This window comes from Eulemur rufifrons, chromosome 8 (genome assembly GCF_041146395.1).
Source record: "Eulemur rufifrons isolate Redbay chromosome 8, OSU_ERuf_1, whole genome shotgun sequence".
Classification (NCBI taxonomy): Eukaryota; Metazoa; Chordata; class Mammalia; order Primates; family Lemuridae; genus Eulemur; species Eulemur rufifrons.
In genome coordinates, this window is record NC_090990.1 from 125,206,149 (window position 1) to 125,350,327 (window position 144,179).

Here is a 144,179-nt window from a genome sequence, read left to right on the forward strand (position 1 = left end):
TATGTACCCGCAATGGGGGAGAAGATAACGCTGAATTATACAGGTAAGGATTTGAATATTATCCTAGAGACCTAGCTACCTCTTATTTTCAGCCCTCGTTGAAGGATTATGAGTAACAAACTTCTGCTCTGTCCTTCTGATACAAGTTTGCCATCCTGGGCCTGACCCTGCTTGAACTTGTGGTTCAGACCATTTCACTCTGTGCCCTCACTTCCTACTGCTGTTCCTTTCCATGTGTCAGACCCCGATTCCAGCTCCCCTCCCCACTTTAAAAATTGTTTACCATCTACCCCCCCATCCCATTTTAATCTTCAGGATTATGTACTGTTACAGTCCTTTTCTCTGTAAATTTTATTTTGATTAAACAGGATCACCTGAGATAACCTGGACTGCCTTTTACCTTGTTTTATCTTCATCATCCCCTAAATTAGTAAAAAGGCTTTATGTACTTTACTAATTAGGAGAAAGAAGATTTTTATTTATATGAGACTTGACCGAAGCCTAATTTGAAGTAGGTTGAGATGTATTACCTACTCTCATGATGCTGATGCTACAAAAAGTCAACTAAATTTATTTTAAAAATTCTCTATTATCAATTTTATCTCCTGTCCTGAGAAACCAAGTGTCACCAGAGCTTGTGGGGCTCCCCTTTCTAATTTCAACAGTTGATAGTATGATCAATATCAAAGACCCCCTCCTATGTTGATAATAACAAATCATCGCTTCCGTAGGCGCCCTGCATGTATTCTGCTGAGCTCACTCACGCCTCAGTAGTCCACTGCGTACCGTGGTTTAGCCCTGCATTTCAGGATAAGGGCCAAAAAATTAGCATTCAAAATACCTGGTACATATTAAAACATTTCAAAATATCTCTGACGGAAGTTACCAAAGCAATGATGCTGTATCTGCAGCCTTGGAAATATAATGAGTATCAGACTCTCTTTCTATCCCTTTCTTTCACCTCTCTATTTTTAGTTATGTTTCTCCATACATTTTATAACATGACTTATTTGGGTCAGTGGCACATTAGCAAATGTGAATGAGTAGAGGCTTGAAAAACCCTTGTGTGTTGGGGCTTGCTGTTCCTTCCTGTACTTAGAACCCTGAGGCCATTACTATGTGGGAACAAACCCAAGCTAGCTCGCTCAGTGAGAGGCTGCTATAAAGAAGAACCAAGGTGCCCCCAGCCCACGGCCCACCAATAAGCAGGCAGACACACGCCAGGGGCCATCCTGGATCGTCCAGTCGCCAAAGGACAGCAGAGGCACGAATGAGCCTGGAAGAAAAGAGCTGAGCTGACCCAGAGAGAAGACACGCTCAGCTAATTCCACAGAATCCTGAGCTACATAAAGAGATACCGTTTCAGGCCTCTACATTGTGGAGATGCTTATCACGCAGCAAAAGTTAACTGATACAGGGGGAAGAGAGCAGTGGTAAAGTCAGGATAAGGTTACAATCTGGCATTCATTTAGCCTCCATTTCCATGTCTGTAAAATATAAATAATCACATTTCACAGACTTGTTATTAAGCAAGATGGAAATGATTCAGGAGCGAGAAAAATAGAATGCAGAAGAGTCAGTGGAGAATCACCAGAGAGAGATCCGGTCGTGGGCAGGAGGAGACACAGCCTTGTGTACGAGGGAAGGGCTGAGTGTAAAAGCAGAACAAAGACAGTTTTATATTAATAGGCAAAAGGCAGGGAGATGTCAATAAATAAAGAAATGCTCATGGTGGGGTTGGAGCTTGTAGAAGTTCTTTTCTGATAATGTCTGTATTTTTAAATGAACTATGAAGCAAAGTCATCACCTGAAAATGAGGATGATGGAAAGATTAAAGATTTCAGGAGAGAGAAGATCATATTAAATATCTATCTGGAAAAGTCTAAGAGTTACGAGAATAAAGAATGACAAAATCCTCTCCATTACAATCAAAAGCAATGTGTTAAACATAAATGAATTTATTGAAAAAATATTGTGAAATAACCATATAATAAAATACTCTCTCGACTATTAAAATAATATTTTTTAAAAGACCGTTTAAAGTCAAAAGAAAATACTTGAAAGTGAAAGTTAAGGGGAAAAAAAAGCAGGATACAAACTATATGTAGAGTATGACCAGACTCAAAAATATTTTCACACAAGTAGATAAAAATAAAACTAGAAATATATATGCCAACATGTTAACAGTTGTGTTCTCTGCATATAGAGAGCTAGCAACTTGTATTTCTTCTTTATACTTTTCTGCATTTTCTAATTTTTTTTAAAAGAACATGCTAAAAAATAGGAAAATAAACAATTGATGTTATTTTGAAAATGAACTAACAATGAGAACAACAATTTCTTCCTTCCTTTCCTTTGCCTCCTAGGACAGACTTGAAATACTGGAAATTTCCGACGGTGGACAAAGTGCAATAGGAAAATAACAGTGAACACGGAAAAATCCAAGAATTACAGAAATACAGACCAGTGGAGTTTTGCTCTTAGGGCCGTCAAGCCCTGTCTTGTTTGCAACTATCTGGAGATATTTATGTTCTACCCCTACATGGCCAGCAACACTTCACATTTTCCTATCTTGATTTTAGACTTCCCAGCTAGGAGCCTGCCTCCAAGTGAAGGATGCAAGCAAGTGAATTGCGCGGTTCAGGATTCCAACCAGGAAACCTTGAATTTCTTCAAGGTCAACACCGTGAGAAGAAAGCCTCAGTCCACAGCACTCCTGGGATTTTCCTTCACTTCCACCTCCGAGTTGGAAGACGTATTTGATAACTGCCATTTCACTGTTCGGGTGAAACCCTGTGCCCACCCACAGATCTAATAATAGAATGAGGTTTTTATTATAAAAATAGTCATTATATTCATATCCAGCAAAAAAATATTTTTTAACATTATTATGTTATGAGTTACAATAGTGGACAATACAGAGTCCCTACCCTCCAGGAGTTAATATATTGTAGAAAAAGCATAATATAATAGAGCAGTTTTCAAACTCTTTTCACTGTGAGAAATGCGGTTTACACTACATCTCAGCACACACACACACACACACACACACACACGCATATGAAGACTAACATAAAAGTTTCATAAGATAATACTGGCTCTTACTATGTGTGATACTCTGACATTTTTTTTGTTAATTTTATGAACCAAGAATAAGTCACAAATATAGTGTTAAAAACTCTGTTATTATGAAAAGACCCGAAGATTTGGAGTCAAAGAGACCTGAATTGAAATCCCAACTCTACTGTTGATTGGCTTTGTGATCTTGGCAAGATTATTTAAATTTCTTGAGTCTCAGCTTACTCATTTATAAAATGGATTTAATGCCAACTATTTCAGAGGGTAGTTCTAAGGATTAAATATTACAATATCTGTGAAGTTCTTAGCACAGTCCTGGTGACATAGAAAATGTGATAAATGGCAGCTGCTACTATTATTAATGCTATTGTTATTTAGATATTATTATGGTATGCAAGTGAGAGATATAATTCCCTTACTTGTGATGTAATTCAAAATTAGATTTTCAGAAAACACATACAGGTAGTCTGGTTATATAGATGATTATTCTTATGCTAAGTTGATGCTACTTAGACAGGGGACAGAAGAAGTGGGTTATGAAAATAGGCACTGATCCTGAGAAAAGTAGTAAATGTAAAAGAATAAGGCAGACATCTCAAATCTGCAGAAATATTCTGTCCTTCTTTTCTTTTTTCTATTGGTTTATGACAATATGAACAATCTATGTTTTTATTTTTTTAAGAGGAAATTTTTTAATTATTTTTTTAAAAAGGAAAAAGAGAAAGAATATGTAGTCAATGAGGAGGGTTTGATGTAGCTAGTTTGAGGATGGTCATATGTCTTTGAAAACTCCTTAAGGAAAAGGCAAGTTGATTTGTAAAAAATCATTAGGACCCCGGTGTTTTAAAAACCCTTTAATCTGAGGGTCATGATGACTTGGGCATATAGGAATTACTATTTGAAAGGGGAACAAAAAATTCTGCTAAAGGAATTACCTGCGAACATACAGAAAATGTTATTTGGAGAAAATACATGGTTTCCTATCTAATATTGAGAGACCAAACTGCTCTGACCCGTACAACTCAGTGACTCGCATCTACCTACAGAACAGCCCTGCGATTCATCTCCCTCCAGTAAGAGATGGTGGAAATGGGCTCTGTGTCTATTAATTGACCTTCTAATATTTCAACATGAAAGTGATAAATAGAAATTGTTTTAAACTGCTTGTGATTCAAGATGAGAATTAGCATATATTTCTCTGTTCAATAAAAACGTGTTAACCAAAAAGAAGACGATGACGGTGAAGAGGAGGAGGAAGAAAGAGAAGCAGCAAAGAAGAAAGACAATAGAGGTTACGATAAAGAATACTCCCTCCTTTTGAAGTCACCCAAAGCACTTACATTACCCTGGACTGAGAGACAAGAATCTCTGACCTTTCAATGCTTGGATGAAACATTAGGGCAAATCATGAAAAAGCAAACTTCAGCACGGAAGCGAGGATTATCCCTTTTTGGATCTCAAATTCTCTATCACTTATCTTTCCATCTCATCACCACCACCTGCCTCCCTTTTTACCCTTTATTAGCTTTTCAAAACTATAATCTGCATGAATGGGAATTCGTGTTCGCTGATGTATAAAGTTTGCTTATGTAACCTCATAAATGACCCAAAAACTACTTAAGTCTCTTATCATGACTGGACTTGTGAACGGTGAGATGCCTTGGAAAGTCAGATGGGCAGGTGTGCTTTTGGGCAGCTTCCATGAAGTGTATACTGTGGCTACAAACAGAATAACGCCAGTGAAAGTTATTGGCATCGAAATTTGAACTCATAAGAACAGTCAGGAAGATTTAAGTCCAGATCCTTCCTTTTCAGTGAAGATGAAGTGAGCAGAAGCATGTTGTCAATGTCACACGGCTGGCTGATGCCAATCCAGCCCTCCTGAGGACTGGCCTGGTACCCCTCCCAGGGTGCCGTGGTGTCAAACCTGTGGAAGAAGTCCTCTTATTTCACGGATTCAAATGAATCTGGATAGACTTTCCCACAACGTTTTTATGATAACCTAGAAATAACTGATAGTTTAGATATGCATGCTTCTTTGCTAGTAGAAATTGAAATTATAATTTGAAAAAAGACAGAATTTCTTCACCCAGAGAACTATCTTGGTATGGAAAAAAAAAAAAAAAACATTCAAAAAAGCAATGAGTGCATGTAGCTTACGTCTCCATGAAGGGAAAAGCACAGTTCCAGTGGCTTTAATTCTCAAGCAAATTAACTGATATTTTCATGTGACTGGGTTAAAATGAAAACAAATTGTGATTTATGGATTGCATCTAAAGTCAGAAAAGAATTTTACTGTCACTCTGTATGTTTCTGAAGACCTAACTCCTGAATATTTATTAAACATGCAGAAGAGATATTTTCTAGTCTTTCCTTTTCAATATTTGAACAGTTTTATTGATGTCTATTACATCATTATTTCTGTCTTGGTAGGAGAAGATGGAGTAACATGTGAAGAGAGATATAAAAGGGAAAATCAGGACAGGATGTAGAATTGGGAATGAAATAAGAAAGTGAAGAGATGTGGGTAAGAGTCAGGTTCTAGTTCAATTGTTGAAGATATTAATACTCTCTTTTATAAAATCGTCATGTTACTCTCCGAATAAAAAAGAAGAAACAAGAAATGTTTACGGGCTTATATTACCTACCCAATAAAGCAGCTATTTACAACCTGTTAACAACCTACCTTTCCAAATCTCGGGTCACCCTGCCTGCACACTCTGTTCTGGTTAAAATCTTTTATTTGTCATTTGCCAAATATGCCAACCCTTTTCATATCTCTTTCTGTACTCTTGCGACTGTGTATCCAACATCAGGCTTCTCACCTCTATAGGAATAATCTTTCTTTTCTTTCTTTCTGTTGGTTTAAGACAAGATAATCTCGCACAATGCTGTGATTTTATAAAAAGATTATAGAAAAGGAAAAAGAGAAAGAATACGTAGTCAGTGAGGGGGGCTGGACTTAGCTAGAATGCCTTTCTTTCTTGTATCCACTAACCTATGTTCTCACAACATTTTGTCTGCCCACACTTTTTTTCATGGTGCTTGCTGTATTTTTTTTTTAATTTACTCATTGATATGTTTATTTTCTTTGATGGAATTAGTTCCTTAAAGTTAGGGATGTGTGTTGTCTATCCTTGTGGCTCCAGGATGTGGCTGACACAGGGGTAATACGTGTTTATGGAAATGAATTTATGTATGTTCCAGTGTTCCCTGTGACAGAGGAGGGAACAGATTTTAATTTCCCGATTGAAACTGGAGCCCGATTCTCTCTATTGAACAGCACGGATCCCTCAACTCTGCAGCTCCTTCCGAGCGCTTCCTGGCCCACCCCAGCTGGAGCGGCCATGCTCTAGAGACTCCAGATGGTTGGGGGGCCGTGGGCAGCTGGGTGGGGAACGCACCTCCCATCTGGCTGCACTCGCCGAGGGGGGCCAGGTGCCCCCTGTCAGGGCGGCTGCAACCAGGAGCCAAGCGGGGGGCTCACCAAGGCCAAGGCAGCACACGGGAATCACGGTGGCTCCAATCACTGACCCCAAGGTTGGGAGATGTTGTCTCCTTGACTTGGAAATCACTGGCCCCTATGCAGGCTATTTCCATGATCCTCGCCTGGGGCTTGCTCTTTTCTTCAGATACGCGTCTTAATCCCATACGCAGCTAGAGAGACAAGCCATCAGCAAGGACCACCATGTCTCATCAAGTCAGTTGTCTGGAGCGCTACCAAATTCTCCTTAGGTGGCGAAGGCTTATAATGCCACAGAGCGTGTCCAGATGGACAATTACAGGTGAACAAAGGAGGGTAGGCCAGCTCCATCCAGCTCAGGAGAGCTCCCGGAGGGGCTGATCGAGCCCTTTCCAATCTGGAGCTTTCCCTGTTGTATCTGACCCTTCTTGCCACTTCCAAGCCACCGGCATTTCTCCCTGGATGTGGAAAGAGCCTCATAACCAGCTTCCTGGCTTCTGCCTTTGTATCTCCTTGTCATTTCCTCATGACAAAGTCATGTGTTCTTGTTGTTACTAACAGGAGTCAGCTCAGCTCACCCCACTGCACAAAGTGCTCCGATGGCTTCTCGTTTCCTTCCGAGTAGATGCCAGAGTCCTCACAATGAACCACAGGGCTTCACATAGCTCCTGTTACCTCTCTGACCTCAATCTGTATTTTTCTCTCTCTCACTCTGCTCCAGGCAGACTAGCCTCTCTGTCCATCCTCAAGCATGCCAGGCAGGTCTTTGCAATTTCTGTTCACTTTGGCCTGAATTGTTTCCCCCAGCCTTCCCTTGTATAACTGCATCACCGACGCCTCGCCTCCTTCAAGCCTCCGCTGAGCGCCTTGTGTAAAATCAAAGCACTCTTCCCCCAGGGCTGCTCCTCACGCTTCCTGCACTGTGTGGTCTTCGTCTGTAGGACTTATTCCTGACCGACCTGCACACCTTAGGGACTTATTCCCCGTGGGACGCGTGCTCTAGATTCCCTATAGGATGCAGGGCAGGATTATTTGTGTGTTTTGTTTATTGCCATCTCTTATCCCTAGTACCAGCCTGACACATAGTGAGCAATATCGTTCGAATGAACACAAGGTATCGGAGAGATTGTTCATAGTGCCTGCTATACGTATAATCCTTTTCTAATAGAAAAAGAGTGATCCATAGTTTCCGCTGAGATAAGCCTTTGTTTCCCCATCAGTAGTGGCCATGTTCTACACCACTTAACCCTGTAGTTTCAAGCTTCTGTATTTTTACCCTAGTTGGCTGGGCCAAGGGTGGAAGACCACCCTATAGGCTGCTCAGTGGTCTGAGTGGAAAAACTCTAACCTAACAGAGGTGACAGTGATTAGCTAGGTGGATTAGAGTCTCTCTCCCAGGAATACGGGGCAGGAAATAAGAGGAGCCACTTAGATGGAGGTGAGAGACAATACAAAGAGAGGAAAAAACAAAGTGGCTAGCTCCTGAGAACATCAGCGCCCAAGGGTTGAGGGCAAGAAACACCTGCTGCTAAAGGAAGGGGTTTCTGGGGCATCCCTGAAGGTCCTGTCTTCCCTGCAGTGGTATATGTGACCTCACAATAAATCCTTCCAGATGGGAGAATTCGAATGATCCGTGTTCCTTGCCTAAATAAAGAAACCTATGATTACCTGGCTGTACTTTTGTCTGGTTGCTAAAATTCTGCTCTAGCTTAGGCAGAAGGATCTTCCAGATTTAAATTTCTTGATAATAATATGGAACTGGAGACCATTTTTCTAAGTGAGGTATCGCAAGAATGGAAAAACAAACACCACGTGTACCTACTACGAAATTGGAACTAATTGTTCAACACTCATGGGCACATGTGGAAGAAAAACTTAACAGCAACCAGCAGGGACAGGCGGGGCGTAAATTCACACCTAATGGGCACGAGGTGTGCTACCCGGGTGACGGGCACACTTACAACTTTAACTCAAACTGTATAAAAGCGATGTATGTAGCCCAAATGTTTATACCCCTGTAATATTCTGAAGTAAATAAAGAAAAATTAAAAAAATAATAATATGCAAACATGATTAAGTACTTCTTTGTCAGGCACTGTGCTAATCACTTCACACATGACTTTACATGATTATTTTACATAATAACACAGATATGTATATAAAAGTATTCTGAAATCCATAAAATATATAAATATTCAAGTCACTGTTTTCTTAGATCCAGTTGGTCTGCCTGCTTCCATTCTTGTCCCGCTGTGCTCTGTAGAGAAGACACATCAACGTGAGTAATTTTTAAAGAGAATAATCAACTTATACCAGTCTTTTGCCCAAAACCACCCAGTGGGTTTTCATCCTACGTAGGATTAAGTTCGGCTACGAGACCCCCGGTGCTCTGGTCCCTGCCCACCTCCCTCCTCATCTTCTCTCAGTCTCTCCTCGTTCCCTCGCTCCACCCACCCCACCTCCAGGAGCCCCTTAGATTCGCCTTAGTCCTCAGGCACCAGCTGACCGCTCTGTCTGGCTTCTCACGATTAGGATGGTAGAGCAAACGCTACCTTTTCAGAGAAGCTCCTCCAGTTATTCTAGACTTGCACTGCCCAACACAGTAGTCACCGGCCACACGTGACTGTCGAACACTTGACGCATGACTCGTCTGAGCTAAAGTGGACTGCAAGCGTACGAGCAAAATACACACTGGGTTTCAAAGACTTAGTATGCAAAAAATACAAAATATCTCTTTCAGTGTTAAAATGATGATATTTGGAATACATTTGTTTAAATAAAATATAATATTTAAAGTGATCTTTCAAAAATTTTTTTATGAGGCTACTAGAACATTCAAAATTACGTATGGGGCTTGCACTGTATTTCTGTTGGATACCACTGATCTATACCACCGTTCTGTTTATTCTTTTCTTAGCTTTTATGACTCTGAATTTATTTTGCGTTTGTGTTTATTTCCCGACTCCGCCACAAAAATGAAAGTTCCAGGAGGCCTGGGACTTCGCTGTGTTCACTGGTATATTTCAAGCACTGGAATAATGACTGGCACATAGTGGATGCCAAATAAGATTTATGGATGATTAATGAATAAAGCTATAGGGACCTTATTTTTTTTTTAATCAACTCTGCTCTCCTTTCAATGGATTCTGCTCGATTGGGCCCTAGTGCCTTTGGACTCAGAATAATTCCTTTATATTATGACATCACTATTTATACAGACCAAGGATAAGCAAACTTTTTGTATAAAGGGCCACATAATTATTATTTTAGGCTGACAGAGCAGTCTCCGTTACAGCCACTCACATCTGCAGCTGTAGAGAGAAAGCAGCCACAGACAATATGTAAACAGATGAGCGTGGATGTTTTCCAATTAAACTTTACAAAAACAGGTGGTGGGCCAGACTTGGCCCATGGGCAGTAGCTTGCTGGCCCCTGAAATATATAATCCAAAGATAACATTTTGACCATGGATTTTTGAGTTAACACATACGCATGTAAGTCTTTATATTACATCTTGCAATATAAAATGCCATGGTAAGAACGGAAATGAATAAAATATGTTCTCAGTTCTACGGTGCTTATATATTAGCTACAAAACTAGATATGTAAATATGTATAAGAAATTTTTAAATATGTAAATATTAAGGCCATATTCAAAAAGCCATACATTAATGGTGATGACTTTTTCCATATCCTGACACACTGGAAATATTGAGTTGGATGTGGAAAAACTATGGAACTTAGACATTTAAGTGGCAAAAGAAAGATATTGCCTTAAACTTAAATACTAGGAAGATACAGATATTTTATTGTCCTGGGCAAAAGTCAAAGAAGCCTTGAATTCTACTGAAATCTCCTGAGCAGACTGAATCTTTGTGCCTACTACACATCATAAATTCTCTAAGATGTTTGCATAAAATTTTAAGTTTTCCAAAAAAATTTCTTCCCCAAACATCTAAGTCTGATCTTCTATGCTTTCCATAGGGCTAATTTAATATTTCCTTACAAAACATGGAGTAAGAAAGACTAATACTATTTGAATTTGACTAACTTCATGGGCTGGACTAAGCTGGTAACAAGACTGTGATTTCCATATTTTAAATTTAGATATCAGGGAATTATGATGTAACTTTAGGTTCTCCGGCATATAAAATTACCCTGAATTTTCTAATAGGTCCTAATGAGTATGACTGCATTCCAAATGAAACGGTACATTCTCTAAAGATTAGGTAAGATCCTGCTGTCTTAGAACCAAAAGTCCATTTCATAATCTTATTCAGTTAGTCACCTAATTATTGAATAGACTCACCTATCTCCCAGGTACGATGTTGCTTGACCCAGTGGTTTGAGTTTCCTGGACACACTCCATTCCTCAATTAGGAGGGAAGAGAGAGGATATGCAGCCTAAAGCCACCCTTACTGTTAGACAAATTTGCTCTCATTGTCTGCTACTGTGCAAGCCTGTCTCTCTCCCTTCCTCTCCAAGTCGCTCTCTTTTATTATCTATCTTGCCGCTGATGAAGCATCACTCCTGTGGTTGTTCCAGGAAAGAAAGGTGATTACCAGCTGAATGACAATTGAGTTAAACAAATCTTCATTGGAGAGCCAGCAGCTGAAATCTGACATTATAACTACCACTTACAGTGGCATTTCTGGAGAGGAACTTACATATAATCATTGAACTCACATCCCTGAGTACATTTCTATGCAAGAAGAACAAGGGGATGAAAAGCAGGGAGGGGTAAAGATGAATGAATAATGGCATTTGTGGAGTGCTTTACAGGTTTCAAAGTACTTAATATACATTACTATATATGATTTGCATAAAATGCTGTGGAGGAGTGGCCCCATTCCCATCTAAGTCACTTCCACGTATAATCATCCGGTTACACTGAAAATTCTGTTCCAATGACCAGGATGGGAGATTAGGGTGGAAATTCAATGGGCAGAAGGTAGAATGGAAATTATGACTTGAGGCAAATGATATACACCAAAGCCACATAACTAGCCTGTGGGGGACCTGGGACCAGGGCCAAGAATGTACTTTTGAGATTTTGCCCTGAAAACTTTTCTGTCTAGAGTGTATGACTAAATTCTTGGGATAGAGGAAAACCAGGGAGATTTCTATAAGCGTTGCTATATTAGCAGGGGAAAGATTACAATCAGCACTGATAGGAATATTCCTTATTCCATTAGCTTGCTCACACAACAGGACCTAATTACCCACATGGCATTATTCCTGACCATATATTCGCTTTCTTTTTTAAAAATCAAACTTGAAATGGAAAACCACAAGGATTTAAGGGAGTCCTATCTTTCTCACCCTGGTATCTAATCTTCATTTTGTATGTTGACAAAAAGAAAGACAGAATACAGAAATAGAAAAAGAAGAAGGAAGTGAGAAGGAGCAAATGAAAGTGGAGATCTCCCAGGTGTTAAAACTTGCTCCATTTGGAGAGTAGGATTACAATTCAAAAGATAGACTGAGTTTCTCTTCTTTGTTCCCATTCCTCTTTTATCTCAAATATCTACCTTTTTCTTTTTTCCTTCCTGCTCTCTTCATCTATTGCTTGTTTTCTTTCATTTATTCCTTTTGCTTGCATCCCTAGGCCTACCAGCGACTACACAGATGCTTTTAACTCCCTCTGCAAACCGCTCTCCCCATACTGCCCCGCACCCCACACCTTGAGGGAGGACAGGTGGGGGGAAATCAGGTCTACAGTTTTACAGAGTTCCCCATGAATTTGCAAATCACAGGATTTGACCGGCGAGGCTTGTGGCACGCTACCATTTGCTGCTTGAGATGAGGGTGAGAGCAGAGAGTGACAGCTGTAAGGGCCCTGAGAGAGAGCTCAGCAGCCTCCTTGGTGGCTCATGCCTGTAATCCTAGCACTCTGGGAGGCCGAGGCGGGGGGATCGCTCAACGTCAGGAGTTCTAGACCAGCCTGAGCAAGAGCGAGACCCCGTCTCTACTAAAACCAGAAAGAAATTAGCTGGACAACTACAAATACATATAGAAAAAAATTAGCCGGGCATGATAGCACATGCCTGTAGCCCCAGCTACTCGGGAGGCTGAGGCAGGAGGATTGCTTGAGCCCAGGATTCTGAGGTTGCTGTGAGCTAGGCTGACGCCACGGCACTCTAGGCCCGGCAACAGAGTAAGACTCTGTCTCAAAAAAAAAAAAAAAGAATAACAGGAGGAAAACACAATCCTTTTATTTCCAGTCGTTCTCTCTCCTTCTCCCTACAACCGACACAAAGTCCTTGTCCAAGAAAGCAATCAGGTCCTTACAAGAAGCAATTTCAAAGCTTCTACGGGGTCTTTGCGTAGCCAGGTGAACAGCCATTAAGAGAGACATGGCTCAGCAAAGCGTCCTATTGCTCACTCTGGCAGGCCCGAAGGGGCTCGACATTCGGGGAGAGTTATACGGATGAATGAAATTAACATTGCTTTACTTGGGAATGGAAAATACCAGTATGGCGGTGACAGGTGAAGCCTTGACAATGGTAGGTTACTTTGGAAATATTTCTCTTCCACCTTTAGTATTAGCTTCTCAAGCTAAGGATTTCTGAGGACCACTTCATGGGTGTTTGGTACACATACAGAGTAATAATTTAAAAAATGATCCAAGATAATTGTAAACATTCATAAAAATAAACCAATACTTAAATTTTATTTTGTACGAGTGAGAAGTATTTATCTCACAACAGAATCTATTTATTGAGAGCCTACTATGTGCCAGCCACAGTCCTAAGTGCACAGGATACAGCTGCGAACAGAATAGCCCCTGTTTTGTGGAACTTAGTGGGGGATTTACTGACGGGCTAAGTGAGGAGGGTGAGAGAAAGAGAGTTTTGTAAGCTGATCTAAATCAATTTGGTCATGTGCGATATTTAAGTTATTCTCAGTAGATATTAATAATTGCAGCCACTAAAGTTTAGAGTGGTGAGGGTGAGCTATTTCCTCACAACCTCATAGAAATATATAGTTATAGGGAGCAAAGATCTGAGTATAATCAACAAAGATCTCAGACTAAATTTTGTGACATACAGAGACAGCTATTGGCCACACATTTTTTGGCAACAGGTACAAAATATTTCAGAGACTCACCTCGACACATTTAATGAAGCTCTTATATGCTGTAAAAAAAAAAAAAAAAAAAAAAAAAAATGAACTCAAGGAAGACAAGGCAACTTTTCCAAGTCAGAAGGCAGGAATCTGTGCACTAGGGTCAGAATCATGCAATCAGAAATCCAAAATTACTGGCTGATCATAACTGATTAGGGATCTAACCTCATGGGACTCACCCTAAGAGCTGCAGAGTATGGGCCCCACAGGAATATTTGCATGCAAGGGTGTGGAGAATCTATAAGCTATTTCAGCCAACCCTTGCATCTTTAGTACTTTAATTTAACATACACACAAAAACCCCAGCCCATTTCTAACATCCCTCATGCTAATTAATAGGTTGCTAGTTTCACCAATAAAAATTAAATTTGACATCCGGTATGCTAATCAGCAAGTGTTGGTTGTCCATGGAGACAGGAATAACAGAAAGGTTTGCAGTGGCCACTTCTGGAGTGAGGTTCTGACTGATACAATGCTGGCTGGACTGGGAATTTTTGATAGTACATTAGCTGACTACCCCCAAAATTCCAGCTTAACCTAACTGGAATATTTATACTATCCTCCTAATTATACATAGCATTCTAAAGTAAATTGTAGATATTCAGACAGGCATATGGAAAGGTCACTAAGAAGTCTTCAAGGTTTTGGCCTGAGCAATGACATAGAGCTGCAGTTTACTAAGAAGTTTAAAAGTCATGGCAGCTCTACATTGAGAGAGTAAATCAAGAGCTCATTTTGGCATTTTAAGTTTGAAATTGCTATTGAATATCAAGCAAGCACGTTGAGAAGAAAGTTAAATATAGGAGCCTAGAGTTCATCAGAAAAATAAGACTAGAGACAGGAATTTCGGGATTATTAAGCTCTTTATGATAATCATAAAACTGATGTAACCACTTAAGGAGTGATGTGGGCAGAATACAGAAGAGGCTCTGGAGGATGAGCCCTAGGGGCACCACAGCATTTACTGAGTGGTCCCTGTGATGATGATGATGATGGTGATGATGATGATGGTGATGGTGACGATGATAAAAGCTAACACCTATAAGCCCTTATTTTGTCCTAGACTCTATTCTAAGAACTTTAACTATATTAGTCCATTTAATCCTCAGAACAATCCTAAAATGTCAGATCCTGTTATTCATCCCATTTTGCAGATAAGGAAACTCAGAAAGGTTAATTTATGAAAGGTCACAGTTACTAAGATGAGGAGAAACCAACAAAGGAGACAGAGGACGAGCCTCGGGTTAGAAAGGAGGAAGGCCAAGACCAATGTCATGGGCCAAGACTAATGTCACAGGCCAAGAGAAGGGAGTGAGTCATGAAGGAGGAAGAAATCCAAAGTCGAGGTAAAATAATTTGGAGGCACAGCCATTGGTGACATCCCTAAGGTCCATTTTATCAGCGTAGGATGCTAAAAGCCCAATTGGAGTTGATTTGAGAAAGAACGGGAGGAATAAAAGTAGAAATAGGAATCATGGAAAACTATTTTTAAGGAGTTTTTTTGTAAAGGGGGGTGTGTACAAAATAGGAAGTGACAGGTTTTTATACTGATGTGAATGACGAGAGTGGGAAACCCTGATGGCAGAGGGGCGAGGGTAGGAAGTGGAAGAGTAGTTTCAATTTAGACACTGACAGGTTGAGACCCAGAGAATGAATGGAGGAATTCATTTTAGATAGGGGTAGGGAAAATTTATGCCGGGGTGGGGAACATTTTCATGTTGGAAGGCTGCATAAATTTAGCTGTAATCAAATAAGGCTGCATTCAGGAAACTTCAAATAGATACTTAAAAATGTACATTATTTTGTAAAAATCTAACTACTCTGTACTTAATAACTTTGAAATATGGAAACTATTTGTTAATTTTGAAATTAGCTAACCTTTTAATGACTTTGTGGTGTCTGCTTTTTATTGGAAAGCATTTGAATATTTGGTTGCAGCATGGAGGTCTGCAGCTTCAGTGGATCCTCTAGGTGGGCATCAGTCATTTGTGACCTTAAGGGCATCTTGATTTGGGTTCGGTAGGAGAAGGTAGATTTGCAGCAGTAAGTGTTTGAAAAGCAAGAAAACATTTTTTCAGGCATGTTGCCAAAGACGTTGGGTATTCTGAATTTTTTCATATTTCAATTGGATTTTTCTTAGCATGAAACAATGACTTTAAAATGTCATCTACTGAGAGCTCAATCAATTCCATCTGCAGTTCTTTAGGTGCCTTGATGATATCAACTAGGTGAGGCTGAAATGCTAATTTGAGTGTGATGTCATGGTTCTCAAAGTCAGTGAACCTGTCATTGTATTCTCCAATTAATAGGTGATCTATGTTCTTCAAATGCTGCATATTCTTCCAATGATTCGCATCTATCATGCTGCTCATCAATGACCTTTGCTAACTGGGAAATTGTTTGTCTGAAATTTCCTTTTGTAGAAGTGTTTTGAAAAAAAGATAGCTTTTTTTTCAAAATGCTTGGATTTTTTGCCACATATCATTTTAATATATAGACTTAGTTTTACCCTGCAAAGAAATATTCAAGTTGTTTTGATTTGATATAATATCACACAGAAATTGTGCATTCCTATGGAAATCATCTTTCAATAATTCACATTGCTGATTCTGTTCTTAATAAAATTTAACTATTTGTGCTCCCAGAGATAAAATTTTGGCTAACACCTGTCCCTGCAATAGCCAACACACTTTAGAATGTTAGGCAAATCAACACTGAATACATCATCACTGAAATTTATCATGTTACAAAACCAACAATGCCATGTTGCATTTGCAGGAATATAGTAACAATACTTATAATTTGTTGCAAATTGTCACCTAAAATAATAGCTTTGGCACAGAGATTTTGCTGATGCAAGATACAATGAAAAGAACTGGGGGCATCTGGATCTGTTCATACTTTTTTCATCGGTGCAATAAACCCTTCATGTCTTCCTGTCATGGAAGGTGCACTGGCTGTACATACACTCACTAAATTTAGCAAATTCAATCTAACTTCATGACATTTATCTTGGAAATTGTTGAAGATATTTATTTCCCATGTTCTGTTCACAAGAGTGCCCAAAGTGAGTAACTCTTCATAACAAAGAAAATATTCTGTTATGACCTGAATGAAGTATAAAACTTGCTCTGAGTCAGTAGTATCAGTTGATTCATCCAAAGTGATTGAATAAAATATATATACTTCCTTTTGAAGTACTACATGAAGTTGTTCTGTTAAGTTGAAGGCTAATTCATGCTGCTGATTAGTTATGGTTCTCCTTGAAAGAGGCAGTTGTTTGTAATTTGCAATGTTATCAGGGTCTAAACATTCTACAACTTCATCAGTGCATTCTTTCACAATTTCTACATCACTGAATGTCTTCCCTTTTTTCCTGAGTATATAAGCTACTTTGTAAGTTGCCCCAGTGGCATTAATTCCAGGTCTGATTGCTGCTTGAAAAAATTGCCTTTGCTTTTGCTTTTCATATTTTAATTTCTGCAATACAATCTTTCATGCCTCTCCCTCTAATTTAAAATATTTGTGGTCCTTATGAGTTTTATAATGTTGATGAGCACTGAATTTCTTTAATGTTGACATTGTAGTATCACAAAATATGCAAATCATCTTATCTTTAGCAGAAATAAGATAATATTACAATTCTCAATCCTAATTGAAAAATCTGTTTTCTTCCTTCAGTGTTCACTTGGTCTTCTTTGACATTATGGGCTGTTAAGCAGACAGAATTAAAAAATACTATAGAGCTGTGAAACTATTCACAAATTCCACTTCAAACAGAAACACAGTGCACCATTGTCAAAAGCTGATAACATACCCCCATAATATGCTGAAATAAAAAAAAAAAAGCTGATACCAGATTGGAGTACTTGACCCCCATAAACTCTTGCCAACCAGCCTCATGCGATAGCGTGCCAGTCAGAAGAGGGAAGTTAGAACTACCAAAATCATGAATTTAGCCCTGATGGCTGACTAATGTTTTAGTTGTGTCTATCAGTCTGGGAGGATTATTTCATTGAAATGTATTTTATTCTTTTGTATTTTAAACATGTTCATTTTAAAAATGAAATAAAAATATAGAAGACGAACAAAAATGTCTTAATAAAAATAAAAGGATTTGCTCTGTAAAATTTGGGTTCAGTCAAAAGGCCACACTTAAGGAGCTAGAAGGCCACATGTGGCCCTAAGGCTGTAGGTCCCCCACCCCTGGTTTATGCATTTAATGGTTGAGGAGGCAAAATATCATGTAGGTACATAGACAAGTTTGCTTGGTACATTTGGTGATGGCAGTGTGGACATTTTCATTTGATTGCTTTGATTTTCTGAGTGCGATAAGAAGGAATGTCATCAGATGAGAATGAGATAGAAAGAAATCAGTGTGGTTTGAGAAGTGTGAAGGAAGTGTAAAATGTTAATTTAGAAGACTGAAAAGTGAATTGACTAGAGGAACGTAGAAGGAGAGCCAGACAGCTCTGCTTGAGGTTAGTGGTCTCGAATTAAAGGGAAGATATTGTTTAAAATTGCAGGCAGTGTTAAAAGTGACACTTTGCCAAGAAACCTAGACGCAATAGAGTAAGAAAATTAAAGGGAGGGGCCAGAACAAAATGCCAACTTTCAGAATAGGTAGCTGTAATATATGAGTGTTTTTAGTGGAACAGATGTGGTACACAGCGGAAGGGAAAAAAAGCAAAAAAAAAAAAAAAAAAGTCAACTTGGAAACATTTCATATTCTGCTCAGGAAGAGCACCTGGAACTTCAGCGAGGTCTCAGCAGAGAGATTCTGGGTGTGGAGTGAGAGGTTCACTAGTGAACCAGAGGATGAGGGGAGAAAGGCCACCTCAGGGGAGACCTGTCAACGTCACCGTGGGTACAGCAGAAAGAGCCCATTCAGGAAAGCACTGCTTATGAAAACAGCCAAGCAACAGTCAGCCGTGGTTCATCTGCAGACAAGGAACCCTCGACTAGGAGACAACCGCACTGTCCATGCAGGACTGTGGTTGTTCCCTGTAGTCCTTTCTGCACCAGAATTATTACAACGGCAACTATCAAGGCAGGGCCGGAGAGGAAATGCTGAGCTAGAAAAGAAGAACGTAGGGCCAGCCAACTCCCCACTTCTGTAAGCAGCCAGCGGGCAGGAGGCCTATTGTGGCGAGGATACTTGTCATGAAATTAATTTTGGAGTTGAATGACTCTCGTATGAACCGAGTCGACGTCTGTGAACTAGAGTAACCCACGGGCTCTCTACTAGCAATCAGTAAGCACGAGAATCACCCTCCCTCCCTCTTTTTTTATAACTCAAAGTCAGGGGCAGCTTCTCCCTAGTCAACAAATTTTAAAGTCATGGTAAAAGATCAAAACAAATTTGAGGCTTGTTTAATATATTAGTTGTACAATTTTCATATCTTTTAACTTCTTAATTTTCTATTAAGATAAACAATGTTAATTTTATTGTGAAGAGTAAGCATATATTTGGTGGTTCTGTTAGAGAGTTCTGGATATTTAGATCAAAGACCTAGAAATGGAGAGACTTTCTCACAGCCGTCTCCCAGCTCAGGTGAAGGTGGGGGCCCATCACACTACACGGGGGCTAAGGTGAAGAATCTGTCGCACTGAAAAGCTTGGAAGGTTTAACATTTCAGTCTTCAGTTGCATTGAACTCTAGAAAGTATTTCTTCCCGTTATTATTATAGTATTTTAATGTAGCTCTACAATACACCAAGTCGTGGCTTACTGTTCTCCTCCTTAAGTGACAAAAGTCAAATCATGATGAAAAGTAAAATTCTAGTGATTAAAATGTTGGCATGATAGTTTGGATTTCTAAAAAGAAAAATGCTATTATCTTAACCTCAATATTAAAAATATTTGAATATTTTGGCCCAAAGTGATAAACACAATGTATTATCCAGTTAGACCACTAGAACAAGCCACCACTGCAGACCTAGAAATGCACTAATAGTGTCCCTAGTATAGTCTTAGAAATGGTCTGTACTAGCATGCTGATAAAAAAAAATGTATACTTTGATCATGTTCACAATTCACTATTTCTTTAAATAGTGCATTAAGATAAAGAATCATACATTGGCCAGCAAGTTGTCTCTAGCAATGAAGTTGTATAGACTGGCCTTCAGGTGTATCTTTTTTCCCCATACTTGTTTTCTGTTAGCATTTTTCACAAAGTAGCATTTTCAGTTTATATTCCGTCTTATGAAGCAATCAAAAAATTTATATATTGTATATCATGGCTCCTTAATGATGAACAAAATTGTCTTCTAACACTTCTTTCTCATGTTGGTACTAGACGCATGTAAGAAGCTATTTCATATCCTTCACACCTGTCATTTCATCCTCACATAAAACAAAATACCAGCACCTGAATATAAACAATGAGCTTTGTCCTTTTACTTTGTGGAGTTCATGTTCCAATGGCGTCATTGGATTCCACAATTGCTAGTGGTCTAGTCTGAGTTAGCTCCAAGGAATCCCTTTATCACGAATGCACAAGTTTCATGGTAAAAGCCCGAGCACCACATCAGGTGTTTGCTGATCCAAAGGGTGCCACTTAAAATCATACCTCTGGAGTTTTCTTTGTTCTCTTCTTTTAGATAAAAATGCATTGCTTTTTTACTGTAAGACATTATTTTAATTTTTTCAGGGGAGAACACTTAATTACTGTACTGAAAATGTTACTGGGCTTCGTTCTGTAATAATGTAAACACTTCAGTGACTTTCTGCTACTGCTTAAGGGTAACATACAAGGCAGCAAAGATTAAAGGTGACCTTACTGTCCAGTACGATCCGGTGTTCAGACATCTATCTCTATACTTTCTATTGACTTTTTTATTTTGAAGCCACTTGGTATAATCGTCACACTTATAAATGTACTCATAGCAACACATACTAAAGTCCTGTTCACAGCTTTTCTAATTATGGCTTTTGTTATTTATTCTTATGACTTGTATCACTCCTTTATGTTTCCAAAAGCCACTCTTGAGACATTGGCCCATTTTTGAGAATTGTGGACACAACACACCACAAAAGAAATGCAAGTTTAACAGAAATAAGCATTAGCATGGAAATAGAATACGTTGGCTGAAATAAATTGTCTGTTAAGTGAATGTCGTTGGGGATGAACTTACCAACGAACGCAGTCCCTGAATGCATGTTCAGACTTTTAAAAAAATGTGTTTTTTTATGACTGCTACCAAATATTTTTGAAAATTATGATTTTGCATTTCAAATTTGTGAAATGTAAGTAAATTATTTAACTTACCCTTTCTTCTGCATGTGTTAAATTGCAGGCCTCTTTCTGGGGACCAACCATGATTAGTGGACGTACTTTGTGGACCACTAATTTATATAAAACATCTTTAAGAACTGTTCTCTGTCCTAGTCAGGTGCGTGCGCGCGCGCGCGTGCGTCTGTGCGTGTGTGTGTGTGTGTGCGTGTGTGTGAGTGTGTGTGTGTGCGTGTGTGTGCGCGTGTGTGTGCGTGTGTGCATGCGTGCATGGTGTCCGCAGGTGGGTGGGCTGGTGTGTGTGTGAGAGACAGGGAGAGACACCTAACACTTACTTGTTGGACCATAAGAAGAAAATGATGTGTTTATGTTTGTAACTCTCAGTGGTGAAAAAGCTTGAAAGGTGGCTGGATTTGAGTGCTATCCCCGGCCCTGGAACATTTTTGCAGGCTGGACAAACAATTCACAATGGACTATCCTGCCTGAGACACTGAGACATTATTTTAGGTACAGTAGCTTAGATTTAGAAAGCCAACAGCAAATCCTGTAGTCTGTGTTTTAGCTATATGGGTGTATACAAATATATCCGTAGAAGAAAATGACTTCTCTTCACTTCCGTTATCATCTTTGTCTAGTCATCATCGTCTCTCTCCTGGATTATTGCAGTAGCCTTTCAAATTAGGCTCTCTGCTTTTCTCTGCCTACTGTATATTTTCAACACAAAGTCTGGAATTATTCCATCAAAATATAGATCAGATTATGCTGCTCCTCTGGTGGAAGCCCAGGTTCTCGCAGTGTTACATATAAACCCATGGAAGCTGCTCCCATCGTCACTCATAACTCTTCTCTTTAATCACTGTGCTCTAGTTGGACTGGCCTTCAAGAACATTCCAGGAATTCTCCTGCCTCGGTGCTGTTGCAACTTTTTTCATGTAACCTAGAACACCCATCTCTCCTGGTGTTTATGTGCTTTGCTTCCTCATCTCCTTTGGGTTGGACTCAATTGTCAACTTCTCAATACAGTCTTTCTTAAACACCCCATTAAAAATTCTATTCCCCTCTGAACTCATGCATTCACCAGTCTTCTTTCTTGCTTTGTTTTACTCCATAGAACTTATTTTTATCTGATATATTACACATTCGGTTCATTTATGTATTGTCCATCTTCTCTCCTGCACCATAAGTTCCACAAGACATAGATTTTTATCTGTTTTCTTCACTGCTATATCACCAAGTCAAGGATCAGTATTTGGTACACAGGAAGCGCTTAATAAATGTTTGTTGAATAAATAATAAAATTTATTGACCGAGTCAGGAGGATGGATCTTCGGAGGAGCCCAACCTCTGTGAGCAGGAGACAGGGCCCTCCAAGGTGGCTGGAGATGCGTATGATGAAAATTAAAAGATGAAGATAAGAGGACGGTATTTTTTCAGAGAGAATTACAGAGCACAAGGCAAGCTTTATAACCAAACTATACACACAAAGTGTTTAACCTTGGGCACTTTCTTCTATAAATGTTATATATGACCTGCCAGTTTTATTGTCTTGTTTCATATGATGTAATTCCCTTTAGTTTTACGCAAACACGGTAAAGTCAATAGACCCAAAGTCAGCATGGTTGTCGTCTGCAGGAAAACACTCTGCCCGCCTCCGCAGGGCTCCGTGAAGACGGGGCAGGTGCGTGTTGAGGAGGAGAGAGAACTGTGATCCATAGGCCGCCAGGTGCAGCGTGGTGAACAGGGGTCAGGCAGAGCCCTGGAGCAGTGATGGAGGGAGCAGCCTGGGAGCAGACATGGGGCAATCCCCTCTCATTCCTAAATACGCTAGTTGGAGGAGAGCCTTATGGGGAAGAGTAAAACTGACTCTCAAGATACATGTAGGTGAGGAAACAAACCCTCAGTAATGAAAATGACTTGTGAAGTTTCTTTCGCCTTTTAATTCTTGATCCGGTGCTTTGTCTACAATTCCAAGCCACTCTTCTATGTTTAGATTTGTCTCATCTTTAACTTGAACATTTATGAACCCCAGTTCCTTAATATATAATATGGGCAAAAAATTCCTACACTTTAACGTATCTCAATTTATAGGTGTTTTCCAAGTATTCTGGACTCCCTAGATTTGACATAAATCTTAGAGCTTATTGAATCTGAATTTTAGCAATTGTTGACTGTGTCTGTAGTTTCATCTACTTGGAATTTACCAATAAACCCAGTAAAAGACAATTAAGGGAGGAGAAGAAGCTATATAAAAAAATTTGTGTGATCTATGCAGATTGTTCTTTTTTGTTTTTTCTATCCCCAATTCCACAGTCAACAATAAAATGTTCCCCTAAAGAAAACCAGACTGATATGGGTATTTTTTTTTCTTCCTCCCTAATGTCTATGTTTTCTAAGCCCAGTTTATGATTTAAGAAATGAGAAAAGAAAAAAAAAGTTCATATTGGTTTGAAATAATGTATGGTTTTGTCAGTTAGAAATAAAAACAACTTCATCCAAGGACTCTTAACATTTGTTTAGTCACAACTCAGAGAACCCAAAGGCTGGACAGGGCTAGCTTTGGAAATATTGTCCAGCTCTATGAAGTCACACAATATCGCAAATGTTCCATTGGCGTTTCTTTTCCTTCCCCTACAATAATTGCCTTTCTTTTAGATTTCAGTGTTTCCCTTTTGTGTTTACGATAACAGAGGGATGCTTTATTGCATTTCACCAGGCCGGTTGCCATGGTGATCAGCAGTTGCTGTATGCTGTAAAAATAACCCTCCTTCCTTGATAGATTTCACTTGAGTGAAAATAACCCTTAAAAATAGGTTGAAATTTACATACTAACTCTTCCAGCAGGTTCAAGGGGGAAAAAAAGAATGAATTACATTGTAATTTGACAAGCTATTAGGCTAGGGGCTACCGGATGAGGTTTGAGCAGAGAAGTCTCTTGTACACCAGTGTGAGGCCAACCAAACTTCAGTATAAAACCAACAAATTCATTTCTCTTTTACTGCGTCTTTCCTCATTAGTGTTGTATGATGACTAAGAAAGGATGTCAGGGAGAATTTGAATTTCTGTGGGCATTAGAGATAGTAAGAGCTTGTGGCTCATAGAGCACATAACAGATTGGTCTAGACTAGAGCACCATTTCCCCAACTGTTCCAGAGAACACTGCTCCAGAAAATGTAAATAGGGTACTATTTCAGAAGGTGTTAATAAGATGCGCTATGGTCAAGTATATTTGAGAAACATGACATGCTATACTCATAACATGGATCATCATGTTGATGTTCTGAGACACTCTAAAGCAAAACCCACTTCTCTCTATTTAATAGACATTACAACCTTATTTAAGCATGACTATCTTGCCAAATAAGAATTACTGAATCCTATTTTGGGAAACTTTTTGGATCCTGTGAGTTCTTCTTTTGTATTATCTTAAATTTTTATAAAGATGGCTTAACAGACTAGAGGATCTCCTATCAACTTCTTTTGCCATGTTTTTTTCCAAAAAATAAAAAAAAGAAGAAAAAAAAACATAGTGTGTGGTAGTGATAAAGTTGATATTGATAAACTAGGTAATGCTATACAAGGAAAATGTACATTCTGGGGTAGTTTTAGAATAATTAACATATTATAGAGTAAAATTTATTCCACAACAAAATCAGAATTGTCTTACACAATTCCTCATGCAGAAGGGAAAAACTGATTCTCAAGATATACAAGAATCTGTAGTAATCTGAGATGACTTAAGATATTAAATATCAACAACATATACCCATAAATAATTCTTGATTTTTAAATAAGTTTATTATTAATAAAACATTTTAGGTATACACATACATTATTTCTACATATCCATCCAAGATGTTGAGCCCAGAGCTAATATTTTGTTGGTTTTTCCTGGTTACATTTCCACATGTGGGATCATCTCCTGGTTTTTATGACTCACATCGTTATTGTATTTAATGTGTTTTTTTAAACTCTAAATTAAACTTAATAATTTTTTTCCTATCTACCTTCCAAGGATTTCTGGAGACGAATTGAATACTTCCTGATATGCCAGTCAAATGCATTAAGTCTAGGTGGGTTGAACTCTCCTTATGTGGTCAGCTATTCCTCTTATTTCTCAGTTTATTGATTTGAAGATATCGCTTTTTGCCAGTATACTAAAAACTTCTCAAACTACTTGTTAGTTCTGATCTCTTATTCTCAACTTCCTTAAAAGAAGAAACCATGTCTTCATCTTGCCTATACCCATGAAAATTTATCAGTTGAGATGAATTAAGTGTGATATATATAATAAATATAAAATATATAATACATACATATAAAATTATATATATAAAGATAGAAGTATATTCTGGCACTTTACATATAAAAATATCTACAAATATATGTGAGCACACACATTGTATGTTTCTGTGTGTGTGTGTGTGTGTGTGTGTGCGTGGGTGGGTGTGTGTGTATTTGAAGACATAGACCTCAGTGATGGAAAGGAAAAAGTCATTTCCCTTTAATCTTTACCTCTACTTCACATCATACAAAAAAATGAATTTGAGGTAGACCATATAAAACTCTACAAAGAAAACATAAGTGAATAACTTTGCAAATTGAAGTAGGCAAATATTTCTTAGGACATAAAAAACAATAGCCAAAGAAAGAAAAAAAGGCATAAATTGGACTTCATTAAAATTAAAAATTCTTCCCATCAAAGAATATAGTTAATAAAATAAATAAGCAAGCTACAGACTGGGAAAAAATCGAAAAACTTATATACGACAAAGAACACATATCTAGAGTATAAAAAACTATAAATCAACAACTAAAAGACAAACAACCTATTAAAAATTGACAAAAGGCTTCAACATACACTTCATGAAGAGGATGGGGAATGGCCAATAAACATGTGAAACGGTCCTCATCATTAGTCACCAAGAAAATGTGAATTAAAACCTCAATGGGGGTGACATCGGAAAATTACAAAATGATAAATCTTGGGCTGTACTTCTCCCAAAGAAAATTCAACTAACAATTACGTACAGACTAGAACATTCTTGTGAAAACCCCAACACCTGGAAATAAGCCTGAGACACCTGCATGGTATGCAGAACTAAACAAAATCCAAGTTAGAAAGGTAGGTGGCATGATCTTATTTTGTGCCACACCCTCTGTCTCCCCCAAGTTGGTGTAGTAACAAATGGAGAGGATTTCCCTGAGCTCATGGTTTCTGTAGGGAGAAAAGAGAACAGGAGGAAATCATCCAGCATTCCTAGCGTTCTGGCTGCTTCTTAGAAAGCCCAATCTGGTCTCATTTCACCGGGAACACTAGGGGCAAAGGCATGGCTTAACTGCCTGTGGGTCAGGTAGAAACAAAGAAAGTGACCAGTATGCAGATCTTAGCGGTACCTCTGCATTCCTTCCAGCTGCAGCACTCCATCAGATACACCAGCCAACCTCACAGCACGTCCACAAAGCTGAGCTGTTTACCTTTAGAAGCATGGTGGGAAGCACAATGTAGTCTGAGCAGCTAGACTGCTAGTCTCCCTGCCCAGCCTCAAAACCCACCTCAACACCTCCGCCCAGGCAGGGAGACTCCCACTTTTGTGGATCTCAGAGAAATGAAAGGGCTATACTGACTTGGCTGAGGGAGGCAAGCAGCCATTCCACACAGCCAAAAAGCCCACCCAGTGCCCGTGCTAATACAGGAAAACTCCCACCTCTGTGCATTTTGGAGATATGTAGGGGCTGATCCTATTTGATGCAGGAGGTCAGTTACTCACCCCAGCCAAAAGACCTTCTAAGTCCCCCACAGACAGGCAAGTAATCCTCAGTCATACAATTCTAAGGAGCACGGCCGTGGGTCCCCCCTGTCCAGAGTAGCGACTCTGCCTAACCTCAGAGGCCAACCTCCAGCCTTGCCTAACTGTGGATCCCAAATGGCAATATGGCCCAGCCAGAGAATGCATCTTGTGACCAGGCTGACCAAAAGCCATCTCAGCATCCAGCCGTCAGCTCTGCTTGATGGTAAATCCTGGCCAGTGGTTTCACTGGTAAGTGGAGTCCAGCTGTTAGCCCCATCTGACATCAGAGCAAAGACAGACGCTCAGACAACTAGAAAATACACAAGAAGCTCTCCCTCTCCAGGACTGTCATCAGCTGGCCCTCCTAGAATTGTAGGGTGGACTGAACAGTGAAACTCTCTCAATGCCAAGAACACCTGTAAAAGCCAGAAGAGAGAGCAGCATCCTCGACTGTGCAGAGATCAATGTTAGGATGCAATGATTACAATAAGTTGGGGAATCATAACACCTCCAAAAGAAATTAATAAAAGGCCAATAACAAATTGCAGAGAAACAGAGATCTATTAAATGACTGAAAAATAATTCAGAATAAAACTCATAAAGTTCAGTGAACAACAAGAATATACAGATAGAAAATTTAATGAAATTTAGAAAACAGTACATGTAAAAAAGTGACAATGACACAGAAATAGGAACAATAAAATAGAACCAGATAAAAATACTATTGGTAAAGAATACAATGGCTGAATTAAATAGTTTAAGAGAAGGCTTCAACAGCAGTATTGATCAAGCAGAAGAAAGAACCAGTTATCTGGAAGACAGAACATTTGAAATTATCCAGTCAGAAAAGCAAAAAGACAAAAGAATAAAAAAGAATAAAGAACACCTATGGAAATTATGGGATACTATCAAAAGACTAAACTTTCACATAGTAAGAGTTTCAGAAGGAAAAGACAGATACAGAAATCACACTTAAAGAAATAGTGGCTGAAAACTTGCTTAATGGGGGGAGAGATGTGAACACCAAGGTACAGGAAGCACAGAGATTTCCAATCAAATTCAATAAAAAATGAGTACAACAAGACATAAACTAATCAAACTATCAAAAATCAAAGACAAAAAATTCTGAAAGCAGCAAGAGATAAGACATACAACCCATACAGAGGAGTGCCCATATGACTATCAGTGGATTTCTCAGCACAAACACTATAAGCCAGAAAAGAGTAGGATGATATCTTCAAAGTTTGAAGGGGGATGGGGGAATATCTGTCAACCAGAATACTTTACGCAGAAAATCTGTCTTTCAGAAATGAAGAGATAAAATTTTTCCCAGACAGACAAAAGCTGAGGGAGTTAATCACCACCAGACTTGTCTTAAAAGAAAGGCTGAAGGGTGTTCTACAACTGAAGAGAAAGATTCCAATAAGTAACACAAAAATATTTGAAAGTATAAAACTCAATGGTAAAAGTAAGTGCACTGTCTAATTCAGAATATTTTAATACTATAACAATGATATGTAAAAATCACTTATATCTTTAAAGGTTAAAAGATGCAAGTATTAAAAGTAATAATTATTACAATAATTTGCTTAGGGATACACAATATAAATAGATGTAAATTGTAACATCAAAAAGTTGAAATGTGGTGAAGATAGTGACGTTAAAAAGTGGAGTCCTGTATTATTGCAATCAAAGTTAAGTTGTTATCAATTTAAAATAACCTGTTATATATATATAAGATGTTTTTGATAAGCTTCATGATAACCACAAATCAAAAACTTGTAATAGATACTCTAAAAAAAGCAAAAATTGAGATCATATTACTGGAGAAAATCATTTAATCACAAAGTAACACAGTAAGAGAGAAACCAAAGATTTACAGAATACCTACCTACCAGGTACAATGAACATTATTTGGGTGATGGGCATGCTAATAGCCTTGACTCAAGCATTACAAATGCTATCCGTGTAACAAAAACATTTGTACCCCCTTAATATTTTTAAATAAATGAGAAAAGATTTTACAGAATGACTAGAAAACAATGAACAAAATTGTATCTATTAGTCCTTATCTGTCAATAATTACCTTAAAAATAAATGCATTAAATTCTCCAATTAAAAGACATAGAGTGTCTGAATGAAAAAAAAAAAACAACAAGACTCAACTATGTGCTGCCTACAAGACTCACTTTGTCTGTAATGACACACATAGATGGAAAGTGAAGAGATGGGGAAAGATATTTAATGCAATTATAAACCAAAAGAGAGCAGAGGTAGCTATACTTAATCAGGTAAAGGAGACTTTAAAAACCATAAAAAGAGACAAAGAAGATCACTACACAGTGATAAAAGGGTGAATTCAGCAAGAGGATATAACAATCATAAATATATATTTATCCAACACGGGAGCACCTAAGTATATAAAACAAAACAAATATTAATAGATCTAAAGGGAAAAATTGAGTGCAATGCAATAATAGTTGGGTACTTCAACACCCCACTTATAGTAATAAACAGATCATCCAGACAGGAAAATCATCAAAGAAGTATCAGATTTAGACTGCACTCTATACCAAATGGATTTAACAGACATTTACAGAACATCCACCCAATCACTACAGAATATGTAATTTCTCAGCTACATGAAACATTGTCCAGGATAGAATATGTATTAATATTAGAACACAAAATAAGTATTAATACATTCCAGAAAAGTAAAATCATAATAAATATCTTTTCAGATCACAATAGTATAAAACTAAAAATAAATAACAGGAGGAACTTCAGAAACATTACAATTACATGAAAATTAAACAACATCCTCCTGAAAAATCAATGGGTCAATGAAGAAATTAAAAGGGAAATTAAAAAAAAAAATTCTTAAGTCAAATGAAAATGGAAACACAACACACCAAAACCTATAGAATATAGCAAAAACAGTTCTAAGAAAGTTTATAAAAATGAATGCCTACATCAAAAAGAAGAAAAATCTCAAATAAACAATCTAACATTGTACCTTTGGGAACTAGAAAAATAAGAACAAACTAAACTCAAAATTAATAGATGGAAAGAAATACAAAAAGTCAGAGCAAAAATAAGTACAAAGAAAACATGCAAAAGATTAAACAAGTGGATAGTTGGTTTGTGAAAAGATAAACAAAATCAATAAACCTTTAACCAAACTCACTAAGAAAAAAAGAGAGGTCTCAGATAAAATCTGAGATGAAAAAGGAGATTGATACCACAGAAATACAAAAGATCTTGATAGACTATTATTAACAATTGTATGCCAACAAATTGGATAACCTAGATTTGGATAAATTCCTGGACACATACAATCTACCAAGACTGAAACATAAACAGATAGAAAATCTGAACAGAACAATAATGAGCAAAAAGATTGAATCAGTAATAAAAAAGTCTCTCATCAAAGAAAAGCCCAGGACCTGATGGCTTCACTGAATTCTACCAAAAATTTAAAGAACTAACACCAATTCTCCTTAAACTCTTCTAAAACACTGAAGAACAGTGGATACTTCCAAACTCATTCCACAAGGTCAGCATTACCCTGATACCAAAAACAGACAAGAACACAACAACAACAATAAAAATAAATAAAACTCAGGCTAATATCCCTGATAAACATGTATGCAAAATTCCTCAATAAAACACTACCCAATCTAATTGAACAGCACCTTAAAAAGATTATTCACCACGATTATGTGTGATTTTCACCCTAGGGGTGGAAGGATGGGTCAGCATACACAAAGCAATAAATGCAACATATCATATTATACTGTGAGGTAAAAAATCTCTACATTGAAAACTATAAAATATTGAAAGAAATTAAAGAAGACATAAATAAATGGAAATATTCCATATTCATATATTGAAAGAATTAGTATTGTTCAAATGTTCCTGCTGCCCAAAACTGTTTACAGATTCAATGCAATCCCTATCAAAATACCAGTGACATTCTTCACAGAAATAGAAAAAAAATCTAAAATTTATATGGAACCACAAAAGACCCTGAATAGCCAAGGCACTCTTGAGCAAAGAGAAGATAGCACTCCACCTGACTTCACAATATACTACAAAGCTATAGTAGCCAAAACATCATGGTACTAGCGTAAAAACAGACCAATAGACCAATGGAACAGAAGAGAACACAGAAATAAATCCACCCACTTACAGCCAACTGATTTTCCAAGGTACCAAGAACACACAAAAGAGCGGAACAGTCTCTTCAGTAAATAGTTCTGGGAAAATTGGATATTTACATTGAGAAGAATGAAGCTAAACCTCCATCTTTCACATACACAAATAAACTCAAAGTAGATTAAAGACTTAAATGTAAGATGCAAAACAATAAAAATACTAGAAGAAAACATAGGGGAAATGCTTCACGTCATTGGTCTGGTCAAGGATTTTTTGGATAAGACCCCCAAAAGCACAGGCAACAAAAGCAAAAATAGATGAATGAGGTTACATCAAACTAAAAAGCTTCTGCATAGCAAGGAATGCAATTAGTGGAGTGAAAAGACAACCTACGAAATGTGAGAAAATGTTATAAAACTATGCATCTGACAAGGGATTAACATACAGAATACACAAGGAACTCAAACAACTCAATAGCAAAAATAAACAGCAACACAAAAACCCCCAAATAATTCAATTAAAAATGGGTAAAAGAGCTGAATAGACATTTCTTAAAAGAAGACATATGAATGGCCAACAAGTATGTTAAAAAAATGCTCAACATTGCTAATCATAAGGAAAATGCAAATCAAAATCATGATGAAATACCACCTCACTCAGAGTGGCTCTTATCAAAAAGACAAAAAATAACAAATGTTGGCACAGATGTGGAGAAAGGAGAACATTTGTACACTGTTGATGGGAATGTAAAAACAGTATAGCTATTATGAAAAACAGTATGGAGTTTCCTCAAAAAACTAAAAATAAAAACTACCATATGATCCAGCAATTCCACTACTGATTATATTTCCAAAAGGAAGGAAATCAGTACATTGGGGATATATCCACACTCCCATGTTTATTGCAGCACTATTGACAATAGCAAAGGGAAAGAATCAATCTAAATGTCCATCAACAGATGAATGAATGAAGAAAATGTGGTTTGTAGACACAATTGAATGTTATTCAGCCACAAAAAACAATAAAGTGCTGTCATTTGTGACAACATGCCTGAACCTAGTGAACATTATGTTAAGGGAAATAAGCCATGAACAGAAATACAGACACTGCATGATATCACTCATAGGTAGAATCTGAAGAAGTTGATCTCATAGAAGTAGAGAGTAGAATAGTGGTTACCATCATCTGAGAAGGAAGGTGGGCAGGGTGGATAGAAAGCTATTGGCCAGTGGGTAGAAAGCTACGGAGAGGTGAAATAAGTTCTGCTGTTCTATTGCACTGTAGCATAACTATGGTTAACAATATTGTAGTGTATATTTCAAAATACCTATAGGAAGGACTTTAAGTGTTCTTACCGCAAAAAAATGACAGATGTATGAGGTGATGGGTATGTTAAATACCCTGATTTTATTTTTACATGATGTATGCATGTTTCGAAACATCACACTGTACCCCATTTATATGTACAATTATTGTGTGCCAATTAAAAACAAAACAGAACCTCAATGAGATGTCACTTCATATCCATTAAAATGACTAAAATTAAAAAGACTAACAAACCCATATGTTGGCAAGGATGTAAAACAACTGGAATTTATATGTTGTTGGTGGGATTCTTAAATAGTTGCCTATTTGGAAACCTGTTTGGCAGTTCCTTACACAGTTGAACACACACCCAGCCTGTGACCCTGAAACTGTACTCCCAGGAAGAATAATGGTACATGTGCCCACAAAAGATGTAAATAAGAATTTTCATATCAAATTTTATCATAATAGTAAAAAAAAATTGGAGCAAACCAAAAGTCCAACCACAGGTGAATATTGAAAAATTATGGTATTTTTATATTTATATAATGGGATATTACCTGACAATAGAAACAATTAAATTACTGATCTACACAATAGCATTGCTAAATCTCAAACACATCCTACTGAGTGAATGTGGCCACACACAAAGGAATACATAACGCATGAATCCAACTTTATTTAGTCATAAATAGGCAAAACTAGATGTGGAAGCGATAAGGACAATGATTGCTTCTGAAAGAAAAGGCTTTGACAGGAGAAGGAGCCTTCCGGGGCTGAGGAAATGCTCCCTACTTTTGTTGGGGTAGTAATTATGTGAGCTCATACATTCGCTCAAACTCTTCCAAACTTAACATCAGTGCATTTTACCCCATGTGAATTTTATCCCTATTAGAAATATTAAAATATAAAAAGAAAAATGTTTGGGTTTTTAAAAATTTTTTATATTTCTTTATAGATGTCCATTCGGTTGTCTGGTTCCTTTTTCAGTGCTTTGCCCGTCAGAACTGATGGGCCACAGAAAGTGGAGTAAATAAGTCCCCAACAGCCAGTGCACAGACTCATTATTGTCTCCTTTGCCCAATTCATAGAAGAAGAAAATCGATAGCTTCAACCTTATAGGTGGCTGTAATTTTAGAGGCTTGATGTTCGTTTTTGAATGTTTGCCTTAGGACCCAGGAAAGTGGAAACTGGCAGAGCAGTAGGGTTTTTAATTCCCATTTCTGATTTTTATCATCTGGGATGTTGTTGTTCATAATGTAATCTGTCTTTTCTCTGTAATGTACTTCCTGCTTGAGGGAGGTGAGAGAAGGGACTCAGAAAGAGGAATAGATAAGGCCTAAAATTTATTGTCAGATTCAGAAGGAATATTCTTTTTTTTTTTTTCAAAATTTGAAAGACAAGTGAAAACCCTCACTTTATTTTTTGTTTTCTACTCTCCATGTAGATTTACGTACCAGAAAAAATGAAAATGTTTGTTGAAAAACATATTGCCATTTTTTATGCTGGCACATATAGTATGATTTTCCATGTAATGCTGATGTCTTTGGTTTACCCCTTTTTATTTAGGAATTTATTTCTGGAAGAGAGTAAGATAATTTTATTTGACCCGCTTCATGGCAGGGACTGTGCCACATTCTTCCCTATAACCATTGCACAAGGAACAGTAGCTAATTCTGAGAAGGTTCTCAATGTACACTGGCTGAATGGATAAAAGTATGAAGGACATGAATTATTTATTTATTTATTTATTTTATTTATTTTTTTTTGTTGTTGAGACAGAGTCTCACTTTGTTGCCCAGGCTAGAGTGAGTGCCGTGGCGTCAGCTTTGCTCACAGCAACCTCAAACTCCTGGGCTTAAGCGATCCTACTGCCTCAGCCTCCCGAGTAGCTGGGACTACAGGCATGCGCCACTATGCCCGGCTAATTTTTTCTATATAGATTTTTAGGTGTCCATATAATGTGTTTCTATTTTTAGTAGAGACGGGGTCTCGCTCAGGCTGGTCTCGAACTCCTGACCTTGAGCAATCCACCCGCCTCGGCCTCCCAGAGTGCTAGGATTACAGGCGTGAGCCACCGCGCCCGGCCAGGACATGAATTATTTAAAAGAATTTTTTTCTATGTATTACTCTAACATAATATCATAGTTCCAATATAATCAAGGTTAGGATTTTAGTCTCTCTGGTTTTATAGGGAGAATTTGTCTATGGGTTAGAGAATTACTACCAGATTTGTTTTTTATGCTTCTACCAATATGAACTGTGTTGGAACTGAAAAATTGCCTTGGATCTTAGCTTTGTGTAAATAAAGTGTTTTACATTCCTATCTGGAGTGTAATGATGTCTAATAAATAAATGTTGATGAAGCATTTAGGGTTCTTTGAGTTGAAAGTGAAGTACAACTGGTCATCACTGCTGTTGAATTTGGGGGAAAAATCACATAAAAGGCAATATTTATAACTGGCTCTCTATTAGAGAAAAAGCTATTTAAACATGCATTTCAATTTACATTCAGGGCGTTCATTTGTCTCCATCCCTTCACTATTTTTGTTTCCCTGTTTTTGATTCTCCCTCTAGAAAGAAAGAGATAATGAACTAAGACAATATGACTTTGTGTGTGTGTGTGTGTGTGTGTGTGTGTGTGTGTGAAGTGAGTACTTTGTTTTCTTTTGAGTGAAGATTCTATTGTATACTGGAGTTTGTGCTGGGGGAGAAACAAAGCCCTTGCAATCAAAGGCAAAGGCAGCACATTTAAGCATTTAATGCTTGCATCTTGATGATTTCATTATTGACTTCTATTAAGCTCTCTCTGGGCTAAGAACCAAACTCCCCCACAGCTCTACAAAGCTGTGTTGCTGGATCTATTTGCTATTAAGTTTAAATTCTCATTTCTCCCCATGACGTGCTTATTGGCTTGGGATGATTTCCTCCCAGTCCTATGGAGACATCTGCAGATGCCAAATTAAGTGTCTAACCTTCTATCCTCTTCAAATCCTCCAACGATACTTTGCTGAATTTTCTCACTAGCATCTCTCTCTCTCTCTCTCTCTCCTCTCTCCTACTTCACTCACTTCCCCCCAGCCCTAGAGGCCGTTCTAAGAACCAAATTCTTCTTGCAAGGTAAGTCCAACCATCAGAAGTAAAGTAATGAGATTATGATTAAAAGTACACCTTCATAGTGGAGTATCCATCAACCTGTCATAGAAATCTCATCTCTGGTGCTAGTCTCATCAATCTGACCTTTCAATTACTATCCCCAGTTCATGACTCCAAGTATATATGACTCAGAGATGGAGTGTGAAATACACAACTCCTCGTTTGGTACCTACAACGCTTGGTACCATGGGATGTCTCTTTTGCAGAATCTGTATCCTCCTTTTAAAGTACATTTTGTTCGGGTCAAATCTGGTCATTTTAACTTTGACCTGTATATTAAGATAACTAGAGCTGCTGTGATGTTCAGTTTCTTCGATATCAAAAACAATACTGTTTTAGAACAATAAAATTTTATTTCTACTCAGGTAATAGTCAAGGAGGGTATTCCTAGTGGGCAAGTGTCTTTCCTGCACATGGAGATTCAGGGACTCAGGTCTGTCTTTCTTGCAGATCTGCAGCTCCGGAGGGCCTGGGAGGGCTCCGTGTTGAGTTAGGAGATGAGGACAGAAACTTAGAAGATGCCCAAGCTGCTTCCCAAAGGCCCGTGCTCTGCTCTGATGGGACCCATGTCACTTCCTACACGTTGTCTCAGATCGGGCAGCCGTAGCCCACTCACACTGATTACCATGGAAGGAGGAGCAAGAATCTTTGGGGGACTCCTAGTCACAACCTTCTGTAATGCAAATACATTTTTAAAACTGTGTTTCATGCCTATTTTCATCCCAGGGGACTATATTTTTCAATTAAATTTCAATGCCTATCGACATTCTGTTTCTTCAGATGTACACTTGAGAAGAAAATGTTTTTCAGACATGTCATGATGATACCGTATGAGCGGAGAACATCTACATGTTAACACAGAATGCGATTACAGAGCAGAGATACTCAGGGTACAAGCGGATAACTCGATTTGGTTGTTGAGAAGCACCCATGCCTGGCTTAAACTCAATCGAATGGCATTTATTAAGTGTCTTTCCGTGAGTAAATGACACAGAGTCAGCCATTATGCAGAAGATCCACCAACAGCGTATACATGATCTTTCAAAAAGATTTGGATCCTTGACTTACGTAAAAAGTTAAGAATTCGTATCACTTACACATCCCAATGGCCTTCTTACTCAGCCTTGGTGATAAAGAAAGCTACGAGAAGATTACTGCCCGGCGTCAGCACCTCAGCCCTGGCCTCTGTCACTTGTATGCACTCACTGGCCAGGATGTGTCTGTGCCTCAGTTTCCTTCTCACTCAGACGATAAAATCAGACCAGATAAGTTCTTAGGTTTCTTCCACTGCTAATACAGGCTGAGTATACTTGATCCAAACGGCTTGGAACCAGAAAGGTTTTGGATTTAGTATTTACTTTTGGATTTTAAAATACTTGCACATATATAATAAAATATCTTGGGGATGGGACACAAGTTTAAACATACAATTTATTTATGCTTTACGTACACCTTACACACACAGCCTGAAGGTAATTTTATACAATATGTTTAATAATATTTTGCACAAAACAAAGTTTGTGTACATTGAACTGTCATAGAACTAAGGTGCCACCACGTCAGCCTCTCATGGGGACAATCTGTGGTTGTTTGGCATCACCGTCACTCCTGACCGATTTATATGCTATTGACAAGCAATCATTTTCTTACGCCTATGCACACATAAGTGGATTCACACAGAAGTAGGAGGGTCTTTTTTCCCTTGGGGATGCTGAATGAGCCGTGTGCCCGGTTCCCGCATCTTCACTGCAACTCGTCACGACAGGTGAGGTGTATGATTTTCCACTTGTGGTGCCCTGTCAGTCCTCAGACAGTTTTATAGTTTGGAACATTTTGAATTTCAGATTTTTGGATCAGGGATGGTCAACCTGTAGCCCATGTTTCTTTACCTCTCTGATGTCAATATTCTTTCAAAATCAGGGAGAAAGGAGCAAAAAGAACATTTTTATAGCCAAGGTATCATCTGACTAATTTGGTAATCTTTAGAAGTAGCAGACCAGATCTTTTTCCCTTAGAGACTGATAATAAAAACACCACATCTAGTAAACTGAGAAATCTACTTTTTCAAAAGTTTTAGTAAAAATATTTACAAAGCAAATTTATCACTTCAAAAACTACGAAATGCTTCATATTTAGAGTTTCATGCAGACGGTATCAACCAATATTGCTGCAAAGAGGTCCAGAATGTTTGTCATCTTATGCTCTGCAGCCTGGGTAGAACTGCAATTGAAAACCGCTGCATTCAGACTTCGGTGTGCAGACACACACATATTCTGCCCAAAGATGGGGTGAGCCGCTAAGGGATCAGCTCTGCTGTTGTGTCCGACCACCAGCTGCCCAACAAAGCAATTAGTCCTATAAAATGCCTGATTTTTCATAGGGCGTCAAACATGGTAATATGGCTTTCGGCCAGACGTGTAGCTATCGTAAAGTAATAGCACTCAGGTGAGAAGAGAAGGGGCTAAACATGACTGATGGAAAATAACCAAGAATTCCCAGGAAGATTGTTTTTGCTTTAGTTGAAGGGAAGTAGTTCTTAGGAGATTGTGGGATGAGTCCTAGAAGTAGAGGGGACTTCTGTATTGACTAACAGGAGAGATTACCAATCTACCAGCCAGCCAATTTCCACCCTGCAGGCTTTAACTTATATTTTGAACAGTACTTGAAAAGGTGTTAGGCGTATAGCCTATACTTATTTTACTTTTAATAATGCTCATTGAGATGTTCTGAGAAAAGAGAGGAGACCCGTAAGACCTCCATCAATTTAGGAGGCTTGAAATGTAAAGAAAAAAGAAGAGTTTTCAAACAATGCTAACTGCATGTTTATTTTAAGTGAGGGGAGAGAAAAACATTTCATCTGAGCAGCAAAGGACTCGGAGAAGTTGGTGTTTTTTTTGTTTGTTTGTTTGTTTTTTTTTTTAGACAGAGTCTCACTCTGTTGCTTGGGCTAGAGTGCGTCAGTCTAGCTCACAGCAACCTCAAATTCCTGGGCTCAAGTGATCCTCCTGCCTCAGCCTCCCGAGTAGCTGGGACTACAGGCGTGAGCCACCATGCCCGGCCCCTCGGAGAAGGTTATGATTATGGATACTAAGCCAGAGATTTTTCTCTTGCTGCTACAGCCAAACACAGTAAAAACCAAAGCAGATATACAATATTTAATAACAATAACCATTATTAAAGTAGCCCCTAACATACGCAAGTTCTATAATGGTTCCATATATACTTACCCATTTAGTTGCTGTAATATCCCTAAGACAGATATTTTACAAAGAAATTGAGACTCACAGCATTGTGAAAATTTTCCAAGGTCAAAAATTTGAACCCATGTTGAAAGCCCAAGCTCTTATAATAAAGCTCGCTGCCTTTCATAGCATCCTTTTTCTCTTCGTTTTGTTTTATTCAAGAAAAGTGCTTTACCTTTGTGTAAAGAAGAATCAGAGAAGAAAAGAATATAGGGAACACTTAGTTAATTAAGAATTTGAAGAATATAAAATTAATATGTTTTAACTAATATAACCATAAACTGGCAGCTAAGATCTTTTGACCCTAAAATGATTAAAGTGGCTATATAAAATTTAAGCACCTGAGAGTCATATCAAAACTGACTTCTTGTGTTTTGTAAAATAGAAATTGAGTGAGAGAAATGTTTAACTATTTTTTTGAAGAAGGATTAACAAAGAAAAGGTTAAATGAAGTAGTGCTTGCCAACAGTTGGAGATTTTTAAGTAAATACCTAACTCCAAATAATACTTTTTATTTCTTTATATCTTACTCTAGATTGCATATTCCTTCCCACTGATACTAAGTAAAATATCTACGATATTTTAAATGGTTTGTTTTAGAGAGAACTCATAGTTTTCTAGAAAGTCCTATTTTCCATTTTTATCTGTTATTTGTGCCAGAGAACAATGCAACATTGACATAGTTGAGTACCATTGTGTGTCTTATAAGACAGGCACAGTGAGCCCTTCATTTCCAACCTGATTTTCACCCACAGATGTGCCAAAAATAGAAGACTTCATGAAGAGTAGGGCCTGGACCAAAATCTGTTGGGTTCAGACCACCACTGACTTTGAAATTCAGAGCTAGTGGCCATTTTACTCTAGGTCTTTCAAAGAATTTGAGAAATCAATGTCTACTGTTGACAGCAAAAGTAGTTCTCAAACCAGTTGCTTACTCTCAGAATAATCACTCGGGAAATCATGTTGCTAATAAAAAAAAAAAAAAAAAAAGACATGAATTTTCGTTGCTGACCATTGAAAGCATCTCCTCTTTTAGAGAACTCGGCTGAATGGATATTTCCAGTGTCATCCCTTTGAATAAGAGCTGAGTAGAGGCTAACTCACGCAGAAGCATTTCCTGCACCTCTATTTATGTGTGTAGGTAGTCCAGTATGTTCTTAAAATGAAGCACTTAGATCTGGATTAAAGGCAAAACAGGTAGCATTCCTGAGACATGATAAACAAGGCTGCTACCTAAAGTATCACGGTTATGGCTGAGAATTATCATGAAGAGTGATGGGGTATTGAAAAATAAACTATTTGCATGTCAGGCTTAGTAATTTATTTAAATGTTATTGCTGCTCCTTAACTCTCTCACATTTTTAATATCAAATAACTTTGAGCAGCCCATGTGCAAATTTCATAAAACAAAATAACTCATTTTTGCAAAGCAGTCTTATGTTTTCATTTATTAACTGATAGCAGTAGCTCCAGGGTAATGAAGCTTTGGTGAGAGCTTCTGCCCTCACCTGGTATATTGGTCACTGGATGTTTGTGGATTGAAAGAAGTCTTGACTATCCAGTTTTCCCAGCACCATTTATTGACTAGAACTTCTTTTCCCCAGTGTATACTGTTGTCTGCTTTGTCAAAGATCAGATGGCTGTATGTGGATGGTTTTATATCTGGGTTCTCTCTTCTGCTACATTGGTCTATGTTTCTATTTTTGTGCCAGTGCCATGCTCTTTTTGGTTACTATAGTCTTGTAGTATAGTTTGAAGTCTGGTAATGTGATGCCTCCAGACGTGTTCTTTTTGCGTAAGAATGCTTTGACTATTTGGGCTCTTTTCTGGTTCCAAACAAAGCATAGAATTATTTTTTCTAGATCTGAGAATGATGACTTTGGTATTTTGATGGGGATTGCATTGAATCTGTAAATTGCTTTGTGTAGTATGGACATTTTAACAATGTTGATTCCACTGATCCATGAGCATGATATGTTTTTCCATTTTTTTTTTTTGTGTCATCTGTGATTTCTTTCTTCAGTGTTTCATAGTCCTCTTTGTAGAGATCTTTCACCTCCTTGGTTAAATGCATTCCTAGGTATTTTATTTTCTTTGTAGCTATTGGATAGCCACATGCAGAAGAATGAAACAAGACCCATATTTCTCACAATTCACAAAAATTAATTCAAGATGGAGAAAAGACTTAAATATAAGGCATAAAACCATAAGAATTCTAGAAGAAAATATAGGAAAAACTCTTCTATTAATAGATATTGGCCTAGGCAAAGAATTTATGAAAAAGACCACAATGGCAATCACAGCAACAACAAATAAATAAATGGGATTTGATTAAATTCAAAAGCTTCTGCACAGCTAAGGAAATAATCAACAGAGCAAATAGACAACCTACATAATGGGAGAAAATATTTCCAAGCTATATATCTGGTAAAGGTCTAATAACCAGAATCTACAAAGAACTCAAGCAAGTCAGCAAGAAAAACAACAAACAGCCTAATTAAAAAGGGGACAGAAGCTTTTCAAAAAAAGATAGACAAATGGCCAATGAACACATGAAAAAATACTCAATGTTACTAATCATCAGGGAAATGCAAATTAAAACCACAACGAAATATCACTTTACCCCTGTTAGAATGACTTTCATTAAAAAGTCTAAAAACAATAGATGCTGGTGTGGATACAGAGATAAAGGAACACTTATACACTCTGGTGGGACTGCAAATTAGTACAACCTCTATGGAAAACAGCATAACTAAAAGTAGACCTACCATTTGATCTAGCAATCCCACTACTGGGTATTTACCCAAAGGAAAAGAAGTCATTGTATCAAAAAGACCTGAACTCAAATGTTTATAGCAGCACAATTCACAATTGCAAAGATGTGAAATCACCCCAAGTGCCCATCAATTCATGAGTGGATTAATAAAATGTGGTATATGTATACCATGGAATACTACTCAACCATAAAAAAGAATGAATTAATGTATTTTGCAACAATTTGGATGGAACTGGAGATCATTATCCTAAGTGAAGTATCTAAAGAATGGAAAAACAAACACCATATGTACTCACTATTAAATTGGCACTAACTGATGAGCACACATGTGCACAGAGGGAAGTAAAACTCAGTGGAAATCAAGCATGGGGAAGGGGGGAGGAGACAATGGTTGAAAACCTATGTAACCGGTATAATAAACATACTCTGGGTGATGGGTGCCCTTATAGCCCAGACTCAAGCATTACGAAAGTGATCCATGTTACCAAAAACATTTGTACTCCCACAATGTTTTGAAATTTAAAAAAATACTGAAAGAAAAAAGAAAACGGTCTTGAGCCACTCTTAAGTGTAACAATATAGTATAACAATATTCAAGGGCTTGTTATTATCTGTATAGAGGAGGAAAAACTCAAAGCAAAGGGAAAGGAGGAGAGGATTTGTCTTTTGATCTTTGAGGTTCTATTACTGTCATCTGTACACCGTGGGGTTTGGAAATGCAGATGGGCAAGAGTTACCTGTATTTTCCTGAACAAGATGAAAATTTAATTTTACTTATTTACTAATCAAGAAAGAATGGCTGAATCATTCCTAATTCCAAAAAATGAGTATTTTCCTTTTTAGAGGAATTCCTTTTACATTACCAAGGAGCTCTTATTTACCCTCTGATTTCAGATATGAAAGATTCCTTAATGATGTCCCACTTAACACATATTGTGACCAATCTGCTTTAACTCTTGTGACTTCATTTTCTAAATTGTATGTCTGCTTTAAAGAAACTGGGAGAGAAAACTGCACACCTCCCGTGTCCAGAATCCTATATCGTAGCTTCCTTTGGTCCTTGGGGCCGATGTGCTGATTCACTGGCTCCCTCAGCCCCCAGGTGGCCACGCTGATGCTGGGGAAGTCAGAGAACTTGGGACCTTTTAGTGCAGGCTCCTGTGTGCCTCATAAGTACTCTAATTTTCCATGTGTTTTGGGATATAGAAAAGGGTGAGCACCCCTGGCCGAGGTGACTGTGGCTACACATTTCTAGATACCACCCAAGTTTCAGGATAGTTGCTCCGCTTGTCCCGAGAACAAAATGGCTGGTCACAGGTAGGATGATGGGGCTGAGGTGACGATTATATTTATCCAGCATCTTCCACACCCCCAGCCCCGTGCGGGAACACTTACATACAGGGTTTCAGGAAATCCCTATCGACCGTATGACACATATGTGATCCTATTTATGTTAACCTAGAAAATAAAGGTTCTAGGAGTTTAATTGTCTTGTTGCTCAAATTCATCCGATTAGTAGAGGGAAGAAAAGTGGTTCAAACCCAATTCTGCCAGACTCTGTTGGCCATGTCCAAACCACAGCAGAGCAGTGGAGAGATACAAGTCACTGGAAAGGCCCTTCACTCCCTTCTCCACCCAACCGCAAGCTCTGTGAGACAGGGCAGGGCTTGGTCTTCTTTGGATCCCCCGGAACACCTAGGCCCTCTGGCAACGAGTGGCAACATTGGAAAGAGAATCTAAACGTCAATATTTCATAAAAAAAAAACAAAAAACCAGTAAATATAGACTGGAATTTATAAGCCAGGAAAAAAGCAGAGATGCTTTTCACAACAGAAAAATATTCTAAAATGAGTTATCAGTATATTTACAAATTGATCCAATTAATGTGAAGCGTGATTCATTTGCAAATCATGGGGAATGCATTTCAGAAAATGAGCTGCATCCATGTTTCTATCTTGTGTCTTTTGAAGAATATACAAGTCACGTAAAATGTGAATAAAGAGGCAATGGGGAGAGCTGTCGGAATACAGTTACGGTGGTCTATGCAGCATATGTGATAGTCTCCGTTCTGGGTAAGGTGGAGCTCCATACACTGCCGGTGGCTAAAAAACTGAAGCCCAGTAATAGATAGGTCTGGAATCTAAAACAATGAACAGAATGCAAGGGGAAAATGTGCATATATTCAATAAAAATACATAAAGCATGGAACATTACTTAAACTCTAGATGAGCTAACTTTAAAACATATGAGGAAAAAGTAAGGCCTTGAAGAGAACATGTCAAAGGTATAGAACTCTTGTTTTCTTGGGAGAAAACGAAACATAATCATATTGTTTATTAAGCTGCTGGAATTCACAGCTAGAGTCTAGAAGACAAAGCAAAAGTCAAGTTAGAAATGTCTCTTCTCAGTCCCACACGTTGGAAGTCATGTCTCAGGGGAAATACTCCGTTCCTCTTTGTTCCACCGCCGGAGCAGAACGGTAATACCAGACGGACCACTAGTTACCTAAAAGTCTTTTCTGAGGTGGAAATCCACCTTTTTTTCCCCCCCATATGCCAGCACGTACAAATACTCTAAACACACAGACACACACAGACATTCACAAAAAGCAACTTCTCACACTGCCTGATCATTTCAGGGTAGCTATTCAGGAAGCTCCAATTTGACGGAAAATCAGGCGAGAGTAAGCAGAATCACGTAACATTCTCCTGAAGGCCAGAGCAGCAGCACTGGGGGATTTTATGCTAATAGCACCCATAATCCCATGCTAATTTATGTTATCAAATTAAAGCAAATGCTGCTCTTTGACCCCAGGGACCTTCTATTCTTTCTCTGGGTCCCCACAGTAAGCTAGAATCCATTTAGTAGAAGAGTTTGCCAAGAATATAAATTAATAAAACAGGATTAAAGGGAGACACGCTTATAACCGATTCCTTAATCCCAGTGAATAATTAATGATTGTGATTCATGATTTGGCTAAATTCATCTTGTATTTGAATAATAAATAGCTTCAAAATAAACTTCCAATGGAAACCAACTAAGGCAAACTTCTGGCCAGTGAAGCTTTGCTTATAGGAATCAACATTACTGAGACAGTATCTGGAGAGGCCTTCTAGATCTAGGTTTTTGTGTTCATATTTCAGGGTGGAAGATTAATTCCATTACCCACCAAAAAACTCTCATATTTAATTGTCAGAAACATATTTTGAAATTTTGTAACCATCATAAGAAAGTCTGCCCAGTATTAGATGTAGGCTCTAGTCCTACAAAAATAATTAGTAATAATCATACAATAGTGTCCAGGAAACTAAGGTTCAAGTTTGGTCACTCATACATCTATTCTAAATAAAAGATTCACTCAGTGGCTGCGGTGTTCAAGCATTGTTCTAGGAACTAGAGAAACAATGTGTACAAAAAACACAAAGTCTGTCCTTTCATGGAGTTTACATTTCAGTGTTACTAAAATGGATATGTTTATTTGTCTTGAGATTCTTCTCCAGCAAAATGTAATCTGTATGACGTGCTCAAAATGGTGCAAATAAACTCAAGTAAAGTAGATTGTTTCCATGACAGTTGTATTGTTTCTGTCCATTACTGAATAAAACAAGTGGTTGAGTCTTGGTTACCAAGCAGTGTAATTTCTTCCATCGCTTCCCCCTGGCTCCCAGAATATTGCCTTTGCTCTTCTTTCTGGGTATTTATCAGCTGCAAGTGACATCAAAGGGACAGAAAGAACATCACATGAGATTGACGACTGACCAGCACATCCTCATCGCTCCAAGGCACACCACCTGTTCCTGGTGCCCTCAAAGTTTCTCTATACAAAGTTTCTATACTCTAGTTCTACAAAGAGAAGACTGCATTTAAATGTTCTATGCGACTGGTCCTCAAAAACCATCTGCAATACCCTCTTATCTATCATAAATAATATAACCTAGCTAACTAAAAATGTGATTTTTAAAAATTAGTATAATTTCCTAATTGCAATAGAAAGGAGAAATCAAAGAAAATTAATGTGTAATAAATAGCACATTATGTATTTTAATATAGAAATGCTTGGGGATGCTAAAATAGAAGTCATAATGAAGTCACTGGAGACTCACATCTATATGTAGATTTACTGTGAATATGACAGCTACAGATGTAAAATGTAACATGTGTGGGACATGGAATACTTATTACCACGAGCAGTTTTTCCTGCAATGATTTAATTTTACAGAATGGTTACCAGATTATGTAAACTTCCTAACAAAATGAAACAAACTCTTTCTTTAATTGACATGCAAGTTACAATCCTAGAAAACTGAGTGTATATGAAAATCATACCAAAACATAATATTTTACGTGTAACATGAATGTAGGTTTAAAACTCAGAGGTTTAAAGCAGATTTCTCACCCACCTAAATGCCATGTGGGACACAGGATTGTCCTTCTTAATTGTGTCACAGATTTCAGGTCCCTGCTCACTAAATGTCAATCATTCTCCACCATCATTGTGACAACCAAGAAAGCTCTCGCACATTTCTTAAATACCTTCTGGGTAGCAGCATCACTCTCTGTTCATGGCCACTGCTGGAGATATTAGTAACCAATCTACTTGGAAATTTGTAAAGAGGGAAACTTTTCTTTGAAAAATCTGATCAAAGATTTAAAGTTTTCAACTGGAGAATCAAATATGCTATTATTTCCAGGTTTCACCCAAATGTTAATATTATGGCCAGGGTGTGATGAACAGGGAAACTGGGTCTTTGATCCGTTCAGTTTAGCTGCCATTTTATTCTATTTTTACAATATAATATGTCTGAATTAAAGAATGGGGACGTTGCCCTTTTGTAAACTTTCAGGGAAGAAACCATTCATTTATTAATTTTCTAAATACGCATGAAGACTGCTTTGTTTGTGAGGCTGTAGAAGTAAAGCAATAAAACAAGTGCTTTCTAATCTCATGGAGCTTCAACTCAGTTGGGGAGATAAAGTATACATAAAATGTTTTCCTTTTTTAAAACAAAAATCCTCTTGTTCCTATAAAATTCCATAAATTTTAATATGAATCCAAACCTAACAGCAGTTGCTCATAAAAACTTCCCAAATGGTCAGGTAGGTGAATAAGAATTTTGTCCCTAAGTTTACACCCTATATCTTCCCCTCAACCCATGTACACATCCCATAGAAGAGCTCAAAAGTTGCTTCTAGGTTTGTGGATCCCCAGAGAAATATTTATTGTGGGGCCCTTATCTATATAAATAATTTGCTTTAAAAATGTATTGCAAAATTTATGCGCCCATGTGAGGTATAGTGATTTATTAATGAAGTTTTGGTATGATAAATAGAAAAGGGGTAGCTAAATATTTGCTTATTATCCAATCAAATTCATGAGGTTATTAATATAAACCAGGCACCATATCTTCCAATTCATGTCTAAGGATCATCTCTTTGTGTTCTTTATTGTCAAATATGCCATTCCCGAACAATTTCATCTCTCTCACCATAAAAAAAAAGTGAGAAATATGGACCTTTGAGGTTTTCTAAAGTAAAACAATATAGGTCTTCTTGCCTGTAGATTTCCAAATCCCGTTTGTTTAACGCTGGTCACCTCATTATTCCTGATGCTCCATCATCCACCGTGCCACCAAGAATACTGACTTCCAATGGCTCCCCTTCAATGACAGTGACCATAAATGCAGACCTTATTGAGGATATGGGAGAAAATGTGTACAATATTTTTTAAATTTGTCATTTAGAACTTTATAACATAAAATGCATATCTCACAACCATGTTTTCTCTTGAACACTTCAGGCAGGTGTCACTGCATTCCTGGAAGGTGATCTCCTTCAGTACTGAAGGTACCTCTGCTTGGGCCTCATCGCCATCAGTGGGAAGGACAGACAAGTGGAACAAGAGAAGTGGCATATTTGTTCATGGCATGTCCATCCTTGTCCAGTCTGGTAGGCTGAATAATGGCCCCCAATACAGCGAGGTCCTAATCCCTGGAACCTGGGGACAGCACCTTACATGACAAAACAGACTTTACAGATACAATGAAGTTACGCATTTTAAGATGAGGGTATTATCCTGGCTTATCAAAGTAGGTCCTAAACGTAATCACAAGTGTTTTCATGAGGCAAAGGAGGATTTGACAGGAGAGAGGAGAAGGCAACGCAGACATGGAGGCAAAGATCGGGTGATGTGACCACAAAGGAATTCTGATCACCCACCAGTAGCTGGAGAAGTCAAAGAACAAATTCGCCCCTAGAGCTTCTATAGGACGCACGGACCTGCCGACACCCTGATTCCAGCACAATGGAACCGTGAGCTTCCGGCCTCCAGAACAGTGAGAGATTAAATTTCTGTTGTTTCGTGCCACCGAGTTTGTGGTGATTTGTGACAGCAGTTTTAGTCAATATGCCCAGTGGGTTTAAGACGGACCCAGGAGAGCAGAACATTACTTCATTGGTTTGAGATAAGATAGTTCGGTGATTAGAAGGACCCATTGGAATTATGGATCAACTGCCGTGAAATCTCTCAAAAAATATAGGTACCACCTCCCATGGAGTATTGCGTGACGCATAGTAAAAATACCGCAGAGATAGTGCCAGTGACAGGGGTACATAGAGAGAACAACATTGGCCACCACCCCTCTCTCCCTCTGGTTCTGGAGATCACAGGCAGCATGACTGCCAGGACAAGAGTGGGCAAAAGCCCCCACATCCAGGGAAAGCCCAACGTCCGAGATGAACAACTGGTAGCTCAAATCCCTGAACTCAACTTGTTCCCCATGGGAGTGAACGTCACCATAGTCAGTGTGTCGACACCGTTCTTGCAAGCCAATCTTGCACAATACTGTAAAAGAAATAGCTCATCCACCACAGAGCGTCACTGACTCGCTAGATTGTTCTCCCAGCATAAGTTCCCAGACATGGGATCCTAATACAACCCCCTAGACATGAGTCCTGCAGCTTCTTTAGGACATCCAGTCAACCCAACATGTGGAATAAAGGGTTGATGGTTGCCCCAAAATTGGGAAGAGAGGAGACCAACACTCACTGGGTTTCCAGTGTGGGTTTGGGGCCCCTTCTGTGGACAGTGCCGATGACCCTAACTGATCCTAGGCACTGGGAGAGGACTCAGGAATTTTTGAGGAAGGCACCCCAGATCTCCAGACATCGGGCCCCTGACGCACACGGCTCAGTGCAGGGGGCTCTGTTTGTTTGGGTCTAAGGGCAATACTGGGAGAATTCATTAATATCCTAAAAAAGTAAAGCATGTTGCTATGAGAAAATACATATTTTAAATTTCTGGTGAAACTTCCCATTCTATTAGTTTAGAGAAAATTGAAAATGAATGTGGCCACAGTGTGATTCCTTTAGAACAGCCTAATTCAATTTGAAACTTCAGTCTGTGGATCAGTGTTAATTACTCAGGGTTTCATACAATCTGAATAGCTAGAATTTAGAGCTTCTTAGAGGTTTTTATATATTGCAACAACAAATTAACTTCTAATTCTAATTATGTAACCAAGTATTTGTTGAGAGTGTATTGCATTCATACCACTATGCTTAACTCTTTGACTAGAACAAGAAAAATATTAAAACAAATCTTGCTTTCAAGGTACTTATAATCTATGCAGAAAGAGCAAGAAGGAAAAGACTAATGAAATAATTAGAAGGCCAATATCCAACTCTGACTACAAGAAGATATCTCATGCTTTAAAAAATACAATTAATGTGTGTGTGTGTATATATTAAAAGAGTTTAATTTATCAAGTCAATTAGTCAAAAGATAAAATTGCAAAAGAATATTTTCACTATTTTTAGTCTATTAGTTAACATTGGCTTTAAATTAGCTGGAACCTTGAGCTAGCCTTGGAAGTGAAATACAGCATGTATTTCATCAACAATTCCATAAATTATTAAAAAAAAAAAAAGCCATGCAGCACTTAAATCCATTTAACAATTGTGCCAGAAGCAGCTGATGAGTTCTGAGTTCTGTTAGCATGTGAAAACTTGCTATTGCCAACGCTCCCTCTGTCCCAGAAAAGTACTGTCTATCTTCAAACTGCCAAACACAGGAAGTAACCACTCAGTAAATTTTTATTTTATACACTCAAAAAGAAATGGGCCCTGCGTATCTTCCTATACCTGGGAGATAAGACCCTGATCGTTTTGCTGACTGTCCCAGCTGGAAGGAAGCCAGGGTAATAATGGCTATCCGAGGATCTTCAAAGATTTAATCTTGGAGATGAGTTCTTTGCAGGGCTCAATTCCTTTTGCTTTGCCAACCTGTCTGTTTTCCGAAATGGCCGTTAGCGTAAAGGTACCTGACAGAGGTGTATGCCCACTGAGAGCCAAACTATGGAACTACGTTTCTGTGGAGCCCAGCTGTGCTCCCTGGAGGAGGCTGCAGAGCTGTTTGGGACCAAGAGCTGTGCTGCGCAGGGTCCCTGTGCCCGAGCCCGGACCCTGCCGACTCAGCCCAGCATCTGCACAGCACAGATGCACACACGGGGAGGACACGTGGAAGGGCCAGGCAGACCCAGGGGACACGGAAGGCAGATCTGGAAGCAGAGCCCCAGAGAAGGTACAATTCATCCAACATTCACTCATGTACTCGTCACTCATGCCTCAAAATGTTTTGAGTGTGTATTACATGCTAGGCATGGCTCTACACGGTGGGATACAAAAAAAATACAAAGTATCTCCCTTTGCGCAACAACATTCTAATGATAAAAACATACAATAAGCAAAGAAGAAAACACACATAACACGAAGTAGTGATAAGTGCTTGAAGAGAAAGGTAGCAAAGTTAGTTAGAGTGAGACTGAGATGCTGTGATAAAGAAATCCAATGCAAACGCAGTGGCTTACAGAATTTGATGAAAGTTTGTGTCTCCCTTACCAGGGTGAGGCGAGTGTTTTAAGCTAGTGGACGACTGTCCTGCACGTGGCCATTCGTGGGCCTCGGTTCCTTCCGTCGTCTCACTGTGTCATCCCACAGGGCCGTGTTGTTACCTTCACGACTGTGACCCGGTGGCCACGGAGCCCTCGACAAGAAGAAGAGGACAGAGAACCCAGAGAGGGTAGAGCTGGGGCCTGCGGGGCTGGCAGGAGACAGCACGCACCACCTGTGTTTGCAGTGCGCCAGGGGGACTTAATGACAGGCCCTGCCTGTAAGGGGAGCAGCATCCTACAGTGCAGTCGGCCAGCTCCAACTGCAGGGCGGGAAAGGTGGCTTGTCTGTCACACAGAGTCAAACACACAGTGACGGCGCCTGATAGTTTAGATAAGATCATCCAGGAAGTCAGCTTTGAGGAGACGACTTTTAAAATGAGATTCGAATGGCCTGAAGGATGGAGCCACCTGACTATGTGTGGGAAGAATGTTCTAGACAGAAGGAACCCGAATCGTGTGCCCTGACACGGGAGAGTGCTTGGCTTTCTCCAGGAAGGAGGTTGTCGTAGTTTTAACACAGTGAACGAGCGGGAGAGTGAGAAGCTTCGGGCCACATCGGGAAGGGTCTTGCAGGCCTTGATCAGGCTTTGGAACTAGTTCTCTGTGGGGTAGGACAGAAGGGGACAAAGGACCCTGGGCAGGCGTGGAGTGTAAGCAGAGGAGTAGAAAGCCGCTGTAAAAATGTGAAACATCTTTCTCCACGTAACGTGCATTGACTCTGTGGGCCTCAAATCGGGAGGAGAAATCTATTTTATGACCCTACCGTCTAACCGTGGGTATCATGCGATATTCAAGAAAAGGGATTTTGCTTCTTCAGGTTTATGTTGTCATTATCCAGAACAAGTATTGAAATGTTCTTTTAACTGCCACCATCGCTTAAGAGAAGGATTACTGAAAGTACTTTAGCCTACAGTATTTACAGCAATTCCTCATACCACTTAAAATTTTATTTATTCTAATGAAAAAGCACTTAAATTCATTTGTATAGGGTGCTCTTTCTAAAAGATGGAGAATAACGAATATGTGCCATAAATATATGAAAATAACTTATTTCATTATTCTTCTAATAGTTGTCCCTGATAGCAAGAATTTAAAAGGCAGGCCGAAGTTTAGCTTAATGCACTACAAAAGTCACAGTTTATATAGTTTTCCCCTGCTCATAAATACCTTTCCTCATTATGATCTAAGCAGTTTACAAGTAGTGGACAATTAAAATGTTAATGTTTCCCTTCAAGACTGTACATAACATTAAGATAGAAGGCTTTTCTCACTTCTTACGTTAATAAGACATAAAAATCAGACCTTCAAGAAATAAATTCTCCTGTTCCATCATCCTTTGATCATGCTCATCTTGGCAAAACCCCAATCCTAGGTGAACTTAATTGTTTACCTTATTTGAGTATATAATCAGGATCCTAAGAACTTCTGGAAAAAAACAATTAAACATCTTGTAGATGGGAGACACTTCCGCATTGTCAGCCATGTCCAGCGATTCTATATCGTTCCCTGATCAATTTTCTTGATTGTTTCCAATCTTCTCCCTGCTCTTCAGCCTCAACAAAGACCTCCCCTCCTCACTAGCATGCAGGAACCCTATACTTACTAAGACAAAATTTACTAATCTATACACGTCCTCCCACTCTTTTTTCACTTTCCTCGTTCTCGGAGTGGAATAAGTGTCTCTTTTTGTCAAAGACAAATCCATGACCTGTGCCCTGGGTCCCATCCTCTCTAGCATCCCTAGGAATTTTATTCATTGATCCGTGTCTCCAGCTTCAACCTCTCCTTCTCTATTGGCTCATCCCTAATAGCCCTTAGGAGTTTCTCTCATTTTAACATCCCACCTCGCTTGCATTTCTATAGGGTCCCTTGCTGTCCCCATTGCCGTAACTTCCTTTCATTTCTTGGACTGCTAGTCTGGCTTGCACCTCCCCTACTCCACTGTAACTGCTTTACTCCAGGTCATCAGGGAATGCTTGTCGCTAAACCTAATGGGCACTGATTATAGATATCTCTTAAGATGTCTAGAGCCTTGCTACTCACGGGGTGATTCTCAGAATGGCGGCACCATCACCTGGATCTTGGAAATACAGAATCTCAAGGCCCACCCAGACCTACTCAATAGGAACCTCAGGAGGCAGAATCTCTGGGAATTGGGTTTGAACATGTTCTCCAGGTGATGCCTTCGCACACTATAGTTTGGAAACTACTGATGTAGATAAAATGTAATAGTTCCTCTGAATCCCACACACCTAAACCGACATTGTTCCTTAAATACCAGGGACCTGTCACAGGGCTGGACACGTCTGTAGTCCATGTGTTGTTTTTGTCCTTGGGAAGAATGCAGCTGATGGGTTCGGGACATTAGTGTCCTCATCTGGACCAACCTTGGCCCTGTGGCTCTTCCTGTCAGGGAAAGGCCCATGTGGATGGTGATTCAAAAGGGTTAGGTTGGGTCCCAGGATGTCTGTCAAAGAGGAAGTAGGTACTAACCACAGAAACGCCACAGTGACCCGGGGTCCATTCTTTCATTATGTTCTCCTCTTTTGTTTCCCTAGTTTTGAAATGGAAACAGGCTTACTTTTCACCAAAGTTCTCTAAGTCTAGACATCAGCAGTAGGCACCTACCTTCATAAGAAGCCTTAGGCTCTTACGGCTTCTGCATGAGTCAGGGTTCTAAGCTATGAGCAGTGAAGCAAACTCTGTTCACTAAGTAGAAAAATAAGTTATTGACATGATATTAGGAGAGCTGGAGAGATGGGGGGAGGGCCGATCAGCCAGGCTTGAGCTCATGTGTCAGGAGTGAAGCCCACAGCCGTGTTGCTGAGGAAGTCTGCAGAGGGGAACACTGGTTCTGTAGCTCCTGAACACGGCGTCACAGCTGGCCGGTGTATCACTCTAGTGTCACAGGCTTGACTTTGTGCTCCATGATGGCCCAGAGCTTGACGCCTCTGCCACCACCTTTACCAGACGCCGGTTCCAGATGACCTTACTCTTTCCGGTGCGTCCCTCAGTCAGAATCTCCAGCAGACGTTCCACGTCCCTCTTAACATTTTATTTAGAACATTTCAAATCTAGAGAAAAGTTGAAAAAGAGTACTGTATATTAATATTTTCCAGAAAGTGCTTTTATTAGGTGGTACTCAGACCATACACTTGCATTTTGGTTGCATAGAAGGCCAGAACATATAGTTGCTGGCTCCTATCTTGAAAAAGTAGAGATTTAACAAAAGTATCAAAGATTCTACCCAGAGAGAAAAGTATGTCAAACGTGTGCTATAATTCCAAGGGTAGACGCAGAAAAAGAGGTCTGTGTTGGGTCAACATGTGTTTTGGTGTGAGGAATGGGGCCTAATAATTTTGGCCCAACAATTTTATCATGTTTCTAGTGGTACAGGTTAGCAATACTTAGGAAAACAACAATTTTTATGGTCAAGTCAGATGATCTAAATATAAACATACTCAATATGGCTTTTGTTTGTTTCTCAAGGCAAGATAATCACTCTTTTTAGGAATTTTTTCATGCAATATTTTTAGGATTCATTTTTTTTTTTTGACCTTTTAGCAGCATTTGATAATGTCCCGTGTTGGTTAATGCTTGCCTCTCCTGTGGGATATAAACTCCATGAAGGCACAAAGCCATAATGAGACATGTTTTGGAAGTGGAGTCTGTGTTTCTTCTCTAGTGCTTGGCGCTTAGTGGAGTCTGAGGAATAAATATTGAATGACTGTATCTGTGAATGAGGAGTGGTCTAATGGTCATATATAAAAAGACAAATTCAATTCCCAACTTCCCAACTTGCATTTTCCCAGTCAGAAATTTTATTTTTCTTTGTTGTTTTGTTAGACCTATAATTTATAAATTTATCATCATTTCTACATCAGTAAAATCGTATAGAAACCCCATAAACTGATTGACATCAGTATTCAAGGGAAGGAGAATTTGAAGGCGAAAGGTATTTTCTGAAGTGTAGATAAATACTGTCGAGGATGTTTTGTTTGGTTTGGCTTATATTCCTGTTGATTACAACGAAGCAGAGGGTGGTTTTCTCAGATTAAAAAAATAAGACCTACATGGGTCAGGTGACTCATCTAAACCAATCATGGAAGTACTAAGACTAAAAATCAAATTTTTTAGGTCTCAATCTATAATTATTTTCCTACTCCATAATGCTCCCTTCAAATTCCTACTGTATGAAGGAATAAAGATTTTTCAATATTTCATCTAAATAGGAAACCAAATATGTAACTTAACCAGAGGATAATATCATCACGGCAGAGAAATAACTCTAAACTAGCACAAAAAGTTTCATAGCATCTCAGAGCTCATGTTGCACAATTTCTCCCTAGCAAGAATTCTAGTTGCAGCACCCATTGCTCAATACAGCCTCCTCGTACCACTTAATTACGCTCCCTTTCACATTTATTCCTTGCAACTTCAGCCACCTCACTTGTTAAGCAAGAGCAAAAATGTTTGCCCTGCTTACTTAATAAAGTAACCATGAGATTACAATAAGCCTGTGCGTGTGAATGTTCTCTGAGAAAGCCAAAACAGATACAATACACTATATCTTGGGAGAGATTTTTTGAGGGCCTCATCATATAAAAAGGTAACTTCAAGAGGAATGCCTTTCTGGGTAAGTCTAAAAATCCACCATTAATTTCAATTATAGGAAAACATTGCTCCGAATATATATGCACCTGTACTCCCAAGGTCTGGGCCTTTGTTCACTCTCTGTCACTTGGATGATCTGATTTGTCTCTCTGACCACAGTGCACGTGTCCAATAGTACAGATGTGTATACTCCGTTCCCGACACTGACCTGCATGGGAATTTCAAAGAAATAGAGGACATATTCTAGGCATGAAACCGTTTGCAGGTGATCTGGTAAACTGGAATTGCAGCATTCCCAGAAAATGTCCGCAACAGGACAAGACCCCTTTATGTGGATGAGAAAAGAGGATTTGTGAGAGGATCCCTAAGGAGCTCTCTGCTATTAATAGTAAGCGAGAGGGCACAGATCAGAGCCTGCGTCTGCCTGACTCCAGCTTCTGCTCTTTTCTCAGAACAAGGTAGTTCAAAAGAGGAAAGAAAATTAATGCTGAGCAGGACCAAGGCTAAGGGCCAACTGGGAGAAGAAATAGAGTTCTAAGATTTTGAAAGAGTACTTAAATTCTGTAAACAGGAAAAACAATGGAGAAGTAATTTCAGAGAATTGAGGAAAAGAGAAAACAGTTTATAGAGATCTCTTATCTTGAGGATTTGGAGAGGTGTTAGTAAATTTTATCGTTTTCATTTGAGAATGAATCGGCATTGCCTTGGGCAGCACAGCTGTCACTATCGGGAAGGGAACAACGCAAGATCCGATTCAGCAGAGAACGTTGGAGAAAGGCAGTGTGATTCCTTCTCCTTCCCTTACTCCCCTTCCACACCCGGTATCCCCATCCCTTCAATCTTGTAGAAGGATCTAGTGTTTAAGGCGTAGAAAGTTAGGGGCTGGGATGATTAATGTGTCAGCTCGACTGGGCTAAGGGACGCCCAGAGAGTTGGTACAACCCGGCCCTGCTGGGTGTGTCTGTGAGGGTGTTGCTGGAAGAGATCAGCCTTTGAATTGGTAGACTGAGTCACGATCTCCCTCACCAATGTGAGTGGGCGTCAGCCAGTCCTTTGGGGGCCTGAACAGAACAGACATGCAGAGCTGGGACATCCGTCTTCTCCTGCCTGCAGACATTGGCACTCTTGGTTCTCAGGCCTTCAGGTTTGGACTGGAGCCCACCATCAGCTTTCCTGGGGGCCCAGCTTGCAGACAGCATCTCAGGGGGCTTCTCAGCCCATATAATCATGTGAGCCAATCCCTACAGCAAACCTCTATCTACCTACCTATCCATCTATCTTATTGGCTCTGTTTCCCTGGAGAACCCTGACTAATGCAAGGGTGGCCTGACTTAGTAAGCTGATGCTGTGCATTATCAGAAGTAGTAAGAACAAAGTCACTTTATCAGCTACAACATTCACTATTAATCCTGACCTCTTTTGTTCTGACTTTCGTACATGTTCTTTAGGACCATCACAACCTGTAGAGAAAACACAAACATTAGAATGAAGTGCTCTTATTTTCTTCTTTGTCTACATCTTATTGACTCTTTGAAGGGGTAAATAATAATTGACCATGTTACAATGTGCTTTCACATCAGGATTTTCAGATATTGCATGGAACATATTTATACTAAAAAAGTATGTTTACCTGAAATTCAAATTTATCTAGGTGTCCTGTATTTTATCTGCCAACCCCATTTTATATCCAGTTTTTTACTTGAGGTGCATAACAATTTTGATGTGGTTGAGAAACATCGTAATTTCCAAATGAATAAACTGAGGTTCAAACTTTTCAAGTGGATTTTCCAAAATTCCCCTGAGTCTATGGATACAAAGTGGTATATATTGCCACAGCCAATGTAAGTCTGAAGCTATTCATCAGATTGGGGGCGGAGGGGGGATGGGCAGGGTGGGGGTGGAAGGGGGGGGAGAGAGAGAGAGAGAGAGAAAATTAATAATGGGGACATAGAAGAAACATCTGCCATTAGAGATCTTAACAGTAGAGCTGGGCTGAAAGTTCCAAAGAAACGTGGACAATAGATCTGATTTACATGACATCAATAATCAAGTCATATGATTTGTGAGCAGTGCGTGACAGCAGGAATCCCACCAACGAAAGTGGTGTCACTGAATGTTACGAAGTGGCCAAATGAAAACCCAATTATCTGACCAGGATACTCACCACCGATGTGAGTGAAGTGAGAGAAGAAGGAAAGGAAAAGAAGTGCCAAATACAGGGATGGCTCAAAGGAGAGAACACTTGAACTGGGTTTCAGAGAGAGAAGGGAAGTGTCACTCATTCAGGGGAAAAGAAGAGTAAGGGAAGAGATTTGATTTTCTCTTTTTCTTTCTTCTTTTTTTTTTTTTTTTTTTTTTTACCAAAACCCACAGATAGCTTTAAAAATTAAATGTACAATAAAGAAAAAAACATAGAAGGAAATACAAATGTATTTTCGTTGGTTCTTTAGAAAAACAGAACCAATAGGTTATTTATTTATTTACTTGCTTATTTATTTTTAAAAAATGGCTCAGGAAATTATGGAGCCTGAGATATCCCAAAATCTGCAGTCAACAAGCTGGGGACCCAGAAGAGTTGGTGGTATAGTTCCAGCCTGAAGGTGAGTCTGAGGATCAGAAGAACCATTGGTGCAAGTTCCAGTATGAGTCTTAGGGCAAGAGAAGACCCATATCCCAGCTTGAAGACGGGCAGAGAGAGTAACTTCTTCCTTCCTCCACCTTTGTTGTATTCAGGCTTTCAACAGGTTTGGAAAGGCTCACCCACAATGGGGAGGGCAATCTTCGTTACTCTGTCTGCCAATTCAAATGTTAATCTCATTCAGACAGATATTCATAGATACACCCAGGCTAATGTTTATTTTTATTTATTTATTTTTTGTAAAGATATATCACAATTTCTTGACCTAATCCTATGTCTTGAACACTAAAATTGTTTACAGTGAAGCTCTTGACCATGTCAATATTGCTTTGAACATCCTTTAACTACATTCTGTTACAATCCTGAATTGGAATATCTTTTTGTTTGTTTATTTGTTTCAGCATGTTACAGGGGTATGAATGTTTAGGTTACATATATTGCCTTTGCCCCATCTGAGTCAAGCGTGTCCATCCCCCAGATGGTGTGCACTGCACCCACTGGGTGTGAATATACCCATCCTCTCCTCCCTGCCCATCTGCCCGACACCTGATGAATGTTACGACTGTATGTGCACTTAAGTGTTGGTCAGTTAATACCAATTTGATGGTGAGTACATGTGGTGCTTGTTTTTCCATTCTTGGGATACTTCACTTAGTAGAATGGGCTCCAGCTTTATCCAGGATAACATAAGAGGTGCTATACCACCATTGTTTCTTGTGGCTGAGTAGAACTCCATGCTATACATATACCACATTTTATTAATCCACTCATGTATTCATGGGCACTTGGGTTATTTCCACATCTTTGCAATTGTGAATTGTGCTGCTATAAACATTCTAGAGCAGATTTTTTTTTTACAGAATGTCTTTTGTTCTTTTGGGTAGATACCCAGTAATGGGACTGCCGGATCAAATGGTAGTTCTACTTGTAGCTCTTTGAGGTATCTCCATATTACTTTCCACAGAGGTTGTACTAGTTTTCAGTCCCACCAGCAGTGCATGAGTGTTCCTATCTCTCTGCATCCACGCCAACATTTATTGTTTTGAGACTTCTTGATAAAGGCCATTCTCACTGGAGATAAGTGATATCTCATTGTGGATTTGATTTGCATTTCCCTGATGATTAGAGATGTTGAGCATTTTTTCAGATGTTTGTTGGCCATTAGTCTATCTTCTTTTGAAAAGATTCTGTTCATGTCTTTTGCCCACTTTTTGATAGGGTTGTTTGATTTTTTCTTGCTGATTTTCCTGAGTTCTACGTAGATTCTAGTTATCAGCCCTTTATCAGATGTGTAACATGCAAACATTTTCTCCCATTCTGTAGGTTGTCTGTTTGCTCTCATAATAGTTTCTTTGGCTGTGTAGAAGCTTTTTAATTTGATCAGGTCCCATTTACTTATTTTTGTTGTTGCTGTGATTGCCTTTGGGGTCTTCTGCATAAATTGTTTACCTAGGTAATTGTCTAAAAGAGGTTTTCCAACATTTTCTTCTAGAATTCTCGTAATTTCATGCCTTAGGTTTAAGTCTGTTATCCACCATGAGTTGATTTTTGTGAGAGGTGAAAGGTGTGGATCCTGTTTCAGTCTTCTACATGTGGCTATCCAGCTTTCCCAGAGCCATTTATTGAATGCAAATTCTTTTCCCTAGTGTATGTTTTGATGTTGTCGGCCATTTTTTTATTTACCTGCTCAGTTCTTTGTCTTCACCCTTTTTGAAAGTCAGTTACACTTGTGCTAGGTCTTTTCACCAATTCCCATAAGGTTTTTATACTTTATGGTTCATTTTCTCTTTCTTTTTTCTTTTTAATTTAGTCTGGATATTTTCTTCTAATCTATGTTCTACTTCAAGTGTCTTTCCTTTAACTGTGTGTAGTTATTGTTCTAATTCATGTATGCTTGTGAATTTTTATTAGATGTCAGACATTCTGTATGAAAAATTGTACAGGTCATATTATGATCCTTCCTATCCTTTGGAAGTCAGCAAGTGTAGGGGTAGATCATCTATTTCAATCAGGCAGTGCACTAATTTGAGGTTAGATTTTAGTTTTCATAAGCTTTCATCTACTTTTGTATCACCTCTATTCGTGGGATAAAGTTTTTTGGTGGTCACAACTGAAAGCTAATATTTTTCCTAGAACCTTCTTAATTGGCAAATTCAGAATGGTAATTTTTGCCACTTTAGTACTATAAGAGGGCTGCAACTTCACCTCAGGTTTTCAGCTGCTTTTTGTTAGTTTCTTAGTTTGTGTATTAGTCAATGTTTCCTGGGGAAAATCAGTTCAAAGTTTCAGGATCAGTTGTCTTTGTCTGCCTTCCTTCTAGAATCTTGGCATCCTTAATCCTTGATGTATTAATGAGCCCAAACTCTGATTTTTGTGTTCTCAGCCCCATGAGACTTCCAAAAGATCTGCTAAACCATTGTTTTTGTCTTGGATCTCTGCTCTATTTCTTGTCTAGCTGTTCAGTGTCTTGCTACCTATAGCTAATTGTCAAATACTCCAGGAAGAAAACCAGCTCACAGGATATTGGGCTCACCTCAGTGAACTTTCCTTCTCTTAAGGATTCTGGTCCCTTGAGTCCAGATGGTTTTACAGCCTCTCTGATGTTTTCACACATATGCATGTGTATTTCCTTCAGTTTTCTAAGGTTGTTTTCAGTGGGAGTGTTGTCTGCTACAGGCTATTTTGTCAAAATTGAAGGCAAAAATCTCACATTAAAATTACTTTACAATTAGTCCTTGTGCTAGCCGAAGTATACAACAAATGCTTTAGGGAAATAGAAAAACTTAAGCCAGAATTATTACACCAGGAGTCATTGATAATGAGAAATAAAGTTTTAGGGGCATCCAGAAGGTACTAAGAGAAAAAGAACGCATCTCTGAAGAACTTTTACCTTACAGTTTAACCTGAACATAGCTTGTTTGCTAGGAAGAAAGTTCAGAGCCTTCTGTTGGACAAAGAAGGCCTTTATATTGTTTGATAAATCTTTCTTAAAGAAAGCAAGTATATAAAATGAAAAATCACATTGCCAAATATTCTAAGCTCCAAGTAAAAACTGTGCTAAGAACAGAGAAGACTATACTAGTTCATTACGGTTGTATTCGATGCTCAGGCCACTACCCTGCCTGCTAGTTGGCCTAGTGGACATTATATTAAGTGAAACTTTGTCTAAGGTTAAACACTGTGAAACAGCTTCCAATTGAGCACTATACTCAAGTTCTTTAAAGTGTCTCTTGGGCTAAACCAGTTTGCTTTCTTCTTGCCTTTAATGTGGATCATTCAAAAGACAGAGTGAAAACGAGGATTTATGAGCCTCTCTGTCTCCTGTACGTATGTGAACTATATCTATTAGAATGTCAGAGTCAATGAGCAGCTAGAGAGACATACTAAAATTTGAATTTTTGTGCACTGACAACTAGTTAGAGGTTGGTTAACAAGAGGTACTTAAAGCTGATGGAGCTTGTCTGGGAGCAGGCATATGAGAAGGGATTTAGGGTTATACTTTAAGGATTTTGACTTACTCCTAATGAATGTTGAGAATTTCTAGACTACCTATATTAAAATATAAGGATAAAAATATTTATTTAACTAAAGAAAAATAAAAATCTTACTGGAATGACACCAGCAAGGTGGCAAGCAAAAGTTCCCTGGGGCTTGCCCCCTCTGAAAAAAACGGACCAAAATCACAAATAAGCAGTTATATTTCAACTGGAGTAACAGAGGAAGTACATGGAGACACCCGGGAAAGCAGTGAAATCCCCGCAGGGCACGAAACCTAGGAGAGAACCATCAAGAGGGAAGTGAGGCAGCCTGCCTCTGCCATGCTGTCTCCCTTGCTGGGACCAGACTGAGACCAGGGGGAACTTATTATGGGAAAAAGTAAGCTAAAGACCCTCATGGTCCCTGTCACTACCACAGACACCAGCAGTCATTGAACAGGAAGATCCAGCAGTCCTCACGGGCCCCAAATCGAGTGTGGACAACTACCAGGAGTCCACATGGCTGCATTACCCAGAGCAGGACCCCTCTTGGCAGCCCCTACTGCTGAGACCTGAGCAGCTATGGCGCCATCTTGAAACCAGACCCACAGCTGGAGTGTGTCCCACCCTGGCCAATAGGCACTGACCCCTTTCATCCTTGAAGCCTCACTGTCATTCCACTGTGTTCATATGGGTGCCAATAGCACCAATACACTGGCTGTCGGGAGCCTAGGCCTGAAGGGCTGACTGAGACCCTGATGTCTCAATCCACAAGATACCCTATTCCCCAGGGAAATAAGTGGGCCTGTACAGTGGGGAAGCCTTGTGCAGTTACCTAGCTTGAGCACACCTGCTTCTAACATGACAGCCTCAGAGCGAGTCTGTGCAGTCACCCAGCCAATATTCACCTGTCCTTGTCCTGACAACCAGCCTAGATGAGACCCCCCCCCCCATGAGACAGAGCTCCACACAGCTGCCCTGCCTGTGCACTCCTGCTCCCAGCATGACAGCCAGCCTGATGATGGCCCCAACTTCTCAGAGAGCCTGCCACATAGTATGCAGGCCAACCCCACCCACATGCACCTGGGCCGAAAGCCAACCCAGTGACCCTGCCACCAGCAAAATTGTGCCGCCACCATCACAAACTCCTACAGCCTAGGCATTTAAACAGTCACACACATCACAGATGAGCCTTGCAGCTGAAGAATCTATATGAAAAACACACAACTGACTGTATCCTGAACCAAAATGAATACATAATTCCCAACAGATGCCCTAAAACCCATCTATAGGAAAAAAACTTCTTCCTATGAAGGCTATTCTATAAAATTGGAAAATGTGGCTGTTCTACTAGATGTGCTGCTATCAACATAGGGAGACGAGAAATATAAAAAGGCATGGAAATATGACCCCCCCAAAAAAGAATACAATAATTCTCCAGTAACAAATCCCAAAGAAAAAGATATTTACAAAATGCCTGAAAAGGAATTCAAACTAATGATCTTAAGGAAACTTAGCAGGATACAAGAGAATACAGACACATGGTACAATGAAATCAGAAACATAATTCATGATCTGAATGAAAAATTCTTTTAGAAAGATATCATAAAAGAGAACCAAACAGAAATCTTAAAGCTGAAGAATTCAATGAGCAAAATAAAGATTACAATTGAGAGCTTCAACAATAGAATAGATGAAGCAGAAGGAAGAATTTCTGAACTTGAAAGCAGCCCTTTTGAAATAACCTAATCAGAGAAGAAAAAAGAAAGAAGATTAAAACAGAATAAAGAAAGCCTGCAAGACTTATGGGATACCATTAGGTGGACAAATATTCCCACTATTTATATTACACCCATAGTAGACACAAAGGAAAAAAATACAGCAGATACACAAAAAAGAGATATGAAACAAAGAATAGAACCACAGAAAATCCCTAAAACATAGAAATAAACAAGAGAAAATAAAAAGAGGAAAAAGGAATCTACATTAAAAAGACAGAAACATCACAAACTAGCAGTCTAATGACAGATATCAAGAAACTAGAAAAGGAGAAGTAACCAAACCCAATCCAAAACCCAGAAAAAAAAAAAAAAGAAATAATTAAGATCAGATTGGAATGAAACCAAATGGGAAAAAAATACAAAGGAGCAATAAAACAAAAAGTTGATTCTTTGAAAAGATAAGCAAAATTGAAAGAATAATTGCCAGATTAACCAGAAAAAGAAAATAAAGGACCCAAATAGCTCAATCAGCAATGAAAAAGGAGATATTGCAACTGATACCACAGAAATACGAAATATCATTTGTAAACCATGTAAGTCTCTACACACATAAACTCAAAAATGTAGAGTAAATGGACAAATTCCTGGAAACACACAATCTCCCAAATCTCAATCAAGAAGAAATAAAACTCCTGAACAGACCAATAATGAACAGTAAGATTGAAGCAGTAATAAAACATCTACCAACAATAAAAGCCCTGGACCATGTGGAGTCACAGCCAGATTTTACCAGACCTACAAAGAAGAGCTGGTATCTATACAGAAATTATTCCATAACATTGAGAAAGAGGAAATACAAAGATATTCAATGCTCATGAATTGGAAGAATTAATATTGTTAAATGGTAACATTACCCAGAGCAATTTACAGATTTAATGCAATCCCCATCAAACTACCAATGACGTTCTTCACAGAAATAGAAAAAACAATTCTGCAATTCATATGGAAACACAAATAGCCAAAGCAATCCTGAGCAAAAAGAACAAAGCTGTAGACATTACACTACTCGACTTTAAAAATATGCTACAAAGCTATAGTTACCAAATCAGCATGATATTGGCATAAAAAAAAAAAAAAACAGACACATAGACTAATGGAACACAACAGAGAACACAGATCTAAATTCACTAATAGCCAATTCATTTCTGACAAAGATGTCAAGAACATACAGTGGGGAAAGGACAGTCTCTTCAAAAAACGATGCTCAGAAACTGGATAACCATATGCAGAAGCATGAAACTAGACCCCTATCTCTTATCATATATGAAAATCAAATAAAAATGGATTAAAGACTTAAATATAAAACCTGAAACTATCAAGCTACTAGAAGAAAACTTCGGGGAAAACTCCAGGATATTATTCTGGGCATTTTTTTTTTTTATGTGTAAGACCTCAAAAGCACAGGAAACCAAAGCAAAAATAGACCAAAAAAATAGACAGAAAGGATTACATCAAGCTAAAAAAGCTTCTACTCAGCAAAGGAAACAATCAACAAAGTGAAGAGTAAACCACAGAATGGGAAAAATATTTGCAAACTCTCCATCTGAAAACGATTCCTAACTAGACTATATAAGGAGCTCAAACAACTCAATAGCAAAACAAACAAAAAAAAAATGAAAAAACAAAAACAAATAACCTGATCAAAAAATGGACAATAGATCTGAATAGATATTTCTCAAAAGAAGATATACACATGTCCAACAGGTATCTGAAAAAATGCTTAACGTCACTAATTATCAGAGCAATGCAAATCAAAACCATAATGAGTTATCACCTCATCCCAATTTGAATAGCTTTATCAAAAAGACAGGGAATAACAGATGCTAGTAAGGATGTGGAGAAAGGGGATCCTAGTGCACTGTTGGTGAGAATATAAATTAGTAGAGCTGCTATGAAAGCATTATAGAGGTTCCTCAGAAAACTAAAAATAGAACTACCATATGATCCAGTAATTCCACTACAGGGTATATGTCCAAAAAAAAGAAAATCAACACATCAAAGAGATGTCCGCACTCCTGTGTTTATCGCAGCACTGCTGACAATAGCCAAAATGTGCCATCAACCTAAGTGCCCATCGATGCATGAATGAATTAAGAGAATGTGGTATACATATGCAATGGAATACTCTTCAGCCATTAAAAGAAGGATTCAAATCCTGTCATTGGCCACAGTTGGATGGAACTGGAAGTCATTATGTTAAGTGAAAGAAGCCAAACACAGAAAGACAAATGTCACATGTTCTCACTGATATGTGGGAGCTAAAAAAGTGGATCTCTTGAAGATAGAGAATAGACTGGTGGTTACCAGAGGCCAAAAGGGGAGGTGGGAGGAGGCATGAAGAGAGCTTGATTAATGGGTACCAATATACAGTTTGATAGAAGAAATAAGACCTAGTGTTTGATAAATCAGTAGAATAAGTATAGTTCACAATACCTATTGTATATTTCAAAATAGCTAGAAGAAAACAAATTTTATATTTTTAACAGAAAGAAGAACCTTTTTTAAAAAAAACAAAATACACATATTTAAGGTGACTGGTATCCCAATTATACTGATTTGATTTTTACAAATAATATAAATGTATTATCATATGTACCCCTAAAATATGTACATTTATTATGTATCAATTAAAAGTTAAATTAAATATATTTTTTAAAAAGTCAGGAAGTGTGAGTCCTTTTGCTTTATTCTTGTTTTTCAAGATTGTTTTGACTATTCTGGTTTTCTTCCAATTCCAAATGAATTTTGCATTCAGCTCATCAATTTCTGCAAAGATGTCAGCTGGGTTTCTGATAGGGATTATATTGACTCTGTAGAGTAGTTTAGGCAGTATTGTCATGTTAACAATGTTAAATCTTCCAATCCAAGAACAAGATTTTTTCAATCTTCTTTAATTTCTTGCAAGAGTGTATGGTAGTTTTCAGAGTATAAATTTTATGTTTCTTTTATTAAATTTATTCCTAAGTACATTATTCTTTTTAATGCTATTATAAATTGTGTTATTTTCTTAACTTTATTTTCATATTTTTCATTGCTAATACATAAAAATGCAATTGATTTGTATATTGTTCTTGTGACCTGCAACTTTGCCAAACCCTTTTATTAGTTCTAATAATTGTTTAGTAGATTTCTCAGGAATTTTTATATATAAGATCATGTCATCTGTGAGTAGAAATCATTTTCTTTCTTTCTTCCCAATCTGGTTGCCTTTCATTTATTTCTTTTGCCTAATTATCCTGGCTAGAACCTCCAGTAAAATATTAAATAGAAGTGGTGAAAGCAAACATTCCTGTCTGATTCCTGATGTTAGGGGAAAATTATCCAGTCTTTCACATTTTTGCATCCATATTCATAAGGGATTTGGTCCGTAATTTTCTTTCTTGTGATATCTTTTGGTGTTGGTATCATGGTAATACTAACCTCACAAAATGAAATGGGAAATATTCTTTCTTCTGTTTTTTGGAAGAGTTTGTAAAAAATCGGTATTATGTTTTTAAATGTTTGGTGGAAATCTGTGATAAAGTCATCTGAACCTAGACTTCTCTTTGGGAGTATTCTTTCGATTTACTAACTCAATCTCTTCACTTATTATAGATCTATTCAGATCATTTATTTCTTTTTGAGTCAGTTTTAGTAGTTTGGGTCTTTCTAGCAGGATCTGTACTTTTAACCACCACCCAAACAGCTGGCATTTGGACAGGGTTTTTCACATTTATATGGGGAGAGCTGATGTCTACCTGAGTGATTCTTTCAGGACACTGTACATTCTAATTAATTGTAATATGGGGAGTGTGTGCATGTGTGTGTATGATACTGGTTATTAAACATTTTGAGTATTACTCCATAAATTATAGTCATGCATCAGATAAACACACACATACAGATAACATTCTTTTTTCCTTCTGTATTTATTTCTATCCTTTTGCAATATACTGAAGATGGGAGCAAGGCCTCCCTAGAAGTGATGCTACACCACAGTGATGAGATGCATTAGCTGGGAAAGGCGAATGAACAATCATTGGGAGTACAATGGACTTGGAAGTTCTTGACCAGCTGGAAGACGCAATACCTCATCTCTGTTGCTAACCACTCTTGATAAAGGAGGTAAACTCACCCTCTTAGTAACTATGACGCTATCTCACCCTGAGGTGCCAGTTAAGGGAAAGATCGACTCTGATATCTCCTCTCATGCAATGATTAATGAATTTAATATGTATCCCTTTATCACCGTCTATTCCTTACCCCACAACTTCCAATTTTCTGGTCCAACTGATGAAAGCCAAATTAAATAGGGCCATCACCACAATCACAGCCTTAATTCTTTATTAATTTTAATCATAAGCAACCTTGCTATTGAAACCATAATGCATTATGAATGTGTTCACAGAGAGGGATAATATGGTAGTGATGACATTTCTTGGACTTTTTCTTATTATGGTTTAGCATCAAATTGTTCAAACAGAAAAGAGTGGAGACTGATTAAATATCAGGGTTGGACTATAATGAAAGAAAAGCCCATAGCAAATACGTGATGATTGTTTTAAATCAAATGTGTGGGAGGGTGGATTTAAGGTGATAGCTCAGCAAGTTACTCTCCTGATCCCAACTGAGGCTGCCATGTGGTTTTGCATTCGTCTTCTAAAATGGGAGCTGGTTTTCAACGAGTCCCTGCCGGAGGGCCCATGAGCCAAGCACCACATGCCTCCTTCTTTGGCATCTGACAATATTTTTATTAATATTAAAAGCTGAGGGAAAGAAGCCACCAAGGGTAACTTCTGCTTTGGAAAATCATATTAACTCATTGTGGTCCTGAAACCGCCCAGGCTTCTTTAAGTAAAGCAGGTAGTCTGAAATGGGATGGAAAAAAAAAAAAAAAATTTCTCTGTGTGCTGAGAGATGCCAGGATTTCAATTCACAGCATTAGTGAGGTCAAGGGTGGAGTGTTTTATTCTGGAGATTTCCACCCCAAGTTCACCTGTTACAGCAAGCCAGGGACCTTGGAGGTCATCTCATTATGGACCATTTAATGAGATGTGTCATTTAACATTGGCCCAGAGGCAGCCAGGGTGTGTCTTTATCTGACCTTGTGCTTGAAGCCCAGGCCGGTCTTCCTTCACGGTACCTGGAAGGGAGGCAGCGAAAGGGAACACCCGGCAAGTGCATGTTTTTATGGCCAGTGCTTAGGAGTTTTTTGCTTGGCCTTGATTGTTACCTTTCCCTTACACCGTTTTATTCCTCTAGCCCTTTCCTATTTTCTATTCTGTATGTTTTGGATTTGAGGGAGCTTAGGCCAGGAGGGCACGGCAGGATCACTTAAAGTATTAGAGGGAACACTCATAACCAAAAATTATTTCTGAAAATTTGGCAAAAAGAAAAGCTGACTGCATAAATGAACCTCCAACAAAATTTGAACATTTCTGATGGAAAGCTGTCACATCGGTGAATTTGTGATACACTGGGGGAAAGAAGAATAGAAAATGGTGTGCATTCTGCTTCTCCTATGTTCCTGGAATGATGCTAGATATTTTCCAGGCGTTATGCTATCCGAATGTTGGAACTGTCCTTTCTAGTTTCTAATCAGGCTGAAGGGCAGGTCACCAAAGTGGAAGGGCCCCTATACTAGGAATCAGGTGTCGAGATCTGGCTCCGCTTCTCATGGTGCTCTTTTGCCAAACTATTTTGCTTTTAGAGCCTCTGTATTTCCATTTTTTAAAACAAGAGTAATGGTATAGTGCTGCCTAAGATATTTTTCAACTTTTAATTTCTTTAATTCTGTGAGCCTTTAATAAGACACATTTCTTGGTGATTTTATAGCACCTCTTTTAACTATTTTGTAACGAGTGGCTCTTTTGATCATCTGAGAAAACTTTGCATAGTAGAAATCCTTTGATTTGCTCGTCCATTATCCTTTCCTTTGGGGATCTTTTCCCTAAACCCATATTGTCCTAGTGGGATAGGAGGAGGCATATGGCTCAGCCTAGGTTAATCATAATATCACATTCCCCTGGAGCTAGTGATTGGTTCAAGCTTTGTACGTGGCTCACATGCAGACTAATCCCAGCCTTTCCAAATAATTTTACGAATCGAAGATAGAGGATTTATCCTTCCCTGTTTGTAGCTGTAGGCCAAGTGTTGCTTCTATCTTTCTAGTGTGTGGAAAAGATAGAAGACATGATTCTAGCAAGATACAATGTAACTACCATGTAAAGAGACACAGAAAGAAGATGGGGGGAGAAAGAGAGAGACAGAAAGAGAGAGAGGGAGAGAGGGAGCGTATGAGTCAATGCTATTAAAACCAAAAATCCAACCAACTTCACTACTTGACACTCCAGTTATGCGATTTTATAAATTGTCTTTACAATATTTCCTTTTAAAGGGGAAGTTGCTTAACCTAGTTTAGTTGGTTTTTTTGTTGTTTTTATTGTTGTTTTTTCCACTTTCTTTGGAACCCATTCTAGATCTGTAGCTACAGATGTACTCTTCAGAAAATGAACAATGGAAAAACTGCTACCTATACAGTATATTTCAGGGGTGGCAAAGGGGGAAGAGCAAACCTTATTCCCAGTTTAAGAACCTCTGCCTTGGAATGTAATAATTACAAAATCTTACACTTGCACAGTTCCTTCTAAGGTACAGTCAGTTTTCTGTAAAATCTTACTCAATTCTTAAGAGAACCCTGCAGTATTTGTATTATCCTTCCCATTTTGCTGATAAAGGATTGGGGGTTCATAACAGTTGAGAGACTTTCCCACAGTTATATAAGTGGGAAGTGGAGACAGCCAAGTTCATGCTGCCTTTTTTCAGTTTTGCTTTTCAGAGAAAACCAAGAAAGGCACACGAGCAGGAAAATCCCCTTTCTAAACTCTTCCATTTGCAGAATAGCAGGAGTCAAATTCAAGGTCATAAAGGAAATTTACAATAATTTCTCATATTATCCCAGCCAACTTCCCATTTCTAATTGATTTTTCTCATGTTGCTTCTCCAGCTTGTGAGCACTGCTCAAACCAAATGTTTAAAAAACTTTCCCTTTGAAGATTTAATGACTCCAAATCTGTATTTGATTACTCGGTTCCACTGGGGTTTGTGCTTGTGCAACGGCCAAGATAGAAGAGCAAAAAGGAATCTTGCTGGTCATGCATAATGTATCGCTGCCACTGGATTTGGGCCGAGACCGAGACGGTGACGTCTTCACCGGGCTTGGCATTTGCTTTGAGCTGTTTGCTTTGTTTGAACGTATTCTCTTCAGACTGTGAGAGGTTTAACTCATGAGTCAACCACATACAACTACTCACACTATAAATTCCAAGAAAAGTCAAGGAGATTTAGTTTCTGGGTTTGATCTTTAAATGACCAATAGATTTCATCTTCCTGTAAAGACAGTTAAAATCCTTCCCTTCCTCTTTCCCTATTTCATCGGCTCTTCAAATGAGAACTGGGAGAACCAACGCCATGATGTTAATGAATGCTTTGGTAGCACAATTAGGGGGAAAAAACCCAAAACATTTAAACTAACTGGGCTAAGATTGGATAGGTCTGGATCTACTATGGCGTACTTGAATGATTCTAGATCACCTATTTTGCTTCCCCATTCTCAGTTTGCTCAGTGGTAAGATGAGATGTTGGTACTGGGGATTCAAAAAGACCATCACTTCTCTAAATTTCTATGAAATTGTAAAAACAGAACCATTCCATTTTATCGCTAATGTAATTCATGTTTTACAATACTGTTTTTGGTCTTTGGTTACTATTTAATTTATTGACTATTATTATAATTATTGTGTTTTCTAAACAGAGCCTAGACATAAATAAATATTTTTTTTTAGATTGGGTGAAAATATAATAGTTGGGATAATAAAAATTCAAATTTTGGTTTAAGCTGATTGCTTTTAGCCTTTGGTTCAAGTATATATAAGACTATATGTGTGAATATATGTGCCTTTTAACTTTATAGAGAAATCAAGAACTCTTTCTGAATAAGATGTGGAGGGGTCATTGTAGGATTCAGTTCATAGTTTTATTTGAGAACACTGATTCTATGTCTTTATTGGGATATTGATGGATTGTACATTTAGGATAATTTCAAGTTTATCTTGAAAGTCTCCCACTTCTTATTCTCTAGGAACAGGTAAATTACATAGCAAATGTAATGACCATTAGAAACCAAATTGAAAGAGCATCATTAATTTAGAAATCAGAAACTATAAGTTTTTAAATATATACTTCACTCATACTATGACTTCACATATAAATGGCTCATGATATCATTCTATAAAGAAAAATTAATTTTAACAAGTAATGTAAAAAATATGCTTAAGTATGGAAACAAGCTTCAGTTTGTTGAATTCCAATCTTATCATTCTGCTGCTGAAGCAAAAACACCTTTAATGATTCTCTATTGCCTATTAATTAAAGTGGAAATATCTCAACTCATTTGAGATCCTTCATAACCTGACCATGCCCAATAGCTAAGCCATATTTTACATAAATTCTAGTGCTTTCCAACAAATATTAGTACACCATTTATTCAGCACATCATACACTTTCCTACTGATACGTCTTTTGTTTATTCGGTGTTTATAAGAAATCTACCAGTTCTGAAAGTGTTAACCAAATCCTACTTTCTTCGTGAATCTACCTCATATTCTTCTAACTAGAATTCAGTTAGAAGAGTTTTCCTCCTCTTGTCTGTGTCTCATATTTTGTTGGTGCCTCTCTTGTGGCATTTAACACACTGGTGTATAAAATAGCTAATGTCAGAGGGCTGACAAATTTAACTGTCATCTGCTTAAACAAAAGCCCATATATGAAAACTCAAAACTTACAAAATGGAATGACTAGGAAATTATTATTTTTATAGCAAGAAGATCCTTAGGTTGGCAAAATAATTCGCTGTAAAATTTCTTGAAATTACAAATACTTTTCATGCACTGAATATTGCTTGATTTGTCACAGATTTAACTCAGCTCTGTAGGGCATACACCTATTACATAAATTGAGGCAGTAAAAAAATAAATGAGATTTATTTTAGTTCACAAAATCCTAAAACTTGGAACCAAAGTGATAGTATAACCACTGGATCGCTCATTTTAAATGTGCACAAGGGTTCTTAGACCATGTTATTTCAGGGAGGTCAGATCCTCTAAATGAGAAGGGAATCTTGAGTCCTACCCATTGCTTGATTTCTTCCAGAATCTTTGAGTACAATCACATGAAAAATGTAGTCATTTTATGAAACAATCACGAGCCTTACCCAGGGAATACGAACAACAAGAACTTGGTTGGACCAAGGGATTGTAGTTGCTTTTTGCTGAAGAAAGATAAAGAGACGAGAAAGACCTTCATCTACCAGAAGAACATCATGGGATATTGGAACATTGAGCTGATCTGTTTTTCACTAGGATTCCTTCTTCCTTCTTTTCCTTTTCCTTTCTGAAAACCATAATTCTTAGACTCACTTGCCCTCTGCCTTCAATGTAGTTTTGGGCAATGCGCATGACAGGTGGGAGATTAGAGGGGGGTGGAAGGCAAAGTGCAATCTCTCTCTCTCTCTCTCTCTCTCTCTCTTCCATACTGTGTCTCTCTGGCTGTAGCTGTGTCTCCCACACACCTCTGCTAGAGAACGACACTCTCTATGATCTTAGCTTCTGCCAGACAGGCTGACCACAGTCCCGGCTTTATCTGATGGTGCTGGATTCTGGGCTCTAGTAACACCAACTCCTGGAATCGATCCTCTATTCCTAGGCGTGGCAGTGATTTCCTGCTTGTTCCATTGTCTTCTTGGATTCTCAGTTCTTTCATCACCTACATAACCAATTTCCTCTGCTAAATTTCTTCTCTTTGAAGTATATAGAGACATTTCTGCTTTTTTGATTGAATCCTGAATGACAAAAATCCTCAGTTCTGAAACTTGTCTCTGCAAAGAGAAGAAAAAAACTACCTCAAGAAATAAAGTCTATTCTTCTCTGTGTGCATTTACATAGATTAGATTATGAACCTTCCAAGAACTCTATAAGACAGGCTTCCTAATTCCCATCTTGCAGATGATAAGGCAAGATGTAATCAGAGGGTTACATAACTTGCCTGAGGACTGAAAGCTTGATGTGTCAGAGACAGGGTGCACATTTGGCTTTTCTATTTCCAAACCTATCGCACAGATGGGCACAGGGCTCTTCTTTTGGGATAAGAAACTCAAAGTAGACCCATAACTTTGTCTATTTCCAAGTGAGATTTATTTGTAACTCTGAATAAGAAGATGTTTGCACAATCTTTCTATCCTTCCTTCCAGAATTAACTCGTGGGGATTTATACATTATTGTCACAGAAACTTTTATTATGAAAAATTGTTGAAGAAAATTTAGTAGAAAAAGTTGTTTGACTTTCTCATCAGAGTCAAAGTTATCCTTTCTCTTCCTGAAAACCCTTTGGCAGTTTTGCACTTAAGATCAAGTAGGCAAGGGTCACATAGAATGTGATCACGAGTGATCCTAGGTTTCAGATTTGACAGGGTTCAGTAAAATGCCATAAAATACAGCACCTTGGGAATGGAGAACACGGCTGAGGCAGGAAGTCCATTCCCACCTCCCCCTCACCCTTCGTCCCCGAAGCAGTCCCCAGGGAGGTCACTCTCTGGCCTTCCTCCTCTTCTTCCCCCTTTAGACCCTCCTGTGACAGGTGTCTTGTCCTATACCTGGAGGGAAAGAATGTCACACAGAGGCTGGGCGCGGTGGCTCATGCCTGTAATCCTAGCACTCTGGGAGGCTGAGGCAGGTGGATTGTTTGAGCTCAGGAGTTCGAGACCAGCCTGAGCAAGAGCGAGACCCCATCTCTACTAAAAATAGAAAGAAATTATATGGACAGCTAAAAATGTATATAGAAAAATTAGCCGGGCATGGTGGCACATGCCTGGAGTCCCATCTACTCGGGAGGCTGAGGCAGGAGGATCACTGGAGCCCAGGAGTTTGAGGTTGCTGTGAGCTAGGCTGATGCCATGGCACTCTAGCCTGGGCAGCAGAGTGAGACTCTGTCTCAAAAAAAAAAAAAAAAAACAAAAGAATGTCACACAGAGATGCCAAGAAGAAGCTGAACAAATAGGGTGTTCTAAGTTCTCCCCCGTTTATTGCCATTAGATCATACCCTTTTGTCCTCCAATCACACTTCTGTTCAAATGGGTTTTCCTGTTTCTCTGGGTCTTAATTTCTGAAGGCTCCTGCTCTGTAAAACTGATATGAAATCAGTGTGTGCTTTTATCTTGTTCTTCTGTCTTTTATTACAGGGGTCTGAATCATGAACCTTGTGATAGATGAGAAAAAGATAAGATAGTCGCCCCCTTATCCATAGTTTTGTTTTTCTGGGTTTTAGGGAACCATGGCACAGTACCATAAGATATTTTAAGAAAGAAAGAGAGAGAGAGTGATAGATAGATAGATAGATATAAACCATACCCACATAACATTTATTATAGTATGTATGATTGCTGTATTTTATCACCAGTTATTGTTGTTAATTTTTTACTATGCCTAATTTATAAATTGAACTTCATCATATGTATGCATGGATAGGAACAACTATAGTCCAGTGTAGAATTCAGCACTATATCTGCTTTCAGGCAGCCATCGGGGGGCTTGGAATGTGTGCCTTGTGCATGGTGGGATTACTGTATTGCTTTTTCTTCCCTACAGATTTGACTATTCTGCTTTTGAAATGCAAGTACACTAGAGATGATTTTTTAAAAAAGCACCCAGCCTTGAAATCAAATTATTTTCTCCAATAGGAGATAAGTAATCTGTTATTTGCCCGAAGAATTAAAATTTCATTCATTCTACAAATGTTTTATGAAAAGTTCTGTGTATGAGTTGTTTAGTCAGGTGCTTCAAAGATTCACTTGAAAAAGCGAACATCATAATGCCACAAAAATGCACGTATACGAAGGGCCCTTCTCCTGTTCTTGGAAACCAAAATCTACGCATGCCCTACGCACCTGGTTCCCACCTCCTCACTACATTTTCAGGACCCGACAACTGATATTACTCAGATACTCTCGTGTATTTTAATTCCTTCCTCCTGCATCTGTCATTCTCTTTTCCATATCTCCGTCCTTCTGGCATTGGTCCTAGAGGCTCTGGCTGTCTCCTTGGCAAAAAATACCCCTTTCCTCTAAACTTCTCCCAGTTCTGAAGACCTCACCTCTCTCTCGCAACATACGTGTGCATGTGTGTGTGCACACACAAACACAGAGGCACACACAGTCCAAGTCCAGTGATTTCTTACTCCAAACTCAGGGCTTCAGTAACTTCGAAGGCCATGAAGCTCTAAGGATCTGGATAATAAATAAGGAACTGGAAAATCAAAGTGAATGTTTGCAGGAAACAGGAGACAAACTAATTTGGGCTGTGGCTAGGACTGAGAGGGAAGCCCAAAGCAGCATGAATATTCCAGACGTCTGTGAGCCTGCGTAACCTGTCTGGCAGAGACCATGATCTTGACCTCTGTGATCCTGTGATGGGTGGAAAGCTTAGTGCAAGAGAAACCTTTATAAAATATGTAACTTTATAAAAATAGAATACTCTCTGGATTTAGTGATTTTTCCGTGCTAGAGGTCCATGTGACAAGGCTGTCATAGAAAAATGTACATGCTGGAGTAACAGTTGGACCTTAGAAACCTCAAGGTCCCTTCCGATACTCACATCCCACTCTGAGGCCCATTTTATGTGCTTATATGCTAGATCGGAGCTATATTTTCCTCACCAGCTCCTTACTTCCCACATTTGCACTTTGTCTTTGTGATTCTATATTCCTGTTCTCACGAGCTGCCTTTTTGATGTGTCTTAAGCCTCCAGATGGGGCCAAGTATGTGACAAGAAGGAGGAAAATGAGAAACAGGAGATAACAATTTCTGGTAAGCTCAGGTTCATTCCTTTTCACAATCTGGTTAAGGAGTTTTAAAGGCAAAATGCCTTTGTGCCAGCAGTCCTCGCGAAAATGTCGTGTGACGAACACAAAAAGGCTTGGTCCCTGGAGACAATTATCAGAGCTTTGCCCGAGTTACTGCCGGTAGAGCCCCCTCACCCAGGGCTGGTGGCTCATATGGTTTCCTGCTGGAGCGGAACCGGCTCATCTACGTGTCATAGGGCTGCAGCTCTGTGTGCCTGAGGCACATTAAACTTGTACCTTACAGGTGTCAGGGCTGCTTGGGCACCGCCACCCTCTCCTCCCCTGCGCTCCAGCTTCCGTTCACTTGCTCTGGTTTTCACGTCGTGTCTACCGGAGACAATGGGGAATGGTTCTGTCTTTTGCCCTTTGTGCTGCCTTTTTGGCGTTCTCTTCTTTTGGCCACTACCAACAGAGCAAGTCCTCACGCGTGAGCCTGACTCACAGGTCCAGCCTTATCCCACAAGACCTACCGTGACTTCACACTCTCTCGCATCTATACTGGACTCCACTGGGGACCTATGACATCCCCTAATTCTTCAGCTTTTGTTTTTTGCTTCTCTCCTCTGTACATAGAAAGTCCTCCATACAACAGTCTTTATATGTCTCCTTTCCATTGTTCAGGACTCAGCTCATGTACAGCCTGGAGGTCCCGTTGTTTATCAAAGCCACGAGGAATATGCTGGAGAGGGAAGCACCAGCGTTATTGAGAAGGTGTTCTTTGCAGGCCAAAGCTGATGGTAGGAGGTCATTTCAGAACAGAACCGCCTGTTAGAAGGAAAGATGGTAATATTCCAAAATAATAGAGGGTATGTGGTGATTCTCCACCATCAAAAGCAAAGTGGGTGGAATTAGCACAAGGCGTAGCGAGGTTACCATGGGGAGCCTGAACAGAGATCTTGTAGGGGCAAGTCAGATGGATAACCCAAATTATTATTAAATTTATAAAACCAAATGGTATACATGTGGATAATCAGGAGTTTGAGGGCAACCATCCCAATAAAATTTCATAATCCGTTGCGTAGCCTCCAGATCTGAGACACTGTTCAGACCAGGAATTCAGTGACTGAAGGACAGGCCAGGTCACCCTGGAGCATCGCGTCAGGGGTATATGGTAATGACTCCGTTAGTCCTTCCTGTAGCACCACCAGCAGAACAAGGGACCTAAGGCCATTTACTTAGGACTCCACACACCATGAAATATTCAGACCTTTTGAGGTCAGGTGGGCATTACGGTCCAGGATCACACCGGTATCGGGGAATTTGAGGTCCTATTATCCCCTGCTCTTGTAGACTAGGGCATACGAGGACCAGCTAATAAGTGTAGTCCTGGCCCAGGCGTGAACTGAAGTGGCTCCACAGACCCATCATTAGTCATTTCCCTTTTCCCTTCATTTTTTTTCCTGAATGTATAATGGCAATGAATATTATTGGTATTTTTCCAGAATTCTCCTGTTGGTTTCTTTGCTATGGGATTGGAATTGTAATGGTGGGGCAGACCCGTTGTAAGCCTCTGGAACTGCCTCCACCCCAGACCAAGATGGTAAATAAAAAACAGCAACTCAAGAAGGAGCTCTCAGCAGCTCCAGCAGCCTGGGTACTTGGGCCCCATGACCTGCCAGAGCCTGCGGTATCGGGAATCTGTGGCGAGCGAAGATGCCACGTGGGATTTACAGCGAGCCCATACGCGTGGGCAAGTAGTGTGAAGACCTGAAAATTGCATATGAACACACACTGGAGAACATTCATCACAGAGGAGACATTAAACAATAAGTGGGCAGAATGACTCAGGCAGTTGACCCCAGCCAGCCCCCGTTCTCAGCTGTCCATCCCAGTAGTGGCACAGCGGGAGCAGGAATGGAGCAGCCACAGTGGCAGAGCGGGAGGGGTGCAGGGGCCAGAGCGTGAGCTCCCCGTTACCAAGGGTGATCCAGCTACTGCTGCTGGTGATGTCCGAGTGAACAGCAACAGAGAGCATGCCTGGCCTTCACATAGCGTCCTCTCTCAAGGGGGTACCTAGCCACTCGGTAGCAACTTGACTGCATCTTATACCTTTCACCAGAGAAGTAATTAATGTAAATTGTCTCAGCTGGAATTGATTCTATATTCTGGATGTGGGTTTGCTCATCCTGCCACAGTGTCCCAGTCAGTGCCACAGTCGAAGGGCTTCTGGAGTGTCGAGCCCACCACCCTGGGATCTTGACTGACACCATTGGACCAAGGCACCCACTTTGAAGCAAAGGAGATGTGTCTGTGGGCACCTGAGCCAGGGCTCCACCGCTCCTGCACGAGAACACACCACCGACAGCCGGCCGTTAGCGTAGGAAGCATGCCTTCCCTTCATGTTTATCTCCAGAGCTTTGCAGAGGGAAAATGCACACTCCAGACTGTAGTCCTGCTGGTTAATTTTGAGAAATATTGTTTATACAATGAAGTTTTACTTAGTATGAAGGAAAGAGGCTGCAATCTGGGATGACATTTGATGACTCTGAAGCTACTGAGAATACCCTGTGGAATCTTCCTCCTTCAGGATATTCTCTTCTTTGGATGCTCTCTCCTCCAGCGAGCTCTCTTGGGAACTGCCTGTGTGAGTTTTCATAGTTTATCCTCACCTGCTCCTGGCATGGTAGCTTTCTTAATGGCATATTTCTGCACAATTTCTGTTTATTTGTGCGAGCTATGCAATGAAGTCTATTCTTTAAGCATACTATGGCCTATAGGCCATGTCTAGTCCTGTTTTTGTAAATAAAGCTTTATTGGAACACCACCAGACTTATTAACTTACTTATTATCTGTGGCTGCTATCACACTACCCAATGGCAGAGTTGAGTAGCCCGGTAGAGAATGTATGGCCCCACAAAGCCTAAAACATTTATTATCTGGCCCTTTACAGAAAGTTTGCCAAATTCTGCTTTGGGCCGACAGTTGAAGATATCAGAACTGCTTTTGGATTCTGTGTTTTTCACCAACATTTCCAGAGACAGGTTTTTGCTTGAAATGGAAGGTACAGGCACTTTGCCCACACTGAACGAACCCAATTCCGTTGCCATTTTGTTGTCTCCCTGTTTTAAAAGTGGGTGTATCATTCAGAGGGAATATGACCTGGAAACATGGTTCCTAACTGTCTCACGACCCTGCTCTGTCGTAGGCAGCGGAGGGAGAGAAGGAACTGACAGCAGGTCACTGAATACAGGGGCTCCTAGAACAGTGGTTTCCTTGGGGACCACGATATCTAGTGCTCAACCTTTTCTGTCTTCCTGTTACTTTTCCTTCAGTAAGTGTCCATCCTCTAAAATCATGGCGGCCACACCCCTCTTTGGGCTATTTGGAGGGACTCTTCAGCAAGTGTTTGTCAATGTGCTCTGAAGACTGAAGCTCATTATGTTAGTGTTAAGCATTATTGATTAAACAGGACTTCTGCTCGCTCTTCACAGTCTTTCCACTAATTATGCCCATGTTTCATTTTTCTAAGTGAACATCAATGTCACAGAGAAGATTTCCCACAGAAAAGCCGAGAGCCCAGCACTATCTTCCTTAAAACAAATAGATTTTTCATTGAAATCAACATATCTCTCTGAATCGAATAGGTTTTCATGGGGCCAATAAATTTCTTCAAAACAATGCATTTTTATTACAACATATTTTTGTTCAAACCAATACTTTTTGACAACCAGATATTAATGACCTGGCCAGAACTATAAATTTACCCCAAACTATGTGTTTTCTCAGCAGAAAATAATTTTTCTTATACAAACACATTTTTATTTGAATCAATCCTTTTCTGAAATCAGATATATTTCTGCAGGGGACACTGGGAACCTCTTCACTAAGAAATGTCATTTTGTTTAAAGGCACATGGCCCGGGTTTCAAGCTTCCCTAGTGACCTACCTTAAACATCTTTATTCAAAAATGAGGTAAAGGCTATTAAGGAAAATCTGCTTTTTTTTATTGAGTCAGCCAGAAATGTACAAAGGTATCAATGGACAGTTCTTATAGAGCCTCAAAGAAATGGATTGCAGGTCCTGTCTGTTGCCAGGGCAGACACCAGCCAGCAATACCCTGTCCTCTGAGCACAGCACAGACAGGGATCATGTCCATCCTTAGAGATGCTCTGAAAATACACTAACAGGATTCTCCAAGGCTGCAATTTTAAGTCCTTCTCTTTATACCAGGCAGAGATGCCTACATTGCTTTTTTTTTTTTTTTTTAAGGAAAGTTTTCTTGCCATTTTAGACTTTTTCTGTATTTAACTGAAGACTGGGAGAGACACACTCTAAGGGAAAAGCATTATTACTACCCGTAATTTTTACACATCGGCCTTCTCTGGAAGCAGGTCCCCATCTTCTTAGATGCTGGGTTTTTAACACTGCTCACATAGAGGTCAAATATAATAAATTTAACAATTGACTTAAGGGTTGCAAGGAGTTTATAGAACCAGAAAGGTAAGCAGCTTGAAAACAGTCCTTAGAAAACTTTATCAGATATTAGATTATCATAAGAGGTATATTTCCAAGGTTTCCTATTCGTTATTTTTATTCTTTTTCTTTTGCAAGTACATGCACAGTTGATCAGCTTAAGGGCCCAACAAAAATTCATCAATTTTAGTCTGTCTGGGGACTGCCGTCTTTGTCTCGACTACAGTAAATTTATGTGACCTGTGTTTCTTGCTACCAGTAGGAGCACATTCATTTTTCTGTTTCCCACGCATTTTCATAAAATAATAAAAGAAAAGCACAAAGCAAATGTTCAAATCAGTACACTATGCTTTTCCAGACAAAGGTAGCTATGCAACTATAGCTGAACTTTTGGCTGGCAGGTTGTATAGTCATTCAAAATAGTCAATTCTCTTGACATAAAAATGTCCAGTTTCAGTATGTATGAGATGATTTTTCAATGCATGAAATAAGAATGCCTATGTTGTAAAAAATTAAATAGCTCATTGAACAGGAAAAAGCATTGAAAATGGAACACTTAATAAAACTAATTACTATTGTTAACCATTTACTATGTGCAAAGCACTGTGATAAGCACTTCACATCTGTTTTCTCATCTTCGTCTTATAAGAAACCTGTGAAATAGGTTTTCTTGTTCTCATATTCAGGGACAGAAACACAACCAAAACAATCCTGAGAAGCTATTTGCCCAAACTCACATAGCAAATGATTAAATAGTAAGAAAAGCTTTGAACACAAATCTGTTTGACTCGAAACTAGTGTACTCCACACCAGGCCTTCCCGGGCCTCTGTCTGAGCCTTGGTTTTCTCATTTGCAATATGTTCACAGATTCCCCACCAACATCCTTGGTTTGCAGTGAGACTTAGATGATGATACAAATGGGAAACATTCTGAAAATCAGAGATTGTATAAAGTAACACTTGGCAAATGCAAGTTCATTTCTCAAACATGGATCATGTGGATATGTTTTGGAGACATCGATGAAGTCTGTTCACACTTTTTAATTGATTGTTTCACTTCTTTTTGGAAATGTTTATGTTGGACTGAACGTTCCTCACTGGCACTAAAATACCTTGGACACCAATGAAAGAACCGAATTAAGACGCAGAAGGTGGAGCTGAGGCTACATGACGTAGAAAGGTTACAAGGCAAGCGAATAAGCAATAATAGTAGCCACATCACACATTCCTGGAACTTTTTTTTTTAAGATACAAAACCTTTTTTCTTAGAAGGTCGCCTTCTTTCTTCACAGCGACTCTGAAGTAAACGGAGCAAGAAAGTAATATTCCACTTAACAATGAGGAACTAGCCCAAGGACATGCAGCTTAAATAACTCACAGGGCCAGGGCCATTTCCATTTCACCATGTAGAGAAGTATTTCGTTGTCAAATAAAAAGCACAACAGAATATCTAAAGAACAAGGATAAGAGGTAAATACATACGACATTCAGTACACGAGACATTTTCAAGTCTTTCGACTCATTTTTTTCCTCTGAATCATCTTGACTTTAAGTCACCCCCACCCAAAGCTATCCAGACCACTGGTGATGGACCCTGGACTGCTTTCAAGAAGTCTGGTGGTGTTTCCAGGCGCCTACCTTGTGGACATGGGGCCTGGTGTGAGGGGCAGAGAGTGGGGTTTCGGGGACTGCGGCAGGGCACCTGCGGGCCTCTCTAATACATGAACCATTCCAAGGCAGGGTGGGGAGATCAGGAACGACAATGATATGTAAGACACAACTTCTCTGGACCTCAGTCTTCTTATCTATAAGTGGAAAGAAATAGATACTTTTCAGAGGTGCTAGGTATTATGTGCCATGATGTAGTCATTTCTGGATCGTACTTACTGTGGATAAGAAAGTCACCCAGGTAGAATGTCAGCAGTGAAGAGGCCCTAGAACTCGACTGGTTCCAACTCTGAGGAATAGGAAAGCTAACTGAGGCTGAGACTAAGGTCTTGGTCTCCCAGAGCCAAGTCCTGGGCTCCCTCTTCCACAACGGAGCAGCTCCCAAGAACTCCACGACACGGGGAACGCCCATACTGGGAGAGACTTGACTGGTTTTCAAGTCCAGCTGCTCAGCCAATGCCTAAACCTGTTCTAGGACAGCCTCACCGTGTGGACATCATAGCCATGCCGACATGGCCCTCAGCACAGAAAACTCACTCAATCCAAAGAGGAGCTGTTCTATTTTTGTAAGGCTACACATTTTAGGCATTTTCATGACTTTGAGCTCTCACCTCCTGCCTGTCCTTTGGAGCCATGGAGAACATATTCCGTGGTCTCTTTTAGATGTTCGGTTCATGTTTTCCTGACTTATTCCTAATTCTTGTCACTGGTCTATATAGCAGGTTGTTTCACATGGTTTCTGGGATTAATAAGAAGCCACAGTTTGGAAAAAGCTATGAGACTCTTCCCGAGAAACACCTCTTTTTGTGCCAATGAAAACGGGAACGTGATGCTTCCCATGGGACACAAGATGGCAGCCGGTGCAGCTCAGGATCCATCCCTCAAGGATGAGACTGGTTTTTCCTCCTGTTTCTTCCTCCTCTCTGTTTTTCCTGTGGGCACAACCACATGTCCCCCATCCACCCTTTCTGGCACCCTGACTCCTACCAATCTAAGGTAATTGAATAAGATTTTTGTAAGGTTTAGAAATGAGACAGGCATTCCTTGAGTGCAATAGCTCACCACATTTTTTTTAATCATAGGAAGACTTGTTTCCAAGGCGCTGCTTCCTCAAAAGGCTGCTCTGGGAAGGGACCCTTTCCTGAATTCCCATCCCCACCTCATATCCTGCGTGGGTGCTGAGGCTCCCTTGCGTCTCATTTCCTGCCTGTTCCATTAAAGGAAACCCAGGCTAGAGGCTGAGAGGAGGAAAAAGCAGACCCGGAGGAACTGAGTGGGAAGAAGGTAGAGGTGTTAAAAAAAAAAAAAAAAAAAAAACAACGAGCTAAAGGAAAAAAGAAAATGACTATTTTGAGGGAAGAAAAGAGAAGAGCAGGAGGACAGGGTTGGAGAGACTCTCCAATTCACAGCTCAAGTAGAGTCAATGTGGACCAAAATTCTAATTTGCGGAAAGAGTAGTGGGCTTTTCTGCCCCATCCTCTGCACTCCCTGTGTGACCTTGATAGCCACCATCAGGCACGTTGGCACTACCTCTGGGTAACACAGCAGCCCCCATAGACTATAGGCCTGGGGGACGCTTGCATGCATAAAATGATGAAGACGGGTCTCTCCATCAGCATCAAAAGCAAAACATGTAGTCACTGTGATGCGTTCAGACCAGATCATTATTCATGCATTAATTCATTCCGTTAAATGATAAATTTGAGCACTTATTATGTTCAAGGAACTTTATAGGATCTGTGTTTTATCCTTGTACTGACAGCTTATAAGCTATTTGGGAAAATGAGACATCAAATTGCAGCATAAATTTAGAGAAACTTTCACACAGGGATTTAACCTTAAGTACAAAATGAGTGGTATAAACAATAATTGCTGCGAGTTCATGGAAAGATTATACTTTGGAATGATCAGGGAAGGCTCTGTTGAGTTGGTTTTAATGAAGGGGTTGGAATTGAGAAGAGAAGAGGGTAGAGACGATCTTAGATGTGAGAAACATGTCAAAAGTGCAGAGGAAGAGTGAGTACACCATAAGTGAGTAATGAGTAGGCCCAGTTTAACTGAAGGTGCCTGCTTTCAAAAGTAATTAGTAAAGGAGTACCCTGGAAGGGTATATTATGGGTAACTATGGAAGATATGAATATCAGGTAAAGGAAAAAAAGTGATCAGGAAAGTGACATGATGGAAGTGACATTTTAGAAGAATATGGAATGGGAGAAGGTCGTGGCAGGAAAGGCGGGTGGTCAGACCCCAGAGGGGAGATAACCATTGACAGGCTTTTGTAATAATCCACATGGGAAAAGTGGGATGGTGGAATTGGGAAGATAGAAAGTGATTGCTTATAAGTGCGTTGTGAAAAGGGAACGAGTGGGATTTGGTGACTGATTGTATATGGATCAAGAATGGACTCAAAGATGATTCGGAGATTTTGAATAGGTGAGTTTTACCACTGACAGAAGATTTTCAAGACTGAAAATATTACTATAAAAGGGCCTGTTGGTGTATAAGAGAAGAAAGAGTGGTTAGAGGAGAATGTTGAATTGAATTTTGAACAGATTTGTTGTGGAATTATCTCTAATCTGTTCAGCCTGATAGTTGAAGACCACCAATTCCTGACCCTTCCTCTCACTCCTAGTATCAGATTCTCTTCCTCCTGAGAGCAGAGTCTCTCAACAGTGTCAGTACTTTGGAATCACCTGGGAGGGCAGAATGGGGTGTTTAAAGAACCTTGTGCCTCGGTTATACCCAACCAATTAAGTTGGAGTCTCAGGGAGTGAAATTCAAGCACTTGGTTTTTTGTTTGTTTGTTTGTTTTCTTTTTTTTGCAAGCTCTTCAGCTTTAAAATCCTCAGGTAATTCCCTTGTGCAGCTATGGTAGAAATCATTGCCTTACAACTGCATGTTATTTTCAGTATTTCCTTCCCTGGAGATATACCTTTTAAAATTCTTTTTTACAGAAAGTATTTTCCATGGCATGGCTGAAGTTGTTGCATATATAAAATATGTCGTAAGTGTATACATTTTATTTATTTGACAAATACTCATTGCAGGCTTGCCGTGTGCCAGGCATTATATTTGCACTCGGGATGTATCAATAAACAAATCTAAAAATAATAAAAGTATCTTGCTTTCATAAACCTTACATCCTAATAAGTGGAGATAAACAATAAATAAAATACGTGAATTATGTGGTGCATTAGAAAGTGATAAGTGTGGTGGAGAAAAATAAATCAGGAAAGGCAAATGGAGAGTATTACAGACAGGTAAGATTCTAAGTAGTAGGCATCTATTATAGCAACAATAGGCAGGTAACAGTTGAGTGTGGTCTTGAAGTGAGGAGTGATACATAAATCCAGGAAGAGGCTTCCAAGGAAACGGGAGAACACAAGTTGGCACCGAGGAGGAGAGAACACCTGGACGGCTGTGGGGGCCAAAGGGCCACAGCGAGGGGAGAATATGAGGCCAAAAGAGTCGGAGGAAGTGGAGTGTGCATGGTAGGAAATGCTCTGAGGCCATTGTAAGGATCTGAGCTTTGCTCCTCGTGAGATGGGAGACTTTGGAGGATGTTAAGCAGACGAGTGACATGATACAACTGTAGTTTAAAAAAAAATCAAAATGGCTTCTCTGTTGGGACTAGATGATTGGGGGTACATAGAATCCTTACGCCTCTAGCCACAGCCCCGTTGTTACAAGGTAGCGATAAAACAGCCATTCTGTCCTCTCTCTGTGCCCTAGAATACCCTTCTCCGCTCCTGCTCATCCAGGAAAGCTTAGCTCAGATGCCTAAATTCATCCAGAATTGGCCAGACCTGATGTGAGACTTCTTCCTTTCAATTGTCCTACTTTTCGGTTTCTCACACCTGCACTGCACTGATGTTTTCTGCATACGTTTCCTATCTCATCCGCTTCTCCGTCCTCAGACTCCAGACCCGCTCTCCCGTGTGCCCTGTCTCAGGGACTAGCACCATCCCCCACCTGGACATCCAAACCACGCATGTGGGCACAGCCTTGGCGCCTTCCTTTCCCTCAAACCTGTATCTAATTACCAAATTTTACAATCATACCTCTTAAGTAGCTCCAGAATGGGATCGCTTTTCTTCTTCCCCGTTACCACTTCCTATCTTGGGTCATTTTTATCTCTCGTCCAGGTTGTTGTATGAGCCTCCTCACTTCTCCAGTTTATAGCTATTCAATCCCGTATTAATACGGTAGGCGGACAATTTCATCTAAAATGCCAAGCTGGTCATATCATTTCCCTGCTTAAACCTCTGTGGTTCTGTAAGGCTATTAGGATAAAGTGCGCTCTTCTCAGTATGATGTCAAAGACATTCCATGACTTGTCATTTGGTTACTTGTCCAGTCTCGCATCTTCCCATTCTCCCCGCACGCTCTGTGACCCGCCGTGATAAATGTTCCCCTTGTCTCACTGTGTTTGTTCACGGTGGTCGCTATGTCTGCGATGCTGCAACTCACTTCCCCTCCCTTTCCGTCCTCCTCCCCTAATTTATTCTTGCTGCTTCTTTTCATCATCCTTTCCCCCCACTTTTCAGCTTAGAGGATGCTTTCGTAGGAAGACTTTCAGTGATCCTCTGGGTGTAGGTTAAATGTTTCTCCCCCGTTCTTCACGCCTGTTACAACATTAATTACACTATTCACTCTCCTGCAATCCTCACTAATCCGTTAGTTTTGTGAATACAAGGACTGTGCCAATTCTGTTCACTATTTTATCCACAGCGAAATGCCTAGGTCATAGCAGGTGCTCAATAAATAATTTTGGAGTCACTGTGAAAGAAATCCTCTATCATTATATTTACAAATAACTTGGAGGCAGACACAGTGACACATTTGTTTGCCACACAGAGAACAGTGAATATCGAACAAAAGGAATAACTGCAGAGAATATTTGTTTATTTTTCATTCTGGTGTCCATGCGGAAGCAGCAGAAAAGTAGAACACTGTAGTTTTAATCAGGACCACCTAAAAGCAGAAAAATGAGAGGTCCAGTCAAAATTAATCTAAATGTTTATCTCTTTGAAAGAACATTATTATTATAACAAATATGAAGTTATCATCATGGGTGTCAACTATAACAGACAACAGAATAAAATGAATCAAAAGTGCTGGTGAGACAGTGATCATGAGAACTTAGCTGGGATAAATTAAATGCCGAAATTGAATGGTACGATCCATTATATTTCACTAATCCCACACATTTACTCAGCCCCCTAATTTGCCTTTTGTGAATGTTTCCAGAATTCAGGAGTCCATATAAAAGGTCATTTGAGATGAAATTCTGCTGCTTTTATGTTTTGAGATTGAATCCTTCCAGAATGTGCGAGGGAAATTAAAATGGTTTGGTCCTCTTTGGGTTTCCAGCTCTTTCGCCGCCCTAAAGATGCCCGACAATCGGGACCAAACAGCCCTGCACCACCAAGGTCGAGCATGTGGCTTTTGTTCATTCTTCGGTGGGAGGACATTTTCAGGCATGCAGCCACACCCGCTGAGACACAAGAGTGAATTAAAAGTGGATTTAGAGAGTCCCAAGCCATGATAAACTGCAGTTCTGAGAGGAATAAATTCACTGCCCAGACTCCCTTTAGGCTGGGAAGGGAGGGACCCACCGAGGACAGGAGCAAAATTCACCTTGTACTGGCAAACAAACAACAAATAGGATGTCTTCCTGTTCTTGTTACATTACAAATAATCCATCAGGGCAAAACTAAAGCTGTTACTTAAATATCTCACATTCTAACGTTGAGCAAAAGTGCAGAATTAGAATCACACCACAAAGAGCGTTCCATGGAAATTTGATTCTAACCTACTAATGACGATTACTCTTGGAAGTGGGGGTGGAAGGGATCATGGGAGTCATTTAATCCATGTAGCACCTGATACGTGAAACTCCTCTGCAGCCCCCAGGCCATGGGGTGGTCCCGCAAGTGCTCTCTGTGAACAGGAAAGTTCTTGATGCCCGAGAGCAGGAGGGACCACTGGGAGTAGCTGCGTGGAGCCCACTCTCTTACCCACAAGCCTGGCTGGCATCCCTGTGTCGGTAAGACTTCTGCTTCTTCACGAGACTCAGGACACCATGAACCTCTAAGAAACGCCACTCTGGGATCCATATCCTACCCCGTCTCTCTGAACTATGGAACCAAAAGCTATTTGGTAGAAAACACAGAAATTGTCCTTCACTGCACCCTCGTAGGGGCTGACAAGTATGAAGAAGCATCAGGCCTCCCCGTTCCAGACCTCTCACCGACACGTTTCATTCTGTCTCTTTCCTCAACTAACCCAACTCACATGGCTTTTTAAATTTTGTTAAGTCAAAAAATTTATTTTTAATAGAAAAATGAAAAGTGTCTATTTTTATTTATATCATGTACACCATGTTTTAAAATAGGCTTACATTGTGCAATGGCTAAAATGATCTAACATATGCAATACCTCACACATTTTTTTGTGTGGTGAGAATTTTTTAAATCTATTTGCTTAGCAGTTTTCACAAATACAATACATTGCAATGAACTATAGTCACCAAGTTGTGCAATAGCTCTTTTAAACTTATTTCTCCTGCTTAACGGAAATTTTGTGTCCTTTGACCAACATCTCCCCAACCCCAACCCCCTTGGTTCATATTTCTTGAATTCCGACTCTGGATTGGCATTATGCTAAGTGCTCTCCCCTCTTGGAATATGTTTATTGAGGTGCTGGAAAGAAGTACTTCTTAGTTGTCCCATTGGTCTCTTTGTGTTTCATAAGTGCCTCTTCTCACAGCCTTTCGTTTCAGAGAAAGAACAACATTAAAATTAAGATTATGAACTCCTGTTGCAGTAGGTAGAGCACAATTTATCAATACTGGTTTGCTGATTGTGGATTTATTGGTAGTTTTTACCTTTGCTTTTCAATTTGTCTTACTTTGATCCAATAGCTCTCAAAATTTTCCACTGAAGTATTTTAATTGCATAGTTGTGCTACAATGTAGGCATTCTGAAGGAAGGGATCTTTCCGTCAAGGTTATAATTTATCTGGGTTTTGCATCCTCTGTCGCTATGTCCTGGCTTTAATAGAACATATTTTATGTGCATATTCATTAAAGCCAATGTTTATATGTGACTTCACATTTTTCCTGGCAGATGAAGAGGAAACCTAGAATACAAATATCTTCCATATTTTAAAATTTTTAAAATGTCTGCACTCTTACCCCTGTAACCTTTCCCGGTCCTTCGCAATCCCTTTGTTGACTCCCTGGGACAACCCTCAACCCGGATGCTGTGAACCTCCTCATCCCCAGGCCCAGGAGAGCCTCTTCCTCCTGGAGACGATGCTCAGCTGATTTTCATCCAGGCGTCCACCTGATGAACATTCCCCGAGGACCTGTCACGTCCCAGCACTGATATGGTACTCTCCCACCCTCCCTTTTCTCTTTCTATCTCAATCTCTCCCTACGCAGCTCGGCACTTGCATGAACATGGAGTATCATAAAGAATTTTAAAGAATGCCTGCCTCTTCTAGGTATGCTAAATGGCTCATTGTTTTAGCTTCTCGTCTAGGTTTCTCTTTTTTAGTTTAGTAAACTTGGACCCAAGAGTTCTAGTTTTTATAATTACATTTTCTTGAGCTTCCTGTGGATTTAGATCATCATCCCCTCCCCTAGATTCTCCTCATGCACTGGCCCTAGAGACAAGGGGTAATGTGGTTTGTTCATTTTACTCCATGGCTCGCTAGCTGCTGATCTAGAGTGAGCCATTTTACTTACGTAACACAGGAATAGTCATACTTAACACAAATGCTACTGTAAAAGTGAAGCTCGCATAAGTCTAGCAACGCAAAGCCCATGCATGGACCTGACTCACAATAGGTGTTCAATAGTAATGTGCTTCAGAGCCCGGGTAGAGCCACGTTCCAGCTTCTTCCTGCTGCAAGCGTTCAGTGACGCACGGCAGACGGTCTGCCCGTATACTAAAGCACCAGTAAAGAAACCACACCAACAAACAACGAGGAAAACGTTTTGAGAAGAAGTATACATTTTTTAAAAATATAGCAGCACAATTCACAATCGCAAAGATGTGGAAACAACCCAAATGCCCATCAATTCATGAATGGATTAGCAAAATGTGGTATATGTATACCATGGAGTATTACTCAGCTATTAGAAATAATGGAGATATGGCATCTCTTTGGTTCTGGAGAGGGTTGGAACCCATTCTATTAAGTGAAGTATCCCAAGAATGGAAAAATAAGCACCACATGTACTCACCAGCAAACTGGTTTCCCTGAGTGCACATTTGGGAATAACACCAATTGGGTATCGGACAGAGGTGGGGGCTGGGGGGCGGGGATGGGTGTATACCTACATGATGAGTGTGATGTGCACTGCCTGGGGAATGGACACAACTAAAGCTCAGACTCGGGGGGATGGGGAGGCATGGGCAATGTATATAGCCTGATCTTTTGTACCCCCATAATGAGCTGGAAAAAAATATATAAAAAAATTAATATAAGTGAATGTTTAAAAAAAATAAATAAATAAAAATAAAAATATAGTAGTCCTTGTGAGAAAAGGTAAAATTCTGATGGAGTTTGTCACCCTCATTTTACGTTGAATCAGGCACGTGTGAAGTTGGAAGCGGCAGCGTCTCACGTCTAGTTCTCACGGCTGCTGAAGGTCTTCAGCCTGGCCAGGAGACAGGCTCGAAACTTTGCTGTGCGGCGAATGCTGAAACGTGATGCCCAGCCCCAGGGGACAGTTAAAGTGTTTAGGTTCTCCCTCAAAAAGGGTGACTCAACAGTGAAAAGTCTTAGTTCTCTGGCTTACTGGATTAAAAAAAAAGTGAGCGTCTACTGAGCACCTACCATAGGTTCCGCTGTTTGTATGTGTCATTTAATCTGCATCTCACCAGCATCTCTGCCTTAGCATGTGAGAAAACTGATGGTTACGGGCTAGAGCCGTGGACCGCGGGCCATCCAGCCACCCAGGTGGAGAGCTGGGATTTGAAGCCTCGCCTTTCTGATTCTAGAGCCCGAACGCTTGACCCCTGTGCCAGACAATCCGATCATTCTCCCAGAGCACACGGCAATTTCCAAGGCATCTGTATTAATGCAGTTTAAGGAAAATCATGTTTCTGGACTGCTTCTTTCAGTGTAAATTTCGTATGGGTGAAGACAAAAAGTGACAAAGAGAATGAAGCCGGGAGAGTGAAATGGGAGGGAGACAAGATTGCATAACCTTAGAAAGAATTTGCAAAGTGAGACAACAGAGCTAACCCCTGCCACAAAGGGCTGTTAGGACTGATGAAGTAAGTGGGTTAGCTGTGCTGTGCTCCTCAGAGGGGGGAGCTTTATAAATAACTGAGGCTTCTTTTCTCTGTAAAAGAGAATTAAATGAATGTTGATTGTTTGCTTAACTAGCACAACTTGACCTTTATAGCTAGTGAATTTTTTTTTTCTCTTCCCGTAAAAGGCAAGGCCCTTGAGATCACAGGGCATCTCCAACATGGGGAGCTGCCCAGGATTTGTTCTGAGGGTCCCCAGAAAACCATCTTGGTCCCAGACAGCCTCGCCCAAGCAAGCACGCGATAAGCAAAGGGCTGGGTGCCATGGCATTTGTTTTTCATTGAATAGGATTAGGGATTTTGACACGAATGATTAATCACCACATTGCAGACGGCTGACGAACGCAGGAAAGAGTCCACGTGGACTGGATGGTGCCGGCAATCTATTCCAAACAGCTGCCGGGTGTTCCGGGCCCTTCCACGCTCCCGACTCTTCCCTCAGGTTCCTACTCCTTGCTCCTCTCCTTCACATTCTCTTTCTCCCTTGTCTCTTCTAATTCAGTGTTTTCTCTCTCTCTCTCTCTCTCTCTCGTTTTCCTTCTTTCACAATCATTTCCTTTTCCTCCTACCCCATATTTATTGATGCTGAATTTCTCTCTTCCACCAAGACCACCCACCTTTTGTCTTACACCAAGCCAAGTACCCAGGTCTGAAGCCCAGGGGGTCGGGGTGGGAGGACACACGGAGAGCTTTGCAAGTGAGGGAACAGGAGGCAACATTTGAAAGCACTGGGCTAAATTGCAGCTTTTTCCATCATACGATATGTACAAGGGCAATGAGGAGGAAAGCGGCCATCAGTAGTCTGAGCCGAAGAATATGAACAGAATTCTACAAGGCCACACACACAATTTTATATTAATATAAGGAACACAGTAGTAAGAATACGATTTGTATGTCCACATGTCTCAAGTTCTGAAGGCTTGAAGTAACCCCTTTTAATGGGAGTAGCTTTGGAGGGAGACTACTTCCTTCATGTTTGCTATAGTTTGTTAATCTATAGTTTGTCTCACTTCAGAATAATGTTTTCTTTAACCATTTGTGCTTTGAAAAGCTGGGTTTGCTGAACGCCCCTCTTCCCCAACTTTGAAAAATGATACCCTCGCAAGTCCTTGAATATTGATGGCCTAGAACAAGAACCCCAGAGCCTGATGTTCTCGTTTGATTCCTGGCTTTATACTTCCCGGTGGCGTTACCCTCAATCGTGGTTCTTAGCCATTAGCATGCATCCGAATCGCTGGGTAAACTCCGTAAAAATGCAGACTGCTGTGTTCCACCCCCAGACGTTTTTGACTCAGTCAGTCTAGGATGGAGTCCAAGAATTTGCATTTCTAATAAGTTTCCAAATGACCCTGATGCTGTTGGCCGAGGAACCACACTTTGAGAACCATTTATCTGAACGACTTCCTTGGCCTCTCTGCGTGTGGTTCCTTCCACATTTATAACGAATGTAGGATCTGCGGTCTAGCATTCAAAGTCTAGAAAATTTGGGATTGTTCTTATAGAAAGAAAATGCTACCCCCCAAATTGTCTGAATATTAGAAACGAGTATAATCTAGCCAAGAAAGTCATCTACCACAAAGCTGTAAACTAATAGTGTTTCTCAGTCCTCCGGAATAGATTTTTTCCACACCCATCTGTTGACAGATCCCCTCTTCCCTGTGGCATATCTAATGAATATCCACCTTTCCCTCAGGTTCGTTCTCACGCCATCACGTCCAGGATGGTGGCCCACGAGAAATGTTACCACCTGTCTTGTAGATATTGCTTGCACAAGATTTTCAAATGATCAAAGAAGCAAAAAAAAAAACAAAACCAGAAACAACACTTAACTAGCCAAGCCAGACAAATTAGCAAGCCGGACGGACCTCCACCTGTCCAAACGGCGGTGTGACTGTCCACCACCAGGCGTCCTCTTAGCAAGCTGCAATCGATTCGTGATTATAATTGAAAGCGAACGTCATTCATGATATGATTTTGGGCCGCTCAAAGTTGATTGCACTAAAATTGCGTCATGAAACCATGGGTACGACAAAGAATTGCCATAAAAAGTAAAACTGGAACGAACTTGCCTAGTTGCATGCTCAAGGTGGCTTCCCCTGCTGACTCTTGTCATTCGTTTTTTCCTCCTGCCCACAGGTGCATGTGGCAATAACTGTGGACATTCTGAAAGGCCTGATTAGCAAGCGGCTATCTTGAAACAGCTGCAAAGTGCTGCCCTTTCTGAGGTGTGGGTTTTGTAAAGGCTGTGAACCCCTCGAAAAAAAATGGCTCCCGACCCAAGGCTGGCTTTTCAGACACTGGGCCAACAGGCCAAAGGCTGCTGGAGGAACTGGCTCCTTACGAATTCGCATCAAGCAACCCCGTCTAGAATGCTGACCCCACCTCATGCAAAGCTACCCCCGTGGGAGCAACTGTCCCAACACGTGTGCGAGGCCAGCCCGAGCATGAGCTTGGGAGTGAGGACGAAGAACGTTTGCCTTGGACGAGGAAACACGGTCTTAAAGCCCAGAGAGAGGTGATTGCTGTAACACACAAGGTCTGGAAAAGCTGAGCTGTCACATTTAGCTAATGGATGGAAGCACGAAAAACTTTGGAAATATCAAGGCTTCACATTTTTCCAGTAACGTTAATTCACTTATCCTGTAACGTAATTTTTTTAGATTACTCATTAAGCTGTTAAAACAGCTTTCTATGGAATATGAAAAATACGGTTGCTTGTACGTGACTAATAGTCTCTCAGGCTTTGTATCTCCTAACAATTTTTTTTTTTTTTAGTATAAATTTGTACCTGAGTGCTTTATTAACATAGCTTTTTGCATATAATTTCCCTAGTGGTTTTTTGTTTTAGAAGAAAGTGTGACTGGAGCAAAGGAACTGCCAGTATTTAATAATGTTTGTATTTAAATATTCTACCTAGAATTGGAGGTTAGCACAGGGATAGAGGAACTCTGTGAGCTGAAGGTACAGATTCCCATTTTGCTCCTGCAGCTGAGTATTTGGAGGCTGCTTCTTGACCACGGGAACCGGAACAGAGAGGGGAAGAAAGCTCAGCATAAGATATAGTCTCTCTCTTCCCCATCTCAAGTGCCCACCAAGATTTTCCCTCTTATAAACTGTTCATAGTTTACCCAGAGATCTCCCTGGGTACAGTCCACGGACTGGACATGGGTATACCCATCTCCACCTTCCTCATCAGGACCCGGCCCTATTAGAGCTCTTACATTGATGTCTTACTCTCTGCCACGGGACCATGGTGAATAAATGGATTAATCTGGGAGTGACTGGGAACCGAGGTGTAGCAGAAATTTACGGGCCTTAAGAATTTCACCAAAACTCTCTTAGCATAAATTTCCTCACACATAAAATGGGAACATACCTTTTAAGTCATAAAATTGTGTTGAATAGTGAAATGGAGTTACAAGTCCATGAAAGTGCCTGTAACATGGTTGTGTTGTTTTTCCTGAAACTTCACCCCTCTCCCACACTTCCCCTAAGCACAAAGAAATTCTAGAAGAGATCTCAGTATTAGGAAGAGTGCGTATTGTGTTCATGGTGCACTGGGCATCGATAATTCTTTATCGCATATCCTAGTTTGTGGCCTCCCAACACTTTCTAATCTGGAGGCAGTGAATTTTAACAAATCTCATTAAAAGTTAAAATTTAATGCAACAATAAAAATTTATTTGCATAAATCCTGATGTAAGGTTCACTGTAATTGAGTAGAATCTCACTTTGGGAAAGAAGGGCTTGAAAATCTGTCATCCACAGTCATGAGAGCAAGAGAATCCAATATCTTTAACACATACAGTAAAAAACCTTGAGCACAGATTGAGGTTCCTTGGGGCCTACAAAGGGCACCCCATGTTATACTGAGGGCCTGTTCAGGCTGAGGTTGCCTGACAACGGCGGTCATCAAGGGAAATGCTGTCAGAAAGCTTGGTTGTCCTCTGTCAGGACAAATTTAGACATGAGGCTTAGAAAAGATGGGCCAATTGCTTAAATGAAATTTGGGAGGGTACCCAGTCTGAATTTATAGGGACAGGGTTAATTATTCTAGTTACATGGGAGACCCAACTTCTATTAGGAGTTTGGAGTTCTCACTGTGTTCCCTCCATCCAACAAATTGTGAGGAAAAAAAAAACTCAGTTAAATGAAATCACGAAAAAATAAATAGCTCTAATTTTCAAAGTAAACATTGAGTTAAGCCTTTCCAACTGCCTTTCCTGACCACCAAGAAAGGGACACGAATATTTATTTCCAGAGACAACATTCCCTTTCAGTGTTTGCTCTAGAAAAGTAGACTGAGAAAAAGGCAGGTGTGGGAATTTGAAGCACCGAGCAACAAAGACCCTTCTTCCTATCTTTGTTTTGTCTTGCTATCAAGACATTTGGGGGAGTATGTTTATTAATCTCAAAATCTCTAGCATGTAACACAGTGCCAAGCCCAGAGTATGTCCTCAGCGGAATTGTTGTGAATGAATAGACAAAATATATATATATAAATCATTTATCAACCTCAATTTTTTGCTTCATTTTACTTATATACATATAATTAGGAGCATTTGTGGAGGAGGCAGGGTATTTGCAAAGGAACAGATTGACACATTTTAATGATTGTCTTCCCAAATAAATTGATGTTATCACCTCCATCAACTCTTTATCGGGAAGTTTATATGATCATGTATACATTATTCACCATGGTTTTCTTACTGAAAATTACAAAGTGAGCCATTCTGTTTTTATTCCAACAGATTCAAAAAGCATTTTTTTCATGAATTTATCTACATAAACCTGATATTATAGTAGATTATAGAATATGTGCTGAACTATATACCCATTATGTATAAATATATATCCATGATTTAAATGGATATCTTTCCTCATGTAATTGTTTCACAATTTTTAGTGAAATCAGTAGGCAATGATATTTTAAAAATTGACATATAAAATTATATATATTTATCGTGTAAAAGGTGATGTTTTAAAGTATATGTACATTGTAAAATGGTTAAATCTATGTAATTAACAAAAGTATTGTCTCACATAGTTATCCTTTTTGTGGTGAGAACACTTAGCATCAACTGTCTTTGCATTTTTCAAGAATACAATATATTGCCATTAACTATGGTCACCGTACTGTACAATAGATCTCTTGAACTTATTCCTCCTGTCTAACTGTAATTGTGTACACTTTGATCAGTATCTTCATAGCTACCTCCCCAACCACTCCAGTGTCTAGTAACCACCATTCTACTCTCTCCTATTATGAAATTAACTTCTTTAGATTCCACATATGAGTGAGAGGATACAGTATACATCTTTCTGTGCTTGCCATATTTTACTTAACATAATGCCCTGCAAGTTCATTCATGCATAACAAATGACAGAATTTCCTTCCTTTTTATGGCTGAATAGTTTTCTACTGTTTGTATACACCATATTTTCTTTACTCATTCATCTGTTGATAAATAATTGATTCCATATTTTGGCTATTGGGAATTATACTGCAATAAACATGAAAGTTAACATGCTGGTTTCATTTTCTTTGGTTATATACCCAGTAATGGAATTACTGGATCATATGGTAGTTCTACTTTTAATTTTTTGAGGAACCGCCATACTCTTTTCCATAATGATTGTACTAATTTATATTCCCACTAACAGTGTATAAGGCTTCCCTTTTTTCCACATCCCCATCAACACTTTTTATCTTTTGCCTTTTGATAACAGCCATTCTAATAGGAGTGAGGTGATATCTCGTCATGGTTTTAATTTGCCTTACTCTGATGATTAGCGATATTGAGCATTTTTTCATATACCTGTTGGCCATTTGTATGTCTTCTTTTGAGAAATGTCTTTTCAGGTCTTCTGCTCATTTATAATTGAGTTGTTTTCTTGCTGTTGAGTTGTTTGAGTTCCTTATATATTTTGGCTATTAACCACTTACCAAATATATAATTTGCAAATATTTTTCTCCCATTCTCTAGGTTGTCTCTTCACTTTATTGATTGTTCCTTTGCTGTACAAAAGCTTTTTAGTTTGATGCAATACCATTTGGCTGTTTTTGCTTTTGTCGCCTGTGCTTTTGAGATTATACTGTACCCTACTGGGTAATATACACTATCTGGGTGAGGGGAGCACTTATAACATTGACTCAAGCAGTACAAAAGCAATCCTTGTAAACAAAATATTTATACCACCATAATATTCTGAAACAACAAAAAAAAAAAAGAAAAAAGAGATTATATTAAAAAAAAATCATTGCCCAGACCAATGACATGGAGCTTCCCCCTATGTTTTTTTCTAGTACATTTGTAGATTCAGGTCTTACATTTAAGTCTTTAATCCATTTTGAGTTTATTTTTGTATATAGTATATACATATAGATATATAGATATAGACAAGGGTGTTATTTCTTTCTTCTGCTTGTGGATATCCAGTTTTCTGAACATCATTTATTGAAGAGACTGTTCTTTTGGAGGAGACTGTTCTTTCTCCATTGAGTGTTCCAGGAAACTTTGTTGAAAATTTATTAGCTGTAAAAGTGTAGATTTATTTCTGAGCTTTCTATTCGGTTCCATTGACCTATGTGCCCATTTTTATGCTAGTACCATGCTGTTTTGGTTACTACAGCTTTGTAGCATATTTTGAAGTCAGGTAGTAACATGCCTCCAGCTTTGTTCTTTTTGCTCAATATTGCTTTGGCTATTTGGTTCTTTTGTGGTTTCATAAAAATTTTAGGATTGTTTTTCCTATTTCTCTGAAGAATATCATTGGTATTTTGATAGGTATTGCATTGAGACAATGTTTGTCATGATAATTTTGTAATTACAGTCATATATTACTGAACAACAGGAGCATGTGCTGAGAAACGCATCCTCAGGTGATTTTGTTGTACAAATATCATAGACTGATGTCACTCCAAGGCTACAAACCTGTACGGCATGTTACTGTACTGACTACTGCAGGCAATTTTAACACAGTGGTAAATATTTGGGTATCTAAACATAGAAAAGATACAGTAAAAATATGGTATTATAATCTTACAGGATCATCATAGTTCATGTAGTCAGTCATGGACCGAGACCTCATTATGATGCCCATGACTGTATTGCTTAGCCAAGGATTGCATTGTGACTACACTTCCTCTTTGCACAATATTTTATTTTTTTCTCAAATTAATAATCACTCTATTATTTTCTTCCATGACCTTATAATGAATTTATAGTGAAACTTTCTGACAGATTTCTAAAACTATTCCTAAAATGGTCAAACACAGAGATAACCTGTCTGTCCTGATTTGATATCCCTTGTTTGTTTGGGGCTATTCCTATTCGACCCCATCTGCCTTGACTCCCATAGAAGGGCTGCTCTTCAGATCTGTCACACTGGCATCACCCGGGGATGATTGCCCCTGCAATGTGTTAGTTTCCGATTTTCCTGTCTTCCATGTCTTCTTTCTTGGTTTCCTCCTTGTATGCGAGCCTACAATTAAAGGATATCCTATATCTTTCAATATATTCCTGAAAAAGTGTTCATGGGGAAAAATACATTGTTGAGACCTTTCTGTTCTTGAGTGGTCTTTATTCTACCTTCCTGTTTGATTGGTTCAACTGAGTAAGAATTCTAGGTGGAAATTGAAAGGCATTTCTCATTTGTCTTCTAACTTTTCCATTGGCTTCTGTCAGTGTTTCTACGAAGGAAAATATCACCTTGATTCCCAATCCTATACAAGACCTGTGTTTGCTCTCTGAAAAGTGTCTGGATCACTCCCAATATTCTGACCTTCACCATGGTTGGACTTGATGAAAATCTGTTTCCATTCACTGTGATCAGCTCTTGTTGGGCCCTTTCAATGTTGTCTCTGTGACTTTGGGGGAATATGCTAATATTTGGTGATGCTCTTTCCTCTATTTTCTTGCTCTCTTTCTGGAACTTATATTATTCAAGTGCTTGACTGTATGCCTTTATCCTCAAGTTTTATTGTTCCTTCCAGCTTTTCATTACTTTATCATTCTTCTTCCTTTTCTTAGTTTTCTTGGGAAATTTTCACTCTTTGAAAGTTACTATACATAGAATCTAGTCATATAATCCTTGTTGTATTCACGGAATAACTATTTATTTGGATATCAATTATAGGATGTTTTCTCTTCCATTCTCTGTCATTTTCTCTGTTTTCCTCTAAGTTTCTTTCTTTCTTTCTTTCTTTCTTTCTTTCTTTCTTTCTTTCCCTTCCTTCCTTGCTTTCTTCCTTCCTCCCTTCCTTCCTTTCTTTCTTCCTTTCTTCCTTTCTTTCCTTTCTCTCTTTCTCTTTTTTCTCTTTCTTTCTTTCTTTTCTTTCTTTCCTGTTTTCATATATCAGTCTCTAACTTTTATGTTAAGTACTTTCCTCAAATGTCTGGTGATTCTGGGTGAGACACTAAAAAAACTGATCGAATGTGAGTAAAGCCAATACATCAGTATCCCTCACAGAAAGGTTATAATGTTGGGACATTTTGGATACCTTCAAAATGGAGATCTCATCTCAAAATGTCTCATCTCTTGCCTTAGCTTCCTCAGAAGAATTCTCATTTCTTTTTAACATGGTTCTTGAAAATAAATATTGACATCCATGAATATTTTATTGCTGTTGTTGTTTAAATTTATTACCATACTTTAAAGTAACAGGTTTTTACAAGTTTAGTTTTGAAATCATGATGGGAAATATCCCAAATGGAAACCTGGGTGAGGAAATTTATAACTTGTCAAAATCTTCATGACAGAAACTTTTAACAACAACAACAACAACAAAAAATGTTGTTCACAGGGCAGTAACAGCTGGATTCCTACATGAGATAACTGGTTAGTTTTGCTCTTCATGGTTTTCTCATTTGATTCATGGGGGCTAATGTGAAGCAATACTGATGAGATTCTTAAAATAATCAAAATGTAGAGGATCTCTGGGGGAAGAGTCATGAAACTCGTGTTAACTTCTGTAACTATTTTCATTGCACACACCAGCTCTTTCCTAGTGCCTGGGTGCTGGGGGTTGTGGGGTTGTGGGCCAGAGAATAGCCAAACAAACAAAAATCAAACATCTTCTTCAGTACATGGGGATCTGAAGAGGCTGGAAGTCAAGACCATTCAGAGTTCTAGTTCTAGTAATTTATTAAATGGAACTGCCCTTATGACCTCAAACAGAGTGCTCTGATAGAAGAAAAATGAACAGTGCACTCACTTCTCACCCCTAGCAGCTGGCCCGAGATTGATATCTACCATTTCTGTCTTCACTAAGGTATCAGGTAATGAGAGCTGGTAAAGGGTTTGGTGATGTCAGAATAAAAGCTTTCCATAATACTAAGAACTATCAAAATGCTGAAAAAATTGACAATGGAACATTGCTACCAGCAAGAACTTTAATGTAGAATGTGATCAGCCAATGTGTATTAACTCATATCAACACTGGGAAACACTACATTGTTGGTCTCCAATAGGTGATACATTAAACCAGAGATGGTTGAACTTATTTGTACCATTTCAAATTCCAGTGGAACAGAGAGGGTGCCTATGGCCATTTCTTCAAAGCTGTAAACTTTGTGTCTTTGCCTCCAATGGAATATATTCCAAATTGGTCAAGGATTCAAGAAATTCATGAGGAAAACTGAAAAGGAAATCTTCTGAGGTCATTGCTGCATGCTTGCGTGCACACACACGTACTCACTTTCATGTGCGAACAGGGAAGGAGCTCGAGAAATAAATAGCACAGACGTTAACAAGTAAACTTATGACTGATTTTGACTCTAAGATAATGGGGTTTTCTCTAAGATAGTTGCATTTATTTAAAAAATGGACAAATAAAGGCTGATTTAAAAATGATTCTCTGCCGAAAAATTACCTCAGAGCTCCTTTCCTGAATTGCTTCCCTTGAGCTTTTATTGGATAAATTTTAGATTATTAGCTGAAGCAATTGTCAAAGACTTAGTGTTGGGGGGAGAGGAGTATGGGCAGCTGCTGCCAGGTGAAAATCAATTAATAAAACAAAGCTTTGGGATTAATAATTTAGGGAACTGGAAAACCCAGAACTCATTTGAAACAATTTGATTTTTGTGTGGCTTTTCAAGAACATGATTTTCAGTAATTGGCAAACTTCATCCATAGAAATCCATAAAACCAATGTTTATTTCTTGAGAGCTACACACAGTGAGCACCAGTGCTAATTTGTTAGAGGTAGGGGACCCCTTGTCTTCTTTCTGGGCTTATGCCAAAAGTTCTAAGACTTTTAAATTTCATAATCAATAAAGTTAAGACAACTACAGCCAGAAAAGATTTGTGGGTGGGTGGGTAAGGTAGTAGACACAGCATTTTTACAATAGAGGCTTTTGATTTTTAAAAACTAATCTACTATTTTACCATTTCTTTCATTTCATATAAGAAAGAGTGCAATAAAATCTAACAAAAAAAATAAGAGCACAGACTCAAAATCAAAGACCTTAATATAGATTATATGCATAGATATTTTTAAATGCCTGGTCTTTAGGGTTTTGGCCTTGGAACATGTTGTTGCAAACCTTTGCATGATGTAGCAACCGTTATTGGAAGAAAGTTTGTGAACCATGGATCCAGACATTGCCTGAAATGTTTAAAGTGTTCAGCCAAAAGTCTTCTATTTTATCCCAATATAACTAAATACTGGAGCTGGATAAAAGCTTAGAAATTAGTTTGTTACATTACTCGTTTTACAATTACGGAGTGAAGGCTTTGGCTTATCTAGGGTAGCCCAGCTAACCAAGGAATGTATAGAGTTTTGGCCAGCTCTGTGTCCAACGCACTTTATGATTTTGCCTATCACAACTCTTCTCACCTGAGACGCTCACATTTTGGCACAGCTGTGCAGGATATGGAGGCTTTTAAGGGAGGAATCCTTTAAGTTGAAAAAGCTTCATTATCAAGGGGTATTTTTTGGGTACCTACTCAGAGCAAGTCCCGGTGGGTGAGGAAGAGACTTTTTTCTCAAGTTGCACTCAATGCAGTCTGGAAGACTGGTTAAGTACAAGAAAGAAAACCCAACAACGAGCGATAACGTAGGATTGAACTTGTCATGCGTGGGCACAGACCACAAGTATCAACAGGGGAGAGTGTATGGTTACATGTTTCTGAGAAACATTTACAAGAAGCAGGGTTGCCACGTGTCATTTGGCTTTTGAGCCCAGAGTTCGCGTCTGCCTGTCTCAGCACTGAGACGATGGAACCTCGCTAGACCTCGTGCGAGATCTCTGGATGGCGTCCTTCCAGAATTCCAGGACTCACAACATGAAGAGCTCAGACGTAGGGGCAGGAAAGTGAGCAATGAAACCTACACTACCCCTTTTTCATGCTCATTAAATGCTTCAACCTTCACTATTAAATATGCTCTTGACCTTGTGGGACAAGCTCTAGCAGCACATTTCTCATTTGCTGGCCTCTCTCCGGGCTTTCGGCGACATACTGCAGCTCAGACAAGTCCTGTTCTTAATGGGTTGATGGGAAAGGCTTGGCCTGCCTTTCCATCTGCACCTTCTGCCGGCTCCCTCCGAAAAGCGCTAGCTTGCCATACGACATTCCCTTGAATTATTTAGATTGGTAAATCTTTCTGCATCTCACATCTTTAGTCCATCTGTTAGCCGGAGCTTTGCCTTTATAGGACGTGTCCTTTATGCGTGCTGGCATCTGTCAGCAGTGTACTTCCCTCTTTTATTCATGATCTTCCTTGGGAGAGGCTAGGAGCTGCAGAGACGCCGCACGCCTGGTGTGCATTTCACTTTAATGCAAGATTACATGACCGGGGTGCTGGTTTATCGCCCTGCTCCACACGCAGCCGTTCATCACCTGGCAGCCCCTCACCCAGCCTGTTGGGAGGTGCTGGCCCTCCTGTAGCCTCTGGTCCCAGCGTCTCGCACAAAGTGGGCCTGATGGGGGGAGATCCAACTGCTGCTTTAAAAAAAGATAAAAGATCACGAGAAAAGGCAAAAATATAACGGAGAATCGAGGCCAGGAAAAAGGGAAAAAGGTCTTGACCTTAGGCCAGTAGCCAGATGTAGACATGGAATTATTTATACAAAGCACTCGATGTGTTAAGGAAAATGTGACGGTGAATGCCACATCCTAGTGGAGTACATTTTCCCTGAAAATTATGTTCCGAAGCTTATATATTTTTTTTTCTATTTCTCACTCACAGAATAATTCAATCTGAGAGAGAACTATCTCATCCAATTTTCCTTTTAATGTGAGAGTAGCCTTTACGATAATTTAACTTGTAAGTTAAATGTTACGTGGTACCAGAATGTTATCATTTTGATGTTGATCTAAAAATAACCCATAACCTAAATAAGGTGGTCATGTGTCCTGGTTGCCCCAAACATTCGCCGTTGGTGCCTATTTTAGATCAACTAATACCTGAAAATTATTTTTATCGTCCCCTTCCACTCACAAAAGCATGCTAGTATGGATGATAAATTATAGTCACCCTAATGGTAAACCATGTGAATGACCACTGTGTATCTGATCATTGCCACTACGATTTCAGTGCCCACGTTAGGGAGTGTGTCTGCTATGCCAGGCTGCTTTACCACGGAAGGAAAGGGTAGGTAGGTGCCCAGTGAGGAAGGGGCCAATATCTATATTCGGAATATGTTTTCTCCTCCCGACTAGCGTCTTTTTCAATGTAGTATTGATTGCTTCATTTAATAAATGTTTAACGAGTGCCTACTATGTATCACACACTCTTTTAGATACTAGAGATAAAATGTGAACAAGACAAGTGAGACTAAGGTCATATTCCAGTTGAGAGCCAATTAGGGTTTATTATACATATTTACATTCGTAAAGGATATATAGTGTGTTCTATGCTCTCTGTGCCCAGGGAGGGCTTGTGCACTACTGAGAGAGCACGGATTTTGTTAAGCAGTACAGATGCACAAATTGCAGATCAGAAAAACCATGAGAACCAGCACTGGTTTGGAGACACTGGAGACCTAGAAGCTCGTGTTGCCTGTGAACCATATGCCTTCTCCCTTCCACCGCGTTTGGTACATTTTATAGAGAAATGGAAAGGTTGAAGGCTGAGGTCCTGACATCTGTTATGGGGACCTATGGAAACACTGGGAAGTGATAAGGAGATATATGGATTCATTCTGTGAGCACAACTGATAATTTTCGGGTATTTTATTGGAAGGGAACATCAGGAAAAACAAAACCAATCTAGACTTCTGGGAGAGAACCAGGTGAGAACTAAGCATGTAGAGATTTGGAATTAGGGTTTACTGAAAAGGTTCTCAATTTTTTCTTTCAACTCTTCCATTGAATTTTCTATTTTTACTATTATATTTTAATGTTCAAAAGCTTTTTCTTGTTCTCTGAGTGACTCTTCATTTTTTAAAATATCATCCTATTCAAAGTTGATTAATGCAATGAAGTCTCTTCTGTCTCTGAGGATATTAATTACAATTAGGTTGTTAAAGCTTTCTTCTTCTTCTTGAAATTGTCTCTGTTTCTTATAAAGTCCTTTTTTCATACGTGTTGATTTTGGTCTTGTCTTTAAAGTTAGATACTTTTTATAAAATATAGGGTGATCTTTTGTCCAATTTTAAGGGAGCGTTATTAAAAAGCCAATTAGAAGCTGTGTGTGGCTGAGGGGCTTGTTGACTGTCGGGGTTCACTGTTTGGTAATTAGGCCGGGACCACGTATTTCAATGTAAGACGCCCAAATTTCAGTTTCTGTAAGTCTTTTCTCTTCGACGGTCAATTTCCTGAGAGTGGCAGCTTCCGGTCTCTTGTCTGGGAGCCCTAAGCTTTCTGCATCACAGACAGTAAAAGGGGTGTGAAGACCAGAGGGTCTCATGGCTCAGAGCCAATACTTTCATTTCACCCCCTTGCCTGTGGCGTCTGACCTTCATTCTCTAACATGCCTGGATTTCCCTTGCCTGGAACTTCTCAGGGTCATTTTCTTCAGAAAGTAAAACCTATTATCTCCCGTAGGATGGCCAGAAAGTCATCGCCTACGTGAAACAGAAGAAGAGGGCATTGGGGGACTGAGTGGACTTCAAACGTGCTTTCAAGCCGTCTTTTCATCTCAGCCCCTTTGCATTCTCCCCTTCAGAGGTAGGGGTTGCCTCCAAGTTCCAAACCTTTCTAGGGTTCGGAAGCTTGAATCGGGGGCCTGCCGCTTGGCCCCGCACGGAAGGCCGGGGCTTGGATGTTTTTGCACTGCTGAGTCAGCTACAAGTTGTCCATCTGCTTTCTCTTTTGCAAAATGTCGTTTATATCTTTTATCTAGTACCACGGTCTCTCTTCTTTTGAGTTTATAGATTTATATCTTATTAAAAATTATGCTACCTAATTGCAATGGGTTTCGGGAGGAAGCAGCGATAACAGTTTGAGATCCATTTTCCAGCGTTAGCCGGAGATCCCTTCCTCTTTTTCCAGGATGAGGGTTTCTGATTGCTCTTGCAAGGCTTCATACGAAAAGACATCAAGCCCTTTTGCCATGCTAAATGCCTTTTCACAGCACATGCCACTGCTTTCTGGCTTGTTTCGCCTCCCAATTATTATAATAAATGTAAAATATAAGATCAGTAGAAGAAAGGGTATTTTTATGTTGTTACATAATAAAGTGACAATAAATAAATGATGTATAATATTGCCCTGGTGCTTAAGGTGGTGAAGATCTATTTAAGGTATTCATCTCAACAAGTCAGGAGGTTTGCCAGAAATCACTGAGAACAAAGACTGCCGCTGTTTATTTTTCCTACTAAGGGAAACCTCACCTCACCCAATCTGTCCAGCCTTCTGGGAAGGTAGAGTACAGATAAAATAAGAGCCCCGAATTTCTCCCACTCTACAGATGGTCACTCCATTTGAGCTGGGATGGCCATGTGGTGGAGAAGCCTCAGTGTGCTGAGGAACCCAAACTGTCTTCCCAGCCCTGGACATCGGAACCAGCTTCACGCGTCTCCAGCCTGCACAGCTGCCCAGGGTCTCACACTCGGAAGGACTCAGAGCTCTGTTTCATGCTCTCCTGGCACAATCTTTAATTTCTTCATAGTTTTGGAGCAGCAAACACCGTGCTTTCATTTTGCACTGAGCCCTGAAAATTCTGTAGTCGGTGCTGCCTAACATACTGCACAAAACCTTACCGCTCGGACAGGGGAGCGTGACTTCAACCCGTGTGGGCTCCCCGTCGTGAAACAAGCGTTGAGGATGATCAGAGAAGCCATCGGAGCTTAGAGACTGCAAGTGACAGGGCGACAGAAGGTACAGTCGAGTCTGGACCCAGCGTTGCTGACGCGTGTGTTCAGGTTCCAGGCAGACAAACCGCAAGTGGGAAGAGCCAGCATCATAGGGCGAGGTCAGCCGCTGACAACCGAAAGGGCGTGTCCCGTCTCACGCCATTCGTTTCCATTTCACAAACACAGGTTTGTACTGGATAGAACATACAGACGGGTACACAAGTGGGTGACCAGTTTTTAACTCGTGCTTTGCCATTGCAAATACATGCTTATTCCCCAAGACACCTGCTCATCTTAAATAGTTTGTTCAGAACCAAGAGTTTTTCTCAGTCAAACCAGCATGTCAGGCCAGTTCATAATGTCTTTCTAAATTACACTTTCATTACCTCCAAAGATATAAATGTATATTTTATACTTAGGACACATAGTTGGCACTAGACTTTGGGTTGAATCCTCCCTTTTCCCCTTACTTAGAGCAGCCTCACCCTCGTCATTCATGCAGTGTTTGATATTTTCTGTGACATAATTAGGTAATTGTGGTGAAGGCACCATTCTCTGGCCTGAACACTGAGGGTGAGCCCTGTAACGCAGCTAATGAGGGCGCTAAGAACCTGGTAGAAACCGAACAGAGGTGGGGTGTGTGTGCGTGTGTGCATGCGTGTGTTGTGCGTGTGTGCATGCGTGTGTTGTGCGTGTGTGCATGCGTGTGTTGTGCGTGCTCCCCAAAAGCAAGATTCCTCGAAACGGCAAAGCGTGGCCCAGCTCTGACTGTTGTTGCAGAGATTCCTGAAGGACTAGGAGAATTATAACTTGAACCGTTTCAGCACACTTTGACCTCTAATTCCGAGTGTCACCCAAGCTGCACGCTGACGGGTAGAGGCTCACTAGTCAGTATGTTATTCTTTCCCCAGTCTGAACTTGACTTGTTAGTTTCCTCCCAGCGTGTTTAAATACACACAGACATCAGACTTGAAATGTCTTGATTCTTGGTCTCACAAAAATTAGAAACAAACAACAGCAAAAAATTCAAGTCTTCATGGCCTGCCTGGCAAAGTAGTTTTTGAGTGCCTAAATATGTAAGCTATATAAAGTACAGGCAAAAAAAAAAAAAAAAATGAAAGACCCAGACTCAAGTTCCTGTTCTATGTGTATGATGTAGACCTGCATAAATCACTTAACTTCCCAGAGTTTTCTTCCTTCCCTTATCCATAAAATGAAATCTTAATGAAAACTATTTTCTGGGTTCTTGCGAGGATCAGATGAGATAAAGGTCCCGCTGTGTCCTCAGAAGGCAGAGGGCTTGCATAGCTCAGCAGCCTATTCACAGAACGTGGATTGGTAAACTCTGTTTTAGACGTGAGGCCCCCAAATGCCCCTTCTCTGGTGGGGTGAGGAGAGTGTCTCTCACAGACTAGGTGGGAAAAGCTACTTCTGTTCAGATAAATCACTCTCGTATAAGAATCCCTAAAATGGAACAACTTTCAAGGAAGGGGAAAACTTTGGTTCCAGCTACTTTGGACAGGGACCAAAGATAAGGGAGAAAACCAAACTTCATAATCCATTGGCTTGAAGGTTCTCTAAGGGTCACAGAGCTAGGATTTAGAGACATATATATCAGTAGACACTGAATTACTGGGGCAACATCGAACGGCAATAGGAAACCAGTATCCACTGGTTGCATCGAGTTTTAGTCTCCAAAAATTAGCAATAAGTAATTCATAGTATCTAAAACATATTGAGAGCACTTACTCTGTGGTAGGCACTGAATTAAGTGTAATATTTTACATATGTTATTTATTTTATCTGCTTCACGAGACTTTGGGGTTGATATCAGTATTATTATCATTTTACAGAAAAAAAAAAAAACGAGGTTAATAAAAGCTAAGAGACTTTCCTGAGGTCACTGTCTAATAACTCGCCTGGTTTTACTGTTTTGTCCCTGTCTTACCCCAACCGCTCTGTTGTAGCAAAGAGTGTGTCTATCCTCACTTCCTGTGTTCCAACTTTGTTCTCTGAATTCAACCGAAAATAAAAATAAAAATGGAGCCCACCTGAATCTATGATGTCAGCCAATGAGAAAATAATTTGATATGCATCGATTTAATCTGCACCCATCTGTTCAGAATTCTGCTAATTATATAGAAAGGAAGATGCATCTGATTTCCCTCGATAGTCACCTCCGCTCTCTCCCGTCTCCAGCTCTCTCCAGAGGAACATCTCGTCTACGCAACTGGGTTCACGTTCTCCTCACTGGCCGCCCTTCTAAAATTATTTATTTATTTTTAAATGATTCGGTCGGAAGAAGCAGTTTTCTTGCAGAAGGTCTGTCATACAGAAGCCAAGTGCTTCTGATATTTCATTAGATGCTGATGGTTTTAGATTTAAAGTTGACACCGAAGCCTCATTAAACATTGTGCCAGTACACATATTCTGCAAATTAAGACACAACACGTTACAGAGCCCAGTCTGGGAAAAGTTAAAAAGGAAGCTGTCAACATGCAAAGGACCCTGTTAAGTGCCTTAAATACAAATTTCCAATTTAAAATGTAAATGGGTTGAAGCCTCCTTTCCTTTCAACTTAGGAAAATTAAGTGAGGTAGAGAGTTTTTTGTTGTTTTTTTTTTTTACCACTCACTGAGTTTTGACTCTACCGGCAACCACAGTCTATTACAGCAACGTTAAAAATGGCAAGAAAAGCTGGTTTACAGCTAACAATTCACTTTTGGCTCCTCACTAGCTGAATGAAAAGCAGGAAGCAAACCAATCCCATCAGTGTCGACAAGTCAACACATGTATTGAAAAAAAAAAAAAAAAAAAAAACTTTCCAGATTGAAACAGGCAGGTCCGCTCTTCAGATCCGCACAGCTGTGGGAAAGTTCTGTACCTGACTTCATCCAACTGGGGTGGGCAGAGTGTTGGGAAAAGCCAGAGAGGCTGTGAAATCTGCGGTGATGGACTCCAGAAGTGAGCATATTAGCAGTGACAAACCGGGTTTAGGAGAGCAGTGAGTAGGGTGGACCACAGGGAAAACATGATGTCAGAGGTGGACAGATTTGGGGCGCTCTGCTGTCCTGGATCCTCTCTCCACCCCAACTCCCACTGCTATCAATTTTGTTTACACGGGACAGTGGCCAGTAAGAGTAGAGACGAGATTCCATCATGCTACATCTGGGTGTAGTCCCTTCTCTGCATTTACTGTTTCTTGATCCCTTCCTGCTGTTCTTTGAAACGTTTTATATTCATCCAGTAAATACAAAGCCTTTACTCTGTTCATGCTCTGGGTAAGCGAACACAGACAAAAAGTTGCTGTTCTGAAAGAGCTTGTATCTGAGAAGGCAAAGAAGATACACGCATACACCTTACTGGCTGCCTTCCCCAGTGAGCAGTGCTACCGTGGAGAGTGACACAAAGGGGTGGAGCTGACAAATATGACCGAGGCAGGTTTGGAAGGAACTATCTGTAAAGACCTCCCAAAGACCAACTATTGGAGTTGGAACTTAAAAGCAGAATTTTGACTGCCTGAAAGAGAGGTGAGATTGTAATATAAACTGAAGTACTTTGAAAAACAATGCTCAAAAGTAAAATCACTAGAAGAATTAAAAGGAGTGATATAAAAGACAGGTCATGTCTATCCCACTCAACCAAAAGGAGCATAACTTGATCACTTTCTTTTCTGAGTTGCTTTGATTATAGCTGACTCTAAGCCATTTTATATGGTCTCTCAAGAGGCTAGAATGGCAGTATTGACTACTTTGAATTTTTAATTACTTTGGTCTTAATAAATAAGACAGACTTGGATGCATGGACCTGACTGAACAACTAATCCAGAAAATTGGATATACTTGGTTTTATAAAACCTTGTCATTGGATCATTAAAATTGTTTAAATCTTGTAACCTCTTCAGAAAGAACTCCATGAGCTTTGGTTAAAGCTCTATTCCAATAGTCAACCCAATTCACTTTGTTTCCATTAAATTCAGTTCCCCCCGTATGCGCAGTAATCTGTTAAACGAGAGCACAAACACGTCTGCACACACATGGTGTCCTCTGCTCTTAAGGAAGTGAACATCTTGATGAAGGGAAGGGTTTGTGTACATGAAAAATTATATAGCAACCACACATTAGATAATAAAATACTAGATTAAATACAGATAAGTGCCAAAATCTACAGGACAAGACAGGGTCTGTGGGTGGCAAAGATGGAAGCAATCAAAGTTGGAAAAGCTTAATTGAAATTGGCTCAAGTAAATAAATTTTTAAATGTACAAACACTGCCCTCTTAAAGAAGATTTAATAATTTTTGTCATGGTATGTAGTTTGAGATCCAAAAATGAAAAGTGACATGGATATATCAGAAAATATAATTTTGCAAAACTTGTCAAAGTTTATCCATTTTTGAGGTTCATGTCTTTAAAAAATATCTTTAACAAATAGAACTGCTTAATTTTCTTAAAGTGATGCTGGGAAACTTGTGGTTTTTCCAATTTATCTTGATTTTAAGGATGAATTAAGTATAATTTACTAAATAACATAATTGTAGAAAAATTGATTGAATGCCATTTAATGGATTTTGCTAACTGAAATAATTGAATGGTAATTGCTTAATAATGTCAAATTATTTTCTGCTGTATATAATTATTAATTACATATAAGGAAGAATTGAATGGTTTATTGTTTTTTTGGCAACTACAATAATTGAATAAATTATTTAATAGCATTTAATTAATTGTGCTCTATTCAAAGATAAGATGATAACTGATTGAAAAGTAATAGATGAATTTCATCTTCACACTCAGTAAACAATACTACATGGAATAAAAATCCATATTAAACCAAGAAAGGGAATAAATCATATATTTATCCTTGTATGTCAATAGATTCTGTTAAAACTAATTTCTTTTTCATTTTAAAAGTATGTTACAATACAACTGTGTGCTTTTAAACATGTTTTTGTAGGAAAGAGCCTTGGGAGACTTTGCGTAAGTCCAGTCTCACCCCTTTCTGTGAAGCAAAGCAGGGGCTCTTCCCCGTCACATGGGGTGCAAAGAAGAAACTGATACAGTGTAACATGAACCCTGTGTGAGTCTGGGGAAGACTTCTAAGTAAGAGGGCTCGTAATCAATTATCACTGGCTAGCAAGACAGGCTAAGACATGCTTTCTCTAAACATCCCCAGTCACGAGTGATATTTTCATCAGCAAATTTTCTCTTTCTTTTTCCATCTTGGGAAAAATGTCCATCTTTTCTTCACCAACAATTCCGCCTTTGATAACAGCAATACTTAGAGAGTCATAAACACTAGGTTGGGAATGGGTCTTAAAATTCACCCAGTTGCGTTATCTTCCCGATACAGAGATTACCTCCTCTCGGTGTGGACCATGCCATGCCGTGGGGCCCCTGCCCTGTGCGTTCATGTCGGGGGAGAAACCCCGGGCAGAAGGGGAACGTGCGGAGCACGACCACTGCAGCAAGAGTTGCCACAGAATCTCGTCCATGCAAAAGCAGCAAACACTGCTTTCCACAGAGTAACCAACAGAAATGTCCTAGAGGAAAGAGTGGGAAAAAAAGGGGTAGAGGAAGAAGCAAGCAGGGTCAGAGCAGAGAAAAATAAACAAAAATCCTGTGCTAAGGGAGCACATTCTAATCACCTGATGAAAATTAACTCTCTCTATGTATCTACAGGTAGGTAGGGAGTAAGATAGGTGGATGGTAGATAGAGGTATGGACTGAATGTTTTGTCCCACCCCAAATTCATATTCGTAAGTCCTACTTCCCAATGTAACGATGGGACATTCGGTAGGTAATTAGGTTTAGATGAGATCATGAGAGTGGAGCCCCATAATGGGATTCTGTTCGTATCAGAAGATGAAGGAACCAAGGCACATGCCCTTTCTCTCTGTCTGCTATGTGAGGATGCAACAGGAACACGGTCACCTGAAAACCGGGAAGAGTGCCCTAACCACACACCAGATCCGTCGGTGCCTTGATCTTGGACTTCCCAGCCTTAAGAACTGTGAGAAGTGAGTGTCTGTTACTGAATCCACCAAGTCTCTGGTGTTTTTGTTATAGCAGTCCAAGTTGACTAAGATACAAAGATAGATAAATGGATGATATGACGGATGGGTGGGTGGATGGAGGAATAGATGGGCGGGTGGATCAATGGATCAATCATTCTTCCTTGGGATTTTTTGATTGGTCTTATGACAAAACACCCTCTCTCCTCATGTTCACCATCATTGTGGTTGGTAAATGCAGGCAAAGAAAATTTCCCATCTTGTAGGACTAAAGTAAATTTTGCTATTGGCCTACTAGTTTTTAAAATTAATATATTTTTTAAAAAAAATTAAATGTTTTCTTGTAAGAAACCTAAATAAAAATTACCTTCCTTAACTAGTCAATGCATCTCCACCTAGTCCTATTCTTCACAGGTACAGATTATTAACAACTGTTTATCTAGCTTTCCAGAATTTTTTTGTGGGGGTGAGAAAGACTATAAAAGAAAGGATACCAAATCTACACAAAAGGGAGCATCAGCAAAGAATATTATACAACTTGATTGTTTTAAACTTAGAATAAATAGCTCGGGTATAGTTTTATGTGAGGCATCTGAGCTACTTACCTCATTATTCTTTTTAACAGTTGCATAATATTTTGTTCTGTATGGGTGACATTATTTATTTAACTCATCTGTACATGATAGATGTTTGATTGTTTTCAGCCTCCCAAAATACAGGCCTGTTAAATTTTACAAACAGTTCAGAAAACTGGATTGAGAGCCCGCTGATACAGTTACTATTCATTAAATAATAGGCCAGACCCGGGAGATAATGAAGACCAGCCTGAAAACAAGAGCATCAGTGTTATTTGCGTACTTAGCAGTCAAACGAGACAGCGACGTGGCGGACAATTGATCGCAGCGACGTTTAAGGCTGAAAATGGGGATAAAAGTTCAAAAATGGGGGCTCCACCTCCTGCTTATAGATACTGTCACAGATACCTTGGGACCTTGGCGAGCCTCCTTACCCCCTTCTGGGAAGTAGCGATAAATCACATCGCATCACGAACATGCCTGTGCAACGTTTTACCCGGTTTGCAGCCATGATGCATCATTTACATTGAAGAGACTGATTAGGACGACGTTGCATATATTAAATGGACAATGGCGCTGGCACTATTCTCTGAAGCTCATTATGCACCATTAAATAGGGGATAAAAATTTTTTAAAAATCACTACTTATCCGTTGGCTCTACTCCTTGAAATTAAGGCTCCATACCTAATTCTTTTTTTTTTTTTAATCATCTTAGAATTTCACTGACTTTCATTTGTTTCAATATTTGATGAATATGTTTTTAATCCTCACCACGAACCATGCACCGAGCCCAGGGTGGAAACACAGAGAGGAATATGCTCCGGGGCCATGTCTCCACTCACTTAAAAACTTACTTAAAAGGGGCGAGCTTCTATTCCCTTCGTCTTTGTGCACAATTAACTCTGGATTCTTTCAGCTGTCCTACCTCACACTTGCCGGTCGTGTTCTGGTCGCCTGGGCTCCAGTTTCAAGAAGTGGCCGGTAGTTTAGTGCCGCTGCAGCTCAGGGAAGGCTGGGGCCAGAGCAAGACTGGAAAGGACCTTCGCTAAAGAATTGGAACTTTATTTTGTAAGTGCAAAGGGCTTAAACACGGCAGGGATAAAAACCAGGGACTTAGGAAGAGAACTGGCACTAAGGTAGACCAGAGAAAGAATTCTGTTAAGAAACATAAAGGAGGCCGGGTACGGTGGCTCACGCCTGTAATCCCAGCACTCTGGGAGGCCGGAGCAGGAGGATCACTCGAGGTCAGGAGTTCGAGACCAGCCTGAGTAAGAGCGAGACCCCGTCTCTACTAAAAATAGAAAGAAATGATTTGGACAGCTAAAAATATATATAGAAAAAAATTAGCTGGGCATGGTGGTGCATGCCTGTAGTCTGGAGAGGCTGAGGCAGGAGGATCGCTTGAGCCCAGGAGTCTGAGGTTGCTGTGAGCTAGGCTGACGCCACGGCACTCTAGCGGGGCAACAGAGTGAGACTCTGTGTCAAAAAAAAAAAAAAAACAAATAAATAAATAAAAAGAAGCATAAAGGACACGATGGAGGGCCTGGAATGAGGAGAGTGAGAGAGAGAAGGGAGCGGTCATTATACAGGTATTTCAGACTAAGAACCAGAAAGACCTGGAGGCAACTGCATGTAGGAGTGAAGGAAAAGGGCACACTGATTGGGGAAACAAAGCCCATTCTTTTTACCTAAGATGGCAGGGGACGTTCTTTATCTGTGAATGTGTCGCTCTCACCAGAGAGCTCGGTGGCATGTGTGTCCCTGTAACCTCCCCCCGCCCCCAGCTTCCATTAAACAAAGTGCTCTCCTTAAATGCCTTCCTTGTAAGACCCGGCTGCCCCAGCCCAAGCCATTAGTGGGAACAGAAGGCTACTAAGGAGGGACTGTGGTATCTCTGAGAGAGGCTGACCTCCCTCAGCGGACGCAGGGCACCCATTACAGCGTCATGATAAATCACAAGGTTTTCCCTTCCATTATTTTCCCAGAAGACTCTTCTCTGAATGCATAAACATACTGGAGGGAGGAAGAAAAAAACTAAGCAACAGATGAATAGAAAGGTAAAAAAAAAAAAAAAAAAAAAAAAGAATGCGAGGGACAGGCGGGCAATCAGCGGACTCCCAGTGGGGTTTAAAATAATAAATGCACCATACCCATATTTGCATATAGTGAAACTCTAATCTATAAACTCATAAGGAAGAACCTCCACCAGAAAATGTATAGATACAAGAACCTCACTCTGGAAATTATAAATCCAAATGACCCCTCTAGGGGTGCTTCCTTGTAGTTAATACTATGTGCTTTCATTTTCACTGCTGCAAATTCAAAGGCAAACTAAACCAAGGGGCAGGGGAGAATATAAATCATCAACAAATTTATAACTGAGCTTATTGTTTGCTTTGCGTCCTTAGCCAGGCTTTTGTTTGTATCAGTGATCCCCTCATGTTTAACAGAAATAGGCTTTCTGAGAAAAATACTTCCGGGATTTTCCTCCCTTGATGCAAAGAACCAAGATACGAAGAACCAGCACTGAGAAGGTGTTGACCACGCTCACTGGCTCTTCATTGATGTTTGCAAGACACCTCAATAACTATTGCCAAAGACCTGCTCTTATGTCAGCCACATCATGGTGGCTATGGGATGGCTTTGCCTCTAGAATCTAGGATGTATCAACCAAACACTGAAATGACATGTCGATCCCCTGGAAATAGGATTAACCTGAAAACATGCTGGGAATGACAAGGGGGGGCCCCAAGACAGTTGATAGGGACATTGTGAGTTTCTATAGTTTGTCCGTCTAGACCAGTGAGCTCACAAGTACCTGGATTAGTCGCACTGTTTCCACCAGCTCAGGACATCAGACTCCAACTTTGACTTCTTCTGCTCTGCCGTGGATACCAAGAGCTTTCAGTTTAGGTTAAATCTCTCCATACCTGAACGCTTGTCTTTCACCAATGACCTTTGACATAGTTCTCCTCAAGTTCATTACCTTATTTATTTCCCCTTCAGGTTGTACCTGGTATAAATCCTATAATCTGGATCTGGTCCGGTGTAAATGGTGTGTGTATATGTGCGTGTGTGTGTGTGTGTGCACACCTGTATGTGTGTGTGGCAGTTAAACTGGGCCAGCCCCAATATGCTTGTGATGGAGGCATTTGGATAGATGAAGGATTGCAGGTTGGACATTAAGGGCACTGGGATCAAAGAAAGTCTATTAGTAGCTCCTTGAATCTCTAGATACGCTTCTCCCTACTTAACCTTCTAGTGGATATTAGGACATATGGTAGTTGCCTTCAAGTTACCACCCTTGTCCCCTCTAAAAAGATTCTGTTTGATTTGGAGATCCAAATCCATACAGTTCTGGGGAGGCTGACTTGACTTCTGGCTGCAGAAATGAAGTCTACGACGTAGACTAAGCCAGTCGGTACATTTCACCACTCTTTTCCCTCATATTCTGGCCAGAGCGATACTTTCAGGAATGGATTTGTGACCTAAGCTTGTTCAACCAGAATGAATTTCAAGAATTGTTCTGGAGATGCTGAGACAAAAGTTTCTTCTCTCCTCTAAGGTGAGTGTGAATGAGGAAGCATCCAGCTCTTGGAATTGGTGCAGCCATCTTGGAGCCATGATGAAGTCAGACTTAGAATAAAGTCCACAAAGAAATACAAAGAAGGTACAGTAAAAAAAAAAAAAAAATAGGAAGGAAATGGGCCCTGGGGCAATACAGGGACTCCATCCCAAGCTGTCTGGTAGCTAGCCCTATTTCTGGGCATTTCATTCATACGAGGCATTATATTGAATTTGAGTCAGGATTTTTGTTGCTCACAGTCAAATGCATTGTTAAGTAATTTGCTTGTGAAGGATATCCCTGGCTTTAATAGGGGTTTGGGTCAAGATTTTCCATAAACCTGGTACATGATTTGTAAACAGTAAGTGCATTGCCAACGTGTTTTACCTTCAAGCAAAAAGGAACTGACATGGTGAAGTGAATAGTCCAAAATTATTGGCCATTTTTTTCCTCTATCAGGCATCTAGCTAACTTTGAAACCTCTTTCTCCAACATGTAAGATGTGTCTTATTTCCATTTTATCAAGCTTTTACAATTTCATCCAAAAACTGTTTTCCATGTTCTCCCTCCTACTCTCTTTTCTTCATGATTGCTTTTTGGTTTTGGATCCATAGCTCTTTTTATGACAGCTACAGATACCCCCCTTCATTTTAGTAAGAATTGCAGTTCACACGACTTGCATGGGAAAGGACCAGATCTTCTTTGGCTTGAGCTGAGAAATATGTCCTCCCAGACTACTGATTTATGCTTCAGATTTTTTGAATATTCTCTAAGAGTGCTTTCCATCAATAGCTACTTTATATGTACAAAGTATTCATTGCTTTCTAATAACCCAGGCTTCTTTTCCTTAGCTTTGTTGCTAACGTCTATTTTTTTGACCATACGTCAGTTCAGTCAGTCATTTTTGAGCCATCATGATTTTCATTCCTTCTCTGATTTATTAGCAGACGACTCTCTCTCTAGTATGCCTTTCTTTCTTAATATATCTGTGAAAGACTCTCTGACCCTAGCTGTCCCGAATGTTTTACTGTGCTTGCTGGCCAAGGCTTTTGCAATGGGTGCAGTTTTATGAATCTCAAGACAGGGTTTGCTTTTAAAAGCTGCCCTTTCAGTTCATTTAAATAAAATGTCTCCGGCTGTGTTTATACTACAAAACCATTTGTAACCATCTCCTCCTCTTTGGCCCCAAACATTTTTTATTCACAGACCTTTAGATTGCAGCCACAATAGCTCATGTTTTTGTACTTTGTTATGAACCTATAATAGCACCATTTTAAAGAATTATCAGTCACTGCTCTCATTTCTGGGTTTGCCCTTGTACCCTGAGCCCTGAGATCAAAACAAGAGCTTTACAAGCAGATGCTCTGCTGAGAGACCCAGGAAGTTTCTCCCACCACCAGTTTTCAGAAGCTCATGATGTCCCGTGAGTAGCCCACTTAGCCTGCATGGTGGCTCTGGCGTTACCAGAGGATGCTGTGAGCAGTGGGAGACCCTCGGGCCCATTATGGGGTAAAGAATTCGGCACTCATGAGCTGTAAAGAAAAGATAACCACGCTAATTTTTTAAAATTATATTTTCAATATGGCAATTGCACAAATAAACAGAATCCCTTCATGCATAACTTGTTGATTCCTTATTTTACTTCTCGCCATTATTTTGCTTTATCTTCCATTGTGTTTTTCTGTTCTACTCTGATGCTATTTGAGTATTCCTTCAATTTTAGAAACATATATAAAATATCCATTTTAAACATCTTCCTCCCACCTGCAACAGTGGTGCCATTCAAACACGAGTTTGATAAACACTAATGTAGTTGGGTTGAATTTTCCTCTACAGTAAGAAATGTTACCAGTTCTGGTAATCATGACTGTGATAGAGCTTTCACAGGTTACTACAGGTAGTACTCTACGGCAGGTTTTCAAATATCAAAAACTAGACAGGCTTAGTCATGGGAACAGGGAGAATTGATGCTGGGCACTTAAGGACCCAGTAATGCAAGGTTTCTTACGCTGGGTAACCCAAACTACAAAAACAACAACAACAAAAGTACAAAAAACATTGATTCCATTGACTCAAAGCCAAGTCCTTAGGAGAAAATTGAGAATCAAGCTGTGAAGACACAATACCAACACCAAGTTCAGAGAACAGAAAAAGGTTTTTACTATGGAAGTAGAGCCAAGAATAAGAAACCAAGCACAATAGTAATAATAATAATAACAAATAAACACATAAACAAAGGAGGTGTAGGATCACAAAGAAGGGGATGCTCTTAGGGTAGTAAATGAAAACATATATGTTACTAAATACAGTGACATCAGATAAGCCCTACAAAGTTAAGGGCTTCTGATTATTAATCAATAGAAAGAATGGCTTACAGATGCCTAGTATAAATCACAGTCAGCCGTCCCTACTCATGGGGTTCCGCATCTGTGGATTCAACAATGGATAGAAAACACTGAAAAAAAAAAGCATCTGTATTCAACATGTATGCTATTTCCCTTGTCATTATTCCCTAAACAATACAGTCTAACAACTATTTACATAGCATTTCCATTATATTAGGCATTATAAGTAATCTAGAGATGATTTAAAGTATATGGGAGGATATGTATAGGTCAAATGCAAATGCTATGCTATTTTATGTAAGGGATTTGAGCATTCTCAAATTTTGGTATCCATGGGATGTCTTAGAACCAATTCCCTATGGATACTGAGGATGATCGTAGTTTAGAGATTGGGAAGCTTCAATGGGTTTTACAAAAATCTAGATGTAGCCATTGCTCTGCAGCAATGGTTTATCTGTAGGTTGACACCTTTTAAATTACTACTTTTCATTAAACTATTTCCTGAAATACATACTGGCATTCTTGGTTCAGTGTTCTAATTTCATATAAAGTAACAGAACATGTGCTGCCTGATTTTACAGATTTCCTTCCAAAGCAGTTATTGATTATATATTGTTTATGTTTTCCATGGCAAAGGACAGAAGAATAGCATAATTATGTTTAAAATTTATCTTTCATTCATAATTACATGGTGATTTTGCAGCGTGGCCCTAAACCATAAGTATTATTTCATGCCCATTTGAGTTTTCAGAGGGTGATCATCACTGGCTGCAGTTCTTAAATGACTCTGTTCTCTGTAACTGCAGTGTCTTCTCTTTCCTCCATTAATAAATCTTGATGTCTTTAGCTAAATTGGTGAGAATCCAGTAAGTGTGTCCAGAGCTAACAGATAAGATATAAATAAGTTATTATCTTTTTTACTCTGTTTCTGTTAGAAAGTTCCAATTGAAGGTTACAGTGAGCTGCTTATGTTGTAGAGCTCATAAGGATGTCAGCAATATAAATTTTTATTTAATAATATTAATAATAAATTAAAATCAAGTAGTGTCCTAAATAAAATATGGTATAGTAGATTGGATTCTCCGAAAAAAGAAAAGGCACAAGGGTGAAAAATCTGGTGAAACCCAAATAAAGTCTGTCGTTTAGTTACTAACAATGTGCCCGTGTTCATTTCCTAGTGTTTAGATACTTACTCTAGGGGGAAATGGATAAAGAGTATCGTGAACTCTTTGAAAAATTTTTGCGATTTTTCTGTAAATCTAAAATGATTAAAAAATGAAAAGTTTATTAAAAAATCAAGGGGTCAATGCAAATCAGAGAACAAAATGTGATCTTTGCCATCACTGCCTTTCACCTTTCTTTGACAACATTCTTCCCCTTTATTTAAATGGTTTAATGTTTCTCTTTGTCAAAGGCAGAAACCAGTGATCAAAACATTAAGCTGTCAGTTCTGTGGCTATCAATCATATTTGTATGGGAGATATTTATATTAAAACAAAAATCAAACGAAACAAAGAAAAGCAACAACAAACTGGAAAGCTAAACTTTCGCTTCCTGTCCTCCTTTTTATCTCGACCAAGTTCTCTAACGGTACAAAGACTTTGGTTCTTGAGCGGGATGAGGATTCATAAAAATAGTTACTACTTGACCCAAAATCCTCCACAAGTTGTCCTCCCTGGAGCAGCTGCAGATGCTGTTTGGACACAGCTCTGGACACCCAGTTCTCTGGGCAGCTGCAGGCCAGTTGGTGAGAATAAACCATGTGTCGGTGGAATTCTGATTTGACCCCACCCTGAAGAGCTGGCAAATGGTGGGTGCTCAGTAATGTTGCTGAGTGAACAAATTAGGCTGAGCAGTGAGGTGGTAGTCGAAGCAGAGACCCACGAGCTCTCCTGCCCTGGTCTGCCTGACACTCCGTTCTCACCAGGCCTGCTGCTGGAGCCAAGTCTAATGCTTTCAGTGCTAGAACTCACTTCTGGGTATCGTCCTGTCCTAGGAACCGGATTTGCTTTGCCCCATGAACTTTGCAAGAGGCAAATACCATCCAGAGGTAATAGTCACACTCTGGGATAAGAATGGAAGAATTTCTCTATGAATTTGATTCTTGTTGAATTGGAGAAGCCCAATTGCCTGTTGGAAGTTGGAACTGGTGTGAACACAGCTTTATGTATACATGTATGTCATGAAGGGTAGTGACAATACACATAATTCCAGGAGGAAATGCCTTTGGAACTTACACCTGTCAAAGAGTTCTACAGGCCTGTCCCCTGATATTTTTTCAGTTAAAAAAGCTATTGAAGAAAATAATTCTGCAACAATTTGTAATCATTTTTACCATTGCCATTAGTTTCTAAATAGCTTAGATCAATACTTTGAAGCTACTCTTCTTTTGTGTGGCCAATAGCAAGAATCTCTGGTTCTTCGTGCAAGGAAAAAAAAGAATTGAGAGATTGAGAGTATGGAGGCCAGATTCCCAGTTGAAGGAATTACAGTTGGGCATTTGCTAAGTATCCACACTTTTTCTGTTGGACTTTCTAGGTGATAGTTATTGCTACATTATGTTTAATAATAAGAAAAAGGATTTCAAAGTTTTGCAAGTCATTGTGGATCTATTATCTCCCCACGAATGAAGAAGGACATCTATTGCTTGGAAAGATTTCAAAGGTGCAGAACTCTCGCTCCAGTGATCTAATTTCATAATTAGAAAACCACTCCTTTTGGCCTAAAGCATTCTCGTCTGTTAAAACGCCATTGCCCCTAAGAGAAGTAGCGCATTAAGCTTTAGAAGCCATTGGTGTGGATCGGGTTAACAGACTTTCTCGGAGGGTTTGGAAAGAAGAGAAAACAATCTTGAGAAAGTAGTGGTAAGGAAGTAGCCATTCTTAAATGCATTTTACATAGTTTGATGTTTAATCTTTACATGACCCTAACTTCTGTTTTCAGATGGAGAAATGGAAACTCACAAAAGTTAGACAAATTGCTCAAGAACAGCTGTCTGGAACTGAAATATCTTGGGTTTGAATCTGGTGCACTTCCAAGTGGGAGGAAGTTTAGAGTACAGAGTCGCAAGGCAGGTAGGGAAGAGCGGAGCTCTACTGAGAATGCAGTTGGGACGGATGGGTGGGAAAAAGGAAGTGGTCATCTGTAAGCCGTGGTTGCTGGATCCCAAAATCCTTCCAGGCTTTAGTCCAACAATATTTTTTATTTTTTAAGGTGTCTTTTTTTTTTTTTTTTTCAACTCTATATGAAGGTAGATTAATGTAGTGGTTTAGTCCTGGGACCCTGGAGTCGGAGTGAGATCTGGATTTCAGTACAGTCCTTGTTTACTGAGTGTGTGACTTGGAAAACACACATTGTTTTTCTTGTTCCCACATGTGTAAAGTACGAACACTAATGGATTCTTCTTCATAGAATCATCGTGATGATTACAAGAAACACTGCATGTAAAATGCTTAACACCAAGATTGAGACAGAATAAACGCACCATGTTCCTGTTGTTATTTCTGCAGGGAAAGGCAAGGGGGTGGTAGCCCCTAAGTTTCGATCCTTCCAACCTTCCTCGGGATGGGAGCAGCCCCAGATTCCTGACTTTATGACAACGAGACTTGATTTTACAGTGATATTTGAAACTTCCTTTGTGTTTGGTGTTTTTCCCTTCCCATATGGGGCTTCTCATCATGTCCTTACAGTTCTGACACCTTCCTGTCTCTGAATATGGAGCAGAAAAACACTCCAAGTGCAGTTTTCTCAGAGGAGAGAGAGACAGAGGGAGACAGGCAGAGAAGAGGTGTCTGAAACCACTGAAGGATCTGGAACCGGTTTTACATCAACTCGTGCCTTTTCTTTAAGGACAGTCAGACATTTCTGATTTCCTTTTGCATTCGACCTTGGTGTGTCTGTTGGGGGAGTGCATGGAAGGAGACCGTAGATGGGAAACAGCAAACAGGAAGTTTTCCAAAAGATACTGGAATCATTAATTCCTGCGTGAAAAATTGAAGTCAAGTGGCACAGTGGAGGGTAACTGTCGTTCGGAAAACTCACCTGGTCCCAGTGGAGCATCATATCCAGTAAGAAATATCATTCTTCTAGAAGCTGCAGTTTCACAGAGAGGGATCCAAGGGAGAAGGAATCGGCACTTGAATATTGCCACAGAAAATGGATTGGGTTGGGGGTGGCCAGGAAGAGGAGGGGAGGGGAAAAAGGGGGGTTGAAATACAAAACAAAACAAAGCTGAAACACCCAGGAGAGTCCCAACCCCTGAGCTTGTAATAAGTCAGCTTTTGTTAGCTTGGCTTTTGAGTATTAAGCACTCAGTTCATCTCCATTGATTTGTAATGAGGCTGGGAGGCTCACAAAGCCTTAATCGAGCCAGGATCCCTTTAAAATGAACTCTTGAGCGAAGAGAGCTGGCAGATAGCATCTGTGGAGAGCTGTGCTGGAGAGAGCTGACTGTCCCCATTGTGAGGCTTACACCAGGCAGGAGAATGGGGCAGGAGCTTCATTAGTCTGATAAAAACAGACAGGCCAACTTTTCATTAGAGGGACGCACACATCCACTTCACTTGGCTTTCCTCCTTTACATTATAAAAGCATTATCAGGCCCAAGCTTATGGGACTCATTATTCCATACAAACACCAGGCCTGGAGGTGGGGAGGTGCAGTGTGAGCTGAGCCATCCGTCTCTGAGCAGGGCTGAGGACCCGTGCTCGATTTTCACAGCAAAAACACTGAATTAACCATGGGCCAAGCTTCCCAGCGCCATGAAATTTAGATCCGCGAGATAATCTTCTACTTTCTTTTTCTGCCATCAAGTAAGAGGAAGTAGTAGAACTTTGGGGCTTTTGCAATAAGGGGCAATGTCTTCTAAGGTTTAAGTATCGTGATTCTGGATTATGGAGGAATTCTGCTCTGCTTCATGATCTCTGCTCTAGCAAAATGATTTTAAGCAAATTAAGTAGATCATACTGCTGTTATGTATCTTTTTTCTGTATCATGCATGTTTCATTGTGACATCACAAATAATGGTTAGAAAATTTTATACTAGATATAAATTAAAATTTGGGTGTGGAGGCACTGATGTGGGGGTTTGGGTCAAGCATCCTAATTTAACTTTTGCAGCACTGTTTCAACTCTACTTCTGACTTCTGCTACCCCAACTCTTTGTCTTACTCACTTGCTATGCTCTTCACCATCTACTAACCCTGCCAAATATGCCTTGGTCAGTAAACTAAAAACTCTTGGATCTTTTTCCCTACACTCCTTTATGTATAATGGAGTATCATTTTTAACACCGGATTTTTTTTTTTTTCAGCTGTCTCCATTTTATAGCATATGCTATGTTACTGTTTGATATAATCTTTACACTAAAAATAATAAGAGGAATACATGTTTTATCAGTACGATATATCCCAAGTTTTGCAGGACAAGTTTATCCAAAATAAAACATACCTAAACCAACCTCTTACCCTACAAAAATAAAAGCACTTTTTATTTGCTCTTTAAAAACTGTATTGAAATTTTCACAGGAGATATCTGATCCAGCCTTCTGAGCCAGCCATGGAAAACTCAAATGTCAGTTGTACTCTGTTGCTCCAGACTAAACAAATAACTTGCATCCTCAACCAAGAATAATCTGTAGCTTCATGGGAAAAACTTTAGACTGGCCTTGGAGGAAGCCAGCATCTACCCAGAGAGGCAAGGGTTCCTTGCTCTCCCTGCCACACCTGAGGCTGAAGCATGGCTCGAGCTGGAACTTCCTGATGTCACTCTCCATTCACCTGCAACACCTTTGACCAGTCACTTAGTACTGGTGAAATCTACCAAAAATGGCAAGACCTGCTTTTAGCAAATTTTAGCTTCACCATTCAACTAGGCACCAGTATTTCATATTACGTATTGGCAATAATACTCTTAACCTGGTGCCTCAAATTCTGACCTGTGTGGACCGGTGCTTAGCACAGTGGTATGTGCTGGAGTTACACAATCAACCCCTGTTTGCAGTAGTCATGATGTAAATGGTGATGATGATGATGAAGTAACCCGATCCATTTCTCTCTTTCCCTTTGGACTTTGAACCTCTGACTCCCAGATGGCAGAGGCTGAAGAACTAAGATCTCAACTGTGTCTACTGGCAGAAATCGGGTGATTCAGCACCTTGCGGTAAAGCTCTCCCACGGCCGATTCTTTGATGTTAAGTGTTTCCCCAAGCTCAGGTGAGCCCGGAGATTGCAAAGGTGAAAGACACAGTGCTCCGAGCTGTGACATGACAAGACAGGAGAGAGACGATGTGTTTTTCTTCAGGAATGTCTGAGTTTACTAGGCAAAGGCCTAATTTTACTTCTAAGAGTTCAGAATCTGGGGCCTTGCCAGGTATATACAGATTATTGTCTTTCTTAGCTTATGTAAATATCTCTGAAAGCCTGTAAGTTTCTGCTCTCTGAATCTTTACCTGAAACAAGGGTTAGCATTGATTTACATCCAAGGAAGAGGATAAAACCCTGAGCCTTTTTTTTTAACTTTCTCCATCATAAATCCTCATTGTAAATACAGAGTTGCTATTCAGGCCCAAACCCGGACCCGGATCAGCGGGAAGCTGGGGGTTTGTATCAGCTGCCTGAGGCACACCCCGGCACAAATCTGCTCGAGACAATCTATCCGATCTGAATGTTAGTTTTCTTCTTTTCGTTCACCTGAGAGTTAAACTATTTCTGTTTTTTATACCTAGAATCAAATGGCCTGAGTTGTTTTGCTCCTTTTAGTGATAAATCTAATTGGGTCCCAGTCCTGGAAACAACCTCTGGTTTGGCACTTATCCCGAGAGAGACGGAGTGTGGTACGGAGGTCAGGCAAAGGGGGACGAATTGAGGAATTATGGATCATACCTTCCGCTCTGGTACTTTGATTGCTTTTAGCATCACTGTGAAGGAAGACAAATCCAGCAACAGTCCAGCACGTAGCAAGATGAAGCAAGAACGGAGGACATGACGATCAGAAATGGTGAGCTCTGGGGGGGATTTTCTGAGATCAAATCACGCGTAACTCCAGCGTTTTCAGACACAAGCCACAGAATGGAACAGGTAAAGGTTTGCAGTCCTGGAGCTCCCGAGCCTCTCAGGTAGCTCTGACTCCGACTCAGGGTGTGGATGGGCTAATGTCAGTTACTGGAGGGGGCTGAGGGGCGGATGGGCGATCTCATAGACGGCTTTGGACTTCAGCGTGGGGCTGGGAAAGCGAAAGTGCCCTGAGGGCAGCACAGAGTTGGCCAACGCAGTCGGTTGTTTCTGTGATAGCCTCCTGGTTTGGACAGAGAGACTGGGGAGCCTGGGCCTCAGCCACGGCTGAACCGCAGACATTTCATCAACGGATGCAGCGAAGACGGGTGCTGACATCCCAAGACCCTTTAAACCAGATGTCCTTTCTCCTAATGCCGTGACGACGCTGGTAACAAGATGAGAGAAAAGGGAGGGGGACGAACACAGAAACTAATTATGTAGTTAACTAAAATTCAGAGTTTCAAACAAAACATTGCACAAATTGATGAAGTTTAGTTTTCTACCACCAACAGAAAGTTATCTATCTGCACACCCAGAGCCTGTGACTACAAGAGCTCCTATAAGTGTGAAGAAGAAGCACAGAAGTCCTGAAAGGAAGGACAATGATAAGGTGTGGATTGAGAAGTCTTCTCAGAAAGAGGATGGTTTCTCAGGACTCTGTTGAAAGATTTGCAGTATATCAGCAGGAACAGAGGGCAGGTTGAGGGATGGGGAGGGAGGGAGGATCTACACAAATAGCCAAAGCTGACCCAAGGTCAGGAATGGAAGAAATGAGGTTGGAGAATGTATAGAAGAGAACCTGGGGTCAAGAAGCAGATATAGATGGTTGGAATGTGCCATAGTTTGAATATGGTCCCACAAAATTCAGGTGTTACTGTTATTGTATTAAGTATTAAGATAGGATTAAGGCCAGGCATGGTGGCTCAGGCCTGCAATCTTAGCACTTCGGGAGGCCAAGACAGAAGGATCGCTTGAGGCCAGGAGATTGAAAGCAGCCAGAGCAAGATTGAGACCCCACCTCCACAAAAGCAAGAAAACAAAAGAAATAAAAATTAGCCAAGTGTGGTGGCCTGAGCCTGTAGTCCCGGATTACTCGGGAGGTGGAGGCAGAGGGATTGCATGCTCAAGCCCAGGAGTTAGAGGTTGCTCTGAGCTATGACGGATGCCGCTGCACTCGAGCCCACAAGAAAGAGCAAGAACCTGTATCAAAAAAAAAAAAAAAAAAGAGTGGAGGGGGACTGGGCGCAGTGGCTCATGCCTGTAATCCTAGCACTCTGGGAAGCTGAGGCGGGCGGATCGTTTGGGCTCAGGAGTTCAAGACCAGCCTGAGCAAGAGCGAGACCCCATCTCTACTAAAAAAAAAATAGAAAGAAATTAGCTGGACAACTAAAAATATATAGAAAAAATTAGCTGGGCATAGTGGCACATGCCTGTAGTCTCAGCTACCTGGGAGGCTAAGGCAGGAGGATTGCTTGAGCCCAGGAGTTTGAGGTTGTTGTGAGCTAGGTTGATGCCGTGGCACTCTAGCCTCGGCAACAGAGTGAGACTCTGTATCAAAAAAAAAAATAAATAAATAAAATAATAGTATTAAGAGGTGGGGTCTTTAACAGGTGATTGGCCACAAGGGCTCCTCCCATGTGGATAAAATTAAGGCCCTTAGAAGAGAAGGTTCACACAGCATTAGGTTAGCATTCCCTTCTGCCTTTCACCACGTGAGGAAAAAACATTGCTCCCTTTTGGAGAATACAACAGCCAGGTGCCATCTTGGAAGCAGAGAGCAGCCCTCACCAGACAGGGAACCTGCCAGAGCCTGGATTCGAGACTTCCCAGCCTCTAGAACTGTGAGAAAACATTTTTTTTCTTTATAAAGTACCCGGTCTCGGGTATGTTATTATAGCAGTGCAAATGGACTAAGACAAAATGGATGTAGGTTAAAGACACAGCCAACTGCCCAGGTGTCGTGGCTCATGCCTGTAATCCCATCACTTTGGGAGGCCAAGGTGGGAGGATTGCTTGAGCCTGGAGTCTGAGGCTACAGCGAGCTGTGATGACACCTATGAACAGCCACTGCACTCCAGCCCGCATGACAGAGAGACCCTGTCTCAAAACAAACAAACAAACAAACAAAAAAACACAAGGTCAATAAGCCACACACACACACACAAAATAGAAGATAGTTCATGGGAGGTGGTAATGGGACTAGGGTATAAAATAAGTAGATAGGTTGTTTTGAATAGAAGAGATCTGCTTTATCTTCTCATACAGGAAGAAAACAGGTAAAAATGGTTATACCACACTCCATATAAGGAGGAATGAGAGGTTGAGGGAGATAATGGTTGGCCACATTTCCAGCGTGGAAAACCTGCAACATCTCAACTGGACACCACTGCATGGTTAACTCTCTCCTTTTGGTGAATGCTTTTAATAGCTCTCTCCCTTCTAGCATCTGAAATGATGGTATCTTATAAAAAGTCACTGAAACCTCCCTAATCAACACCTTTCCCTGTCTTAGCCTCCCCTTTCTTTCTAGTTCTCCACTGCTCCCACGTAGATCCATATCTGGTCTCCACTTCTCTGCATGGAGTCTTCAGTATGGTTGTCTGGCATGTTTCTAACTGGTACGCACCCTCCAATATTACTCCATTAGCTTCATAGTGAAGCTAGTGGATAGATACAAAGTTTCTAGCCTACCCACCCTAGGACTCCAGGACTCCACTTATATCAGAGAGGCAGAGGCACAATCATTCTATTGTTGATTAAAAAAAAACACACACACATGCACACACACACACACACACACACACTTCTCTCTTTTCTCTTCCTTTATCTTCCTAAATTTTTAGCATAATGAAAGTTCCTACTACTAACTAATAACCATCTTGGAACCCTCTTGGGCATATAAAACATTTGGAAAATTATTTTAAAAAATAGGAAATCTGATAATAAGTCTATGGCATTCTATTTTCTTCCTTGGAACTGAGAATATACTGTTCCTTGCCTTCTCTTCTGGAAGGCAGTGGTCCTCCAAAAAGAGAGGACTGTAAGGCCTGTACTAATAGCTTGGCAATAGTTATCCAATATGGCGACTGGGAGATGGCCTCTTTTTGATAACACTGAGACTCTGGATCCTAGCAGCTTTTAAGTTCATGACAAGAGAAGAAGCTTGGTCTGTATTATAGCTTAAAAATCTGTGAGAGTTTCACAGGATTTTTGTTGGTTGTGCATAGATAAGGAAGATGAGTACTTGGTTTTTTCACCTGAACAATTTAGGTCTTCAATAATATAACCTGAGATCCTAAGCAATTGCTTGATTTAATTATTTATGAACAACCAATGAGTATCATTGAAAACCTTTTAGGGCCTGACCTTTTATAAAAATAGGATACATTTAATAGGAAAGAATGTCCCTCTTCATAATAGGAAGAAACTCGTATTTACATCGCTGTCCCATGGACAGAATTTTGGAGTCAGACTGAGGTGACTTCCAGCTCAGCAACTCATGAGTTGCGTGACCACAGGTAAGTTATTCATTCTCCCTGAGCCTCAGTTTCCCCAGTCATCAAATAAGAATGGTCACATCTAAGTTCGTCACTTACCTCTTAGAAAGGACTATGACCAGGATCCTGATTTGCTAAATCTTGTTCCACCATCAAGGGGATAGAAACTATGGGATTTACTCCAGTCTAATAACATTATTTATGGCCAACTGGAGCTTTAGCCTCAAATCCACATATAAATAGGCTGGAATTCTCTTTCCCTGCTTCCCTAATATTTAATGCAGAGGCAGCCCTGACCAGTTTGTTCTATCCCTCCATTCGCTGTACTCCATCCTGGTCTCACAAGACCTTCCAAAAGTGAGCACAGTTCTAATTAGGAGGCTCCTCCATACCCACCTCGCCAAATCTGTTCTAGGAGAATGAAGAGAAAAAAAAGAGAAAAATCAATAGAAAGTGTTTGCACCAGCTCAGTTCCATTCGTAATCCCTTATTCCTTCCTCTGTGATTTCTTTATCTCATACTGCAGCTACTCTGCTTGCTCAGTGAGAAATGTGCAACATAGGAAAAGGAACTTAGTAGGCACTCAATCAACAGTGGCTATGTTTATGTCATCACTATTAATATTCTAAATTAACTGGCTCACTGTGAATAGAAACTACAATAAAAAGATCCTTCTTCAAAAGCCCAACATGTGAGACCACAGGCATATCTCTTTATATAGAAGGGGCTTGGAAGTCCCACCTAGATTTGGTTAAGCTGTAATTGATCTCTTAAACAATATGAATGAAGGACCTGAGTGTTGCTAAAAGTAGACAGTGTAAGAGGACTCTGTTCTGAGCAGGCTCTCCTTCCCCTGGATGTGTATAAAAAGGAGAGACTTGGGAGATTTAAGACTAAATGTCTCTTGGTTTGTACAAAGTTCTCATCCCAGATTGATACTGCCCTGGACCAAAAAGCCAATGTTTCTTTCTTAAGTGTAATATTTAGCCAGGAGTGGCAAGTAAAGGTTTGGGCAGTGATAGGATATGTTTGGCCATATATAGTAATTGCTGCCAAAATCAGAGCCCAAGTGCCAGTCAATTAGGAGGTCACTACTGAGTCCATAGGGTGTCCCACCTGCTTGTGCACTGCACCTGACTCAGGAGAAACACTCTCGCAGAGACTCAGGGTGCTACTCATGGGGAGCAGGGTGCTCTGGCTTTGTACAGTTGGCAGAATTCTTACTGACCTTCCACTTGTACTTTTTCAAGGTCCATGGAGATACTGCTAACACCAGGGCAGAGAGCTTTGACCTTGATGCCAGTGCCTCTTGTGAGCAACAAGTACCCGCTGCTGCCAGGGCAGCCCTGTGGGACTCAGAGCCATCACTGAGGGCACTGTCCCTGTGCCGCCTAGCTCCATCCCAGCCCCAGCACAGATCACTTCAAGGAAGCTGATCCTGCTGTCTACAAGGGACAGATTGAGAGGTCTGAGCTAGTGCAGACAGCATCTGTGCCAGGGTGCTGGGTTGAGGTCCCTACATGGGAGAGGGGCCAGGAGGGAGGTGCTTAGAGTCCAGGATTGTCAATCAGGCATCCTGTAATGAACCAACCTGTGAGCAGTACCAGACAGCTCCTGAGTCCTTTTGCTGAATAAGACGATAAATATATCATTGTACCACAAAATGGCCTCTGGGTGGCTGTAGAATGCTTAATTATTGATTAATCTTTATTAATTAATGAATTTGAACATGAGTGCTGCTAAACAGGAATATGAAAAGCCAGTGTGCCATGAGAGTAGAGAGGAAAGAGCCTGCTGACTTCTCTGGGCACAGACCATTGCCTGTGTGCAGTCAGCTATGATTCTGTCCTGGGCAGCTACCGCTAGGGTTGATAGTGCCAGTGGGTGCCACTGCCGTTCCAAGACTGGATGTAAAGTAAGGTAGGTGATAAAATGAGAGCAAAGGAGGAAGGAAGGAGACATGTGAAAACATGTAGAATGACAGAAGAAATAGCCATGCATTTCAACTTTTATTTACCATCTACTATTTGCCAGGAATTGAGATTTTGGTGAAAAAGAAATTGTCTTGCCTTTCGGTTCTTCACAGTACAATAGAGGAAGTAGAAGATTTCAATTTAACGTCCAACACATTTATACTCAACATCACCTGGAAATTTCTGAACGTACAGGATTAGGATCAGAGAGCACTGAAGCTGTAATCTAAACTTAGCATGTGAATCATTAAGTTCAAAGAGACCTTGAGATACAATAATAACAATAATAATATGTTCCTTGAATTAGAGGAGAGAAATAGTTAAATTATTTACTAACATAATCTCATCCTTTTCTCTAGGGCTGTTCAGGTAGCCCAGCATGTCATCAAAGGCAGAACAGCAGTTAAATGCTGGCTCTAGTACTTATTGTGGGACTTTGTGCAAACTCCTTCACCTCAGTGGCCTTTAGTTTCCTTGCGTGTTTAATAAAGACAATGTTATTTTCCTTACAGGGTTGCTGTGAAAAGGAGATGATTGAATGGAAAGTGCAGAGGTTCTTGCCTTGTAGGACTCATTTGTGAATAGTCTAAGAATCATTTACAAATAGTAGTAATTAGTTACCATTCTATCTGGCGGTAAATTGTAATCCTTTTATTATGTGACATTCATGTTCAATTAATGGTGGAAAATCATACCATGCTCATGGGTCGGCAGAATTAACATTGTTAAAATGTCTATACTACCCAAGGTGATCTACAGATTCAATGAAATCCCTATTAAAATACCAACATCATTTTTTGCAGATCTAGAAAAAATAATTCTACACTTCATATGGAATCAGAGAAGACCCTATATAGAAAAAACAATCTTAAGCAAAAAGAATGAATTGGGAGGCATCAATTTACCAGATTTCAAGCTAGACTGCAACGCTATAGTAACTAAAACAGCATGGGTACTGGCACAAGAACAGAGACATAGACCAATGGAACAGAACTGAGAACCCAGATATAGCCATATAAACCCAGATATAAACCACCCTCATATAGCCATCTAATCTTTGACAAAGCAGACAAGAACATACTCTGGGGAAAAGAATCCTTGTTCAATAAATGGTGCTGGGAAAACTGGATAGCCACATGTAGAAGACTGAAACAGGATCCACACCTTTCATCTCTCACAGAAATCAAATCATGGTGGATAACAGACTTAAACCTAAGACATGAAACTATAAGAATTCTAGAAGAAATGTAGAAAAACTCTTATAGCATTGGCCTAGGGAAATAATTTATGAAAAAGACCCCAAAGACAATCACAACAACAGCAAAAATAAATGGGACCTGATCAAATTAAAAAGCTTCTGCACAGCCAATGAAACTATCATGAGAGCAAACAGACAACCTACGGAATGGGAGAAAATTTTCGCATGCTACACATCCAATAAAGGGGTAATAACTAGAATCTATATAGAATTCAGGAAAATCAGTAAGAAAAAATCAAATAACCCTATCAAAAAGTGGGCAAAGGACATGAACAAAAACTTTTCAAAAGAAGATAGACTAATGGCCAAAAAACATCTGAAAAAATGCTCAGCATCTCTAATCATCAGGGAAATGCAAATCAAAACCACAATGAGATATCACTTACCTCCAGTGAGAATGGCCTTTATCAAAAAGTCCCAAAACAATAAATGTTGGTGTGGATGTGGAGAGATAGGAACACTCATACACTGCTGGTGGGACTGCAAACTAGTACAACCTCTGCGGAAAGTAATATGGAGATACTTCAAAGACCTACAAGTAGAACTATCATTTGATCCAGCAATCCTACTACTGGGCATCTACTCAAAGGAACAAAACACATTCTATAAAAAAGACATCTGTACTTCAATGTTTATGGCAGCACAATTCACAATTGCAAAGATGTGGAAACAACCCAAGTGCCCATCAATACATGAGTGGATTAATAAAATGTGGTCTATGTATACCATGGAGTACTACTCAGCCACAAAAAACAATGGCGATCTAGCACCTCTTGTATTATCCTGGATAGAGCTGGAGCCCATTCTACTAAGTGAAGTATCTGAAGAATGGAAAAACAAGCACCATATGTACTCACTATCAAATTGGTATTAATTGATCAACACTTATGTGCACATATAGTAGTAATATTCATGAGGTGTCAGGCAGGTTGAGGGGAAGGAGGGGATGGGTATATTCACACCTCATGCATGTGGTGTGCACCATGTGGGGGATGGACATGCTTGAAGCTCTGACTGGGGTGGGGCAAAGGCAATATATGGAGCCTAAACATGTGTACCCCCATAATATGTTCAAATAAAAAAAATTAAAAATTAAAAGAATTAAGTGTTATATTACATGTAGCACTTAGCACAGTGCCAGGCATTTAAAACTTCTTAAATGTAAAGTGTTAAAATAATTATTTATAATATTATTATTAGAAGGGATCAAAACTAAGTCCCATTGGGGCAAAAGATTCTACTACTGATTAAAAAGCAATCTCCTCTTCTCTCTTCCCACCACTCCCACTTTTTATTTACTCGCACTCCCCCTCCACACACACACATACCGAACACTTTTGTCATATTGGGGTGAACTCGAGAGCATCTAGAGGGTGTTTCTTAAAGCTTTAAGTTGCGGCGGTTAGGAAGGACCCTGACCTTCTTCTAAGAATCTCAGCAGGAATTATGTCTGTGTGCATTTTTTCACTCTGAAGGCCAAATTACAATGAACCATTCTAGGACATGATGTCAAAAGGTTTATATTTTTCTTGGTAGAAGTCATAGGAATGAATAAGTTGACCTCTATAAGTAAGTCAAATTTAAGGCTTACTGTCTTAAAAACCAGAAAACTGTTATAAACAATGAACAGAGGGAACTTGAAGGAGAGAGTGAGAACTTACATCTGGGTTGGAAAAAGTGACTTTTAGGGAGAAAGAATACACTGAATGGTGCTTTGAAGGATAAGTAGGATTCCAATAAAAACAGATGAGCAAGGTTATCCTAAATCGAAGAAACAGTACATGTATAAGCATAATGGCATAAGAATATGGGAAATATTTTAGAAACTATGTTTATAATTTCTAATACATAACTTTTGTAAGTGCATATGTTGTTTACATTTACAGTTTCTTTGCTTGTTTGAATCTGAGTTACAGTTTCAGTTCCATGAAACAAAGAGTTTCATGTTATAAAAGCCTGTTTTTAGTTCAGGGAGATAGGGAGGAGATAGAGATATCTTTCTCGTTCTCTGTGGGAAGCCATTGTGTAGAGGACAATACCAGCTGCAGTTTGAGGCTGGGCCTTGAGAAAGCTCCTAAGAATTCCTGAGGAAGAATTTTCTTAGCATGTCACCCAAATTCCCTTGCACGTAATCTGGGGTGGATATGATTCAAATTTTAAACAAGAAAAAAGAGATAAAACAAAACAAAACAAAACAAAAAAGAATCAAACAACCAAATTCCAATCCAATGAAACGCTTCCTCTGACCTCATAGGAAGGCTGGACAAAGAGCTGGTGACAATTTCTTGAGGGCAGAGTGAGCCCGGACGGTGCTATTTTCTAGGTCTTAGGAGGGCTCCCTTACAGAAAAGAAATCACCAAGACGTAGTCTCTCCCGTTCCCCAACCCCTCCCCACCTGTGTACCACTGAATGCCTGGGGGAGAAGAAATAAATAGCCAGGTAGAGTTCAAACCAGAAAAAAATGGAAACCAGATTCTCTGAGGGAAAAACACAATCAGCGACACAGCGAGCAGCGAGAGAAACCTGGAAAGCAGAAATGCTAAAGCGCGGGAGCGAGGCTCTTGCAGAAGGAAATTAGATGTGAGCTGCCAGGTGATAGAGCAGCGGAAAGGTCAGTGCTATTTTGGGCTGAATATGAAGAGGCTTCAGGCATCTCAGGGCAAAAAAATAAGCACCAACTCGAGAGGGTTCAGAGAAAGGCAACAGCCTTGATTAAAGAATGGCTGTTGGCTTTGTGGTGAAAGATTAAAGGCCTGAGATAGGCAGGAGCGGCCAGGGAGCTGGGTGCCAAGCGCGTATTAATAGCACTTCGTGGTGACAAAGCACTCAGCACTGTGTTTGTTCCTTATCTCCCACATGATTGTTCCCTCCTTGTAATGTATTCATTCATCCAATAGTCATTTATTGACCACCTGCTGTGTGCCATTTGTTGTGCTGGTGTGTCAAAGTGTTATAAAATACGCTACAGCCTCAAATCTTGAAAACTCCCTAGCTAAGGGAGACAAGGGTGAGCAATACGGGGATGCCATGGGGTCAGTACTCAACAGGTCACATGAACCCAAGGAAAGTGGTTATTGTGCTGTAAGAGAGCAGGAAAGGTTTAAAGAGAAGGCAATCTTTTAGCTGAATTTTGCTGAATGAATAGGTTATTTCCAAAGTAGAATGGGTGGGGTGGGAGGTGGGGAGGATATTCTAAGCAGAGGGAACAGCATGATTAAATGCACAGATTAGGGTGCGTGGCCCCCTGAGACTAAATAAAGCCCAAGGTGTGTGGACAGAGCAAAAAGGGGAGTTGCAGAAAACAGGTCACAGAAGGAACAAATTATTTGTTCCTTTTGCTCCCATGTTGCAACATGCTGATTAGCGTATCTCTTACCAACAAATATCCTTGAAAATCTACATAAAGCTCTGTGCTAAACATTGTAGAAAATATAAAGGTAGGAATAACATAGTCTTGAACTTGTCAATCCATAAACGAGCATTTGTTGAAGTTCTACCACATCCCAGGTGCTAAGCTAGAAAGTAAGGGGATACATCTTGAAGAAGAAAAGCTCCCCAGAAGCCTTTAATTGAGATAATGACAATGTATTAATTATATACGTTATTAATTGTTTTAAAAAATGAATAGAATAGCAGCCCACAGATATTACAACATACGTACCAAAGGTGAGGAGGAAGACTGTATATGGTAACTTTCAGTTCCAAACACCTGCTAGGGTAAAATGAACTTCTCCAAGCATTGGTTGTGTAAAAAAACAATTTATTATCATTATAACTCTTGGTTCTGTGGTTTGACAGGGCTCAGCTAGGTGGTTCTTGTCTGGAGTATCATGTAGTTGCTGGCATTTGGAAGTTGGAGCTGGAATTATCTACACGTTTGACCAGGCTGGACGTCCAGAATGGCTCCTTTACTCCTATATGTGGTGCCGCATTGGAGGGGCTTCCCAGGCAGCTGTCCCTCTCCACTCGCCACGGCCACCTCACACACAGCACAGTAGCTACCGGTGGTCTCAGACATCTCGCATGACATCTGGCTTCCCTCAAACCAAGTGCTCTAAGAGGGAGGGCTTCCAGAGGCTGGGGAAGAAAGACACAAGGTTTCTTAGGATCTAACCTTGGAAGTCATGCAATGCCACTTCCGTCACATCCCTTGAGTCAACATGCAAGTCACGGGGACAATGTGTTCAGGGCCTGAACATCGACAGGCAGGAGTCGCTGGAGTGCCATCTTTGGAGACCAGCTACCCTGTCTCCAACATGAATTGCACAGGCAGGGGGTCACTGTGTAGAGGACCGTCAGGGAAGACACGTCACTGAGGAGGTGTAGCTTAAGTTGGGCCTCCGAGGAAATGTGGGTTCCACCTAACGAGAGAGAAGAGCTCATGGTGACAGGAGCACATACTCAAGAGGGCACGGGCTTGACTCTTGCTTGTACAGGTTTCTAACGAGGTGTCTTTGGGAGCAATACCTCACAGAGTAGCTGAAGAGAATCGTAAAAGCATACATAAAAAACCTAGATCATAGCCAAAATATATATAAAAAAGGGGCTACTATTAATCACAAAAGAGACTATTCTAAACTGTGTACAAAGTAAAGATACAAGGTATGTTGAGAACATAATGAGCGACCTAGCATTTGCCACAAATTGTGCTTCTTGACATGTTTATGTGAATAATAATCTGGCCAGACACCCTCACGGTCTGGTTAGAGAACAGAGACTGTCTGACTCCAGAATGTCGTCTTCTCCAATGTGCCCAAGGGTCTCCCACTAGGTAGTAGCTCCTTCCTCTCAGTGAAGATATCGTGTCCCCTGGGACCTCCTCACACACTGGAAATACCGTGGAAGAGGTAATACGTTAAGATATCACCAATCACTAACAATGCCGCAGACGCTGGAGATGACTTTTCAATCATAATAGTCAAGATATTCTGGGTTATGCAGTGATAAGAACGTTCCCACAATCTTAGTTTCTTTTTAACACGACAACACTTCCTTGCTGGCGCAAAGTCCCCTGCGTGTCTGGCGAATCCCCAGGGCGTGTCCTCCACGTGCTGGCGCAGCCCTGCAGGCTGCCGGGCTCCGATGGCACCTCCGTCTCAACACGTGTCCCCATGGTCACCATGGCAGGAGAACAGACGCTAGCAGAGTCAAACACCGGCATAAACGCTCCTACAAAAGAGTGGCGTGCATCTCTTCCATCCACCTTCCAATGGCCGACGCAAGTCACCTGGCCACACCTGGCTTCAAGAGAGGCAGGCAACTATAAGCCCCTACGTGCCCAGAGAGGAACTGGATACCGATTAAGCACAATATGCGCAGCACATCGGCCAGAGAGGAAATTCAGGGAAGAAAGACACTAGGCTTTCTTTCCAAGAAATTGAAAGGACTTTTGGTAGTGAAATAGAGGGAAACTGTCAGGGGCAAAGTAGGAAGCAGATCTCATGGGTCATCACCATGGTTTTCTCAATACGTAGATATACAGGGTAGCAGGAAGCTCTTAGACAAGGAGAAGGTGTCAAAATAGAGATAGAGGTTCTCAAAAGGAAACAAGAGGAACACATACCCAGCACCAGCTTTGGCTCATCCACATTTAAATATCAAGTCATTTGTCTTTCAACACTACGTTGTGATACTCACCATCATCAGAAAACCGACAGTCTAAAAGTAATCTTTTTAGTCAATAATTAACAGATGGAGAGGGTGCTGGGGTGACTATTTCAGTATATGACAGAAGAGAAAGTAGGCTGAAATGAAGAAATAGAAACTCGGCCCGATTTGAGAATTCAGGCAAAGAGACAGGCCAGTAAAAATAGAAGGTCATGTCTGGGTAGGAGGAGATATCACCATGAGAAATCAGAAAAGCAAGGACAACTGAAACTGCTCCAGATTGATTTCAGTTCAGGGTTCTGGGGTGGAGGAGAGCAGGCTGGTGCTTCTAGGGGGGGTGTTTTTGGGAAGGGCGGCAGCAGGAAGAGCCTGGTGATCCTAGTGAGGATCTGCTGTGCTTGGAATAGAAATAGCCCAATGAGGGACAAGGTCCTCCCTCCTGTCCAGGACGGCCACCCAGCTCAGTCTCTGCGTCCTTCGCCAGTTCTTAAGGGTTCATCTCTGCTGCCCCGACATGACTCTCAACCGTCAGTCATCCTTTAGCCCTAACAGAGAGTGGGGTTATATTATATGAATAACACCACTTTTCTTTGCTTTAATTTGCAGGGTGACTGTAGTTAACAATAGTATATTATATATTTCAAAATAGGTAGAAGAGAGGATTTTGAATGCTCTTACCACAAAGAAGTGATAAATGTTTCGAGTGATAGATATACCAATTACTCTAATTTGATCCTTATACAATGTATACATGTACCAAAACATCACACTGTACCCTATAAATATGTACAAGTATTATGTGTCAATTAAAAGCAAAATAAAACTTAAAAACAATTCTATGTATGCCCTAGAGGTTGGTAATGGTCACAGTACATATTTGTTAGTGAAATTGAAGGGATTATGAAACACTGAAACTTCACATATAAAGAACAGAGCATTTCAGAAAACTTATCTTTGGCAGGTAAATAATAACAACAACAAAATTACACACAAAAGGACATCTAGGACCAAAGTGGTATTGTTTTATTTATGCACTAAAGTTTAAACTCAATGAGGCATAATAAAACTAGCAGGACTAGCAAGAGATCAAGTCCATGGCATGTCAAAAATAAATGAATAAATAAAAAATAAACAGGAAAAAACCTGTTACCGGAAAGGACTCTGTCAGTGCACTCGTCTCAATGCCTCTCTGGAAACCAGACTTCCAGCCCACAATTCCTGGGCCTCTCTCAACTCTGCTAGCAATGAATTCAGCAGCTTGTTCACACAGGTGGGCTCTGGAATCACTCATGTCACTCCAGGGTGGGTATCTTGTCATCTCAGGCGAGTCTCTGGGTACTTGTGTAGCTTCTGAGCTGCATCTTTCTCCACTGATACCCAGGATGTTTTCAGTCCTTAAACTTGCCCTCCCGATTTACCTCTTCAGGCCCCACCCCCACCCCCACCTGGCACCCTGGCCCGACTGATGACATAATGGGCCTTTCCACATGTCGCCCCAAGACTCAGACTTTGTTCCTACCTGTGGCTACTGCTTGGGGGTACTGTTTCAGGCCAGATGGACTTCCTATATCAAGCCAGGCAGACAATTCTATTACTTCTCTGACACTGAGTGTTACTGCTGCCAAAGATACCTGTTGCCGTTTCTTATCTATTTCTAGGGGTACCCACGATGGCTAAGATCAGACCTAAGATCACTATGCCCATTTGGGCAATGGGAGCCAAAGTGCTGACTACTTTCCTTTGTATATGATCCTGACCGTTTCTGGAAAGTCCAACATCACCACACAATGTCCAGCACTACGTGGTCCACAGGAGTGGGATGGAAGTGCTGAGGTCAGCACAAATGGCGGTGCATGGGGGATTACTGTGGGAGTTCATGAAAGGGTCTGTGGACCCACCTACACCATAACGGTGAGGGAAGCTCATTAACAGGGAGAGACTCCAGGGCAGTAGACAGAGATTAGGAATAAGAGAAAAAGGAGACGTTCCAAAAAGGGACCAGGTGTCAATAACTTTTCATAGGACCTCCATTAAAAGAACAGGGAGTTGGGAGATTATCAGGCAGAAAGAAAAGGGATAATAAACCATTACTAAAGTGAAAGTGGTAAAGGAACAATCCACCTTTTCCTGAGCTTGGAGATCTGGGTCCCTCCTAGTGACTCAGCATCTGTCCCAAGTATCCATATCACTGCTCTGAAGCATAGACTCACTTGTCCCCAAATTTTATCTCATCTAGTTTTTTTTTTTTTTTTGCACAAACCACAAGCTCACTTGCTTTAAACCTTCATTTTTGATTTCCAGGTTTTAGTCATGCTCAAGGTTTCAGTTTCATTAGTGGAAAAATATGAGAGCCCTCCAGTGGCCAAAAATAAAACCTAAACATTTATACCACCTCAAAGTAAAGCCACTTTAGCCTTGTGGGGTGTGGGGTAGGGAGGGGGAATGCTGCCTATATTTCCAAAGCTGAGAATTCAGTGTCAGATAAGGTGGGACTTCTATTATCATTGGGTTGACTCAGATAGCTTGAGTCATCCTTGCTGTTCCTAGACAGAGGCACAGCATTGGAAATAGGATCAGCATTGAAACATGACGACACACAGAAAAAAAGCCTCCTGGTGTATTTTCTTAAATAAAGATTTGTTATGTAAAAGTAAAGCAGCAACAAAGAAGAGTTAACATTCATTACGGTCAAGTTAAAGAACTCATATAAAGAAGAATTTGGACTCCTCTCTTTGAAGATATAAATCTGTAACCATGAGGAACTGCTCCTAAATCCTAGTAGGGATTTATAGAGATATATGGCTGGACTTTTTTTTTTTTTTTTCCTCCCTCTGGCTTATCTATGCTGCACACTTTCTCTTATCCATGCTAATGGAGGGGATCAGTAGTGCAGATAATTGAAAGGTTGTGTGCCAACAAGCTGTTTTGTGGTTGCTGCCAAACACTCCCCAGGGTTGCCTGGTTAATGGAAAGTCAGCCAATGGCAGGGTTCTCGGCACGTAGCAGCCCAGGGTAATAATAATAGCTATTATTTATTGAGCCCTCACTACACGCCATATTAAGTGCTTTACATGCAATTATATTGTTATGTCCTCACCTACAAGTCTATGAAATTGGTATAGTTTTCTCTATTTTATGGATGAGGAAACTGAGGCTCAGAAGGTCAAGTAACTTCCCAGAACCATCCTACTCATGTAAGTGGTCAAATTGTTTTCTAAACCAAGTTCTGTATCAGAGCAAAGTTCATACATGCAGCCACTTTGCCATCCCACCTCCAAATGCCCTAGTGCATCAGCCATGCTTGGGGGAAATTTCCTTCAAATAGAGGACTTAGAAGTATTTTCAGAGCATTGGTTCTCTCTCCATAAAGAGATATTTCCAGTCTAGACTTATTATTCATAGGCTTTCTGGATTTGAGTTTCTCCTGAGATTTTTAATTAATTTCTGGAGGAGAGAAAGATTTGTAGTTCCACATGCAATGGGTGCATTTTAATCTCTCTCTTACTGAGATTCTCTGCAGAATTTGAACTTGGTAACAGCTCCCTTCTTGAATAGCTTTCTTATGCCAGCTTGGGAATCACATTCAATACTGCTTTCTTTACAACTGCTTCTAATTTCTTTCATGGTAGCTTCTTCCTCTACCCATCCTTTAACAGTGCTGCCCTTTGCCCTCTTCTTGGCTTGCCTTAAGTGCTCTTGACATAACTTCAGTCAGGACCGGATGCCAATAGTTTGCCAGTCTCAATATTCAGTTCTATCTCACTCCGTTGCCCTGGCTCTGTACTTCCAACTGCCAGCAAGTTATTTCCATTTGAATATCATACTGGTACCTCAAACTCACCAATTTTTAGTGTATTGCTTAAATTACTAAAAAATATATTATTAATGTAAAGAGTACCTGGTATTTACTAACCCTAAGTGATAGGTATTACTTTTATCATCATTACCAAGCAACAGATAAATAAATGTATAAAGTTCAAACTTCTTAGGCAAGAATACAGCAAATTTCTTAACCTAGCTTTATAGAAACCTTCATTTTTATAAGCTCAATTCCCTCTGACTCCTCCTCCTATCTGCCCTCAGATACTCTGGTTCATTTCTTAATTTTATACACCCAAGTATAGACAATATTTTGATTCCATGCCTCTGGTTCTATGCATATTGTTTCCTTCATTTTCTCTTTATCTTGTGAACTTTTGTTCATCTTATATTCTCTTTTTGTCCAAGTCTTCCTGGCAAAGTTAACACTACTTTTATCTGTGATCGTATAGTAACTTGCAATATGTGATTTGTATTGTAGTGCAAACATTGATCAGAATATCTGTCTCCCCTACTATGGGCCATTTGTGGTGAAGGACTGAAATGTATGCTTCTTACTATTTTTCTTGTCAAACACAGTTTTTAGCACACAGTAGAGGTTTGATGAAAGAGTACATGATCTAGAACCTATATCTTTGGAACATTCAGGTTCAGACAGTGTTTTGCACAGTCAGAATTAACTAAATTAACCTCACCTAGATGCCCAATGAGGAAAGGGAAGAAGTTTAACTTCTGAAACTGTGTAGCATTTACAGTAAAATATTTTTAAATTTTTTTTAAGTAATCCTTAGGAAGAGAGGTAGAGAGAACTAGAGGGGTGGGTGAAGAGCTGAGAAATCAATAATGATAAATAATTTCAATTTAGATGAGATACACATGGCACAAAAGAACAGCATTGCACTTTCTTCCACCACTAGTAAAAGTGGATTCTCCCACCAATCCAAACCACGTTTCTTTCCCTCATTCTTCATTCTGATCACTGTCAGCATCATTTTTTCAAGCACTCTCTCCATGTCCCCATTCTCCAATCCGCAAACTTGAAGATATTCCCACTCCTTCCCCTTCTCAGTTTTCATTAATGTTATGCTCTTCTGGTCACATGTAGACATACTCGAGTAACCTCGGGTTCAAAGGAATCTAGAGAAAGCAGAGACAGCAGGGGCGGCAGAAGGAGCAGCAGACAAGTTAGAGTTGTAGGGTTACCTGTTGCAATAAGTGAGAACCAGCATAGCGCTGGCCCACAGGAAAACAGAACCTGGAAGTCAGTTCAAAGGAGGGCATCCTCATAGATATCAGCAACAGGAGTTCGAGGATATTCCCCGTGGTGTTCCACTGTGAACAGGGCTGAGCTATTCTTCATGCATTGACTTCATTATTTTTGTATAACCAACGGACCTCTTATATACTTACTCTATACTTTTTCTGTCTCATAGCTTCTACTTATACATATTTTCTGATTTCTAAATTCATTTTATATTTTTGTCTCCCTAGTTGGACTTGTTGTGTTCCTTTTAGAAGAGGTAGCTCATTGTCCCCAGTTTCTTTTCTTCTACGGTAGAGGTTTTTAACCCTGACTAAATATCTCATTTTTACACTGAATACAATGCTCCCTTTACTATCCTGAAATTGATAAGTATACCTTACCTATACAAATATTTTGAAAATAACTAATAATACCTTAACTATAATATAATGAAAAGGAGAAAAGGAAAGTAATTTAAAATAAAATAATGGAATATTATATAGCCACAGAAAAGAATGAAATCCCGTCATTGGCAACAACATGGATGGAACTGGAAAACATGATGTTAAGTGAAATAAGCCAAGCACACAAACACAAATCTTTCATGTTCTCACTAATATGCGTGAGCTAAATATTAATATTAAAAACAACTGATCTCATAGAGACAGAGAGTTGAGTGATGGTCACCAGAGACTGGGAGGGATTGTGTGGGGGAGGGATACCGTGGGGCTGGACCGTGGGTGCAAAAATATAATTAGATGGTTAGATACAATGAACAATATTTGATAGCACAACAAAGTGATTATAATCACAATAAGTTAGGGTATACCTTAAAATAACTAAAAAAGTGGAGCTGGAATGT